Raw genomic sequence first — 144179 nt, forward strand, 5'->3', positions numbered from 1 at the left:
TTTGGCTGTGGGGTTTGGTTGCCAAAAGCACTAGCTGAGTTTCTAAATCAAGTTTTAACTTTATCAAATTTAAGTGTGACTCTCTTAAGGCTAAAGATGTACTATCTACTCATACATAGTAGCAAACATTTTTAGCAATCAACATCTGGTATCATCTCATCATAGTTCCACTTGTTACTCAATGTAGCAGCATGGATCAAGAAGTCTCATTAGCTGCGAGAAGCAGACGATTCGAATCGAGTTTTTATCCTTGCAAGGTAAACCTAAACACACGATGTGGCGAGGCACTCCGTCCCCACACACATCAATCGTCCCCATCGATTCCCCGTCAGCAGATCAGGGCTCACCGCCTTGGCGTACAATGCCTCACTGACCCCGACTGCCGTCGTGCAGTGACCGCACTTGTACCCACCATAACCGGAATGGGAGACCACGTCTCAGGTCGCTGAGGGGTAAAGTCTACTGCCAGGTTCAATCAGGTACTAGGCTTACCGATTTACCATATTTCTCGGCATGTGCTTAGTACGTTCAAACGCTTGACTCACGGTACCACACCTTAATCCTTATTCCAATTTTTATCCCGTAGACAACCAATCCCTATGGATTGTTGCCCACAAACCAACATCAATATGATAAGAAAGTGGATACAGCCAATTCCTGGCCTCGCGCAAGTGCTAGAAAAATCACTCGACTTCTACCGAGATCCTAATTAATAAAGCAGCTACTCGACTTAGCATACTAGTATTCATCTCAAAAGGGAATCCTGAGTTCATGCAACTAGGGTTTCAAGCAACTCCTACACTTAAGTGCACATTCAATCCTACAATCAATAAGTGTAGTAAAATAGCATAAATAACAGGTTATGCATAAAACCGGGGCTTGCCTTCCAAAGCTGTGGCAGACAGATCCTCTAGTGCAGGCTCGGGTGCTGGATCCGGGGCTACCTCCTGAGCAGCTCCTTGCTCCGGCACGAGGACGTACTCTCCGTCAGCGAGGTTACAGTCTATCGAATGCAATGAACATGTATGTCATGATTATGCAGGATTTAATAACATTATGTTAAGAGAAGAAAAACTAAGTTAATGAGTAACTTAGGGTTTCTGGGTCATACGTGACTTTTAGTGGTTTATGCTTATCACTCTAGGTTTAGGTTTTTGTTAAGGATAAGCATAGAGGATTGGTAGTTCCTTATTATAATTTAGTGGACAATTTACAAAGGGTTTTAGGATGACACCCCTTTTCCATTATTCATTTTCCCTTTCTTTATTTTCTATTTATGAATTCTAGTGTAGGTTGGAACTACAACCTTGGTTTAACTTTCTCCAAAAATCTTGTAAAAATTACAGTGGCTTACCTATGGTCATTATAGCCTGTTCTAAGACTTTGAGGTTTAAAATAAAAAGGCTATGCTTTAGACAAAAATAACAAAAGTTGTATAAAATGGGCCACTTGCACTACATCTCTTAATTAGGGGTGAGTTCTGTCCTAGAGGTTATTTTTGTTGGCATCTAACAGTAATAATAGGCTTCTGTGCCAAAGATCACAGAAAGTTAAGGGATGGTTATTTAGTTATGATTTTCTCAAGTTTAATGCCAAAAAGGCACTTTCTACTACATTGTTCTTTGAAAAATGTCAAACAGCAGATTTCATATTTTTCCTAACTTCTTAATAACAAAACATTAATTATCCCAAGGGTTGGGTGTTTTAACCTTGGGGTTATTTTTGTAGGGTTTTTCTAAGTTTTCCTTGTTTTCTTAAAATAAAAGGTATCTTATTTATTTTATACTAAACCAGGGTATCATAGATTTTTCTAGTAAACTACACTGAATAAGTATCCTAACAAAAATAGGAGTGCCCTCTGGTTCATTATTTAAATCACCTTTTCTATTTTTCTTAACCTTAAGCATATTGTAAAATAAATGGCAAAAACTAACTTAATGGGGTAGATAGAGACGTTTAGCATTTTTAAACAGATCAGTAGGTGGATATAAACTTCTCCAAATTTTCCTAACCCTTGTCAATTAGTGCAACTATTTTTCTTCCTATTATTTAGCTTTTGGCCAAAGCAATAATTAAATCAGAACCTTATAGTTTTCTGTAGTACATAAGGGTTTTATATTTTCCTAAGCAGTTTACATTATTTAAAGTCTGACAAAATTGGTTTGACCAAATTTGGATGAATAAAACAGAAGTTATGAATTATTCAAGTTCTGTTCAAATTTAAAATCAGATTTAATAAAGGTTTCCTGGAAAAGCAGTTTACACCGAGGACCCTGGGTTATTTCTAAACTAACTCTCTCAGTTATACCCCCGCGTTACTATTCATTTGAGTCACTGACAGTTCAAAAAGCCCCCTGACCTTTCCTTCTTCTTCCCCGAGGTCCTTCCCCTAATGTAAACAGTACCCGCGGGAAAGAAAAGGGCGGCGCGGCTTACCGGCGACGAGAAAGGTCCGGCGAGGGGCGGGGCTGGCTCGGGGAGGCTCTGGCGGTCACAGCGATGTACGGCTCGACGACGGGGATGGCCGAAATCGCTCGGTCCACGTGCGCAGGCGGGTGTGCCGGCCAAATCACGGCGACCTAGTTCAATCCAATGGCACAGTGAGCTTCACGGGGTGATGTAGAGACTGTGTGCACCAGGAATCGGAAAATGGTTCAGTGGATTACCCTGTCCACGCACTCCGACGGGGTTGTGAACTCCGGCGACCGTGGACTGGCCTCTCCGGCAAAGCAGCCTTCGATTCCTCGCTCGGGGAGCTTCACCGAGGTGTGCTCAGTCTTCTCCGAGGGCTGGACGGGGTTGGGAAGGACTTGGTTGGCCGGTCTACGGCGGCAGGGGCTCGGGTGGCCGAGGACACGCCGTGCACGGGCAAACGACGGTGAGTTTGAGCTCCGGTGAGGTTGAGCACGTGCGGAGGGGTGTGGTCGACGCCTGAGTGGGCTTTATAGGCACGGGCGCGGGCCATGGCGTCGGCTGGCCTTTGGCGCGACGCGGGGCGCGCGCGGGCGTGCTCTGGCGTGCACAGAGCGCGTCGAACACGTGGAGCTTTTCTTCTGCCCGTGTTCCACAGCTCGCCCAAGTTGCAAACGTGCGAATCTTGGCAAAAATCCGACGCGAGTCTTTTCCTGGCACCTAGGGCTGTCTCTCATCCGTGAGTCGCCATGGCAGATATGCCCTAGGTAGGGAGATATTTGGACGCCAAATCAGGTATGTCTCTCTGCCCACCTCGCGACAAAAACAATGCCAAGGCATGTCAAACGTCAAGGTCTTGGGCTCAACTTTTTCTAGGGGGTGCCCTAGGTGGTATGCCACATTTGGTATATAACATAGGTGGTTTTGGTGCCATCTTCAAGGTGAACACAGTTGATCTTTAGTGTAGGTGTAGTTTTTGACTTAGAGAGAAATAGAGAGCTCTAGCTCTCTCTCTACTTAGGGAATGGATTTGGGGTTTCTCAAGGGGTCTTTTTGCAACATTTCCTTCCCACAATTGCTGGTTATAAAGTTACTTAAAGTTTGGTTAAAGATTAACTCATGATTTGCACATTTGCTTATTCTCTCCCCCTCTCAACCATGGTTTTGGGAGATAGGGTTCAAGAGAGGTCTAGGGTTTATTCTCCTCTTGCCCAAGGTAGTAAGTGCACAAAAGCTTGAGTGATGCTCTTAAGTCATTAACAATCTTGATTAACACATGATTCCAAGGTTCTTATGTTCTTCTCAAGTTTCTACCACATGTGATCACAGTCATCAGTGCATAGATGTGCTCTAGCCATGGTAACACCTGAGGTGTTACAGAGCTGACCAAATCGGCGCCCCTGTGCCCCAATTCGTAAGCCCCTACGCGCAACACAGTACGAAGATCATGGCGAGTAGGCAGAGGGTTTCCTTACCAGGAATCATGGTGTAGAGAGTCCCACCCACGGTGACATATGGCCCCGCAATGGCAGAGCGGCTCCAATGAGAAATTGGTAGAGGTCCATCGGCGCGTCGCGGTTATCAGGTCGCCACCATTGTCGCGAGCGCCGAGCTATACTCCGGTGCCCACCAGAGGGCCCCGAACCGCAACCAGTGCACGAATTTCTACGGCGGCAGCGGAGCTCGGTCTCCCTGGTGTCATGCCCCTGTGGCTGAATCGAGAGGGTCGCAAGTGTAAGAAGATGGAGGGAGGAGGGGACTGGACGCATGGCTTTTATGCACTGAGAAGCGAGATGAAGCGGTCAGCACGAGCGCGAGAACGGCAGAGGTAGCTCAACGTCCCGGCGAGTTTGGTGGTGTTCTGTTGCGAGGAGCGTGGTCTGTGTGTTGAAGACTGGTACGGGATAGAGATGACGTATCGGCCCCACAGGCAGCGAGTACGCGAAGGAGATGCATAGCGCAAACGGGACCGAGCCCAAAGGTCGGCGCTGGAGGCTTGCGTACGCGCGGTTAACATCTGGCCAATGGGGCCCATGTGATAGTGAGTGTGCGCGCGCAACACGCGAGTTGGGCCACGCGGAGATGGTTGGCGCGCAATGGATAAAAAAGAAGATGGGTCGAATTCCAGTTGCACGGCCCAGTTAGGTTTGCTCTTTTCTTTTTCTTTTATTCTCTTTTCTCTCTTATTTTTGAGTCTCAATTTGAACTTCAAATTTATGGTGAACTTGTACTCAATTTCTGAGTATGTGATTTGAATAAATTATTGTGGAATAAATTTATCTACTTATAAATTTTATTAAATTTTTTTTGTATTGTATAGCATTTTCTCTTGAACCATATCGTGCCTTGCTCATCCTCCGTGAATTCTGGACCTCTACCTTCAGTAATCAGATCCTTAATCTCTTGTATTTTAGCCTCACCAATCTGTCCTTCTGCGGATTTCTTGCTCCAAGGTAGGTTCCACATCAATAATAACTCCTTCAGTGTGAGCAACTATCCCCAGGTTAAATCTCCTGAAATCCTCAACAATCTCATCGGGTAGCTGGGCAACAACAGCTGAATGAACATGCTCCTTTTGACTCAAGGCATCTACAACCAAATTTGCCTTGCCCGGGTGATAATGAATCTCCAAATCATAATCCTTAATAAGCTCCAACCAACGACGTTGCCTAAGGTTGAGATCCTTCTGTGTGAATATGTTCTTCAAACTCTAATGATCCGTGTACACTTGACACTTGGTTCCCATGATATAATGTCTCCATATCTTAAGCGCATGCACAACGGCTGTCAGTTCTAAGTCATGAGTGGGGTAGTTCAATTCATGTTTCTGCAACTGACAAGACGCATAGGCAATCACGTGTCCTTCTCGCATAAGTACACATCCCAAGCCTTGGCCGCAGGCATCACAATAAATGTCAAATCCCTTTTGCAGATCTGGCATAACCAACACTGGTGGCGACATCAATCTCGTCTTTAATTGATCAAAGCTATCTTGGCACTTCTCATCCCATTTAAACTCTCTTCCCTTCTCTAGAAGCGAGGTCATAGGCTTAGCAATCTTAGAGAATCCTTCAATACATCTCCGATAATATCCTGCAAGTCCCAAGAATCTCCGAACCTCAGTAACTGTAGTGGGTATGCTCCACGCCACTATCTCTTTGACTTTAGAAGGATCCATTGATATCCCTCCATTAGAAATGATATGCCCAAGGAATGGCACCTCGTCAATCCAAAACTCACATTTACTGTACTTGGCGTAGAGTCATTTATCTCGTAGCTTCTGTAGCACCAATTCCAGATGTTCCTCATGACCACTGTCACTCTTGGAATAAATAATAATATCGTTGATGAAGACCACGATGAAGCTGTCTAGACCATGAACACCTTATTCTTCAGATCCATAAAATAAGCTGGTGCATTAGTGTCGGAGAGGAAATTCTCCGACCGAGTGGCAGAACGCACCTGCCCTAAATCCTAAGATGAGGAAGGGGCCTAAGCGTTTTGCCTGTCGATCGGAAGGTGGAAGAACACATGAGGACACAAGGATTTAGAGTGGTTCAGGCCACCGGAGCGTAATACCCTACTCCACTGTGTGTTGTATTGAGTCTGTGGGCTTGAGAGCTTGTATGAACTTGTGAGTCTGAGGGTCTGAGTGAACCTGCCTTGTAACGTCGTGTGCCTTCCTTTTTATAGCTCAAGGGAGGCACATACAAGGGTGCTCAGCCCCGACATGTGGGCCTAGGAACATAACAGAAGGAATATATTATAGGAGTAACTAACGCCTGTGCAATCTCCTGGCGCCCTGATGTCCGCAGTCCACACAGTATTGATATGCGGCGGCTGCTTCCTTGGTAACGCGCGAGTGATGATGAGCATAGTGCATGCAGCAGTATGGATGTACTGCCTGCCAATGGAATGGACAGGCACGCCGCCTGCAGAATGGACTGGTCGCCGCCTGCCAGCGGAATGGACAAGGCTCAATAAATGCGGAGGCGGCACATCGCCTGCCAGTGGAATGGACAGGGCTCATTAAATGCTGAGGCGGCACATCGCCTGCCAGTGGAATGGACAAGCGGCGCGCCTTATCCGCAATAAATGCAGAGGCCGCACAGTCCCAAGGCCTTACGTCAGGCTCCGCCTGTTGGCTTACGTCACGTGTAGTAGGCTACGCGGCAACATCGGGTCTCTGCCTGGGTGGGGAGCAGAAGCGTATACGATAAGGTCCGGACACGTGTCGGCTCCGGACCCCCGCCTGACTTTGATCAAGGCATGGATATTCTCTGTCCTAGAATCCTGGGACCCTGCTGTGAGTGGCCCGGATCCCACATAGAGGGGTCCGGATCCCATCCTAGGGGTCCGGTTTGCGCCCGCGGGGGTTCTAGACCTCACCCGGAGGCCCGGACTGTATATACAGGGGTCCGACACTTTCCCATGGGGGTCTGGACTCACTGTTGATCCCTTGGGGTATATCATCTTTTGTGGCCCCGTGGCGGCCCCAGAACCGCCCACGTGGAGGGGTCGAGTGCTGTCGCTGGCCCAGAGTAGTCGCCCGAGGCTGGGGCGAGCCATGGTCTGGTCCCACGCACAGCTCCTTTACCACGCGACTAAAGATAACCACGTGGGTACTGCGTCTTCATACGGTACCAAGGGGTACCCTTATTCCAGGGTACCGACAGTGGCCCCCGGGCCCACCTCAGGGGAGGATGCGAGCCTGCAGGTGCGGCCAATAGCCTGATTGGTGATTGGCGCGCCGTTTTCGCGCGTCTGCTGACGTACTATCCGTCAATCCGCCTTCGGGCATGCCAACTACCATATCTGTCCCCGCGGCTGACTGACCCGCGGCCCCTACGCCTGGTGGTTTCGTTGGGTCACGCGTAAGGCGCCTCGATACCGCTGCATTGGTTTAAAAAATCACCTTCTCTATCTTCTGCCGCGGCCCCGAGGAAGCATACTACCGGCGCGTGCGGCGGTTCTCTTTTTCTGCACCCGGGAACCGGTACCCAAGGAGTATGACTCGTGGGCCTAGGCCCCCGTGTAATAGACTGGGCTGTTGTTTCTTGCGGTGGAGATGAAGAGGCGCGCTACCGTGGGCAGCGGTTCGCTTTTCGAGCGCGCGTGGCAGTTTGCCTTTTCCGCACCCAAAGTTCAGCGCACAATCTGTATGACTTGCGCACAACCTCGGGATTTCCTGTAGCGTCTCGGCGTGCGAGCAGGAGAGTCTGCCTTGAAGAGGGATTCACCCCGCGCGCAGCAGTTACGCTTTCGCATTCTCTCCTAATCGCAGCGCTCTTTCGCCTTCAAGCTCTCTGCGCCCCTTTGCCTTCGCGCTCTTCTGCTTTGCGCCACTGTAGTTGCCATGGCTTCGCTAGGCCATCACAAGCATTTCCAGTCTGAGGGGGCGCTCAACCTGGTGCGCAACCTGCTCAGATGGAGCGTGCCGGTGCACGCCGGAAGGATCCGCGCCGGTGCCACTCCCCTCGGTGATCTCGCCGCTGGGGAGTTTGTGTTGTTCGTCTCCTACCTCTCCTGCGGGTTGGCGCTGCCGATCTCGCCTTTCTTCTTGCTGCTGTTGGAGGAGCTTGGGCTCCAGCTTCAGCACCTCACGCCCCACTCCATCCTCCAGGCGTCCATCTTCGTTCACCTCTGCGAGATGTTCGTGGGGGTGGCCCCCTGCACCTCCCTCTTCCGCCATTTCTTTGTGTTGGTGAAATATGGGAAGGCTAAGGACCACCTCGGCGCCTACTACTTTCAGACAAGGTCAGATTTAGCTGTGGCCTACATCCCAACCCTTGGCGACGCAAGGTGGGAAAACTAGCGCAGCGACTGGGTGATCGCTAGCGCCGAGGCCAACGACCGCCTTGTCCAGCCGAGCGACGGGCCAGCACTCGACCGGAAGCAATGGAGGGCCAAGCCATCCCTAGCGCTGGAGTTCCTGCCCGTACTGGACAGGATCAAGACCTTGGCAACCGATGGTCTGACATCGATGCACGTGGTCGGTGACTTCCTGAAGTTCCGGATCACGCCACTGCAGAGGAGGGCACGCTTGTGTTGCTGGTTCACTGTCTCGAACGACATCGGTCGGATCCAGCGCGGGCCAGAGACCGACCTATCCTAGGACGAGCTGGAAGTCCTAGTGAAGAGGATTACTGGTGACTCCTTCATTCTTGAGTCCCTGATCCTCCCCAGGGCACCCCTGTTCTCTATGACAATCGAGGGTTGAGGACGGTGATCTTGGCCATGCTGCCAACCCTCGACGAGAGCGGTGTGGTGGTTCGCCAGACCGGCGGCCGGGACCCCCACCGTGGGATCCGAATCTCTGATGCGTCGACTGGAGGCCCCCAGCCTGCCGGCGTGGCTCCTAGCGTCCCCGCCGTGGCTGCCAGTGCCCCCACCGCGGTCCCCCGCCCCTTGGATAAGGGCAAAGGGGCTGCAAGCGGTTCCTCCGCCCCAGGTGGCACCGGGGGGTCAGAGGAAGAGAGGCGACGTCGGCTGCGCCGTGCCAATGAGTCATTTGTTGCAGACCCCCCTAGAAGCGTCAGAGGACTGCTAGCAGGGCCAAGGAGGCTAGCTCCTAGGCCCAGGGCATGCAGAGGCGCGTCAGTCCTCCGCCACCACCACCATCGGGTCCGCCGCCACCGCAACCACCACCGCCATCGGTCCCACCACCGCCACCACCACCTGGGGTTGATCTCCCCCAGGGGCACCAGCAGCAGCAACAACAAGGGCAGCAACAACAGCACCAGCAGCGGTCGCCCCGCTTCTAGGGTTGCTGGAAAGTTTAGGGCCCCAAGTGAGTGTAACCCCTTTTTTCCATTAGTCTATATATCATGTTGACGTGTCTTAACTGATCCTTTGCTTGTCAGGGCTTCCTCCCCCTCTGCTCCCAAGGTCGTGCCTGCCCCGCCCCCGGCTGCTGCCGTCGATACAGCACCACCGGGCTCCTATGCTCCAGCTAGGGGTCCAGCAACAGCGGTGCCAACGTCAATCGGCATAGCGGCGGAGGAGGTTCCAACTGCTCCAAAGGCAACCATAACCTCAACGACGGCGATGCCGTCGAGTACATCGTCGGCAGCGGCGGAGGAGGTCCCAACTGCGCCCACCCCTGCCATCGATGGTGACGCGGGGGCGCGCCTAGCTCCATCCCGCCGCCCACTTAGGAGGAGGCAGAGGTGGTTCTTGGGTGGCGGCTCCGGTCAGGCGTCGAGCCGGACGTGGCGCCAACCCCCCTTCCCCGGCTGATGTCTCACACCCACCAAGCCCTCAATGAAACAGAGGCAGCTATCCGGCGAGAATGGGAGGCGCTGGAATCCGAGCACCAGCGCCTCAGCGATTGGCGCACCGAGTTGGAGGAGCGCACCAAGGCGGCGTCCCGCTAGTTCGCCTCTGAGCGGTCTGAACTCACGCGGAACTGCCAAGATTACAAAAGGGACCTCTAGAAGGTGTTCGCCAGGGAGCTGGAGGCGAGCCGGAAGGAGAAGAGGTTGGCCAAGAGGGAGGAGGCCTTGAACCAGAGGGAGGAGGTCGTCACAGAGCTTCGGGCCAAGCTGAGTGCTATGAACAAAATCCTCGAAGAGCAGCAAATCCATCAGACCGCAGCTGTGGAGAGGATCCAAAAATGGGAGCAGGAGCTGGAGGACAAGGCCAGCAACATTGCCCTGGTTGAGGAGAACCTCAAGGAGAAGGATGTGTCCCTGGATAGGCGGGAGGCGGATCTCGCCTGGTGGGAGAAGGATCTCGCCTTCAGGGAGGAAATATTTGAAAGGCGAGATAAGTTGATGGCCGAGCATGAGCTCGAGGCAGAGGAGAAGGAGAAAAAGCTGGAGGAGCGGGTCTGCCAGTTAGAAGCGGCGCAGGCGGTGCCGGGTCCCCAGGCGGCGGAGGCTGCCAAGAAGGCCCTGGAAGATCTCCAGGCAGAACACCGCGCTGGGGCCCAGAGGATAGCTATGTGGGCCGGCGAGGCAAGCACAGCGCTGGTGCCACTGGGGATAAGTCCCATCCCAGTGTCGGGGCCGCCAGCGTTGATTTCCGACGCCCTCCCGGTGCTTTACTCCATCACTGAACGCCATCGTCGCCTAGACCAGATCCTCGGCGCCCGCCTGGAGGCAGAGGGCAGCAGGCTCTGCCGAGCATTGGTGGATTACGTGCTGACGTGCTTCCGGAGCCATGACCCGGCCATGTCCTTGGCGCCCATGCTCGACGGTCCGGTGGACGCCACAGAAGACGCCGCCCGGGAGAGCGTCCAAGACGCCATGGAGATGGTGGCCGCGCGCTTCCAGCGTGACCCTGCCGATGCCGAGTAGTTCATACCTGTAGAAATGAGGCTAGGGCTCCGCTTGAAGGCGGATGTAATAACTTTTGGTTTTGTACAATAATCTTGAGAACTATTAATCAAACAACACTTATCTATATGCTAATTGCCCTCGCTGTGTGTAGCGTTACTAACTCCTCCCTGGTACTTGGCCCCCCTGGGATGTAGTCTCGACTTGTCGAGGCTGCATACCAGTATTCCTAAGGGAAAATTAGTTCGTGACCCGGCCCCCAGGATGCAGCCTGGACTAGGACCTGGACCTGTACACAGCTTCGGCTAGGAAGTGTTAGTAGCACACCCATAGGACCCATCGTCTGGTATCTGCCATCATTTGATTCATGCAATAGGACCTGCAAGATTTAGCCTGGGAAGCCAAGCCTTATGCCCGGACCTACATGATCACAACTCCAAATATTAGGGCACCCATTGCAGAGTGGTGGAGGTGCAAGCTTAGGGTACGGGACCAGGCTAAGCGGCTACACAGCTCTGGACCGCTCCAGGAAACGAGCACCCATTCTTTAGAACTGGACCCGCAGGTCACCGGACCCCCTATATCAGGATAGGGGTCCCGAACTGCAAGCCTGTCTTACTCAATTCGGATGTCATCATACCAGCAAGGGTGGGGACCGTATGGGTGGGTTAGATAAAAAATACTATCTGAAAACTGTAGCAGAACAAAATCATCACAGAAGCACATTTGGGGGGGGGGGGTAAATCCTTTCTTTATAACTTGATATGCATGGGTGCAAGCCAACAGACCGGGCTTATGAGGGCGGACCTCACAAGGCTGGCGTACGCATATGCACAACCTAGTTACAAAAAGAAGAAACCTTAACCCCTCAAACTTGCTCCTATGGATAGAACTTACGAAGATGCTCTATGTTCCAGGGATTGGGAAGAGGCACTCCTTCAGTTGTGGCAAGGCGAACACACCCGGGTCAGCATACTTTCATCACCTTGAAGGGCCCTTCCCAACTGGGGGAGAGTTTGTGGAGCCCTTCTCGGTTTAGAATTTGCCTTAGGACCAGGTCCCCGACCCTGAGATCCCTACTATGCACGACCGCTGGTGGTAGCGCCTGAGCGCTTGGTTGTACCATGCATTTCGGATCGCCGCTTGCCATCTACGTTCGTCGATGAAGCCAACATCCTCACGCCGTAGCTGTTCCTGCATAGACTCATCAAACGACTGGATCCGTTGGGAGCCCATAAGGATTTCCGGGGGAAGGCAGGCTTCGGCCACGTAGACCAGGAAGAACAGGGTCTCCCCGGTAGCTCTGCTGGGTGTGGTCCGACTCCCCTACAGTACCGACGGAAGTTCATTGACCCAATTTGCACCATGCTTTTTCAAGCAGTCATAGGTGCGTGTCTTGAGTCCCCTGAGGATTTCTGCATTTGCCCTCTCATCTTGGCCATTGCTCCTAGGATGTGCCATAGACGCAAAGCAGAGCTGAGTGTCGATGCCCTCGCAATACTCTTGGAAGAGCTGACTTTTGAACTGGGTCCCGTTGTCCATAATGACACGGTTTGGGACCCCAAATCTGCAGACAATTGACTTGAGGAAGGCAACAGTAGCACCTTGGGTGATGTTGACCACAGGGGTGGCCTCAGGCCACTTTGTGAACTTGTCGATGGCGACGAAGAGGAAACGGTACCCGCCGACGGTCCTGGGGAATGGTCCTAGGATATCCACCCCCATACGGCGAATGGCCAGGAGGGTGGAATCATCTGCAAAGCCTGAGCTAGTGTGTGTATCTGCTTTGCATGGAACTGACACGCCTTGCAGGACTTGACCATCTCAGCTACATCCTGGAGAGCGGTTGGCCAGTAGAAGCCATGCCGGAAGGCCTTACCGACCAGCGTGCGGGATGAAGAATGACTTCCGCACTCACCTCCATGGATCTCCGCGAGTAACTCATGGCCCTCCTCCTGGGTGATGCACCGCATGAGAATGCTATTGGCACCACGGCGATAGAGATCCCCCTCTACCACCGTGTAGTGTCTAGCCAACCACATTATGCGCTCTGCAGACACATGATCTTTAGGAAGGATGTTTTCCTTCAGGTAGTCCCGGATCTCAGAGATCCATGCATCGGGACCACTCTGAGATACTGGCTACGGCGCTAAGGGGCTTGGAGGACCCCTGTAGCACCCCACAGTCTTCGGTGGGTTCTGTAGATGGTTTGCCACTAGGACCACTAGCTTCGAGGTGCTAGTCTCGCCCCCTTCGTCCAGTTCGGCAGACTGGGTGGTGGGTCTCAGTAGCCGTCTTTCGAAGACGCCCTTAGGCATGGGTGCCCAAGTTGATGCCCTCTGGGAGAGTTGATCTGCCGCCGAGTCGTCAGACCGAGGAACATGTTGTAGTTCTAGGGCCGTGAAGTATTTTTCCAGCTTCCTTACGTGGAGGAGGTAAGCTGCGAGCCTGGGCTCGTTGCAGCTACATTCCCCGTGGACTTGCTTGATGATCAGCTGGGAGTCCCCCTTCACAAGGAGCTGACGGATCCCCAGGGATAGGGCCGCTGACAAGCCAAAGATCAGTGCTTCGTACTCTGCCATGTTGTTAGTGGCCTTGAACTCAAGGTACACCATGTACTTCACTTGATCTCCGCTTGGGTCGATGAGGACCACTCCGGCTCTACCACACTGCTGACGGGCAGATCCGTTGAAGAAGAGCGTCTAGTGGGGCTCGGTGAAGACCGGACCCCTGGGCTCCACTGGTGTGGGGTCCGAATCAGGATCCGGACCCCCAGGAGCGCTCGGGGGAGGTGTCCACTCCACGATGAAGTCTGCCAGGGCCTGGCCCTTGACAACGTGGCGAGGCTGGAAGTCCAGCTGGAACTCAGCGAGCTCCGCGGCCCACTTGGCGATGTTTCCTGTGGCGTTAAAGTTGTGGAGGATGGCCCTTAACGGAAAGGATGTCACCACCATGACCCTGTGTGCCTGGAAATTGTGGCGCAGCTTCATGGACGCAACAAGCACAACATAGAGGAGTTTGTGTGTCTCAAGGTACCTGGTCTTTGCCTCATGGAAGACTTTGTTGACGTAGTAGACCGGCTTCTGGATGGTTCGGACCCCTGTAGCCGGTCTCGAGGCCTCTGGCTCTTGGCCTTCTTGTGTCGTCCTTTCGACGACCAGCACCATGCTCACCGCTTCTGCAGCCGCCGCGATGTATAGATACAACGGCTCCCTAGGTTCTGGAGCTACCAGTATTGGTAGGGACACCAGGTGCTGCTTCAACTCTTAGAAGGCTTGCTCCACCTCTTCGGTCCAAGAGAACGGGCTGGACTTCCGCAATAGCTTGAAGAAGGGTAGCGCCCTCTCAGCCAACCTTGAAATGAAGCGGCTAAGGGCGGCTAATGACCCCGTAAGCTTCTGGACGTCCTTGATACGGGCCGGAGACCTCATTGCCTCAATCGCTTTGATCTTCTCCGGGTTTTCTTCAATGCCCCGGTACGAAACCAGGAACCCCAGCAACTTTCCTGCGGAGACACCAAAGATGCACTTGTCCGGGTTCAGCTTTGTGCGGGTTGCCCACAGCTTGTCGAAGACCAGGGTTAAGTCTTCCACTAAGGTCGACCCTCTCTTAGTCTTGACCATGATGTCATCGACGTATACCTCCACCTTGTCCCTAATCGGGTCCCCGAAAGTCTTACTCATCGCCCACACAAATGTCGACAAGGCGTTTTTCAGACTGTAAGGCAATACGACATAGCAGTAAAGCCCATCCACTGTTACAAAAGCGGTATGCTGCCTATCTTCCCTAGACATCTAGATTTGATGGAAACTAGAGTAAGCATCTAAGAAGGACAAGAGGTCGCACCCAGAGGTAGAATCCATGATTTGATCTATACGTGGAAGTGGATACGGGTCCTTGGGACAAACTTTATTAAGGCTGGTGTAGTCGATGCACATCCGAAGCTTCCCGTTTGCCTTTGGGACGATGACTGGATTGGCCAGCCACACTGGGTGATGAACCTCTTCGATGAAGCCGGCGTCCAACAGCTTCCGGACCTCCTTTCGGATGAAGTCCTGCCGCTCAACAGATTGTCTCCGAGGCTTCTGACTCACCGGTTTGGCGTCAAGGTGGATCTTCAGATGGTGCTCGATCACCTCCCTGGGGATCTCAGGCATCTGCGATGGCTCCAATGCGAACACGTCGGCATTTGCCTGGAGGAAGGCGACGAGCGTGAGTTCCTATTTTTCCTCCAGATCACCCGCAATGCGAGTGGTCTGGGGGGAATCCATGCAGAGCTGGATGGCCTTGATGGGGACGTCGTTCGCTCCGGATGGCCGCACCTTTGGCACCTAGGTAGGCGCCTTGGTACCGGAGGTCGAGGGGTCCCTCCCTCCATCGTCCGGGCGAGCAGTTTCTGCCGCCAGGGCGTGCAGCTTCTCCACGGCCGCAAGTGCAGCGGCAAGGTCGCCCCGCACTGTGAGGACCCTAGCTAGGGACGACATCTTGAGGACCAAATACCCGTAGTGGGGAATGGCCATGAACCGGTATACGGCCGCCTGCCAATGATGGCATTGAATGGGAGGTTAACCTCCGCAACATCGAACTGGACACTCTCTGTGCGGAAGTTCTCCTCGGTCCCGAACGTTACCAGGAGTGCGATGCTCCCAAGGGGATGCACCGATTGTGGGCCCACTCCTGAGAATGGACAAGAGGGTCCCAGTCGAGACCCTGGGATCTGCAGCTGCTTGAACGCAGCGTGGCTGATGACGTTGAGCCCAGCCCCGCCGTCGATCAGAACATGATGCAGCTTGATGTTGGCAATGGCAGGGGCGGTGATGAGCGGTAGTATGCCAGCCCCTGCCATGTTCTCGGGGCAGTCGGATGCCCCGAAGGAGATAGTGGTGCTCCGCCACCGCTGGTGTGGAGCGGCCGTCGGGACCCCTGGGGTTGCCGACAGGACCTCGCAGCGCAGGGACTTCACATTCCTGCGGGAGGTGACCTCCCAACTCCCGTCGTACATCACGTACAACTTCTTGCGGCGGTCGTTGTCGTCATCGGAGTCGGAGTCTTTAGTGAGGATGTCCTTGAGGACCTGCTCGGGGGACTGATACACAAGGTCACGTTCTCCTGTGGCCACATCACCGTCGTCGACCCTCTCCTTGCCAGGCCAGCGACGAAATGGGAGCCATCCTTGGAAGTCTGCTCACGCCGCTCGCTGACGCGCTTCGCGAGCTTGATGATCTCGCAGCACTCTGTGGCGCTGTGGCAACTGTTGGGGTGCACAGGGCATGAGCCGTTGTTACCTCCCTGGGGCCGTGGGCGCTTGTTGCGTTCATTCCGGCCCGCAGTCGTAGCTGCGACGACCGGAGTAGCGGTCTGCGGCCTCTCGTGGCCGCGGTTCTTCTTCTTCTTTTTTTTGCCATCCTCGGTGACGGCACCCGAGCCACCCATCTGGGCAACCCTGGTTTGTGGTGCCGAGTGCCATGCACGACCCTCGACAGCTCTGGCACACTTGTCGGACAGAGCGAAGAGTGTGGTGACAGTTTCCATGTCGTGCGTGGCCAACTTCTTCAGCATCTTCTCATCACGTACCCCCTGGCAGAAAGCGGTGATGATGGAAGCATCAGAGATACGAGGTATAGTCCCTCGTACCTTGGTGAAGCAGGAGATGAAGGCCTGGAGAGTTTCCTCGGAGTCCTGCCTCAATGCATGGAGGTGAGCCTCCACGCCATGTTGCTGATAAGCGCTGGCGAAGTTTGCTGTGAACCGCGCACAGAGCTCTTCCCAGGAGTAGATCGATCCTGAGGTGAGGTTCATGAGCCAGGTCTGGGCTGGCCCAGACAAGGCTATATGGAAGTATGTTGCCATTACAGCAGTGTCTCCACCCTGCTGCCGAAATAGCGGTGATGTATACCTGCAAGAATTACGACGGGTTTGACATACCGTCGTACTTTTCCGGTAGGTGTGGCCGGAACTTGGATGGCCAAGTCATCGCGAGGAGATGATCCACTAGTGCGATGCATCCCACGCCGGCCAACGGGACACCCGTATGAATTCGGGCACCCCTCGGAGCTTGCGGTGTGACCGCAGTGAAGTCTTGGTCGACGTTGCGACCCTCGAAGTTTAGCCGGCGCTCACGTGCCCTCTCCAGAGAGACTCGTGCGTCCTCACCCGCACGCCTGCGGTTGAGTTCTGCCCGCAGGTCATCAGGCCTCTCCAGAGAGACTGGAGCGTCCTCTCTCGCACGCTTGCGGTTGAGCTCCGCCCTCAGGTCCTCAGTCGGTGCGGCCCTCACCGAGGGTGAGCGCATTGACGTCGACGCCTCATGTTGACGTCGGGATGACCGAGGCCTAGGCCTGGCTGAGCCAGAATGCGCCATGCCGAGCAGACGATCGACATCGTCACGCCACTGCTTCATGGCACCCGGCGAGGCCGTGGAGCTAGGAGGGTGGCATAGCAACTCCCTGGCTGCAGACAAGGCCCTAGGCACAACCCTTGACGCCCTAGATGTGTGCGCGGGAGTGTGCTGCCGCACAGAGCGCACAACTGCAGCACCAGGCGCAGGGCGGCTGGAGGCCCGTGGCGTGGAACACGCAGCCTCTTCCTCCATCGGAAAGTCCTCGGGAACGAAGTCATGGTGCTCGACGATCTGGACCATGGTGTCGAGCAGGAAAACAAGCAAAAACCTAAAGCCTAAACCCCCTACCTGGCGCGCCAAATGTCGGAGAGGAAATTCTCTGGCCGGGTGGCGGAACGCACCTGCCCTAAATCCTAAGATGAGGAAGGGGCCTAAGCATTTTGCCTGTCGATCGGAAGGTGGAAGAACACACGAGGACACAAGGATTTAGAGTGGTTCATGCCGCCAGAGCTTAATACCCTACTCCACTGTGTGTTGTATTGAGTCTGTGGGCTTGAGAGCTTGTATGAACTTGTGAGTCTAAGGGTCTGAGTGAACCTGCCTTGTAACGTCGTGTGCCTTCCCTTTTATAGCTCAAGGGAGGCACATACAAGGGTGCTAAGCCCTGACATGTGGGCCCACAAACATAATGGAAGGAATATATTATAGGAGTAACTAACGCCTATGCAATCTCCTGGCGCCCTGATGTTCGCAGTCCACGCAGTATTGATATGCGGCGGCTGCTTCCTTAGTAACGCGCGAGTGATGATGAGCATAGTGCATGCAGCAGTATGGATGTATTGCCTGCCAATGGAATGGACAGGCACGCCACCTGCGGAATGGACTGGTCACCGCCTGCCAGCGGAATGGACAGGGCTTAATAAATGCGGAGGCGGCACATCGCCTGCCAGTGGAATGGACAGGGCTCATTAAATGCTGAGGCGGCACATCGCCTGCTAGTGGAATGGACAGGCGGAGTGCCTTATCCGCAATAAATGCAGAGGCCCCACAGTCCCAAGGCCTTATGTCAGGCTCCGCCCATTGGCTTATGTCATGTGCAGTAGGCTACGCGGCAGCACCAGGTCTCCGCTTGGGCAGGGAGCAGAAGCGTATACGATAAGGTTCGGACACGTGTCAGCTCCGGACCCCCGCCTGGCTTTGATCAAGGCCTGGGTATTCTCTGTCCCAGAATCCCGGGACCCTGCTGTGAGTGGCCCGGACCCCACACGGAGGGGTCCAGATCCCATCCTAGGGGTCCTTTTTGCGCCCGCGGGGGTTCTAGACCTCACCCGGAGGCTCGGACGGTATATAAAGGGGTTCGGCACTTTCCCATGGGGGTCCGGACTCACTGTTGATACCTTGGGGTATATCATCTTTTCTGGCCACGTGGCGGCCCCAGAACCGCCCTCGTGGAGGGGTCGGGGGCTGTCGCTGGCCCAGAGTAGTCGCCCGAGGCTGGGGCGAGCCATGGTCTGGTCCCATGCACAGCTCCTTTACCACACGACTAAAGATAACTGTGTGGGTACTGTGTCTTCATATGGTACCAAGGGGTACCCCTGTTCTAGGGTACCGACAATTAGTTAATCCAAACGACATAATAGTGAACTCATATAATCCATATCAGATTGAGAAAGCCGTCTTGGGGATATCTGATGGCCTAATCTTCATTTGGTGTTAACCCAATCGGAGATCAATCTTCGAGAATACCTTGGCACCTCTCATTTGATCAAATAAATCCTCAATGCGGGGTAACGGATACATGTTCTTCACAGTAACATCATTAAGGGGTCTATAATCCACACACATCCTTTGTGATCCATCCTTCTTCTGTACAAACAGAACTGGTGCTCCCCAGGGTGAGGAACTCGGACGAATGTATCCAGCCTCTTGTAACTCCGTTAACTACTTCTTAAGTTTTTTTAATTCTTGTATGGACATTCTGTAGAGGTGTTTAGAAATAGGAGCAGTCCTAGGTCAGAGATCAATGACAAACTCAACTTCCCTCTCCAGTGGCATCCCTGGTAACTCCTCTGGAAAGACATCTGAAAAAATCTCCAATCCGCATGGATGCTGTCACCAACAAACTTCTCATCTACTAAGAATGCCACTAGTCTGATGGTGGTAGTTACTGCAATTTCAACTTCAAATCTTTCTCCTTTGGAACAGGTGAGTTCTACGGTTCCCTTAACATAGTGCATAAACTGCCTTTGCCTTTCCTAACCATGACATACATAGGATCAAGTCTATACTGCTCTCTTCTAACACTATGGGGTAGCCCATCTAGGTTAGAAACACATGGTAAGAAAGGGAGAATTGTAGACAAGGCAAGTAATTACGAGGAATGTTACTGCGGGGGATTTATTAGTTAAGTAGATTAGTGTGTTATCTACTAAAGCTAATACATTTCCTCATGGTGGTACATGCTAAGATGTCCATTTATAATATCTCAATCAATCAAAGAAGCAAATAAGACATTTATGATCAGAACAATCAACCAACATTTTTAATAGAGAAAACAATTTTAATTTCGTCTTAGGTTCCCTATCTCTAAAAAAGTTCATAGTTGTAGGATTCCAAGGTATGAAATCCATCTTGTCTTAGAGTAGTAAAGGTAAGAATAATCAGAGTAGAATAGCAAAAGGTGAGACAGGATCAAGATAAGTTAAGTATGGAATGAATCAGAGTATGATAAGTAGGTAAGGGTTTGTCCATTTCTATCTAGGTTTCGTCCTACAGTCAACAATTCCTCTGATACCACTTCTATCACACCCGGGCTTTAAGGGACAAAGCCGGGTGCATCTCATACATGCGCCAAAGAAGACAATACATATAATAACAGAGTGTATAGAGATAAATGTCACAATAATCATAGTATTTATTACATAGCGAAAGTCTTATTACAAATAAAAGATAAATATAAAACGAACTAAGGATCATCCTTGGCGCAAGAGTCAACTGAGGAAACGCCACCTAGATCAGATCAAACTCCTCGCTTTGTGGCTCCTCCTGAACCACCTGTTCTTCTCCTGTGGGGGCGTGAGACAGCAAGGGTGAGCTCACACATGATTATAGCTCAACAAGTTGTGGGGAACCAGTGGCATGAACTCACCAAAGGTGGGAGTTCATGTGATGTGTAAGGCTAGTCAACAACAAGGGTTAAAGCTGAGCATTGCTTTTAAGTAGTTGGTCAAAATTTTATTTGCAGTTACTAAATGTAAGTAAATACCAAACCTTAATAAAAATAATGGAACAAAATTAATAAATAATCCCATGCAATGCAAATGACAACTTGAATTTAAGTTTCATAAATTAATCATGCGAGAGTCCTGAGCTCGGCTAATATACCAGTTTTACACTCTGCAGAGGTTGTACCCTGTACCCACAAGTCGTGTATCCCATGTCGCCAGGGTTAGCTAGACCCTTAGACACTATCGAGGTGAATGGCTAGGGATCCACTACGAGGCCTTTACAAAGTTCCACTAGCTTCCGAAAACCCGCTACAGTTTATGGGAAAAGCACTTGCAAGAATCCCCCGTCTGACCGCCATTGCAGCAAAATCAACCCGAGAACCTCCTTGCATGCAATCCCCTACTGCCCTTGCCCCTTTCGGGTAAGGTAGTCTTCCACTAGCTTTCCTAATTAGTCAGCCAAGGGCGTCCCATTCCACCCTTGTGGTGGCACGTGTTTCTCAAGTTAAGCTCCATGTTCCAATTAACATTAATGATCTTGATATGAACATAAATAGAATAACAAAATAATTGGAACAAGGATATAATGAAATATTATCCCAAAACCATATAAAGCAATAGAGAAACTACCCAAGTGATTCAGAGGTAAACAAGGTAAACAAGATAAACAGACTAGGGTGACCTATTGGGTCCCATCAAAATTAAACCTATGCATTGAATAGTGATAATAAATAATATTATTGGGTAACAAAAGTGAATCAAGGGCACAACTTGCCTGGTACTTGAGATTCCAGATATAAGGGCGATTCTTCAGATCCTCGAAACCTCACTACTAGTCGTAGCAATACAAACAAACATGGTATAGACAAAATTAACATCACACCAAACATAAGAATAAACTGCATAATAATGATCTACACGTCGCTACGAGATCGTGAGAACGAGAACCACTAAAATCGGAGCTACGGTTATAGAGTTATGATTTTATGTAGTTATTAAGTACCTAGAATAGAGTAATTCATGTGAATAATTTTAAATCAAGTTTCATGGTTAGATAAAGGTACTAGGTGATAAACAATACTTAAACAAAATTAATTCCACTGGAATGAATCAATTTGGAGTAATGGATTTTAAGTTATGAATTTCTAAAGGTTTTATGTATTTGATACAAGATTGATTAAGAGATACATTTTAATATGGTTTTTATGTCAAAACAGTGGTACTAGATGATGACAATAATATTACAAACTTATAGGAACTGGAATTGACTAATTTGGACTTAATATGAATTTTGTATGAATTAATCAAATTCTAGCATTTATTTTTGCATTCAAAATAATTTTCTAATTCCTTTTTCTGGATTTTATAATCCTCTGGACTGGGCCTCGATTATCAGAGAAGACAGGGTCACAAGTGTAAAACAACCGAGACACAAACAGCACCCCCTTGGATGGCGGGTTTACTCCCTAGAAACTCAGGGGTTCTTTTATAAATGTACGAGGCCGAAGGGTTACGGTTAACTCTCGTCCACTCGATCCGCTAAGGACGGCACAGATTAGATTGGATCACATCTAAACCGGTATCTAACACTCACCATCCGATCTAAAATCTACGGTGCCAGGCGTTCCACACCAACTTCTAATCTGGAGCTCCTGGACACGATCCAACGGTCGAAAATGAATCGGTAAGCCACATCTAATCTCGCCCGCTCAGATCAAGATCGACGGCCATGCGTGCTTCTTCCCCCGCGGCAGTCTGCAAGCGCCGGAGCGCGCTCGACGCGGCGGCCGCCATGACAGAGCTGACCAAATCGGCGCCCCTGTGCCCCAATTCGTAAGCCCCTACACGCAACGCAGTACGGAGATCATGGCGAGTCGGTAGAGGGTTTCCTTACCGGGAATCATGGTGTAGAGAGTCCCGTCCACGGTGACATATGGCCCCGCGACGGCAGAGCAGCTCCTATGAGAAATTGGTAGAGGTCCACCGGCGCGCCGCGGTTATCAGGTCGCCACCACTGTCGCGAGCGCCGAGCTATACTCCGGTGCCCACCAGAGCACCCCGAACCGCAACCAGTGCACGAATCTCTACGGCGGCGGCGGAGCTCGGTCTCCCTGGTGTCGTGCCTCCTCGGCCGAATCGAGAGGTCGCAAGTGTAAGAAGATGGAGGGAGGAGGGGACTGGACGCATGGCTTTTATGCACTGAGAAGCGAGATGAAGCGGTCAACATGAGTGCGAGAACGGTGGAGTTAGCTCAACGTCCCGGCGAGTTTGGCGGCATTCTGTTGTGAGGAGCGCGGTCTATGTGTTGAAGACTGGTAGGGGATAGAGATGACGCATCGGTCCCACAAGCAGCGAGTATGCGAAGGAGATGCATAGCGCAAACGGGACTGGGCCCACGGGTCGACGCCGGAGGCTTGCATACGTGCGGTTAACGTCTGGCCAATGGGGCCCACGTGACAGTGAGTGTGCGCGCGCCACACGCGAGTTGGGTCGCACGGAGATGGTTGGCGCGCAGTGGAAAAAAGAAGATGGGCCGAATTCCAGTTGCACGACCCATTTAGGTTTCCTCTTTTCTTTTTATTTTATTCTCTTTTCTCTCTTATTTTTGAGTCTCAATTTGAACTTCAAATTTATGGTGAACTTGTACTCAATTTATGAGTATGTGATTTGAATAAATTATTGTGAAATAATTTTATCTACTTATAAATTTTATTAATTTTTTTGTATTATATAGCATTTTCTCTTTTCCTTCTCTATTTCAAACCCCAATTCTCAATTTAGGATTCAAATTTCCTCTCATTATTATATTTCTTTTATTATTATTATTTTTTATATTGTCACAAATAATGTACTCCAAAAATAAAGTCCCAGCATGATGCATATTTTAGTGGCATGTATCTTATTAATTATGTTTTTTTAGCAAGGTGTTCACATGTGATGATACATAAAGGTCAAACTCACATATAGATAAAGAGAATTTGTTTCTCCATTTATATTATCTCTAACAAATTACAAATTGGGTATTACACCAATGCTATTGTTAGGCTCAATGTTTTTATATGGGCTCTCCGAAGCCAGAGTATGGATGCCAATGCAGAAGCTTTTTGCCGGGTACATGAACTGCATTATCAGACGAAGGCCAAGGCATATGGTCTTCATAAGAACTTCGGCTGCTACAACTTTGCATATAGAAAAGATACAAAGGCTCTAGTGATTGTCTATCGCACCAAATGGCCAACTGGGTGGACAAATGAATGGTTTTATGTGAAAGCTGATGAGAAGAGAACGGAGAAGCTGATGACTATGGTCATGAAGCCTATGAGACTAAGCTTCGGGATGACCAGGCCCTTGTGCCATATGCAACTTGGCTCTCCATGCCAGGTAGCTGAAGTTGAGTTTAGGGTGGTAGCTGCCGAAATTAGTACTAGAGACCTAGTACAAGAATATTTGGCAAACAAGACATTTCCAACTTACAGCGGTTGGGGAATGCCGAAGAAGAAAGAAGGGGGGAAGAAACATGAGCTTGTACGACTCCCCTATCGTTTTAAGTTTGAAAAACAATTCAAGAAACCTTGCAACGAATGGCTGGATATGATTGAGACCATGTGCAATGAAATACTTGGTAATTATACCAAAAAAGAAGATCAATTAATGACTGCCGCCTTCAGCACCCGGCCAAAGTGAAGGCTGAACCATGTTATGGATGCCTTAAACTTCGATTATCCTGACTATGAGAAGCTCGAGGAAGGAGCCAAAGGGATAAAAAGAAAAAGAATAGTCAGCATTCTAAGTAGGCAAGTTGCCCGATTGATAAAAGAAGATGAAAAAGCTTTGAAGAAACCAAGAATAGCTCAAGAGCCAAAGATAGCAATTTCTAAGAAGCAAAAGCTTAACATAGTGCCTTCTTCTGAGCCGAAGTAGCAGAAAATTCTGAAGGTAATGACTGACTCCCCACCCTTCAGGCTGCTAAGTCCACTAGGATCATAACTGACACAATTTTTACAGAAGAAAGGACAACCTTCGGCTGCCAAGGAGAAAGTGAAAGAACCAAAGAAACGACGAATAATAAATGTGATGCAAGCCATTGAACGAACATCGCCTTCAGCTTTGGCAACTAAAACCATGACTGCTACTGGTGCCGAAGCTAAAGCTGTTGCTGCTGTCGAGGGCGAGGACGTCGGTGAAGGCGAAGCCACGATGTCAGATATTGACAAGATTATATCAGATGTAGTTAAAGATGTTACTACAGAGGAGGACGTGGCCACAATGCCAGTCAAAGAAAGGGGAATTGATTTCGGTCCTTCGGGCAAAGAAGTTTTCAACCTTCGACACCTGGGCGGTCAAGAGCTTTCGGAAGAAGAAAAATTGGAGCTAAAAGAGTTTGCCATGTTGTGTGGATACCAACCGGGGCTTTGGTCTTCGGTGGGGTTGATGAGGAGATCTTGGGATGTATCTGTGACCACGCCGGGGCGAAGATAGTCAGCACTTTATCGAAGAGTGTCGGCTTTCCGAAGCTAGAGACTGATAACAGCGGCTACCGACGACAACATATTATCGGTAGCTTATTCTATTCCAACTTCAAGGTGAGACCTTTGACTAAGTTATTATTATTATTATCCTTGTGATGAATTGAATGTTCTGACTATAACTTGTTGTTGCAGAGTATGCTGCTAAGCAAAGCGTTAAAAATGCAGCAGGATAACGAAGATAAGAAAAACGAAATTATAATTGAAGGCTTGGAAGGTAAGATAAAAGATCTTGAAGCTTCTTTAGAGAAGATGGATTTCCTGCTGCAAGTGGTCGAAGGCTCCCTCGCGGAAGCACAATCCCAAAACACTAAATTAAGTGAGGAACTTGACAATGCTCAAAAATTTTTGAGCAAAAAATTGGAGCGCTTCGATCAGGAAATAAAAGAACTGCAATCAAAGGCTGAAGCCAAAGCTGAGAAAAACACGAAGCTTCGTGAATCTATGAAAGACCTTCGGAAGAAATGCACGGACTCCGCCACCCGCTATGTGAACCGTCTTAAAGGAATATTCAACTCAGTTGGAGCTGCTGCCGAAGAGATTACCCCTTTGGCCGAAGACATCCCTAGGGCCTTCGAACATATTGAAAACAAATTTGAAGCCCTCGACGAAGTTATAAGCGGGCACGAAGATTTATGTGCCTTGGTAGCTTCTGGCGGGACGGCTGCTGCGTTTATGAAGGCAGGATGTACTCACGCCAAGGTGGTTAACAAGCCAACTTTTAATCTTTTGACGTCAGATATAATTGATATCCTGGTCGAAGCTCGAAGCATAGTGAATAGATTTATTACTCAAATTTGGGCTAAGGGCGGGCGCGAGCTGGCTGGGGATGAAGCTCAAAAATTGCTTGATTCGGTATGAGACTTTTACCTGTCTTTTACCTTTGTTTTCCTTTATTTCTGATTACCTTATACTTTCATTTGTGTGCAGGATGGTGGCACCGAATGTTGTTGAGCCAAAGCTTGTTCCAAAGGGCTGAAGACTCTTGTAGCTTCATTTTGTAATTATCTGTAAAAAACTTAGGATCTCTTTGCATTATTTGGCAAAAGATTGTAATTATTAGTTGAACAAAACATTGTACATTTTGTACATACCTTGTAATATAATTTTACCTCTCCGTCCATGTGTGAATTGCTTTGCTGTGGACGAAACCCACACTTCCAATTTTTTGAGCCGAAGGCGAAAAACACCTTCCCTTCTTTTCGTTCACATCTAGGGGTGGTAACGGGCCATTTAATTTAGCCTAGCAAATTTAAGGATCGGGTCAAGTTAGGGCCGGATCATAAAACAATACAATTTTGAACTAACAAAATTAAGGGTCTTATTGGTTTGTGAAGGAAGTATTAGGGTCATGATCCATTACCACCCCTATTCACATCGAAGCATTTTTTCATTAAGAACGAAGTGCCTCCACACACCATGAAGTTTTATCTGAGACGAAGCATCCTCGTATTCAACGAAGCATTTTGTCACCACAGACAGGCATCTTTTTCCTTTCTTGTTAACACTTGTGTTTCATGTCATGATGATGATGATGATCTTACGAATGTCTAATGAATGTTTGTATGAATGCAAAAATGATGTGATGGAATATGCAAATGTATGTCCCAAACGCACACGAAACCACACCCAGACTCTACATCCCCTTAGGAACGACTTTGGAGTCTCTTCATCTTTTACTTAGGTGGTATTTCAGCTCTGCATCCCCTTAGGAATGACTTTGGAGCTAAGCTCTGCATCCCCTTCGGAATGACTTTGGAGCTTCTTCACCTTTTACTTATGTGGTATTTAAGCTCTGCATCCCCTTAGGAACGATTTTGGTGCTTCTTCACCTTTTATTTCGGTGGTATTTTGGCTCTGCATTCCCTTAGGAACGACTTTTGAGCTTCGGGACTTACTCTGCGCTCCCTTAGGAACAACTTTTTAGTTTCGTCACCTCTTAGGTGACATTTTAGCTCCGCATCCCCCTTAGGGATGACTTTTGAGCTTCTCCAAATGGTGCGGTTCCTGGTGTTACATTTTACATGTGGGGGAATTTGGCCCTTGTATTACATAGGGCTAAACAAGAAAGATTGAAAATTACAACCTATGGCCCCATTAAAAACCTTTCCTCCCTCGTGAAAGGAAAAAATAAGAAAATTACATCAATTACACATAATATCGCCGAAGCTCATCCGCATTCCAAGACCTGGGTATGTCGTTGCCGTTCATATCCTTCAGCCTGTAAGAACCGGGTCTTGACAAAGATACCACCAAGAAGGGCCTTCCCATTTCTACTGTATTAGGGTTAGCCACACTTCAAAGCACTAAATGACCTGGCTTGATGTTTTTCAATCTACTTTTTCTGTCACGCCATTTTATTGTTTCGTCCTGGTATTTGTTGATATGCTCTATGGCTTGAAGCCTGGTCCCTTCTATGGTATCTTTTGTTACTTGGCAGTCACTTTCATCTTCTATCGAAGCTAGAGTTCTTATTGAACCTGTTCTGGCTTCTTCGGTGTTATTGCTTCGTCGTCGAACAGAAGCTTGAACGGGGTAAACCCTATTGACCTTGATATAGTAGTGTTGTGGCTCCAAACCACCTTTATTAATTCACCTGGCAACTTTCCTTTAGGCTGATAGAAAATTGACTTCATTATTCCTGTCATTATGATTCCATTTGCCCTTTCTACCAATCCATTTGACTCAGGATGCCTCACTAATGCAAAGTGTATTTTTGTGCCAATTTGTTTCAAAAAGTTTTGAAAGTTTCAGCATCGAACTGAGTTCCGTTATCAACGGTGATAGCCTTCGGCACTCTGAATCGACAAACGATACTTTACTAGAAGAATTTCTGTACTGTAGCCGAAGTTATCGTAGCCAGAGGCTTTGCCTCAATCCAGTTGGAAAAGTATTCCACCGCCACCACAACATATTTTAGGTTGCCTTGTGCTGGTGGTAGCGGTCCTAACAAATCCAAATCCCATCTTTGCAGTGGCCAAGTTGGTTGTATTAGTTGAGTCAAAGACGAAGGTTGCTTCTGATCTCTGGCGCATCTTTGGCAATTTTCACATTTCTGCACTAATTCTGTTGCATCCGAAGCTGCCTTCGGCCAGTAGAAGCCTTGTCTAAAAACTTTCCCCAACAGAGGTCTAGACCCAATGTGAGCCCTACACAGTCCTGCATGTATCTCTTTCATTATTTCTTGTCGTTCGGTTTTGGATAAACACTTGAGCAATGGAGAGCAAACTCCGTGCTTGTATAACTCCCCTTCTATTATTACATATGGTCTTGTCCTTGCCTCCATTCTTTCATTATAACCTTCGTCGTCCGAAAGACAGTTGCCCTGGAGGAAGGATACAATTTCAGTCCTCCAATCTTCACTATATACTGGTGAAATTGTGAGCAGTGCTCTTTACATGAGCTCAACCGAAGGTGCTTTTATTGTTTCGAAAAATACTTCCGAAGGTAAAGGGAGCCCCTTGCCGCTGATTTAGCTAATAGGTCTGCATGCTCGTTCTCTCCCCTTGGGATATTTTTACAGAAAATCCTTCAAAAGAGGCTTCCAACCTTCGGACTGCATCTAGTTACTTTACAAGCTTCGGGTCTCGTGCCTTATAGCTTTTATCCACATGACCCAAGATAACTTGTGAATCAGTCTTGAAGATTGCCCTTCTTATTCCCATTTCCTTTAGCTTCCAAAGCCCTAAGAGAAGAGCTTCGTACTTGGCAATATTATTTGTACAGTTGAAGTCCAATTTTATTGCATAACATGTTCTGACTTTGGAAGGTGCAACTAGGACAACAGCTGCCCTTGCACCGAAGGTCCCCCATGACCCATCGCAAAATATCGTCCTAGCTTCGGCATCTTTTATTGTTTCTTCATTCTAAGCCCCTGGCGTCCAATCAGCAATGAAGTCTGCTAATGCCTGAGATTGTATTGAAGATCTATGAACATAATCAATGGTGAATTCATTGAGTTTTGTGGCCCATTTTCTGACCCTTGCTATTGCTTCTCTGTTCCTCATTATGTCCTTTAAGGGTTGTGATGAAGGCACTATTACATGATATGCTTGGAAGTAATGCCGAAGCTTCCTGGAGGCCATCAATATAGCATACAATACCTTCTCCAATTTTGTGTAATTTATCTTTGATGGGCTAAGTACTTCGGAGACGAAGTATACTGGTTCTTGCTTTTTTTGTTTGGCCATCTTGCTTCTCCTGTACAAGTGCCACACTAACCGCAGCATGGGAAGCAGCCACATACAGAAGTAATGGGGTCCCAGATGAAGGTGGGGTTAGAGTTGTTAGATCTATCAAGTACTGCTTCAGCTCCTCGAAGGCTTTTTGCTGAGGTGGACCCCATTGGAAGACTTTGGCTGATTTCAAAATTTCAAAGAAAGGTAGATTCCTTTCTGCTGATCTTGAAATAAATCTGTTTAATGATGCTAGCCTTCCTGCTAACCGTTGAGCCCCTTTTTTGAATTTGGCAGCTCCATCCGAAGGATGCCTTCGATTTTGCTCGGGTTAGCTTCGATGCCCTTTGTCGATACCAGGCAACCAAGAAACTTGCCCTTCTTCACTCCGAAGACACATTTTTCTGGGTTCAACTTGAGACCAGCTTGTCTGAAATTGGCAAATGTTTCTTGTAAATTAGCAACATGATTTTCTTGCTTTGTGCTTTTTACTATAATATCATCAACATATGTCAGCACATTTCTGCCAATTTGCGAGTGGAGAACTTTAGCAGTCATTCTGCTGAATCTTCCTCCAGCATTCTTGAGCCCCTCAGGCATCCGAAGGTAGCAATAGGTGCCACTAGGAGTTATGAAGCTTGTCTTCGGCTCATCCTCCTTTTTCATCCAGATTTGGTGATAGCCTGAGTAGCAATCCAATAAGCTCATGAGTTCTGAAGTAGCTGCTGCATCTACAAGGGAGTCTATTCTTGGCAATGGAAATTCATCCTTTGGACATGCCTTGTTGAGATATGTAAAATCAATACACATCATCCATTTTCCGTTGGCTTTATTTACCATGACTGTATTGGCTAGCCACTCTGGGTATGTTACCTCTCTAATAACATCGGCACTTAGAAGTCTTTTTACTTCATTTCATGCACCTTCGGCCTTGTCATCAGACATTTTCCGAAGTCTCTGCTTCCTTGGTCTGAAGGATGAGTCTACATTGAGTGAGTGCTAGATGATGTCCCTATTAACACTGCAGAGGTCATTGGCTGTCCAAGCAAAAACATCTTTGTTAAACAAGAACCTTAATAAATTCTTTTCTTGCTCATCAGATAACTGAGACCCCAGTAGCACTTTTTGCTCTGCTATATGTTCACACAAAAGCATAGGCTTTGGCTGATCCGCCGAAGCAGCTTTTTCTCTTTTATGCTTATACTGCTGATGAGCTTCGGTTTCATCTATGTTGTGAATAGCCTTCGAATCCGTCCAACTTCCTTCGGCTCTCCTAGCAGCTTCTTGACTCCCATGCACAGTAATGTGCCCTTGTTCCAATGGTATCTTCATGCAGAGGTATGCTGGGTGGAGGATAGCTTCGAAGGCATTGAGCGTCCCTCGACCAATAATTGCATTGTACGGATACTCGATGTCAATAATATCAAAGACAACTTCCTCTGTCCCTGTGTTGTGAATGTAGCCGAAGGTGACTTGCATTGTTATCTTGCCAAGTGCCACTATCTGTCTCCCTCCGAAGCCACATAGAGGATGTGTTGCATCATGTATTTTGTCATCTGGCTCTTGCATTTGCCTGAAAGCCTTTGCAAAGATGATATCCGCTGCACTGCATGTGTCCACCAGGACATTGTGGACTAGAAATCCCTTGATAACACAAGATATGACCATTGCATCGTTGTGAGGATAATCCTTAAGCTAAAGGTCTTTCTAGGAGAAGGTGATTGGAATATGAGACCATTTAGACTTGATGAAGGGTCCCTGCACCCCAACATGTTGCACCCTTCTCTGTGCTTCTTTCTTCTACCTTTTGTTATCTGGTTCAGAAGTTGAACCGCCTGTGATCGGGAGCACTAGCTTCATAACCGAAGGTTGGTTGCTTTGCAGAGCCATCGTCACAGTTGTGGAAGTGAGTTCACCGGAGGTGGGCGCCAATGTTGGTCACTTGTTCTCAAATGCTATAAATCAAGAACAAGGCAACACAATTGTTAATGGTTAAAGACCTTCGAAGCATTATTTCCTTTCGGATATAATGATCTTCAGACGAAGGTCCTGAAGGACGTAGCTTCATCATCTCAGTATGTGAATATGAATATAAATGTTAATATGATTAAGGGTGTGAAAGAACACTAAATAATGAAATATAATGATCAGATCCTCAAAATTTATTTATATTCATATCCACATATAAGAATTAACATTAATGATATTTATAATACATTTGTACCTTCGGTTCGCCAAAAGGCAAGAATGCAAAGATGACACGAGAGAGAGATTACAATCCAGCGTGAACAGTATAGGGGTACTGTTCATCTATTTATAGGCGCGGGACACAGCCCGGACACAATTACATTTATGTCCCCAACATTTACATGCAATCATAATGCGAGTAATCAAGGACTAAACAGTCTTTTTCCCTTAAGTCGGTGACGACCTTCGGCTTCGTCATAATACTAAGCCGAAGCTCATTCAGTCATAGCTTCGGCTTCCATCCGTGCCATCATGTCGCATATGCCTTTGTATTGTCTTGTCTGAAGGTGTTTTTTCCTTGAGGACCTTCGGCGGGGAAGAAGACCCAAAACACAAAGGTAAGTAGGTAAGGGTTTTGTAACACCCCAGGTGTTTATTTCTGGTGCGACGATGAGTACGGATTTAAGCACGTGATATCAGTGAATAAGACGGACACTAAGGTCTAATTATTTTTATCTATCGCGGTTTTAATATCGCATCTATTTCGTCTGTCGCGAGTGCGACATCGTTTTTATTTTTATCTATCCAGGCTCGTCCTAAATTTTCGTGATGTTCGGAACATCGTTGTTCTAAAAATCGGTGCGCCTGGTGATTATTTAAAATTCATCGCTCGCGCGTATACGAATTCGAAAGCTCCACCCTGGGTGATTTTATCCCGGGCAAATTAATTTGAACTCGACGACAAAAGTGTTAATGCAAAATTAAATCGGACCACACCTGGAATCCAAGAAAAACCAGGCGTAGAATTATAAAGTGAGTCGTTTCCTAGTTGAATCCGATACCGTTTAGCTTGATCCGATAATATCAAGCAAAAACTCGAACCTTGGTAATTTAATCTATTCCTTACCAGATAAATTTTTGTCTGGCTTCTAAGTAAACCAAAGCTGATTACAATATCAAAGTTGAAATCAGTTCAATCCGGGTTGTTGTTTCTCGCCCGGATTCAAATCTTCAAATATAAATAAATGGTAAGAATACATTTGACACAGGAAATATTCATCGAATCAAATGGAACACAGTCTGAAATACTGTTGTTAACATCATTCTGATTTGTTCTGATTACGTCTCGCCTCGATCTAAAAATCTTGGCTCAAAAATATCTACGAAATTCTTTAAAGAAATAAAAAAAAGAAAACAGAAAAATCTAAAAATAAAAATCCCAGACGGCTCTATCCTCCCGCCGCCCCTCCCGTGAGATTTTTCAAGTTGCCGCCCCTATTCTTTTTTATATGCGCGCGCTCATCTCCCTGGGTACCTGCACACCATGGTTTCTTCCTATCTCGACGTCTCTCCTCCACCGCACACTCCTCCTTCCTTCTCCTCTATGCGCTCGGTCCTGCTCGCTCCCGGTGCGCGCGCCCAGCCGAGTGGCTCCCCCGCGTGTCTCCTCTCTTTCCCCTCGACTCGCTCCTTCCCCAAACTCCTATGGCGCTTGGCTTCTATTCCTCTGCGCGCCTATCTCCCTCAGCTCCCTTCCGCTTCCTGCTCGGTGCCCTGGTTCCAGCTCACCCTCGCCGCGGAGCTCTCTGCCGCGCCGAGTTTCTCCCTTCCATGGCTGCGCGCGAAGTTCCTTTGGCCGCGCCCTCCCTTTCTCTTCCAGCTCGCGCAGGTCTGCAGCTCATCTTCCAAAGTGGTCGCGGGGTGCTCTGGATCCATGGCCGTCAGCCTTTGGGTGCGAGCAGTCCTTGGTTCTCTCCCCTGCGCGTCCCTCCCCCTCCCCTCTGCTTGCCGCGCTTGGATTCAGCCCCAGCGTCGTGGTCTTCTTCCTCGCCGCGAGTTCCCATGTCTCCCATGGCCGGCGCTTGGCCTTCTGCTCGCCGCAGATGCGCGCCGGCTGGCAGGTCTTCTCCCTCCTCCCTGCGCGCGCTATCCCCTATTGGCTCGAGTCCCCAGCTCGGCTGCTCGCTCCTCCTATGGAGCTCGCCCCTGTTTTTTTCCCCAGCGTCCCGCTCCTTCCTGCCGAAGCCCTTGTCTTCTCCCTGGCTCGGTCGGAACTCCCCTGTGGTCGCGCCTGGTTCTCTGTTTCCTCTACCAAGTGCGGCCGGAGCTCTCCCTGCTCGGTCCCTGCCCCAGCGTCTGCTCTAGTTCGTCGGCTGACCATCGTTGCTCCTCCGGTGCCGCAACTCTCTGCTCGCGTCACGCCCAGTCTTCAGCTCGCGGAGCTCTCTCTCGGTCTCCCATGGTCGAGCTTCTCCACCAGACAGCGCCCGTCCTCGCCACCAACCCTGCTCGCCCAGATCCGTAACTCCCTAGTGCAAGTCGGCTTATTCGTGCGCTGGGGAGCCGTTCTCAGTTACTCGCCGTGGTCGGCTCCTGCTCCCTAATCGCCTCAGCCGCGACCTCGTCGTCTTTCTTCAGCTCGCTGCGCGCCCTGCTCCACTGTGTCGATCCGCCCATCTCCTTGAGTCCGTGCGCGCGCAGCTTCCTCAAGTCGTCGTGTGCCCAGCTCGCCGGTCGAGCTTCTCCCTTGCGCTCGGATCCGGCCGTTAACGCCCAGTCATGTGTTCTTTTCCCAGCTCGGATCTCGTCATCCACCGTTCTCTAACTCGTGTGTTGGTCGGCGTCGTGGAGTTTTGGTTTGATCGGCTCGTCGTTGACCTCGCCGGTGTCGTCGAACCTCTTTCTTCCCTACTCGATCTCGTTGAACCCTGAATCCCAGATGTTATGCAGAAATAAGCGAGGTCCATGTGCATCGCTTATCAAGTGCTCGGTCGAAGACTTCAATCGAAGGTCGTCGTCGTTCGTGCATCCCCAAGAAATCCCAAAAATCAGGTGAAGACGAAGCTAGCCGGGTGATATTCACCAAGTGCTCAACAAAAGCTCGAACAAGTCGTCGATCGTCATCCTCGTCTACGTCAAGCTCTGAAAAGATTAGGCACAGAAGAAAATAAATCAGTACGCGGCCGGAGAATTCTTGATGTGGACAAAGAAGAAGCGCGTTCGACGCAGCACTCACCCTATTTTCGGTGAAATGCTGAGCTGAAAGGCGTCGTCAATTTCGTGGTTTCAATTCGGATGTCATAAGGGTAAGTTGATTCGTATTCCAGTCAACTAGGTCTATAAATAGATTAAATAGAATTGTTGGTCACAATAAATGTGATTAATTTAGCATACGTATATTGTGATGATCGATTTAGATAAATCGGTAAATCAAGTCATTAAGTTACACAATTTAAAGAGTTAATAACAAGCTAGGAATAAAAAATATTTTCTAGTGTTATTATGTTATTTTGGTTAATGGATGAAGTCGATCCCTGCTTAATTAGTCAGCTTATTCTAGGTTTGGTGTTTAATTCGCTGTCGTATAAGTATTATTTAGGTTTGCGCTATTCCTCCTTATATGCATACATGCGCATTATGCATATCATTCAGGTACGTTAATTAATCATGTGATGCGGAAGACGACCCAAGTCGACCCCAAGCGCGGGCTAATCTGCATGGTGAAGCTGATGGACGAATCTGAAGATAGGTAGACTGAACAAGTGCCAACACAAAAGGCTGATCGCCAGGTGGACGTCACCTAACAAACACTAACCTAGTGTTATTCAGGCAAGCCCCGGTGCATTTGCCACCTCCTTGTGTTTTGAAAATCTTTATCACCTTGTTTGATGCATTAGGTGATAGGAGTTGTGTGCTAAACAATTGCTGCATTTTCTTCCTTGAAAAATTGATTACCCTTCCTTGATGCCTTTTTTGAAAAGAATTTTATGATGCTTAGCCTTGCTCTAGAAAAACAAAAATGTTTTGTTTTAAAATAAAAGTGATGCTTCAGTGGGTGGGAATGTTTTCAAAATAAAACTTGATGGTGAATCCATCTAAGGCCTTGATGGGTTCAACATCAGAAAAGATGTACCTCTGCCAGGTACCAGACTTTGGGTTGAAAATAATAAAGCTGAGACCGGGCGGTTGACTTGCACGAGAAGGGAGTCTCGGTGTAGTGTCCCCGTCTAAGTCGATTAAGGACCGTCTCGATGTAGGCTTGATGATCGAGGACCTTTTAACTGGTCACATGCCTCATCATGGGTAAGCTTTGCCTCGGGCAGACTAATACCAGAATAAGACAACACGCAATGGGAGTGGAGAGATGGCGAGAGTAGCGTGTACCCTCCGTGGCAAAGAGGCTGGACGGTGGTGTATCTGTGCTCTCGGTTGGCGTGAACCTAATCTGGTCTTAAGAACCCCAGTGGCGAGTTGACATATGTAAGGGTTAAGTACTACATATGTCGTGTGATCGGAGATCCCCAGCTGGGTATTAATCAATTCGGATCGCTGTTACTTCTCGGACATGAAGACTTGGTCACTGACCTACACGTAGCAATCCAGTGAACTTAAGGGATGATAAAAAGACGGCTAGTATAGGCCAAGTGCTTGAATTAGGGTAGAAAGAACTTTAGATGCAGGTAACTTTACTTAACCTGACAAGTAAAAATGGATTTTTAAGGATCCACTCATAGTAAGCTTTTCTGCAAAACAGAGTCTTTGATTCTTGATAAGCCATACCTTGAATCCCTCTAGCCAGCATACCCTTGAGAGTCTTTTCTTTAGTCGGATAAGTCTTGTTGAGTAATTCCGTAATCAGGGTTTTATTCCCTGTTGTTTTTCAGGTTATAGTTTTGTGCTGCTGATGATGGTGTTAAGTGCCGGTGGGCTCGACCTTCTTATAAGTCTAAGTAACTCTTCTATACTTCTTATTTAGGATGGTCACTTGAGCTAGCATATATTTCAAAACTACCAATAATCTATAACAGTTCAAAGTTACTTCTTTGAATCACTTTTTGTAATCACTCCGATCATGTACATCATAAAACTTGATGTAACTTGTAAAATTTAGTAATAAGATTTCCGCTGCAAAATGTTGGTATGTGATTTGTGTTTACTTTATCCTGCGATCCTGGTTGTAAGTGGTTCATCCGAGGTCCTTGGGGCACTCGGACAGATCCTGTTAAGTTATCTGGTGCACATGCATAGCTGTCTGAGGTCTTCGAGACAAGGACAGGTGCATGTGGGCCCAATAACTTCGGAGGTTCTTCCACAGCTGGTATCGGAGCAAGATTAAGTTAATACAGTCACATACGTATTTTCAAAACAAAAGTTTTGGTTTCGAAAAACCTATTTTCAACTAAACACAGTGTTTGGCTTTGAAAAACTATAATGCTAGCGACATCCTCTGTTAAGCCCTAAACTAAGGACTATCAGGTGGCTTAGTTGAAAACCACTAACCCACAACCGGGGGTATTGCATACATGTGTATTGTTATTTTTAAGGCCATTCAGTTTTGAATGGATCGACGCTCAAGGTAAGGTGAGATGTGAGAGCATGACCGAACAAACGTCGATCTAGGGAAGTGCTTAATTGTGGCGCTTGACTATATACATGTTCTACATATGTATATACGAAGGCTGCGATGTGGAGTATTTAATTTTCTGGAATTCAGTACCCCATGGATGTGTATGGGTATACAGACACGGGAATACTGAGAAGTGTATTGTACTTGTAAAGGCGCACCTACGCTCAGGTAAGAAGGTGAGTTACCATAATGAGTTGCCCTATGGTTAAAGTGTGGCAACGGTGCCTATGCGTGGCTCGGCGCTTAATGATGAGCTTATAGAAATATATGGAGTATAAATTGTGATAAACTGTCATGTGTGAATTGCATCATGGGAAAATTGGGCTGTGATGGATTTTTCTGCAGGTACACTAACCTCGAAAACGTATGTGTAGCTGACGACTAGCAAAATACCGTGAGAGTCGTAAGTATGCCACCGATATAGAACGCTATTGTCACATTATGTTGGCAAAACTCGTGAGGACGCATAGGACGAGCATGCATCCTGATTGTTGCATCATGTTTGTCACCTATACATCCAAAATGCTTCTCTCACCTTTATTCTAATAACCGGTGATTGTAGATAATGTGGTCTAATGTTGTGTTATGAACCTCAATGAAATAGTTCTTTAGGTGATCTATTTAGGTGTTTTATATGTGTTTGCTCTGGTGCTTAATGTACTGATAGAAGTGTTGGGGACTTGTTCTCAAATGCTATGAGTTAAGAACAAGGCAACACAGAAAATGTTAATCGGTAAAGTCCTTCGTCCTTCGAAGCATTATTTCCCTTAGGATATAATGATTTTCGGACTAAGGTTATGAAGGGCGTACCTTCATAAACACAGCATACGATGACGAAGAATGAATCATAAGGAATGTGAAGAATAACATAAACAATTATATATTATTATCAACTTATTTTTGCATTATTATTATGAAGAAGCAGAAATGACATCGAATTACAAATGTACCTTCAGCTTGGAAGGAGATGAAAGTACAGGTGTGACGCAAAAGCAAATGCCAAGTCAGCGTGAACAGTACGGGGGTACTGTTCACCTATTTATAGGCACGGGACACAGCCCATACAAAATTACATTCATGCCCTTTACATTTGGTAATAATTCTATAGTAATCCACCGAGGTCTGAATAGCCTTTTCATCTTTAAGTCGGTTTCATTTTCTGCTACCACGCCGAAGCTTTCCCGCTCACATCTTCGGAGCTGTATCAACCTTCGTATTATTTTGGGCTTCTCCTACTGTGATACCGACTCGAGTCCGAAGATACCTGTTCACACATTATACTCCAGAAGTACTGTTAAATCCTGTTTTTGAGGACCTTCGTAAGCCGAAGGCCCCAACAGTAGCCCCTCGCAATATTAATTTGTTTAAAATAATAAATTTAGATTGCGACATGGACGAAGGCTTTTAAGCCGAAGGTCCGAAAAAACACCTTCCCTTTGCTAGAATAGCAACATTCACTGACATGCGGGGTCTTTCAATTTTCAACGCACTGGGCGTATAAATAAGATCATACCGCAAGCTCATTTGGCACGCTCTCTTGCCATCTGCTCCCGCTCACTCAATTTTTAGCTCTTGCGCACCAAGATTTGCTTAGCTTTTTAAGTTTTGAAGCTTCGACATTGAAAACAGTTTTTTAGCGTTTCCGAAGATGTCTGAAGATAAGAAGGCTGCTGCCGAGATGAAGCTGAGTCTCTCTAAAGAGAAGAATCTGGGGTTTCTTATAGCAATGTCGAAGACCAATACAGAAAAAATCACCAAAGAGATTTTAGAAGGTTTGTCTGAAGATACTGATGACAGCGACAGTTATGATGTGGATAGTGGTGGTGAAGACTCCGAAGATCGCCCTTGGCGACCAAGCCATGCGGTTTTCGGCAAATCAAGTATCAAAGAAAATCATCTTGTCAACATGAGAGGAAGGTATTTCTGGGACTTGTCCGTTGTGAGGGCCGACGAAGGAGAAAAGACTTGTCCGAACCCTGAAGAAAATGAAGTCGTAGTGTACCGAAGCTTTTTGAAAGCTGGACTTAGATTTCCCCTGAGCAACTTTGTCGTAGAGGTGCTGAAAATATTCGAAGTCTATCTTCACCAACTTACCCCCGAAGCAATCATAAGGCTGTATATCTTCGTGTGGGCCGTGAGAAGCCAAGGTTTGGAACCTGATGCGAAAAGTTTCTGCAATATACACGAATTATCATACAAGACAAAACCTTGGGGTAAGGAACAGTATCACAATAATTTTGGCTGCTACAGTTTCGTTTCTCGGTCTGGGTCAAGCTGTCTCGTGCCAACCTTTCGGAAGAGATGGCCCGGCGACTGGATGACAGAATGGTTTTATGTGAAGAATGACCTGAAAGTACGGGAAGATATCAAAGGTATAATTATGCGCCCTATTTGGCAAAGCTTCGGCCTGCGGAGACCGAAGGTTGAAATGAATGAAGCTGCCGAAGAGTGCAAGAGAGCCTTCGGTGTTATTTGTTCTTTTATTGGAACGAGAGATTTGGTACAAGAGCATATTGCCTTCAGAGTATGGCCGCTCGCGGAAAAATGGGAAATGCCGCAAGAAACCATAAAGGAGGCTGACGAAGGTGGACTTATCAGGCTGAAGTATACTTTCAAGTTCGGAGATAAATTCGTTGAGCCAGATGATGACTGGCTAAAAAGCATTGAAAATTTAAGTGATGAACTGCTTGGGGCTTACTCGAAGGCCGAAGATACTGCACTGTCAGCAGCCTTCGGAGGCCGAAAAAAGAAAAGACTGAATCGGGTGTTTGACGCAATCGGGTTCGTCTACCCTGACTATCGTTATCCCATTCGAGGTCAGAAAAGAAAAAGCACAACCTCTGCGAAAGAAGAAGCTGCAACTGCTCCTAGTGAGCCAGCACCGAAAAGAAAAAGGATAAAGGTCCTCACACATCGGCCACGCTATATTGAACCAGCCTCGGTGCCTGAGTTCACCGGAGAGACCTCTTCGGCCACCGAAGCTGAAAAGCCAACCAAGCCAACCTTGCTGCCAGAAGTCGCAGAAATGGCCGAAGCGCCAACAAAAATAGAATTGGAAGAACCAAAGATTTTGTTACCAGAAACCAAAGAGATGGCCGAAGCGCCATCGACAGAAAAAATGGAAGAAGTAAAAGGATCAACCGAGGGATCAAAAGTATCAGAAGTTTTAAGTCCTTAAGCAAATGATGAGACAATAAAAAATCAAAAGGGGCCAGCGGTGACTCCGAAAAGAAAGAGAATGGTCAATGTGCTAGATGTTCTGGAAACAATTAAGTCCTCAAGCACAACTCCGAAGAAGACTGTTGCAACTTCCGAAGCAAAAACTGAAATTTCTGATACTAAGGCTCCAGAGCAAGAAACTGAAGCTGAAGCTGGGCCCTCAGAGCCTACGAAGGTAAAATCCTTGGAAACCGAGGAAGAAAAAATAACATAGCCAATTCTTGTTGAAGAAATCAGTGCTGTTGCCCCCGAAGCATCCCCCAAAGTCCTTGATTATATTGTTCGTCATGCTTCGGGGAAAAAATTATCAGAAAAAGAGAAGCAAGAGGCCCAGCTTTACGCCCAAAAACTGAAGTATCCAAAGGGGGCGTTAATATTCAACGGCAGTAGAGAAGAAGACTTTTTGTATTGTCTCCCTGACAGCAAGGAGATTTCTGTCTGTCGGGAGATGAGCAAGAGCTTCGGATTCCCAACACTAGAAGACGAGCTCTCGGTGTTGTCGAAAAACGAACTGGCCGACAGCTTGGCATACAATAGCTTAAAGGTGCAAAAAATGAGATCTTTGTATTTTTTGTTGAGACCAAAATTTTTCGTTTGCTTAAATCTATTGACACACACACATTTTTCTTTGCAGGGCCTTACACTTAGCAATGCCCTCAGGGCCCAAAAAGATGCCGAAGACGAAGGGTGCGCTATAGCCCTGAGCAACCTTCGTTCCGAAGTAATTGAACTGAGGAACGAAGGTCTCGAAAAAGATAAAATATTACATTCATTGATAAATAGAATAAAAGAAGACGAAGCTACTTTTAAAGGTCAAGCTGAGGCTCAGAAGCGTGAAATTGAAGATCTTCGAAAACAACTGGCCAGAGCCAAAGAGGAACGCATACTTGAAGAAGCGAAGCGAGAACTTAGCGACCAATGGGCAAATCATTTAGAGGGAACTGTTGAAGAGCCTTCGTTCGTCCAAGAAAAGATGCTATAACAAATCTATGGAGTGTGTTAAGAAGTTGAAAACTAGCTTCGCCGAGCAGTCGGCGCATTCTCGAGCGAAGAAAACTTTACAAGAGGCAACCCCGAAGATCCCATCGAATGGATTAATCACGAAGCTGAGGCCTTCGAGGAAATTTTAAATAGCCGCGGAGACATATGTGCTTTCTCGGGTGCCAGAGGGATTGCCACCATTTTGGAGAAAAAGGGCTGCGAGCATGTAAGGATTTTAGCGCAATCCGAAGCTACCTTGTCCTTCGATGATGCGAGAGATCCTTCAGCCGAAGCTAGCATGGTTGGTGGAAAATTTTTCATCGATGTCTGGGATAATGGTGGTCGAGAAATGGCTCGAGAAATTATCCAAAAAAGCGAGAAGGGCATTCACGATGCTAGAGAAGTGGCTGAGGCTGCTGAGAAGAGCGCAGAGCCCGAAGGGCAAATAGGTATTAACTAATGGTTTTTATTGTGTTGTAATTTTTGGTTTTAAACTTCGTTCGCAATTTGTAATAGCAATGTAGCCGTATCCTGTCCTCCTTCAGATCCTACTAAAGCGTCTCCGGGCCCTCACCCGAAAGGAGACGACGAAATTAAAAAGATGGCTGAAGCTATCATGGATGAAGTTGTTAATCGGCTCCTGAACGAGGCTGCGGAAGTTGTTCTGAGAGAAGATTAAGTACTATTGTAAAAACTGCTGAAATGTAACATGTGTAACATCTTGTAACCCTGAATATAATATACCTGTTTTTATTGTTCAATTCTTTACGATGCATGAAATTTTACATACGTACCGTTTTTGAGTCTTTGACGAAAAAACACCTTCCCTTCTTTTCATGCTTCGTGAAGAAGAATTTTTATTTGTCACAACAATATCCGTAGTGTTCTGATGAATAATATCCAGGCTTCGTGAAGATATTTTCCGAAGCTACACTTCCGAAGATCAATAGTGTATCTCCTTAGGACTTAGCATGATTTTCCCCTTTTTCAAAACATTCTTCTGAAGATTGATATTGTGTCCCCCTCTTGTGCCATATGCAGCATGATGTATGATGCTTATGCTATGCGAAATGATGCGATGATGTTATGTTATGTAAGATGGTGTTTATTCCGAAGATACACACACATCCCTGCGATAAAACACATAATCTTTTTGAATCAGCGTTGACTTTTTGCTATAAGCCTCCCTTAGGAGCTTCTTCGCCTTTTACTTCAGCGCAATCAGCGTTTATTTTTCGCTGTAAGCCTCCCTTAGGAGCTTCTTCGCCTTTTACTTTCAGCGGTATTCGCGTTGACTTTTCGCGCTTCGCCTTTTACTTAGGCGGTATCAGCGTTGACTTTTCGCTGTAAGCTCTGCATTCCCTTTGGAACGACTTTGGAGCAAAAAACTTACACTGCGCTCCCTTTGGAACGGCTTTTTGTGACTTCGGCAAACTTACTCTGCGTTCCTTAGAACGACTTTTTGTTGCTTCCAAGTATTTTTTGATAATTCGAAGGTCCTCCTTGTTATCGCAAATTTTTAAGCTTCAACGACTTAAGCCTGTGAAGAAAATATATTTTCCTTGTGACAAACAACGAAACTATTACATGAAATTTGAAAAATATCCTTTATTACACAGAAAATAAAACTGAATGAAAAAAACTGCTATCAAGGTAGGATATTTGTCAATAAATGTGCTTCGACTCTGGCACAGTGCTGTTGACTGTGCGAGCTTCGGACTGTTCTCTGAAGTCCCTTTGGTGTGGAGCATATTGGCTCCCTTCTGGCTGTTGGCCTTGTTGCAGCGGTGGTGGAGGCGGAGGTTGTTGCCAGGAAGCTTGAGGTTGACTCGCCGAAGCAACAGAAACTACAGGGTGGTTGCCTACATATTCTGGGATGTAAGGCGAATGATACGAAGCAGTGTGCATGACTTGCTTCGGTTGAGCCTGTTGTGCCGCAGCTTCGGCTATTTCTTTTTGCTTCTGGATGGTAACATGGCACATCCTGGTGGTATGGCCCTTGTTCTCACCACAGAACAAGCAAAAAATTCTTCTTGGTTGATCTCCAAATCTTCCGCCGAAGCCCCTGGCGCTTCTGCCTCTTGGAGCTGGTGGTCGGAAGGAGCCTTGCTGTTGCCCCGAAGCCTGTGAGGAGCACTGTGGCCTTTGCTGCTGGTTCCCCCTATCATCGTTTTGAGTAGAGTTATGGATTGACCTAACGTGCCTCGGATAGAATCTTCCTCCGAAGCCCCTGGTCATTTCAGAAAACCAGAAAGCCTCCTCCCTTCTTTGACGAAAATCATTATCGACCCGAATATACTCGTCCATCTTCTGGAGCAGCTTCTCCAAAGTTTGAGGAGGCTTCCTAGCGAAGTACTGAGCTGAAGGTCCTGGCCAAAGCCCCTTGATCATGGCCTCAATGACAATTTCGTTGGGCACTGTTGGTGCCTGTGCCCTCAAACGCAAGAACCTCCGGACGTACGCCTGAAGGTATTCTTCGTGATCCTGGGTGCACTGGAATAGAGCTTGAGCAGTGACCGGCTTCGTCTGAAACCCTTGGAAGCTGGTTAACAACAAGTCCTTCAGCTTTTGCCATGAAGTGTTCGTTCCTGGTCGAAGGGAGGAATACCAGGTTTGAGCAACACTCCTGACAGCCATAACAAAAGATTTGGCCATGACTGCAGCATTGCCACCATACGAAGATACTGTTGCTTCGTAGCTCATCAAAATCTGCTTCGGGTCTGAGTGGCCATCGAATATGGGAAGCTGAGGCGGCTTGTAGGACGGAGGCCAAGGTGTAGCCTGCAGCTCAGCGGACAGAAGAGAAGCATCATCAAAAACAAAATTCCCATGATGGAAATTGTCATACCAGTCATCTTCGTTGAGGAAACCCTCCTGATGAAGGTCTTGGTGCTGAGACCTTCGGTGTTGCTCATCCTGAGTAAGATGACGAACTTCTTCAGAGGCTTCGTCTATCTGCCTTTGCAGTTCAGCTAGCTTGGCCATCTTTTCCTTCTTCCTCTACACCCGTTGATGAAGCATCTCCATGTCTCTGATTTCTTGGTCTATCTCATCCTCTGGCGGTGTCGGGCTAACAGCCTTCCTTTTCTGGCTTCGGGCCTCCCGAAGGGAGACAGTCTCCTGATTGTGGTCCAGCGGTTGCAGAGCTGCAGCCCCAGTTGCTGAAGCTTTCTTCGGCGCCATAGCGAAGGTTTATGATCGCCGAAGGTGTTCAAAAACTCAAAGAGTGGAAGTGAGTTCACCGGAGGTGGGCGCCAATGTTGGGGACTTGTTCTCAAATGCTATGAGTTAAGAACAAGGCAACACAGAAAATGTTAATCGGTAAAGTCCTTCGTCCTTCGAAGCATTATTTCCCTTAGGATATAATGATTTTCGGACGAAGGTTATGAAGGGCGTACCTTCATAAACACAGCATACGATGACGAAGAATGAATCATAAGGAATGTGAAGAATAACATAAACAATTATATATTATTATCAACTTATTTTTGCATTATTATTATGAAGAAGCAGAAATGACATCGAATTACAAATGTACCTTCAGCTTGGAAGGAGATGAAAGTACAGGTGTGACGCAAAAGCAAATGCCAAGTCAGCGTGAACAGTACGGGGGTACTGTTCACCTATTTATAGGCACGGGACACAGCCCATACAAAATTACATTCATGCCCTTTACATTTGGTAATAATTCTATAGTAATCCACCGAGGTCTGAATAGCCTTTTCATCTTTAAGTCGGTTTCATTTTCTGCTACCACGCCGAAGCTTTCCCGCTCACATCTTCGGCGCTGTATCAACCTTCGTATTATTTTGGGCTTCTCCTACTGTGATACCGACTCGAGTCCAAAGATACCTGTTCACACATTATACTCCAGAAATACTGTTAAATCCTGTTTTTGAGGACCTTCGTAAGCCGAAGGCCCCCAACAAGAAGGTTAGTAGTTTGTTTGCTTAAACCCAAAATTAGGCCATGTTGTTATTTAGTGAATCATGACCCAAAGTTGATTTTTCCGTTATCACTCCATGACCAAACACAGAAAAATAAATGCCTAAATAATTTCTTTGTTGGACCTAAAGTGTACCTGGACTTGAAACAAGAATCTCGAGTCATGTCTCCATCCTAAACCATATCCTTATTCAGTTGGTGCAAGTCGATGTACCTTATCTAGTTCGCCTGTTCTTAAGGATCGCCATGTTGCTTTATCAACCTAACCCAGAAAATACATGTCCGATCATTTTCTTGAATTTGGTGCCTTTGATTTTCTCGTATCTATCGAAGGCATACCAACTTAATCTTATGTTTGTTTTCCCTTTGTATCTAATCAGATACTAATCCTTGACCTTGTAATCTCTATGATGGGCATAGAAATATGCTTGGGGTTGAATTAATAGTCTCCCATCGTACTCCCTTCATTAACAAGTTCAGGTTATGGCCATGCCTTGTTAATTTCATCGGGCCATGATCTATTGACTCTCTACTTGTAACCATTCTTACAAGTAGAGTATCTTTTGTATATTGTCACCCTTGCCCAATTCATTTGTGTCACGTGAGATTTCTTATTGGTTATGTCTGATAATGGTATTATGACTAAAACCAGTGGTGCCATGACGAAACCGAGGGCCTTCTATGTGTGCGCACATGGTTGCGCTACTCGGCACACGCTAGTATCACAGTTAGTAGTCATAATCCATTATGAGATTATATCAATATCTTATCTTCCGTAGACCTATTCCTTGAAACAATTTCTATGTTGTTTGTGAAGTAATCAAGCAACATCTATCATCTCTGTTGGATCAAAAGGGCATACCACTTCCCATGTGTGGTCTCTTTCCCCTTGACTTTGGTAGTGACTACTCATACAAGTTCCCATTACGTCCTTTGTGTACAGGTGAAGCCTTGGAGCTTTTTAGTATTGAGATACAACTGATTGGTTCTCAAAATGGAGATTGGATTTCCCCTGCTGCTGAAATGCAGGAGTTTGTTCATTCGCTCTCCTATTTAATCCATGTATTTCCCAACCAAGTGGATAATTCATCTCGCATGAAGAAACAGAGGAACAACATGACCAAATAGATTTCTACCCAAGTGCATAATCTCCTGTTAACAAAAGTGAACTCTCAACCCTTGGCTTACCGATGGTATTGAGAGGACCTACTCAAGGTCAAAAGTAGTTCAACAAGTTGGTTTTACAAACTTGTAACTGTCTAATGAACAAAGGTTGAGTTTAGAGATCGTTTTGTGGAGTTATCTAACTCACTTTGGTTCAACCCATCCTAAGGAAGAGCTTGCAAGAATCAAGTTAAGTCGGCCAGTAACCACCTAATCATCGCTCTAGTCATGCCTCGATTGCCTCACGTGTGCTTTAATAGCATGTGTGATCAAGTCGAGCCGTGCTAAGTATTTGATGAAATGGGTTGGTCGCAAATTCAACATCAATGGATCTATTCAAGGATATTCTTTTTGAGTCTATCATTTTCTTGGACTTGGATTCTCTTGCTAACACGAGTTAACTGTGATGTTATTCAACATTCACACCCGTCTCGTGTGCTACGAATTTACAGTGTCATCAAAAAAGCAAACTACACACATGGAACCTTATGTGTTCCTCTAGCAGACATCGTCTCTATTGGTGGACATTTCTAAATTAGCCTAAGGTGATACATGTTATGTCCACTAGAGAAACAACATCCTGAGACACTCACCTTTGCTTGGAGCTATTTTATGGTTATCGCTGATATGGATAATGGGTTACATACTTCTCTACCCTTAGAAGTCTTTCGCTCCGAATCTCGGGACGAGATTCTTTTAAGGGGGAGGGTTGTAACACCCCAGGTGTTTATTTCTGGTGCGACGATGAATACGGAATTAAGCACGTGATATCAGTGAATAATACAGACACTAAGGTCTAATTATTTTCATCTATCGCGGTTTTAATATCGCATCTATTTCGTCTGTCGTGAGTGCGGCATCGTTTTTATTTTTATCTATCCGGGCTCATCCTAAATTTTCGTGATGTTCGGAACATCGTTGTTCCGAAAATCAGTGCGTCCGGTGATTATTTAAAATTCATCGCTTGCGCGAATACGAATTCGGAAGCTTGACCCACTCGGTGATTTTATCCCGGGCAAATTAATTTGAACTCGACGACAAAAGTGTGAATGCAAAATTAAATTGGACCACATCCGGAATCCAAGAAAAACCAGGCGTAGAATTATAAACTGAGCCGTTTCCTAGTTGAATCCGATACCGTTTAGCTTGATCCGTTAATATCAAGCTAAAACTCGAACCTTGGTAATTTAATCTATTCCTTACCAGATAAATTTTTGTCTGGCTTCTAAGTAAACCAAAGCTGATTACAATATCGAAGTTGAAATCAGTTCAATCCGGGTTGTCGTTTCTCGCCCGGATTCAAATCTTCAAATATAAATAATGGGTAAGAATTCATCTGACACTGGAAATATTCATCGAATCAAATGGAACACAGTCCGAAATACTATTGTTAACATCATTCTGATTTGTTCTGATTACGTCTCGCCTCGATCTAAAAATCTTGGCTCAAAAATATCTGCGAAATTCTTTAAAGAAATTAAAAAAGAATAAAATAGAAAAATCTAAAAATAAAAATCCTAGTCGGCTCTATCCTCCCGCTGCCCCTCCCATGAGATTTTTCAAGCCACCGCCCTTGTTCTTTTTATATGTGCGCGCTCATCTCCCTGGGTACCTGCACGCCGTGGTTTCTTCCTCCCTCGACGTCTCTCCTCCACCGCGCGCTCCTCCTTCCTCCTCCTCTGCGCGCTCGGTCCTGCTCGCTGCCGGTGCGCGCGCCCAGCCGAGTGGCTCTCCCGCGCGTCTCCTCTCTTTCCCCTCGACTCGCTCCTTCCCCAAACTCCTATGGCGCTTGGCTTCTATTCCTCTGCGCGCCTATCTACCTCAGCTCCCTTCCGCTTCCTGCTCGGCGCCCTGGTTCCAGCTCGCCCTCGCCGCGGAGCTCTCTATCGCGCTGAGTTTCTCCCTTTCATGGCTACGCGTGAAGTTCCTTTGGCCGCGCCCTCCCTTTCTCTTCCAGCTCACGCAGGTCTGCTGCTCATCTTCCATAGTGGTCGCGGGGTGCTCTGGATCCATGGTCGTTGGCCTCTGGGTGCAAGCAGTCCTTGGCTCTCTCCCCTGCACGTCCCTCCCCCTCCCCTCTGCTTGCCGCGCTTGGATTCAGCCCCAGCGCCATGGTATTCTTCCTCGCCGCGAGTTCCCCTGTCTCCCATGGCCGGCGCTTGGACTTCTGCTCGCCGCGGATGCGCGCCGGCTGGCAGGTCTTCTCCCTCCTCCCTGCGCATGCTCTCCCCTATCAGCTCGAGTCCCCAGCTCGGCTGCTCGCTCCTCCTATGGAGCTCGCCTCTGTTTTTTCCCCAGCGTCCCACTCCTTCCTGCCGAAGCCCTCGTTTTCTCCCTGGCTCGGTCGGAGCTCCCTCGTGGCCGCGCCTGGTTCTCTGTTTCCTCTACCAAGTCCGACCGGAGCTCTACCTGCTCGGTCCCTGCCCCAGCGTCTGCTCCAGTTCATAGGCCGACCATCGCTGCTCCTCCGGCGCCGTGACTCTCTGCTCGTGTCACGCCCAGTCTTCAGCTCACGAAGCTCTCTCTCGGTCTCCCATGGTCGAGCTTCTCCACCAGAGAGCGCCCGTCCTCACCACCAACCCTGCTCGCACGGATCCGTAACTCCCTAGTACAAGTTGGCTGATTCGTACGCTGGGGAGCCATTCTCAGTTACTCGTCGTGGTCGGCTCCTGCTCCCTAATCGCCTCAGCCGCGACCTCACCGTCATTCTTCAGCTCGCTGCGCGCCCTGCTCCACTGTGTCGATCTGCCCATCTCCTTGAGTCCGTGCGCGCGCAGCTTCCTCAAGTCGTCGTGTGCCCAGCTTGCTCCAGCTCGCCGGTCGAGCTTCTCCCTTGCGCTCGGATCCAGCCGTTAATGCCCAGTCATGTGTTCTTTTTCCTAGCTCGGATCTCGTCATCCGCCGTTCTCTAACCCGTGTGTCGGTCGGCGTCGTGGAGTTTTGGTTTGATTGACTCGTCTTTGACCTCGCCGGTGTCGTCGAACCGTCGAACCCCGAATCCTGAATGTTATGCAGAAATAAGCGAGGTCCCTATGCATCGCTTATCAAGTGCTCGGTCGAAGACTTCAATCGAAGGTCGTCGTCGTTCGTGCATCCCCAAGAAATCCCAAGAATCAGGTGAAGACGAAGCTAGCCGAGTGATATTCACCAAGTGCTCGACAAAAGCTCGAACAAGTCGTCGATCGTCATCCTCGTCTACACCAAACTCTGAAAAGATTAGGCGCAGAAGAAAATAAATCAGTACGCGGCCGGAGAATTCTTGATGTGGATAAAGAAGAAGCGTGTTCGACGCAGCACTCACCCTATTTTCGGTGAAATGCTGAGCTAAAAGGTGTCGTTAATTTCGTGGTTTCAATTCGGATGTCATAAGGGTAAGTTGATTCGTATTCCAGTCAACTAGGTCTATAAATAGATTAAATAGAATTGTTGGTCACAATAAATGTGATTAATTTAGCATACGTATATTGTGATGATCGATTTAGATAAATCGGTAAATCAAGTCATTAAGTTACACAATTTAAAGAGTTAATAACAAGCTAGGAATAAAAAATATTTTCTAGTGTTATTATGTTATTTTGGTTAATCGATGAAGTCGATCCCTGCTTAATTAGTCAGCTTATTCTAGGTTTGGTGTTTAATTCGCGGTCGTATAAGTATTATTTAGGTTTGCGATATTCCTCCTTATATGCATACATGTGCATTATGCATATCATTCAGGTACGTTAATTAATCATGTGATGCGGAAGACGACCCAAGTCAACCCCAAGCGCGGGCTAATCTGCATGGTGAAGCTGATGGACGAATCTGAAGATAGGCAGACTGAACAAGTGCCAACACAAAAGGCTGATCGCCAGGTGGACGTCACCTAACAAACACTAACCTAGTGTTATTCAGGCAAGCCCCGGTGCATTTGCCACCTCCTTGTGTTTTGAAAATCTTTATCACCTTGTTTGATGCATTAGGTGATAGGAGTTGTGTGCTAAACAATTGCTGCATTTCCTTCCTTGAAAAATTGATTACCCTTCCTTGATGCGGTTTTTGAAAAGAATTTTATGATGCTTAGCCTTGCTCTAGAAAAACAAAAATGTTTTGTTTTAAAACAAAAGTGATGCTTTAGTGGGTGGGAATGTTTTCAAAATATAACTTGATGGTGAATCCATCAATGGCCTTGATGGGTTCAACATCGAAAAAGATGTACCTCTGCAAGGTACCAGACTTTGGGTTGAAAATAATAAAGCTGAGACCGGGCGGTTGACTTGCACGAGAAGGGAGTCTCGGTGTAGTGTCTCCGTCTTAGTCGATTAAAGACCGTCTCGATGTAGTATTGATGATCGAGGACCTTTTAACTGGTCACATGCCTCATCATGGGTAAGCTTTACCTTGGGCAGACTAATACCAGAATAAGACAACACGCAATGGGAGTGGAGAGATGGCGAGAGTAGCGTGTACCCTCCATGGCAAGAGGCTGGACGGTGGTGTATCTGTGCTCTCGGTTGGCGTGAACCTGATCTGGTCTTAAGAACCCTGGTGGCGAGTTGACATATGCAAGGGTTAAGTGCTACATATGTCGTGTGATCGGAGATCCCCAGCTGGGTATTAATCGATTCGGATCGTCGTTACTTCTCAGACATGAAGACTTGGTCACTGACCTACACGTAGCAATCCAGTGAACTTAAGGGATGATAAAAAGACGACTAGTATAGGCCAAGTGCTTGAATTAGGGTAGAAAGAACTCTAGATACAGGTAACTTTACTTAACCTGACAAGTAAAAATGTATTTTTAAGGATCCACTCATAGTAAGCTTTTCTGCAAAACAGAGTCTTTGATTCTTGATAAGCCATACCTTGAATCCCTCTAGCCAGCATACCTTTGAGAGTCTTTTCTTTAGTCGGGTAAGTCTTGCTGAGTAATTCTGTACTCAGGGTTTTATTCCCTGTTGTTTTCTAGGTTATAGTTTTGTGCTGCTGATGATGGTGTTAAGTGCCGGTGGGCTTGGCCTTCTTATAAGTCTAAGTAACTCTTCTATACTTCTTATTGAGGATGGTCACTTGAGCTAGCATATATTTCAAAACTACCAATAATCTATAACAATTCAAAGTTACTTCTTTGAATCACTTTTTGTAATCACTCCGATCATGTACATCATAAAACTTGATGTAACTTATAAAATTTGGTAATAAGATTTCTGCTGCAAAATTTTGGTATGTGATTTGTGTTAACTTTATCCTTCGGTCCTGGTTGTAAGTGGTTTATCCGAGGTCCTTGGGGCACTCGGACAGATCCTGTTAAGTTATCTGGTGCACATGCATAGCCATCTGAGGTCTTCAAGACAAGGACATGTGCATGTGGGACCAATAACTTGGGAGGTTCTGCCATAGATTTTGTCCAGTTCTATCTAGGTTACGTCCTGTTGGAGGCTTGTTCTCAAATGCTAAGAATTAAGAACAAGGCAACACAGAAATCGTTAAACGTTAAAGTCCTTCGTCCTTTGAAGCATTATTTCCCTTGAGAAATAATGATCTTCGGACGAGGGTTATGAAGGATGTACCTTCATAAACATTACATATCATAATGAAAAGGGAATTACATGGAATATAAAAGATAACATGAATAGTTATGTATCATTATCAACTCATTTTTTATTTTATTGCTATAGAAGAATAGAAATGATGTTGGATTACAAATATACCTTTGACTTGAAAGAAGGTAAAAGTACAAACATGATGCAAGAGCAAATGCAAAGTCAGCGTGAACAGTACGGGAGTACTGTTCACCTATTTATAGGCACGGGTCACAGCCCATGTAAAATTACATTCAGGCCATTTGCTTTTGATAATAACTCTATAGTAATCTATCGGGGTCTAAATAGTCTTTTCCTCTTTAAGTCGGTTTCCTTCTTTCTGCCATCATGCCAAAGCTTCCTTGCGCACAGCTTCGGCTCTGTTCCATCCTTCGTTCTCTTTGTGTTTCTTCATCCAGCAATTTTGACTTGTCCGAAGGGATCGTGTCCGAAGGTACCTGCTCATGTATTATACTCCAGAAACATTGTTAGATCATGTTTTTGAGGACCTTCCGAAGCCGAAGGCCCCCAACAGTAGCCCCTCGCGATATTAATTTGTTAGGATAATAAATTCAGATTGCGATATGGACGAAGGCCCTAAGCCGAAGGTCCGAAAAAACACCTTCCTCTTGCTAGAATAGCAACAGTCAATGTCAAGTGGGGCCCTCTTGTTCTCAATGCGCCAGATGTATAAATAAGAGCACACCGCAATGTCATTTGGTACACTTTCTTTGCCATTTGCTCTTGCTTACTCAGTTTTTAGCTCCTGCACAACAAGACTTGCTTAACTTGTAAGTTTTTTAAGCTTCGGCTTTAAAAGCGGTTTTTAGCGATTCCGAAGATGTCTGAAGATAAGAAAGTTGTTGCTGAAACAAAGCTGAGCCTTCTTGAGGAGAAGAATCTTGGCTTTCTTGAATCAATATCAAAGACGAATACAGAAAAGATTACAAGGGAAATTTTGGAAGGTTTATCTGAAGATACTGGTGATAGTGACAGTTATGATGCCGAAAGTGGAGGGGAAGACTCGGAAGATCGACCCTGGTGGCCAAGCCATGCAGTTTTTGGAAAATCTACCATTAAACATAGCCATCTTGCCAATATGAGAGGTAGATATTTTTGGGATTTGTCTATTGTGAGGGCTGACGAAGGAGAGAAAACTTGTCCTACTCCCGAGGAAAATGAAGTCGTGATCTTCCGAAGCTTCTTCAAGGCTGGGCTTCGGTTTCCTCTAAGTAGTTTCGTGGTTGAAGTCTTGAATATATTTGAAATCTGCCTTCATTAAATTACTCCCGAAGCAATCATAAGGATGGGAATCTTTGTATGGGCCATGAAGAGTCAAGGTTTGGAGGCAAATGCAAAAAGTTTCTGCAATATGCATGAGCTATTATATGAGACAAAACCCTGGGGTAAAGAACAATATCATAACAATTTTGGCTGCTATAGCTTCGGTGCTCGATCTGGGTCAAGCTGTCCCGTGCCAACCTTTCGAAAGAGATGGCCCGGAGACTGGATGAAGAAATGGTTCTATGTGAAAAACGATTTGAAGACACGAGTAGATATTAAAGATATCATCATGCGCCCTATCTGGCAACGTTTCGGACTCCGGAAACCGAAGGTGGAAATGGATGAAGCAGCGAAAGAGTGCCAGAGGGCCTTCGGCATAGTCTGCTCTTTCATCGGGACGAGGGACTTAGTTCAAGAGCACGTGGCCTACAGGATATGGACATTGGTAGCTAACTGGGAAATGCCGAAGGAAACCATCAGCAACCCACACGAAGGTGGTCTGGTTCGACTAAAATATACCTTGAGGTTTGTAGACCAATTTATCGAGCCAAACGACAATTGGTTGAAATGCGTTGAAGCTACAAGCGATGAACTGCTTGGGCCATACTCGAAGGCAGAAGATACTGCACTATCTGCGGCCTTCGGAGGCCGGAAGAAGAAAAGACTCAACCGAGTTTTTGATGCTATTGGGTTCGTCTATCCTGACTACCGTTACCCAATACGGGGTCAGAAAAGAAAAGATACGGCTTCTGTGAAGGAAGTTACTTCGGCCGCTCCTAGTGAGCCAACACCGAAGAGAAAAAAGATAAAAGTTCTTACGCACCGGCCACACTACATTGAGCCGGCCACAGTGCCTGAGTTTGTCGGTGAAACCTCTTCGGCCACCAAAGCCAAAAAGACTACTCATCTACAGAATATTGAAGAGCCGACTGCAATGCCGGAGACAGAAAAATGGAAGAACCGAGGGCTGAAGAGACAAAGACATCGGAAGTTTTAAGTCCTTTAGCAAGAGTTGAGGTGCCAGTGCCAACGCCGAAGGCACAAAAGGACCTTACAACAACTCCCAAGAGAAAGAGAATGGTTAACGTGCTAGATGTGCTAGAAACAATAAAATCTTCAAGCTCTACTTCGAAGATAGCCGTCGAAGCTCCAAAGTCAGAAATTGAGGCCGAAGCTGCAAAAGCCAAGTGGAAACCGAAACTGGGCTTTCAGAGCCTGCCAAGAGGGAATTCTTGGAAACTGGAAAAGAGATAGAAAAAGAATTTGTAGAAGAAATTTTATCTGAGAAAACCGCCATCCCTATTCCCGAAGAATCTTCCAAAGCTCCCAACTATGTCTTACGCCATGCTTCGGGTAAAAATCTGACTGAAAAAGAAAAGCGAGAAGCTCAATTTTATGCGCAAAAATTGAAATATCCGAAAGGGGCGTTGATATTCAATGGCAGCGGAGAAGAAGACTTCTTGTACTGCCTCCCAGACAACAAGGAGATCTCTGTCTGCCGGGAGATGGCAAGAAACTTCGGATTCCCAACTCTAGAAGATGGGCTTTCAGTTTTGTCAAAAGATGAATCGACCAACAGCTTAACATATAACAGCTTAAAGGTGAGAAAATACACTTTTTGTGTGGTTAAAAATTCGTGTGTTTATATTTATTAATATCACATTCCTTTTGCAGGGCCTCATTCTCAGCAATGCCCTCAGAGCGCAAAAAAGTGCCAAAGATGAAGGGTGCGCCATGGCTTTAAACAACCTTCGTTCCGAAGTAATTGAGCTAAGGAACGAAGGTCTTGAGAAAGATAAAATATTACATTCATTGGTAAATAAAATAAAAGAAGACGAAGCTGCTTCCAAAGCTCAAGCTGAGGCCCAGAAGCGAGAAATTGAGGATCTTCGGAAACAGCTAGCCGAAGCTAAAGAAAAATGTGCAGTTGCTGAAGCTAAACGAGAAATCAGTGAACAATGGGCAAATCATTTAGAGAAAAACGTTGAAGAGCTTCGTGCATCCAAGGAAAGGTGTTATGAAAAATCTATAGAGTGTGTTAAGAAAATAAAAACTAGCTTCGCCAACGTTGGCGCGTATTCAAGCGAGGAAAATTTCGTAAAGGGCGACCCCGAGGGCCCAATTGAATGGACCAGCCACGAAGCTGAAGCTTTTGAGGAAGTTTTGAATGACCACGGAGACATATGCGCCTTTTCGGGTGCTAGGGGGGTTCCCACTATTTTGGAGAGCAGAGGCTGCGATCATGTGAAATCCTTGGCACAAACCGAGGCCGCCTTATCTTCTGAAGATATAAAAGACCCCTCGGCCGAAGCAAGCTTGGTTGGTGGCAAATTTTTCACCGAAGTTTGGGAAAGTGGTGGCCGGGAGATGGCTCAAGAAATGATAAGGAGAAGTGAAAAAGGTATTCACGATGCTAGAAATGTAGCAGAGGCCGTTGAGAAAAGTGCGGATCTCGAGAGGCGAATAGGTATTGACTACTAAGTTTTGATTTTATGTTGTAACTATATGATTTCGGACTTATTTACACTTTGTAACACGGCCGCACTATCTTCTCCCCCAGAGCCCGCCGAGCCATTGGCGGACCCCAACGCAAAGGGGGATGACGAAATTAGAAAAATGGCCGAAGCTATTATGGATAAGGTTGTTGATCAACTACTAAACGAAGCTGCAGAAGTAGTCTTAAGAGAAGATTAGCTGCTATTGTAAAGACTTTGAGAATGTAATATTTGCTGAACAGAGTGTGTAATATTTTTATAACCTTGAATGTAATATATAAGGTGCTTGTAACTCAATTCTTTACGATGCATGAAACTTTACATACATACCGTTTTTGAGCCTTCGGTGAAAAAACATCTTCCCTTCTTTTCATGCTTCGTGAAGAATATCCATGTTTTATAAAAACATCCAATCCTTGTAAAAAATATTGTGCCTCGTAAGCAATAGGTCTTTTCATTTTAGAGTTTGATGAAGGTATGCTTCTTCAATAATTATTTTGTGCCTTGGCACTGCTTCTTCGGAACAATCTCCGAAGATCAGCATTGAACCCCCCTCTTGCGTCATTGATGTAATATGATGTATGATGTTATGATATGCAAATGATGTGATGATGTAATGTTATGCAAAATGATATTTGTGCCAAAGATCAGTACTGACTTTTCGCTGCAAGCCTCCCTTAGGAGCTTCTTCGCCTTCTATTTCGGCGGAATCAGCGTTTATTTTTCGCTGTAAGCCTCCCTTAGGAGCTTCTTCGCCTTCTATTTCGGCGGAATCAGCGTTTATTTTTCGCTGTAAGCCTCCCTTAGGAGCTTCTTCGCCTTCTATTTCGGCGGAATCAACGTTTATTTTTCGCTGTAAGCTCTGCATTCCCTTTGGAACGACTTTTGAGCAGAAAACTTACGCTGCGCTCCCTTAGGAACGACTTTTTGTAACTTTTGGCAACTTACACTGCGTTCTGTAGAACGACTTTTTCTGCAATCACGAGCTCTTAAGACCGAGCTTTCGTGCTTCGGCAATTTTTCTGATGCCGTAAATCTATGGAGAAGATATATTTTCATTATGGTAAAAAACGAAGCTATTACAAGAAATTGAAAATGAGAGGAAAAACTTAAGCTTTAATGATTGTTCCTTATTTAAACGAAAAATGAAAACGAATGCAAAAACTGTTGCCGAGGTAGGATATCCTCTAGTAGATGTGCTTCGACTCTGGCACAATACTGTTGACTGTGCGAGCTTCGGACTCCTCTCTAAAGCCTCGTTGCTGATGAGAGTGCTGGCTCCCTTCTGGTTGCTGGCCTCGTTGCATTGGTGGTGGGGGTGGGGGCTGTTGCCAAGACGCTTGAGGTTGGCTTGCCGAAGCAACAGAAGCTGCAGGATGGTTACCCACATATTCTGGAATGTACGGTGAGTGATATGAAGCAGTATGCATAACTTGCTTCGGCTGGTTCTGTTGGGCTGCAGCTTCTGCTATCTCTTTCTGTTTTTGGATGGTGACATGGCACATCCTGGTAGTATGGCCCTTGTCCTCACCGCAGAATAAGCAATAAATTTTCCTTGGCTGGTCCCCAAATCTTCCTCCGAAGCCCCTGGCGCCTCTACCCCTTGGAGCTGGCGGCCGAAGATAGCTCTGTTGTTGCCCCGAAGCCTGAGAGGAGTATTGTGGCCGCTGTTGCTGACTTCCTCTGTCATCATTTTGAGTGGAATGGATTGATCTTACATGTCTTGGGTGGATTCTCCCTCCGAAGCCCCTGGTCATTTCGGAGAACCTGTAAGCTTCCTCTCTTCTTCGACGAAAATCATTATCAGCGCGGATGTATTCATCCATCTTTTAGAGAAGCTTTTCCAGGGTCTGAGGGGGTTTCCTGGCAAAGTATTGGGTCGTAGGTCCTGGCCGAAGCCCCTTGATCATGGCCTCAATTACAATTTCATTGGGCACCGTTGGTGCCTATGCCCTCAGACGCAAGAACCTTCGGACATACGCCTGAAGGTATTCTTCGTGATCCTGGGTGCACTGGAATAAAGCTTGAGCGGTGACTGGCTTCGTTTGAAACCCTTGGAAACTGGTAATCAGCATGTCCTTCAGCTTCTGCCATGACATGATTGTTCCTGGCTGAAGAGAGGAGTACCAGGTTTGTGCATCATTCTTGACAGCCATGACGAAAGACTTTGCCATGACTGCATTATTGCCACCATACGAAGATATGGTTGCTTCGTAGCTCATCAAAAACTGCTTCGGGTCTGAGTGTCCGTCGTACATGGGAAGCTGAGGTGGCTTGTAGGACGGGGGCCAAGGTGTAGCCTGCAGTTCTGCTGACAGAGGAGAAGCATCATCAAAAGCAAAATTTCCATGATGGAAATCCTCATACCAGTCATCCTCGTTGAAGAAGCCCTCTTGATGAAGCTCTCTGTGCTGAGGCCTTCGGTTCTGCTCATCTTGAGCTAGATGACGAACTTCTTCAGAAGCTTCATCTATCTGCCTTTGCAGATCAGCTAGCCGAGCCATCTTTTCCTTCTTCCTTTGTACTTGCTGATGGAGCATCTCCATGTTCCTGATCTCTTGGTCCAAGTCATCCTCTTGAGGCGTTGGACTAGTGGCCTTCCTCTTCTGGCTTCGGGCCTCTCGAAGAGAAAGGGTCCAGCGGCTGCAGAGCTGCAGCCCCTGTCGCTGAAGCTTTCTTTGGCGGCATGACGAAGGTCGATGCTTGCCGAAGGTGTTCGAAACTCAAAAAGTGGAAGTGAGTTCACCGGAGGTGGGCGCCAATGTTGGAGGCTTGTTCTCAAATGCTAAGAATTAAGAACAAGGCAACACAGAAAACGTTAAACGTTAAAGTCCTTCGTCCTTCGAAGCATTATTTCCCTTGAGATATAATGATCTTCGGACGAGGGTTATGAAGGATGTACCTTCATAAACATTACATATCATAATGAAAAGGGAATTACATGGAATATAAAAGATAACATGAATAGTTATGTATTATTATCAACTCATTTTTTATTTTATTGCTATAGAAGAATAGAAATGATGTTGGATTACAAATATACCTTTGACTTGAAAGAAGGTAAAAGTACAAACGTGATGCAAGAGCAAATGCCAAGTCAGCGTGAACAGTACGGGAGTACTGTTCACCTATTTATAGGCACGGGTCGCAGCCCATGTAAAATTACATTCAGGCCATTTGCTTCTGATAATAACTCTATGGTAATCTATCGGGGTCTAAATAGTCTTTTCCTCTTTAAGTCGGTTTCCTCCTTTCTGCCATCATGCCGAAGCTTCCTTGCGCACAGCTTCGGCTCTGTTCCATCCTTTGTTCTCTTTGTGTTTCTTTATCCAGTAATTTTGACTTGTCCGAAGGGATCGTGTCCGAAGGTACCTGCTCATGTATTATACTCCAGAAACATTGTCAGGTCATGTTTTTGAGGACCTTCAGAAGCCGAAGGCCCCCAACACGTCCTACAATCAACATTCCTCTGATACCACTTCTATCACACTCGGGTTTAAGGGGCACCAAACCCGGGCACGAATAGTCAAATGTGTGCTAGGATCAAGTCTCACACATATGATGACTCATGGTACAGAAATGAATGTCACATCATTAATATATAACGGAGTTTGGCTATCCGACGCCCTAGTGCCTTATTCAAAAATTAGCTAGTTGCTATTCGTAGTAGGGAGAGTGCGGGTTCCAGGGAAGTGATCATATTACGAATCGGCTCACGGTGACGCTGAGCCACGGTGAGGCGCGAATCTATGTTGTGAGAAACAACGACGAGCAATCACTGACGCCGCGGCACCCTAATCCGAGTACAATTTGACGCGAATTAAACTAGAGAAGGTATATAAGAGAAGGAGGGCCTTACCGGAGTATTAGACAGCATAGGAGCATGGTCGTTGACGAAGGGAATCACACTATGTCACTCCCAACTCCGGCCGTAGATGGTGATTCGTAGGGTTTGCCGATGGAACGAGCTAGGCGCGGGCGGTCACAATATCTGCGAGATGCGGAATCCAAATGGGAGTAGTCCGCGCGCGCCGGTCGATCGACCCGAGATACCCGGCGGCGGCATAGTGAAAGTCGCCTAGAGGGGGGGTGAATAGGGCGAAACTGAAATTCTCAAAAATAATCACAACTACAAGCCGTGTTAGCGTTAGAAATATAATAGAGTCTACAAGAGAGGGTGCAAAACAAATTGCAAGCGAATAATGAAGTGAGACACGCGGATTTGTTTTACCGAGGTTCAGTTCTCTCAAACCTACTCCCCGTTGAGGAGGCCACAAAGGCCGGGTCTCTTTCAACCCTTACCCTCTCTCAAACGGTCCCTCGGACCGAGTGAGCTTTCTTTTCTCAATCACTTGGAACACAAAGTTCCCACAAGAACCACCACAAGTTTGGTGTCTCTTGCCTCAATTACAAGTGTGTTTGATCGCAATGAAAGAGTCAAGAAAGAAGAAAGCAATCCAAGCGCAAGAGCTCGAAAGAACACAAGCAAATCTCTCTCTCTAATCACTAGGGCGTTGTGTGGAATTTGGAGAGGATTTGATCTCTTTGGTGTGTCTAGAATTGAATGCTAGAGCTCTTGTAAGTAGATGGGAAGTAGAAAACTTGGATGCAATGAATGGTGGGGTGGTTGGGGTATTTATAGCCCCAACCACCAAACATGACCGTTGGTGGAGGCTGTCTGTCGTATGGTGCACCGGACAGTCCGGTGCACACCGGACATGTCCGGTGCACCAGCCACGTCACCAATGCCGTTGGATTCCGACCGTTGGAGCTTCTGTCTTCTGGGCCCGCCTGGATGTCCGGTGCACACCGGACATGTATTGTTCAATGTCCGGTGCGCCAGTATGGGCGTGCCTGACTTCTGCGCGCGCAGCGCGCACATTTAATGCGTCGCAGGTGGCCGTTGGCGCCGAAATAGTCGTTGCCCCGCTGTTACACCGGACAGTCCGGTGTACACCGGACAGTCCGGTGAATTTTAGCGGAGCAACTGAAGTGAATTCCCGAGGCTGACGAGTTCCGGAGGCCACCCTTCCTTGGAGCATCGGACAGTCCGGTGAATTATAGCGGAGTCGCCTCTGGAATTTCTCGAAGGTGACGAGTTTGGTAGTCGGAGTCCTCTGGTGCACCGGACATGTCCGGTGGCACACCGGACAGTCCGGTGCGCCAGACCAGAGGTGCCTTCGGTTGACCCTTGCTCCTTTATTTGAACCCAATACTTGGTCTTTTTATTGGCTAAGTGTGAACCTTTGGCACCTGTATAACTTATGCACTAGAGCAAACTAGTTAGTCCAATATTTGTGTTGGGCAATTCAACCACCAAAATTAATTAGGGACTAGGTGTAAGCCTAATTCCCTTTCAATCTCCCCCTTTTTGGTGATTGATGCCAACACAAACCAAAGCAAATATAAATGTGCATGAATGAACTAGTTTGCATAATGTAAGTGCAAAGGTTACTTAGAATTGAGCCAATATAAATACTTACATGATATGCATGGATTGTTTCTTTATTTTTAATATATTGGACCACGCTTGCACCACAAGTTTTGTTTTTGCAAGCTCTTTTGTAAATTCTTTTTAAAGTCCTTTTGCAAGATAGTCAAAGGTAAATGAATAAGATTTTTGCGAAGCATTTTCAAGATATGAAATTTGTCCCCTTGTTCAAATGCTTTTCCTTTGACTGAACACAACTCCCCCTCAAATAAATTCTCCTCTTAGTGTTCAAGAGGGTTTTAAGATATCAAGTTTTGAAAATACTAGTTGCTCCCCCTTTAGAACACAAAGAGATACTAATTTGAAATATTCAATTGAAAATCATTAATTTTAAAATTAGGGTGGTGGTGCGGTCCTTTTGCTTTGGGCTCATACTTTCTCCCCCTTTGGCATGAATCGCCAAAAACGGATACATTGAGTGAGATATAAGCCCTTTCCTAACTATTTTCTCCCCTTTGGCAAATAAAACATATGAGTGAGGATCATACCAAAGATGGAGAGTGATGCGGAGCGACGGCGAAGGATGAGTAGTAGAGTGGAGTGGAAGCCTTTGTCTTCGCCGAAGACTCCAATTCCCTTTCAATATACCTATGACTTGGTTTGAAGTACACTTGAAAACACATTAGTCATAGCATATATCAAAGAGACATGATCAAAGGTATATTTAGAAGCTATGTGTGCAAGTTTTAGCAAAAGAAATTCCTAGAATCAAGAATATTGAGCTTATGCCTAAGTTTGGTAAAAGTTTGTTCATCAAGAGGCTTGGTAAAGATATCGGCTAATTGATCTTTAGTGTTAATGTATGAAATCTCGATATCCCCCTTTTGTTGGTGATCCCGAAGAAAATGATACCGAATGGCTATGTGTTTAGTGTGGCTATGCTCAACGGGATTATCCGCCATGCGGATTGCACTCTCATTATCACATAGAAGAGGAACTTTGGTTAGTTTGTAATCGTAGTCCCGCAGGGTTTGCCTCATCCAAAGCAATTGCGCGCAACAATGGCCTGCGGCAATATACTCGGCTTCGGCGGTAGAGAGAGCGACCGAATTTTGCTTCTTTGAAGCCCAAGACACCAAGGATCTTCCCAAGAACTGGCAAGTCCCCGATGTGCTCTTCCAATTAATCTTACACCCCGCCCAATCGGCATCCGAATAACCAATCAAATCAAATGTGGATCCCCGAGGGTACCAAAGCCCAAACTTAGAAGTATAAGCCAAATATCTCAAGATTCGTTTTACGGCCGTAAGGTGGGATTCCTTAGGGTCGGATTGGAATCTTGCACACATGCAAACGGAAAGCATAATGTCCGGTCGAGATGCACATAAATAAAGCAATGAACCAATCATCGACCGATATACCTTTTGATCCACGGACTTACCTCCAGTGTCGAGGTCGAGTTGCCCATTTGTTCCCATGGGAGTCTTGATGGGCTTGACATCCTTCATTCCAAACTTGCTTAGAATGTCTTGAGTATACTTCGTTTGGCTAATGAAGGTGCCCTCTTGGAGTTGCTTGACTTGGAATCCTAGAAAATACTTCAACTCCCCCATCATAGACATCTCGAATTTTTGTGTCATGATCCTACTAAATTCTTCACAAGTAGATTCGTTAGTAGACCCAAATATGATATCATCAACATAAATTTGGCATACAAACAAATTATTGTCAAGAGTTTTAGTGAATAAAGTAGGATCGGCCTTGCCGACTTTGAAGCCATTAGCAATAAGGAAATCTCTAAGGCATTCATACCATGGTCTTGGGGCTTGCTTGAGCCCATAAAGCGCCTTAGAGAGCCTATAGACATGGTTAGGGTACTCACTATCTTCAAAACCGGGAGGTTGCTCAACATAGACCTCCTCCTTGATTGGTCCATTGAGGAAGGCACTCTTCACGTCCATTTGGTAAAGCTTGAAGCCATTGTAAGTAGCATAGGCCAATAATATACGAATTGACTCAAGCCTAGCTACGGGTGCATAGGTTTCACCAAAATCCAAACCTTCGACTTGTGAATACCCCTTGGCCACGAGTCGAGCTTTGTTCCTTGTCACCACACCATGCTCGTCTTGCTTGTTGCGGAAGACCCACTTGGTTCCTACAACATTTTGATTAGGACGTGGAACTAAATGCCATACCTCGTTCCTCGTGAAGTTGTTGATCTCCTCTTGCATCGCCATCACCCAATCCGAATCTTGTAGTGCTTCCTCTACCCTGTGTGGCTCAATAGAGGAAACAAAAGAGCAATGCTCACAAAAATGTGCAACACGAGATCGAGTAGTTACCCCCTTATGAATGTCACCGAGGATGGTGTCTACGGGGTGATCTCGTTGGATTGCTTGGTGGACTCTTGGGTGTGGCGGCCTTGGTTCTTCATCCTCCTTTTCTTCATCATTTGCATCTCCCCCTTGATCATTGTCGTCATCTTGAGGTGGCTTATCTCTTGGATTTTCTCCTTCATCAACTTGAGCCTCGTCCTCATTTTGGGTTGGTGGAGATGTTTGCGTGGAGGAGGATGGTTGATCTTATGTATGTGGAGGCTCTTCGGATTCCTTAGGACATACATCCCCAATGGACATGTTCCTTAGCGCTATGCATGGAGCCTGTTCTTCACCTATCTCATCAAGATCAACTTGCTCTACTTGAGAGCTGTTAGTCTCATCAAACACAACGTCACAAGAAACTTCAACAAGTCCTGAGGACTTGTTAAAGACTCTATATGCCCTTGTGTTTGAATCATATCCTAGTAAAAAGCCTTCTACAGTTTTAGGAGCAAATTTAGATTTTCTACCTCTTTTGACAAGAATAAAACATTTGCTACCAAAAACTCTAAAATATTAAATATTTGGCTTTTTACCGATTAGGAGTTCATAGGATGTCTTCTTGAGGATTCGGTGTAGATATAACCGGTTGATGGCGTAGCAGGCGGTGTTGACCGCCTCGGCCCAAAACTGATCCGGTGTCTTGTATTCATCAAGCATGGTTCTTGCCATGTCCAAGAGAGTTCGATTCTTCCTCTCCACTACACCATTTTGTTGTGGAGTGTAGGGAGAAGAGAACTCATGCTTGATGCCCTCTTCCTCAAGAAAGCCTTCAATTTGAGAGTTCTTGAACTCCGTCCCGTTGTCGCTTCTAATTTTCTTGATCCTTAAGCCGAACTCATTTTGAGCCCGTCTCAAGAATCCCTTTAAGGTCTCTTGGGTATGAGATTTTTCCTACAAAAAGAACACCCAAGTGAAGCGAGACTAATCATCCACAATAACTAGACAGTACTTACTCCCGCCGATGCTTATGTAAGCGATCGGGCCGAATAGGTCCATGTGTAGGAGCTCCAGTGGCCTATCACTAGTCATGATGTTCTTGTGTGGATGATGAGTGCCAACTTGCTTCCCGGCTTGACATGCGCTACAAACCCTGTCTTTCTCAAAATAAACATTGGTTAATCCTAAAATGTGCTCTCCCTATAGAAGCTTATGAAGATTCTTCATCCCAACGTGGGCTAGTCGGCGATGCCAGAGCCAACCCATGTTAGTCTTAGCAATTAAGCATGTGTCGAGTTCAGCTCTATCAAAATCTACCAAGTATAGCTGACCCTCTAACATACCCTTAAATGCTATTGAATCATCACTTCTTCTAAAGACAGTGACACCTACATCAGTAAAGAGACAGTTGTAGCCCATTTGACATAATTGAGATACAGAAAGCAAATTGTAATCTAAAGAATCTACAAGAAAAACATTGGAAATAGTATGGTCAGGTGATATAGCAATTTTACCCAATCCTTTGACCAAACCTTGATTTCCATCCCCGAATGTGATAGCTCGTTGGAGATCTTGGTTTTTCTCATATGAGGAGAACATCTTCTTCTCCCCTGTCATGTGGTTTGTGCACCCGCTGTCGAGTATCCAACTTGAGCCCCCGGATGCATAAACCTATAAAACAATTTTAGTTCTTGACTTTAGGTACCCAAACGGTTTTGGGTCCTTTGGCATTAGAAACAAGAACTTTGGGTACCCAAGCACAAGTCTTGGAACCCTTGTGTTTGCCCCCAACAAACTTGGCAACTACCTTGCCGGTTTTGTTAGTAAGCACATAAGATGCATCAAAAGTTTTAAATGAAATGCTATGATCATTTGATGCAATTAGAGTTTTCTTTTTAGGCAACTTGGCACGGGTTGGTTGCCTAGAGCTAGATGTCTCACCCTTATACATAAAAGCATGGTTAGGGCCAGAGTGAGACTTCCTAGAATGAATTTTCTTAATTTTGCTCTCGGGATAGCCGGCAGGGTACAAAATGTAACCCTCGTTATCCTGAGGCATGGGAGCCTTGCCCTTAACAAAGTTAGACAAGTTTTTAGGAGGGGCATCAAGTTTGACATTGTCTCTCCTTTGGAAGCCAATGCCATCCTTGATGCCAGGGCGTCTCCCATTATAGAGCATACTTCTAGCAAATTTAAACTTTTCATTTTCTAAGTTATGCTCGGCAATTTTAGCATCTAATAACGCTATATGATCATTTTGTTGTTTAATTAAAGCCATGTGATCATGAATAGCATTGATATCAACATCTCTACATCTATCACAAATAGAAACATGCTCATTAGTAGATGTAGAGGGTTTGCAAGAATTAAGTTCAACAATCTTAGCATGCAAAATATCATTGTTATCTCTAAGATTGGAAATTGTAACATTGCAAACATCTAATTCTTTAGTCTTAGCAATTAATTTCTCATTCTCATTTCTAAGGCTAGCAATAGAGACATTCAATTCATCAATCCTAGCAAGTAAATCAACATTATTATTTCTAGGATTGGAAGTTGAATCAATACAAACATGAGAATCAACCTTAGCAATTAATTTAGCATTTTCATTTCTAAGGTTGTTAATGGTCTCATGGCAAGTGCTTAGCTCACTAGATAATTTTTCACATTTTTCTACCTCTAGAGCATAAGCATTCTTAACCTTAACATGTTTCTTATTTTCTTTAATTAAAAAATCCTCTTGGGAATCCAAAAGGTCATCTTTTTCATGAATGGCACTAATCAATTCATTCAACTTTTCTTTTTGTTTCATGTTAAGGTTGGCAAAAAGGGTACGCAAATTATTTTCCTCATCACTAGAGGACTCATATTTAGTGGAGGATTTAGATTTAACCTTCTTCCTTTTGCCGTCCTTTGCCATGAGGCACTTGTGGCCGATGTTGGGGAAGAGGAGTCCCTTGGTGACGGCAATGTTGGCGGCGTCCTCGTCGGAGGAGGAGGAGTCGGTGGAGCTCTCGTCGGAGTTCCACTCGCGGCACACGTGGGCATCGCCGCCCCTCTTCTTGTGGTACCTCTTCTTTTCTTTCCTCTTGCCCTTCTTGTCGTTATCCCTGTCACTGTCACTTGATAATGGACATTTAGCAATAAAGTGAACGGGCTTACCACACTTGTAGCAAACCTTCTTGGAACGGGATTTGTAGTCCTTCCCCTTCCGTTGCTTGAGGATTTGGCGAAAGCTTTTGATGATTAAAGCCATCTCCTCATTGTCGAGCTTGGAGGCGTCAATTGGTTGTCTACTCGGTGTAGACTCCTCCTTCTTCTCCTCCGTCGCCTTAAATGCCACCGGTTGTGCTTCGGACGTGGAGGGTTCGTCAAGCTCGTTGATCTTCTTTGATCCTTTAATCATACATTCAAAGCTCACAAAATTCCCGATTACTTCCTCGGGAGTCATTAGTGTATATCTTGGGTTACCACGAATTAATTGAACTTGAGTGGGGTTAAGGAAAATAAGTGATCTCAAAATAACCTTAACCACCTCGTGGTCATCCCATTTCTTGCTCCCGAGGTTGCGCACTTGGTTCACCAAGGTTTTGAGCCGGTTGTACATATCTTGTGGCTCCTCCCCTTGGCGAAGACGGAAGCGACCGAGCTCCCCCTCGATCGTTTCCCGCTTGGTGATCTTGGTGAGTTCATCACCCTCGTGCGCGGTCTTGAGTAGGTCCCAAATCTCCTTTGCATTCTTCAACCCTTGCACCTTGTTGTACTCCTCCTTGCTTAGAGAGGCGAGGAGTATGGTTGTAGCTTGAGAGTTGAAGTGCTCGATTTGGGCCACTTCGTCCGTATCGTAGTCTTCATCCCCTACGGATGGTACCTGTGCTCCAAACTCAACAACATTCCATATACTTTTGTGGAGTGAGGTTAGATGAAATTTCATTAAATCACTCCACCTAGCATAATCTTCGCCATCAAAAGTTGGCGGTTTGCCTAATGGAACGGAAAGTAATGGAGTATGTTTATATGTACGAGGATAGCGTAAGGGGATCTTACTAAACTTCTTGCACTCTTGGCGCTTAGAAGTTACGGACGGCGCATCAGAGTCGGAGGTCGATGTTGATGAAGTGTCGGTCTCATAGTAGACCACCTTCCTCATCCTCTTGTGCTCGTCGCCTTTCCGATGCGACTTGTGGGAAGAAGATTTTTCCTTCTTCTCTTTGTGGTGTGAGGAAGAAGATCTTTTCTCCTTCCGTTTGGAGGAGTCCTTCTTCTTCTCCTTCCTCTTGGTGCGGGACTCTTCCGATGAAGTGCTCCCTTGGCTCGTAGTGGGCTTGTCGTCGGTCTCCATCTCCCTCTTGGTGTGATCTCCCGACATCACTTCGAGCGGTTAGGCTCTAATGAAGCACCGGGTTCTGATACCAATTGAAAGTCGCCTAGAGGGGGGGGTGAATAGGGCGAAACTGAAATTCTCAAAAATAATCACAACTACAAGCCGTGTTAGCGTTAGAAATATAATAGAGTCTACAAGAGAGGGTGCAAAACAAATTGCAAGCGAATAATGAAGTGAGACACGCGGATTTGTTTTACCGAGGTTCCGTTCTCTCAAACCTACTCCCCGTTGAGGAGGCCACAAAGGCCGGGTCTCTTTCAACCCTTACCCTCTCTCAAACGGTCCCTCGGACCAAGTGAGCTTTCTTTTCTCAATCACTTGGAACACAAAGTTCCCACAAGAACCACCACAAGTTTGGTGTCTCTTGCCTCAATTACAAGTGTGTTTGATCGCAATGAAAGAGTCAAGAAATAAGAAAGCAATCCAAGCGCAAGAGCTCGAAAGAACACAAGCAAATCTCTCTCTCTAATCACTAGGGCGTTGTGTGGAATTTGGAGAGGATTTGATCTCTTTGGTGTGTCTCGAATTGAATGCTAGAGCTCTTGTAAGTAGTTGGGAAGTAGAAAACTTGGATGCAATGAATGGTGGGGTGGTTGGGGTATTTATAGCCCCAACCACCAAACATGACCGTTGGTGGAGGTTGTCTGTCGTATGGTGCACCGGACAGTCCGGTGCACACCGGACATGTCCGGTGCACCAGCCACGTCACCAATGCCGTTGGATTCCGACTATTGGAGCTTCTGTCTTCTGGGCCCGCCTGGATGTCCGGTGCACACCGGACATGTACTGTTCAATGTCCGGTGCGCCAGTATGGGCGTGTCTGACTTCTGCGCGCGCAGCACGCTCATTTAATGCGTCGCAGGTGGCCGTTGGCGCCGAAATAGCCGTTGCCCCGCTGTTACACCGGACAGTCCGGTGTACACCGGACAGTCCGGTGAATTTTAGCGGAGCAGCTGAAGTGAATTCCCGAGGCTGACGAGTTCCGGAGGCCACCCTTCCTTGGAGCACCGGACATGTCCGGTGTACACCGGACAGTCCGGTGAATTATAGCGGAGTCGCCTCTGTAATTTCCCGAAGGTGACGAGTTTGGTAGTCGGAGTCCTCTGGTGCACCGGACATGTCCGGTGGCACACCGGACAGTCCGGTGCGCCAGACCAGAGGTGCCTTCGGTTGACCCTTGCTCCTTTATTTGAACCCAATACTTGGTCTTTTTATTGGCTAAGTGTGAACCTTTGGCACCTGTATAACTTATGCACTAGAGCAAACTAGTTAGTCCAATATTTGTGTTGGGCAATTCAACCACCAAAATTAATTAGGGACTAGGTGTAAGCCTAATTCCCTTTCACATAGCAACTCCGTCGGAGCTCTGCGTGGAGTACACAAGCCAGGAAGATGGACCCGCCGAAGGTGGCCCCACAGGTCAGTGCGGAAGGAACCCGAACGCGTCACATGGTGGGACTAGGCGGTGGAGCCCACCCGTCATCCACCCCCTTGCATTAGTGGAGAAGCGAGTGCAAGTGGGCCAAGATCCCATTCTGGCGGCTCAATACAGGTTTGGTTTCTTTTCTTATTTTCTATTTTATTTCTGGTTCCATTTCAAATTATAAAATTCAAATTCCACTCAAATTCCACACTTATTTTCAATTGCATCATAAAAACTCGGCATGAAATTCCATAATGCTTTATTATTTACTTTATTATTTTGAATAATACTAATGCTTAATTCATGAGAGAGAGAGAAGATGATAATTCACTTACACCAACATTTAACAATCTTTATGTTTATTAATTGACTTCAAATTTTAACTTCTAGTTTTGAGTCCCAAATCTAACTTTTTCAACTCCAAATATATTACTATGATCCTTTATTTTATTTATTTAAGAGATTAAAGAGATGATTCCCATGGTAATAAAATTCTTATTAAAAGATATCTTTAAATCCATGATCTTAGAAGCACTTTACTAATTACTAAGACATGAATTTGCGATGTTACAAGGCATTAGTCTCAAAGACTTGGATTATAGAGTAACCTCCCCCTGAAAGTGTGCATACAAGTTTTAAATACTTGCAGGATACATGCACTTTGATTTTGATATCAAGAGGGGCAAATTACCCATAATCTGAGTTTTGGCACATTTAAGTTAAATGATACTACATGTTGAATATACTCTATGAGGATACCAATTGGAGTACCATTTTCTTAGAAATTGTAAATAAGCTATGTGTCACGCTTAACTAATCTTTTTAAACCATGTGGTTTGCTCAAAGATATGAATTGAAAACAAGCATTCCTACCTAATGATTGACCTAGTATGCATGCAACTCTAGTTAAAAATAAATATTACATGTAAAACTAGGCATGTAACGTAAAAACTAGATATAAGAAAATAGATACACATATCTAAAAAGGAAATACAATAACTCTAGTTCCCTTAGTCATGGGTGGGGAATTTGGGTCCAAAGTATTCACTAACCTACTTGTAAATAGACTTGATCCAATATGATGCATCCCATGATATACATCCCAATTTTGCCAAGTCTCCAAATTTCTCAATGTCCTTTGGACTTCTCACTTCCCTCTTGGGATCCAAACCTTCTTGGTGCTTTTCATGGTTGAGATAATTTCCTTTGGCACCCAGATGCGTTTGACCCCCTTTCCTTTGTTTGCTTGCTTGTTAGCCTTGATTGCTATCACCTTTCCATTCTTTTTCTTCTTGATCAAATATGGAGTAGTGGCCTTTTTGCCCATCTTGCTGATGTTGGTGTTGGAGATTTTTCTTGTTGGCTTTTGCTTGAGCTTTTGCTTTTGCTTATCCCCGGCCTTCGCCTTACATTGGTAAGACTTGTGGACTTCCTTGTGGCATAGCCTACAAATCATAGTTTCTCCCTCCACAGGCTTGTTCACTCCCGTAGTAGTGTTATCCTGAAGAGGTTAGATTTGTTTGGCTTTGCCTTTCTTGTCATACAAGGCCTTGCTAAGGCAAGCCACCTCTTGCTTTAATTGCTCATTCTCCATTGCAATCTCATCTGAACATGTTTCTATAACAACATTCTTAACAAGAACTTGATTGCAGGGATTAGAATCATCAATTAAATCAAAGCAAGAAGTAGAAGCATCTTTCTTAATGATTTCAGGAATTTCAATTAAAGATGCTCCTAGGGTGCTACCGATGTTTTCAAGCTTAGTAGTTAGCTCGTTATTATGTATGCCAAGAATTTCCATTTTCTCTAGCAAGTTTTCAATAGCTTCTTGAGAGCTAGATAACTTAGCCTTAAGTTTTTCATTCTTTTTTATAAGGCTATCATCTGTAGTTGACGATGGAGCATTAGACTCTAATTGCTCAATTTTAGTTGTTAGCTCACAATTCAAATTTGCAAATGTTTCAAATTTTTCTAGCAAACTTTTATAATCATTTTGAGAGCTAATCAACTTATTTTTCAAAGTTTTAAGTTGAGCCTTTTGTTTAGTGTAGAAATCCTCAAAAACATTAACGACATGCGCAATGTCGTTACCCTGGAACAGGGGTACCCCTTGCTACCATATGAAGACGCAGTACCCACGCGGTTATCTTTAGTCGTGTGGTAAAGGAGCTATGCGTGGGACCAGACCATGGCTCGCCCTAGCCTCGGGCGACTACTCTGGGCCAGCAACATCACCCAACCACACCATGTGAATGGTTCCGAGGCCGCCACGTGGCCAGAGAAGATGATATACTCCAAGGTATCAGCTGTGAGTCCGGACCCCCATGGGAAAGTTCCGGACCCCTGTATATACAGACCGAGCCTCTGGGTGAGGTCCAGGACCCCCACGGGTGCAGACCAGACCCCTAGGATGGGATCTGGACCCCTCTGTGTGGGGTCCGGGCCACTCACAGTAGGGTCCCGGGATTCTGGGATAGAGAATACTCAGGCCTTGATCAAAGCCAGGCGACGGTCCGGAGCCGACACGTGTCCGGACCTTATCGTATACACTTCTGCTCCCCGCCCAGGCGGAGACCCGATGCTGTCGTGTGGCCTATTACACGTGACGTAAGCCAACGGGCGGAGCCTGACGTAAGGCCTCGGGACTGCGCGGCCTCTGCATTTATGGTGGATAAGGCGTGTCGCTTGTCTATTCCACTAGCAGGCGATGTGCCGCCTAAACATTTAATGAGCCCTATCCATTCCACTGGCAGGCGATGTGCCGCCTCCGCATTTATTGAGCCCTGTCCATTCCACTGGCAGGCGGCGACCAGTCCATTCTACAGGCGGCGTGCCTTTTCTATTCCATTGGCAGAAAGTACATCCATACTGCTGCATGCACTATGCTCATCATCACTCGCAAGTTTCCAAGGAAGCAGCCGCCGCATATCAATACTGTGTGGACTGCGGGCATCAAGGCGCCAGAAGATTGCACAGGCGTTAGTTACTCCTATAATATATTCCTTCTGTTATGTTCCTAGTCCCACATGTCGGGGCTCAGCACCCTTGTATGTGCCTCCCTTGAGCTATAAAAGGGAAGGCAAACGACGTTACAAGGCAGATTCACTCAGACTCTCAGGCTCACAAGTTCATACAAGCTCTCAAGCTCACAGACTCAATACAACACACAGTGGAGTAGGGTATTACGCTCCGGCGGCCCGAACCACTCTAAATCCTTGTGTCCTCGTGTGTTCTTCCACCCTCCGATAGATAGGCAAAGCGTTTAGGCCCCTTCCTCATCTTAGGATTTAGGGCGGGTGCGTTCCGCCACCCGGCCGGAGAATTTCCTCTGCGACATTTGGCGCGCCAGGTAGGGGGTCTTGGCATTAGGTTTTTGCTTGTTTTCCTGCTCGACACCATGTTTCAGATCGTCGAGCACCATGACTTCATTCCCGAGGACTTCCCAATGGAGGAAGAGGCTGCGTCTTCCATGCCACAGGCCGCCAGTCGCCCTACGCCTGGAGCTGCTGCTGTGCGCTCTGCGCGGCAGCACACTCCTGCGCAGACGTCCAGAGCATTAAGGGCTGTGCCTGGGGCCTTGTCTGCAGCCAGGGAATTGCTATACCACCCTCCTAGCTCCACGGCCTCGCCGGGGGCCATGAAGCAGTGGCGTGACGATGTCGACCGTCTGCTCGGCATGGCGCATTCTGGTTTAGCCAGGCCCAAGCCTCGATCATCCCAACATCAACATGAGGCGTCGACGTCGGTGCGCTCACCTTTAGTGAGGGCCGCCCCGACTGAGGACCTGCGGGTGGAGCTCAACCGCCGGCGTGCAGGCGAGGATGCCCCAACTTCTCTGGAGAGACCCGATGACCTGCAGACAGAGCTCAACCGCAGGCGTGCAGGTGAGGACACACGAGTCTCTCTAGACAGGGCGCGTGAACGCTGGCTAAACTTCGAGGGTCGCAGCCTCGATCAAGACTTCGCTGCGGTCACACCGCAAACTCCGAGGGGTGCCCGAATTCAGGCGGGTGTCCTGTTGGCCGGCGTGGGCTGTGCCGCACTGGCGGACCATCTCCGCGCGGTGACTTGGCCATCCAAGTTCTGGCCACACCTGCCAGAAAAGTACGACGGTACGTCAAACCCGTCGGATTTCTTGCAGGTATACGTCACCGCTATTACGGCAACAGGTGGAGACACTGTTGTAATGGCAACATACTTCCATGTAGCCTTGTCTGGGCCAGCCCGGACCTGGCTCATGAACCTCACCCCAGGATCGATCTACTCCTGGGAAAAGCTCTATGCGCGGTTCACAGCGAACTTCACCAGCGCTTATCAGCAGCATGGCATGGAGGCTCACCTCCATGCAGTGAGGCAGGAATCCGGGGAAACTCTCAGGGCCTTCATCTCCCGCTTCACCAAGGTACAAGGGACTATACCCTGTATCTCTGATGCTTCCATCATCACCGCTTTCCGCCAGGGCGTACGTGATGAGAAGATGCTGGAGAAGTTGGCCACACATGACATGGAAACTGTCACCACACTCTTCGCTCTGGCCGACAAGTGTGCCAGAGCTGCCGAGGGCCATGCATGGCCCTCGGAACCACAGACCGAGGTTTCCCAGATGGGTGGCTCGGGTGCCGTCACCTAGGACGGCAAAAAGAAGAAGAAGAAGAACCGCGACCACGAGAGGCCGCAGACTGCTGCTCCGATCGTTGCAGCTGCGACTGGGGGCCGGAACGAGCGCAACAAGCGCCCACAACCCCAGGGAGGCAACAGTGGCTCATGCCCAATGCACCCCAACAGTCGCCACAGCGCTGTGGAGTGTCGCGAGATCATCAAGCTCACGAAGCGCGTCAGCGAGCGGCGCGAGCAGACTTCCAAGGATGGCTCCCCACCTCGTCGCCGGCCTGTCAAGGAGAGGGTCGACGATGGTGATGTGGCCGCGGGAGAACGGGACCTCGGGTATCAGTCCCCCGAGCAGGTCCTCAAGGACATCCTCACTGGAGACTCCGACTCCGGTAACGACAACGACCGCCGCAAGAAGCTATACGTGATGTACGACGGGAGTTGGGAGCTCACCTCCTGCAAGAACGTGAAGTCCCTGCGCCGCGAGGTCCTGTCGGCAACCCCAGGGGTCCCGAAGGCCACTCCACACCAGCGGTGGCATAGCACCACTATCTCCTTCGGGGCATCCGACTGCCCCAAGAACATGGCAGGGACCGGCATACTGCCGCTCATCACCGCCCCTGTCATTGCCATCATCAAGCTGCATCATGTTCTGATCGACGGTGGGGCTGGGCTCAACGTCATCAGCCATGCTGCGTTCAAGCAGCTGTAGATCCCAGGGTCCCGGCTAGGACCCTCTCATCCATTCTCTGAAGTGGGCACTCAACCGGTGTATCCCCTCGGGATCATCACGGTCCCGGTTACATTCGGGACAGAGGAAAACTTACGCCCGGAGAACATCCAGTTCGACGTTGCGGAGGTTAACCTCCCGTTCAATGCCATCATTAGCAGGCCGAACCTGTACCGGTTCATGGCCATTGCCCATTATGGGTATTTGGTCCTCAAGATGCCATCCCCAGCCGGGGTCCTCACCGTGCGAGGCGACCGCGCCGCTGCGCTTGCGGCTGTGGAGAAGCTGCACGCCCTGGCGGCGGAAACTGCTCGCCCGGACGACGAAGGCAGGGACCCCTCGACCTCCGATACCAAGGAACCTACCAAGGTGCCAAAGGTGCGGCCATCCGGAGCGGACGATGTCTCCATCAAGGCTATCCGGCTCTGCGCGGATTCCCCCCAGACCAGTCGCATTGCGGGTGATCTAGAGGAAAAATAGGAACTCGCGCTCGTCGCCTTCCTCCAGGCATCATCGATGTGTTCGCATGGGAGCCGTCGCAGATGCCTGGGATCCCCAGGGAGGTGATCGAGCACCATCTGAAGATCCATCCTGACGCCAAACCGGTGAGTCAGAAGCCTCGGAGACAGTCTGTTGAGCGGCAGGACTTCATCCGAAAGGAGGTCCGGAAGCTGCTGGACGCTGGCTTCATCGAAGAGGTTCATCACCTAGTGTGGCTGGCCAATCCAGTCATCGTCCCAAAGGCAAACGGGAAGCTTCGGATGTGCATCGACTACACCAGCCTTAATAAAGCTTGTCCCAAGGACCCGTATCCACTTCCACGTATACATCAAATTGTGGATTCTACCTTCGGGTGCGATCTCTTGTCCTTCTTAGATGCTTACTCTGGTTTCCATCAAATCCAGATGTCTAGGGAAGATAGGAAGCATACCGCTTTTGTAACATTGGATGGGCTTTACTGCTATGTCATAATGCCATACGGTCCGAAAAACGCCTTGCCGACATTTGTGCGGGCGATGAGTAAGACTTTCGGGGACCTGATTAGGGACAAGGTGGAGGTATACGTCGATGACATCATGGTCAAGACTAAGAGAGGGTTGACCTTAGTGGAAGACTTAACCCTGGTCTTCGACAAGATGCGGGCAACCCGCACAAAGCTGAACCTGGACAAGTGCGTCTTTGGTGTCTCCGCAGGAAAGTTGCTGGGGTTCCTGGTTTCGTACCGGGGCATTGAAGCAAACCCGGAGAAGATCAAAGCGATTGAGGCGATGAGGCCTCCGACCCATATCAAGGATGTCCAGAAGCTTACAGGGTCATTAGCCGCCCTTAGCTACTTACCATGGCTTTAAGCTTTATCAAATGGACGTGAAAAGTGCCTTCCTCAACGGACCAATCAAGGAAGAGGTCTATGTTGAGCAACCTCCCGGCTTTGAAGATAGTGAGTACCCTAATCACGTATATAAACTCTCTAAGGCGCTTTATGGGCTCAAGCAAGCCCCAAGAGCATGGTATGAATGCCTAAGAGATTTTCTTATCACTAATGGCTTCAAAGTTGGAAAAGCCGATCCTACTGTATTTACTAAAACTCTTGACAAGGATTTGTTTGTATGCCAAATTTATGTTGATGATATTATATTTGGGTCTACTAACGAATCTACATGTGAGGAATTTAGTAGGATCATGACAAAGAAATTCGAGATGTCAATGATGGGGGAGTTGAAATACTTCTTGGGATTTCAAGTAAAGCAACTCCAAGAGGGCACCTTCATTAGCCAAACAAAGTATATTCAAGACATTCTAAACAAGTTTGGGATGAAGGATGCCAAGCCCATCAAGACACCCATGGGAACCAATGGGCATCTCGACCTCGACACGGGAGGTAAATCCGTCGATCAAAAGGTATACCGGTCGATGATAGGCTATTTTCTCTATTTATGTGCATCTCGACCGGACATAATGCTTTCCGTATGCATGTGTGCAAGATTCCAAGCCGACCCTAAGGAAGCTCACCTTACGGCCGTAAAACGAATCTTGAGATATTTAGTTCATACTCCTAAGTTTGGGCTTTGGTACCCTCGGGGATCCACATTTGATTTAATTGGTTATTCGGATGCCGATTGGGTGGGGTGTAAAATTAATAGAAAGAGCACATCGGGGACTTGCCAGTTCTTGGGAAGATCCTTGGTGTCTTGGGCTTCAAAGAAGCAAAATTCCGTAGCTCTTTCTACCGCCAAAGCCAAGTATATTGCCGCAGGTCATTGTTGCGACAATTGCTTTGGATGAGGCAAACCCTTAGGGACTATGGTTACAAATTAACCAAAGTTCCTCTTCTATGTGATAATGAGAGTGCAATCCGCATGGCGGATAATCCCGTTGAACATAGCCGCACTAAACACATAGCCATTCGGTATCATTTTCTTAGGGATCACCAACAAAAGGGAGATATCGAGATTGCATATATTAACACTAAGGAACAATTAGCCGATATCTTTACCAAGCCAATAGATGAACAAACCTTTAACAAACTTAGGCATGAGCTAAATATTCTTGATTCTCGGAATTTCTTTTGATGTCTTGCACACATAGCTCATAAAGTATACCTTTGATCATGTCTCTTTCATATGCTATGACTAATGTATTTTCAAGTGAATTTCAAACCAAGTCATAGGTGTATTGAAAGGGAATTGGAGTCTTCGGCGAAGACAAAGGCTTCCACTCCACTCCATCAAATTACTCATCCTTTGTCGTCGCTCTGAGCAACTCTCCGTCTTTGGTATAATCTTCACCCATATTTTGTTTGCCAAAGGGGAGAAAGTAGTTAAAAGGGCTCATATTTCACTCAAGTATCCGTTTTTGGCGATTCATGCCAAAGGGGGAGAAAGTATTAGCCCAAAGCAAAAGGACCGCACCACCACCTAATTTTACAAAAATGATGTTTTCAAATTGGTATCTTATTATGTTCAAAAGGGGGAGAAAGTAGTATTTTCAAAATCAGTATCTTAAAACCCTCTTGAACACTAAGAGGAGGATTTCATCAAGGGGGACTTTTGTTTTAGTCAAAAGAAGAGCATTCAAAACAAGGGGAGAAAATTTCAAATCTTCAAAATGCTTCTCAAAATCTTATTCATTTACCCTTGACTATTTGCAAAGGGACTTTGAAAAGAATTTACAAAAGAATTTGCAAAAACAAAACATGTGGTGCAAGCGTGGTCCAAAATGTTAAAAATAAAGAAACAATCCATGCATATCTTATGAAAATATTTATTGGCTCAATTCTAAGTAACCTTTGCACTTACAATTATGCAAACTAGTTCAATTATGCACTTCTATATTTGCTTTGGTTTGTGTTGGCATCAATCACCAAAAAGGGGGAGATTGAAAGGGAATTAGGCTTACACCTTTTCCCTAATTGATTTTGGTGGTTGAATTGCCCAACACAAATAATTGAACTAACTAGTTTTACTCTAGTCTATAAGTTTTACAGGTGTCAAAGGTTCACAATAAGCCAATAAAAAGACCAAGAAAGGGTTCAAACAAAGAGAGCAAAGGACAACCCAAAGGCACCCTGGTCTGGCGCACCGGACTGTCCGGTGTGCCACCGGACAGTGTCCGGTGCACCAGGGCACTCGAGGCTGAACTCTTCACCTTCGGGAAATTCAGAGGGCGCTCCGCTATAATTCACCAGACTGTCCGCTGAGTCACCAGACAATGTCTGGTGCACACCGGACTGTCCGGTGTGCCAGTGGAGCAACGGCTTCTTCCGCGCCAACGATCACCTGCAGAGGCATTTAATGCGCGCCAAAGCGCGCAGAAGTCAGGCACGCGCGAGAAGGCGCACCGGACAGTCTACAGGACCTGTCCGGTGCACCACCGGACAGCCCAGAGGCCCCACAAGTCAGAGCTCCAACGGTCGAACCCCAACGGTCTGATGACGTGGCTGGCGCACCGGACTGTTCAGTGCGCCATGCGACAGCACACTTCCAATGGCCATTTTTGGTGGTTGGGGCTATAAATACCCCAACCACCCCACATTCAATGGCATCCAAGTTTCTACACTTCTACACCTTACAAGAGCTATAACATTCAATACAAGACACACCAAAGAAATCAAATCCTCTCCCAACTCCACACAAAGCTTTAGTGATTAGAGAGAGAGATTTGTTGTGTTCATTTGAGCTCTTGCGCTTGGATTGCTTCTTTTCTTTCTCATTCTTCTTGTGATCATACTCAATTGTAGTCGAGGCAAGAGACACCAATTGTGTGGTGGTCCTTGCGGGAACTTTGTGTTCCGTTTGATTGAGAAGAGAAGCTCACTCGGTCTAAGTGACCGTTTGAGAGAGGGAAAGGGTTGAAAGAGACTCAGTCTTCGTGACCACCTCAACGAGGAGTAGGTTTGCAAGAACTGAACCTCAGTAAAACAAATCATCGTGTCTCACTCTTTATTTGCTCACGATTTGTTTTGCGCCCTCTCTCTTGGACTCGTTTCTTTTTCTAACGCTAACCCGGCTTGTAGTTGTGCTTAAGTTTATAAATTTCAGATTCGCCCTATTCACCCCCCTCTAGGCGACTTTCAATGGCCATGATGGATCCACCATCAAGTTTTATTTTTGAAAACATCCCATCTAATGTGAAGCATCACCTTTTGTTTTAAAACAAACATTGTTTTTCTAAAGCATGAACTAAGCATCAGAAAACCTTTTAATAAAACAGGTAATCAAAGAATGGTAAATAATTCCAAGGAAGGAAATGCAGCAATTTGTTTAACATCCAACTCCTATCACCTAATGCATCAGTCAAGTGATAAAGAGTTGTAAAACAGCAAGGGGGTGGCAAATGCACCGGGGCTTGCCTTGTGTTGTAGGAGAGTCGGGCTCTGTTCCACAGATGCCAAAATAGAAACAGTTCCCGGCAGGTGGATTTTCTGTCGATGGAGTAGGCTCTTCCTCTTCAATAGTCACTTCTTCTTCGTTTTCTATATATAGCCATATATAACCATGAATGCTCATGTAATGCTTATGAAAATGCAGTAACAGAAAAGATGTATCAAGTTGTATCTTGAATACAACTTTTCTTCACGGTGCACTAGGGTAACTATGGTTTTTCTAGGTCAGTACCTTAGTAGGGTTAGACATTTTTACCCTAAGGAGCTAGGGTTTTGGGTTTGAGAACCAAACAATGTCCAAAACATATCAAACTTTACCCATGGGTTCTAAGTACCAAAATAAGTTCACCCAAGAAGTTTTTATGATTTTTGGAGCTATCTAGTAATTTATAAAATTCAAAAAGACTAGTTTTAGGCCTTTTTAAATACTACATAATTCCTGGTTTAGGCTAAAAATCTTGGAACTATTTTTGTTAAATACTATAGAAATTTAGGAGTTCAACAAAATTAGTTTCATATTTTTATCATTTTTCTATAATTTTCTATGGATTTCCTAAGTCTGGCAGAAAAAGAAAAAGGAAAAGCATCAATAGTAATGGGCTCAATTTAGCCCGAGTCAGCTCAATACGGGCAGAATGCGCAAGCGCACGCGCCCACGACGTCAGATTTGCACAGAAGACCCTGGCGATTTGAAAAACTCGCAGAGTCCCCAGCAATATTCCTATGTGTCACTGACTCTTTGCAGAGGCCCTTCACTTTCTAATTCTTCGCGAATTGAAGCCCCCGACCGAGGACGGCGGAGCAGCGGCTCTGGCGAGCCCGTATCGGCCGGATAACTCAACTACCGGTGCTCTAGAGTGGTTCACACCTAATTTGACCACTAATAACCATTACCCCTCAACCAATTTCAAGGTTCTAGCCCCTAATCTCTCTGCCCACAGTGACAGCGCGATCAACGGATAGACCGAGGCGTTCCCGGCGATCAAGCATGGTCTAGTTCAATTGGTCGGGTCGAGCAGCATCACGAGCATGCAGGGATGCTAAAACAAGAGCGAGGAGGGCATGATCGGACCTGTGGAGAGCTGGCCACAGCGAGCTCACACAGTACGGTGTTCTTGACCAATTTGGGGGAAATCCCAAATTAGAGCGCTCTGGAGGACAATCCGAGACACGAGTGGGTGCGCTGGATGCTTGACTACCTAGCGGAGCTGATGGCATGCTCAATTTATAGGGCCCGAGGGCGATGGCTCGTGAATTTGGAATCGCGCGCTGGCGATCGGAGAGAGGGGAGAGCACTGGTGGTTTAATCGTGGCGTTCATCGGTGCAACGGCTCAAAGATTGTAATCCTGAGTGTGCCACAGTTACTACCACATAGTAACGAGCCACAACGTGGCATAACCGAGGTCACCGGAGTTTCCACGGCAACACGTCGCACGGCTACAGGCGCGGTGATAAGCTTCCTCCGCGACCAAATCCGCTCCCCCGCGAGATCTTTTTACCTCCCCGTGGATATCCACTGCGTGCCAAGCACGAATCACAGCGACCGACGCGAATCCGGGCGCGCGGGTCACCGCTGGTGAGGGGGACTGAGTCCTTAGATCTTTCTGTGGCACTATACCATGGGAAACCCCATTCAGAGCCTTTGCCCGAGTACTTTGCAGAGCTTTGATCTCTAATTTCTATATAGCAACTAGCTAACCTTCTGTAACAAAGTTGTTAATCTACAATCCAGCTATAATTGGACTATAGTAACCATCCTCAATTGATCACTAGATCCCACTCCAATTCGACCTCAAAGTCCTGCCAATGTCACGACCACAATTCAGTTATCAGTGTTACTGACAGCTCAACTTTGAGCTCATTTTACTCCAAATTTTATATGTGATCAAGGCTTAGTTACTTAAGCAAAGTTGCACTCCTATTATAGCTCTACAAGTTTGCTGTGTTGACCCTAGGCAAATTCCTTATGAAGTGAGAGATATAAGGCTCCAAAGATGCTTCAAGCTCACTGAATTTCAGACTTAGGCCTATATGGTTTAAGTGGTGCTTTTTGCAAATAAGCCCAACTCCCACCATTTGACTTGCAAATCCATAAATGTGAGAAACACATAAGTTGTGGTGTTCTATTACTTTGGTATTTGCACTTGGGTCCAAAAGTGCACAAATTTTACACTTAGCCCCCTAGGGTTCTAATTTAGGGTTTTCCAGGGGTCTTTTCAGGGTTTTTAGCACTTTAGGATTTTGGTGTCACTAAAGTCCATCAAAGATGATATCTTATGATCATTCCTAATTAGTTTTGAAGTTTTAACTTATTTGGACTTCATTTTCACTCATAAGCCCCATTTAGGGTTAAGTACTCTACCCCAGGGTAACCACACATCACTCACATCAGTACAACTTGTTTGAATTCTTACCTAGTGAATGCACTCTAGGTGTAACAAACACATGATATGCCCATGCACATGATGTTATGCTCAAGTTTTAGTGACAGTAACACCAAAGGTGTTACATTCTTCCTCCCGCGGCAGCAGGGAGCTGGCGCTGCCCATGTCCCTGTGCATGCTCGCCACCGCCGCTTTGCAGCAGCCTCGCTGTCGTCGCACCATGCGCCAGGAGGCTCGCCATCACGTCCAGGGCCCCACTGTGTCCGTGCTCGTTGTCGAGGTGATCATCTTCCCTCTCTCTCCTCTCATCTATCCCCTGCGCACACACGTCTACCAGCTCCCGTGCCTCGCCTCCATGTCGTGCATGTTGTTGCGCCGCGCGCTATAGCCCACATCCTCACTGTAGCGCGCACGTTGCCCCGTCGTGCCATTGCTCAGCCCCACGCCCTTGTGCACGCTGCTCGCGCATGTCGTCGCGTTGCCCGCACATGTCGTTCGTGCGTGTCACGCATGCTATTTCACGTGTTGTCGTGTGCTGATTCACATGTTGTTCGCGCACGTCGTCGTTCGCGTAAATCGCTATTTGCGCGCTTTAATAAAATCATTTCACCATATCATTCATGTTAAATAATTGATTAATTGTTTAGTTGTCGGTTATTAAAATAACAATATCAATCTAATCTAATTTATAATTTTAATTATGTGTTTGTAGATACCTGTTAACGTGATGATGCCAACTTAAATGTTATATTTAATATTTGTTTAATCTTTGGGTGAGGAAGTTCTTTCTTAGATAAGTTCAGAGGAGTTAAACAAAGGTTGAAGTAAAACCTATGTGTTAGCTTCATGGATATGAACAAGAGTGGGTCTATACATTGTGGTGCACCTTGTCAAGGACTTAGGATATGTACCCTTGCAATAAGAAAAAGATGATGGTTTAGCATCAGATCAACAAAAGAAAGAGTGAGTTGATATACTAAGCATAAGTATTTGGAATTACTAGTTCATGTTTTCAAAATTTGGAGCTATGATTCTATTATATGAAAGTATAGTATTTGCATGGATTATAAGAATAACATCTACATGAACCATAAGAACCCAAAGGAGACCTTCACTAAGTTGGAATTGAGCTAATAATATTAGCGTTGGAATCAAATAACGATTTCCAAATTGGAGAAGTGTGTTATCACCATACAAGTAAAAGTCATTTTTGATACACTTAACAAGACAAAACTATGTTAATCGAGTTTCGTATGACACCAGGGAATTGAATATTATGTTTTGCAAGTGTTACCTAATCAAATATAAACCCCAACATTTAGAAAATGTTTAGTATAAACTACTTTCGAATGAGAGGTTTATAAACTATCTTTTGGAGAAGAGTTGGCCCAGCTATTGGGTTTCGTGAGAGGATATATGGAACTCATTCGATATTTCCATATACTGAAGTAGTGCGCAGTCGGAAGTAAACACCAACAATGTCCTCGTAGGCCACGCCTTGCGAAACATCGGGAGCCTCCTAGAACTCTTGAAGCAAGTGCAGTGTTGCAGTCAACGAGTCGACTGAGCTTCCCTAAGCTACCCGCGGTGTTAGCGTGGTGCGTGAGCATGGAGCAGAGTACGCAATGGCGATGCTCGACGGAGGATGCAACACCGTTGATGCAGGAGCAGACTTAGACGTACTCCCTTCAGTCCTCCTTGAGCAGCAGGTGGGCTTAGAGGTGGAGTGTCGTGATGAGACCAACTCCTGCGGATTCGACAATAGGTGGGGGGAGGAAGAAGGTCGATCCTCAGGGTGGTAGCGGATTTGGTGGGAGCGGATGAAAGTGAAGGTTGAGGTGCGGAGATGAGAAGGAACTCATAGGCATACGGAGCACCAAGGGTGGCTTCTATTTTGCACTTTGGGATAGAGGGCCTGCTGGAGCTATGAACAGTTCGTCAGGGCGCGGAAAAAGGGTTGCACAGCGAGATAAGAGTGTTGGCACTAATCTGGCAGCGCCAATCACTAGGGGTGTACCGCCTAGCACTGCCCTCTATGGCGGCATGGACGAACTGCGTCTCTGGGCCGAACGGTCAGCGACCTGGATGTAGGAGCGGCGCCTTCTCTGTGTCGCACCGGACAGTCCGCGCTTTGGGCCGGATGGTCCACGATGGCGCAGTGTGGTTTTTGTCCTCGCTATAATCTAGATCTCGCCCCCTAGGGAAGAGACCTTAGGGTGCTTCGGGTCGACAGGTCACCTGGGGCGTCAATAGACGATGTGGAGTCGCCTAAGAATTAAGAGATAGTCGAGGTAGTATATCTTGAATGGATAACTAGATCTTTCCCCCTATAAGGGGTAAGATTCTATGGTCGTCTTGGGGTCGGCAGGCCACCCAAGACGGATCTAGGTGACATAGAGTCAAATAGGGGTGGAGGTGGATATGCTGAAAGCTATAACTAGAACTACACTACATCTACTCTTAGGGAAGGAATGATAAAGAAAGTAATTGGTTCGATTGGAATGTGTTCGGGGTTCTCAATCGGCCGTACCCCTTCATATATATAGGGGGAGGTCTGGACCCGTTCCTAGGTGATAGCTAATAAAACCCCCATGATTAGAAGGATAACCACGCACGAGATAAGGATAATCGCCCGAGTTAATCTGATCACGGGGCACGGACCGTCCGGCACGTAGGGCGAGACCGTCCACCACTTTTGGTGTTCAACTCATGCCCCCTGCCTTTTGGTGGAGCTTGGCGAACCAAAAGCACCAGCAAACTTCGGAAACAATTGATCTCATGAGTTATTTTGTTCCCAAAGTAAGGACTCAGCTCGATGCAAGTCATCAGCTCTTGTGATCAGATAATATATATATTTGATAGAACTTTGATGCACAGAGGTTGTTCCAGATTGCAACCTCTTCGGCCATGTCTACATGATCAACATGTCAATAGGCAATGTAAGGAAAATAGATCCCAATCCATTTGGCTAAGTGATTTTGGTGTTTGATGATCAACATAATCTATGGACTAATGTGTTTGCTAGTGTTTGTATTTGTAGTTCACAGGATGCGAAGAGGATTGGACTAAGGCATTGAGGATGTACCACCGCAAAAGAAGACATAAAAGATGTGTAGAAGTCCAAGACTCAAGAACAAAAGAAGCCCAAGGAAATAGCGAAGAAATCCATGAAGTGAGCAACCAGCCAACGCACTGGTGGAGCACCAGACAGTGAACGGTACTTTTCTGTGTGCAACGGACTGTCCGGCAGGACACCGGGCAGTCTACGCAGAGAGGGCCGCAACTAGGCGCTCTCTGGCTGTAGCACTAGACTGTCTAGGTAACGGTTGGATCCAACTATCGACTACTACAGACCCCAACGGTCGGCTGACGTGGCCAGGGCACCAGACAGTGAACAGTGGACATCCGGTGCGCCCGACGACAGAAGCAGCATCTTTTTGTCCAATGGCTAGAATTGTGGGGGAGGCTATAAATACCCCACCAACCGGCCATTTGAAGGTGTGGGATCCCAAGCAACATACCAAGACATATTGTAGACATTTCCAAGTGCTCATACACTCAAGTGCTTAATAGAATCACTCGGTGATTAGCGTAGGTGCTTTGCGAAGTACTTATGTTAGTTAAACCACTTATGTGGTTGCTCTAGATGAATCCAAGTTAGTTGAGTGAGTTTAGAAAAACCACACAACCCCTCGGCTCTTGTGCGAGTCATTGTAATAGTAGTACCAAGTGGGGCGAGAGTCTTGCGAGACCGTGACATCCGAGTTTGTGTCACGGCCTCCACTGTGTGCCGGAGGGAATGAGGCCCATGACATTTTGGCCGGAAGCTCGATAGTGGAGACGGCGGGGAGCGTCCGAGAGGAGCCAGAAGCAAAGCACCACTTGCGCATGGAGAAGGCCCGTGGCTCTCTACGGAGTTACTTGACTGAGGTGCTTGGCCCTTGCGTGGGCTACCCTTTGCGTAGGGGCACCAACGAGGATTAGTCGGAACCTTGCGTGGTTCCAGATACCTCGGTAAAAATACCAGCGTCATCCATGAGAGTTTACATCTCTACCATGCTCTTTACCTTCTACATTTATATTAAGTATTTAAGCTTCAATCTCACCTTTCTAGTTAGATTATTTAGGATTGAAACTTAGGCTTCGCGGTAGAGATAGCAACACTTAGACAAAACCTAGTTTGCACATTCTAGATTGTTTATTTGCATAAGTTTTGCTCTAGGGATTTAATTGTGGCCTAGTTTAGAGATAGTTTTTAGAAGTCCTAATTCACCCCCTCTTAGGCATCACCGTTTCCTTCAATTGGTATTAGAGGCGGTTTGGCTCATTTGAAATGTTTTAGCTTCACTGCTAATCGAGCCAACACTTATTAGAGGAAGGGGATGGATACCCATAGGCTACCAAACTTCGATGACACTAACTGTTGGGGGCCTTCTCCTTCCAAAGGTCCTCAAAAACATAATTAACCATTTGTTTTCAGCATAAGCTATTACAGGAAACTTTGTCTTCAAGATACAAGCTTCTCCCTTATGATGAAGGCACACAAGATGGAGACAGATCCAAAAAGGATAAGAGTAAACGTCGAAGCTATCACCAGATGGAAACTTCGGCTCGCAATGAAGATGATGAATAATGATGATGATCGAAAGAGGAAAAGACTACTTAGTCTTTGATAACTTATATTACGATCATGTGTAAATGTTGAGGACATAAATGTACATTTACTCTGGCTGCGTCTCGTGCCTATAAATAGATGAACAGTACCACCGTACTGTTCACGCTGATTTGTAATCGTTGTCCCGCATTCACGCCTTCGAACAAGCCGAAGGTATCAATGTAATATTAATATCATCGCATATTCATTTATATCATATGGAATACAAATATAAATGAATTAATAAGATCTAGTCTTCATTTTTGTCCTTTCGTACTCTTATTCATGTATCAAATAATGAAGGCAAATCTTTCTTGATCTTCGTCTGATGGGTAATATCTCCATGTTGAGATAATGCTTCGAAAGAAGAATATCCTTAATATTTAACAATTGTGTTGCCTTGTTCTTGATTCATAGCATTTGAGAACAAGTGACCAACATTGGCGCCCACCCTGGTGAACCTGAACGACCACCTTCGGCAAGCATCCACCTTCGTCATGCCGCCGAAGAAGACAACAGTTCTAGGGGCTGCTTTGCAGCCACTGGACACAAATCAGGACACACTCTCCCTGCGAGAAGCTAGAAGCCAGAAGAGAAAGGCTACTAGCCCAACACTTCATGAGGAGGAGCTAGATCAGGAGATCAGGGACTTAGAAGCAATTCACCAGCAAGTATAGAGGAAGAAGGAAAAAATGCTTTGGCTGGCCGACCTTCAAACGAAGATTGACGAAGCAGCTGAGGAGATGCGTCATCTCACTCAAGATGGCCAAGAATGAAGGCCCCAACTAACGAAGCTTCGTCAAGAAAGCCCAATCAACGAAGATGAATGGTACGGTGATTTTCACCATGGTAACTTTACTTTTGATGATGTGTAACACACCAGGTGTTACTTGGGGTTTTCACTCAAGACTACACAAGTAAGCCCATCATCACATGTGACTTAAGTTGGGAAAAGTACACCAAATTGGGAGCTCAAGATCCTAAGTAAGTGCACCCCATCTTAGAAGTCATACCTTGACTTGTTATGCACATATAAGGGGGAGAATTGCCCAAACCCTAATTCACACCCTTTTGGACAAGTGGAGCACTAGAAGTAAGCATGAACAAAAGGGTATGAAAACCACATGATCATGACTTGGGCCAATTATAAAAGATGTAGTACACTTAATACCCTACAAATGATAGTAAGAAAGTGACCCCAAAAAGAATTCAGAAAAACCAAAAAAGGTTCACCAAAGGGTTGAGCACAAAAGAAAAATCAGAATTCTTCTAAGTCCAAAACCACCCCCTTTTTCAAAGATCAAACATGTTCACCTTGATCCCAAACTTAAAACCATTTGGCCCCATTGACAAAGTGGCACCAAAATACCTCTAGAACACCCTGGAGAAGTTTGAACCCAACCCTAAGTCGTTTGACACGACTTGGCACAAGTTTTGTCTCCGTTTGGACAGCTAGGACAAAGACAACTTCCCACCCCCATATCTCTCTAACTCGACCACATCTCCCCTTGGAAATCACATGAACTAGGTAGCCCTAGGTGCAGGGAAGAGATCTCTCACAGGTCTTAGGGCAAGATTCGCACGTTTTGGACGCTCAGCAGAGGGTAGAACACGAACAGAAGCAAAGAGCCACGTGTTCGACGCGCTCTGAGCTCGCCAGAGCACGCCCAACGCGCGCCCCCGCATGCCTCGCGTCGCGCCAAAGCCGAGCCGGCGCCGTTGCCCGCGCCCGCTCCTATAAAGCCCCCATAGACGTCGACCATACTCCTCCGCGCACGCTCGACCTCACCGGAGCCAGAGATCACCGGCATTTGCTTTGCAAATGGCGTGCCCGCGGCCACCCGATCCCCCGCCACCGTAGACCGGCCTACAGAGCCCTTCCCAGCCACGCCCGACCCTCAGAAGAGACCGTGCATGCCTCGGTGAAGCTCCCCGAGCAAGGAATCGGACTTTGCCTCGCCAGAGAAGCCAGTCCACGGTCGCCGGACTTCACCCGACCGCCGGTGAACGTAGACCGGGTAAGTCTCTGCACCATTTTCTGATTCCCTGCGCACATAGCCTCTACGTCATCCCGTGGAGCTCATCGTGCCGTTTAATTGGACTAGATCGTCGTGGTTAGGCCGGAACACTCGCCGCCGACGAGTTCACCCGCCAGCGCACGTGGACCGGTCGATTCCGGCCACCACAGCCGTCGAACCGTACCTCGCTGTGACCGACAGGACCTCCCGGAGCCAACCCCGCCACTCGCCGGACCTCTCTCGCCGCCCTTTTCCTTTCCGTGGTTACTGTTTACATAAGGGGAGGGACCTCGGGGAAGAAGAAGAAAAGGCCAGGGGGTTTTGTGCGCTGTCAGTGACTCAGTGGAATAGTAGCGCAGGGGTAGAAATGAATGGATTGATTTAGAAAGAACCCAGGGTCTTCGATGCAAAGTAGTTTTCCAGGAAACCTTTTAAAATATTCTGATTTAAATCCAAACAGAACTTGAAAAATTCATAACTTCAGTTTGGTTTACCCAAATCGAGTCAAACCAATTTTGCCAGATCCTAAATAATGTAAACTACTTAGGAAAAATATAAAACCCCTAAGTGTTACAAAAAACTTTAAAGTTTTGATTTAAATGATTAACTGGTCAAAAGCTAAAAGAAATAAGGAAAAATAGTTACACTGTTTGACTGGGGTTAAGAAAATTTAGAGAAGTAATTAATCACTTCCTAACCTGTTTAAAAATAATAAACCCCTCTGTACACCAAGTTAAGGTAGAGATTACCATTTAAATCATTTTTAGCCTAAAGTTAGAGAAAATATTAAAGGTAGTTTAGAATAAGAACCAGGGAGCACCCACATTTTTGTTAGCTTCCTTATTCAGTGTAATTCACTAGAAAAATTTATTATACCCTTGTTTAGTGCAAAAGAAAGGAGATACCTTTTAATTTAGAAAAACAAGAAAACATTAGAAAAACCCTAGAAAAATAACCCTAAGGAGAAAACACCTCAACCCTTGGGATAACTAATGTTTTGTTATTATGTACATAGGAAAAATATGAAATCTGTTGTTTGATATTTTTCAAATAACAAGTTAGTTATAAGCACCTTTTTGGCATAAAACTTTAGAAATTCACAACTAAATATCCAGTAGGCCTTTTCTGTGATTTTTAACACAGAGGCCTAATATCACCTATGAATCTGGACAAAAATAAAATTTGGTGCAGAAACCTCAATTAAATTACAGCTATAGTGTAAAATGCCCTTTTAAAACTTATCTTTGTTAATTTTGCACAAGTAGTATCTGAATCAGTATCCACCTCAAATTTATAGGACATATTACAGTGACAACTAGTGACCCACTGTAGTATTTTGCAGAATTTTTAGAAAAAGTTGAATCACTGTTGTAGTTCAAACCCACACTAGAATTCATAAATAGAAATTGAAAAAAGGGAAATTAATAGTGGAGACTAATGTTACCCTAACTAAACCAGCAAAACCCCTTGAGTACCCACTAAAACATTTAAGGGGCATCCCAAGTATTAATCCATTACACTTAGGCAAGAACCTCAAACCTAAATTTATAAGCCTAAAACCCTAAGAGCCTCTTATGGCAAAGAAACCCTAAAATGATTAACTAATTTAGTTTTCTGCACTAAGGCATAATTGTTATTAAATTCTACATATCTTATTCATTGCATTCGATAGATTGCAACCTCGCGGACGGAGAGTACATCCTCGTGTCGGAGCAAGGAGTTACTCAGGAGGTAGCCCCGGATCTAGCACCAGAGCCTGCCCCAGCTTTGGAACGCAAGCCCCGGTTTTATGCATAACCTGTTTATTATGCTATTTTACTACACTTAATGATTGTAGGATTGAATGTGCACTTAAGTATAGGAGTTGTTTGAAACCCTAGTTGCATGATCTCAGGAATCCTATTGAGATGAATACTAGTATGCTAGGTCGAGTAGCTGCTTTATTAATTAGGGATCTCGGTAGAAGTCGAGTGATTTTTCTAGCACTCGCGCGAGGTCAGGAATTGGTTGTACCCATTTTTATATCATAATGATGATGGTCTATGGACAACGATCCATGGGGATGCGTTGTCTACGAGACGGAAATTGGAATAAGGATTAAGGTGTGGTACCGTGTGTCAAGCGTTTGAATGTACTAAGCACATGCCGAGAAATATGGTAAATCGGTAAGCCTAGTACCTGAGTGAACCTGGCAGTGGACATATCCCCTCACGCGACCTGAGACGTGGTCTCCCATTCCGGTTATGGTGGGTACAAGTGCGGTCAATTCACGGCGGCAGTCAGGGTCAGTGAGGCATTGTACGCCAAGGCGGTGAGCCCTGATCTGCTGACGGGGAATCGATGGGGATGGTTGATGTGTGTGGGGACAGAGTGCCTCGCCACGTCGTGTGTTTAGGTTTACCTTGCAAGGATAAAAACTTGATTCGAATCGTCTGCTTCTCGCAGCTAATGAGACTGCTTGATCCATGCTGCTACATTGAGTAACAAGTGGAAATGAGATGACTCGGCAAAAGTTGTTGATTGCTAAATGTTTGATACCATGTATGATTAGACAGGTATACATTTAGTCTTAAGAGAGTCACTAAAACTTGACAAAGCTAAAACTTGATTTATAAACTCAGCTAGTGCTTTTGGCAACCAAACCCCTCAGCCAAACAGCTGCATGTCTAGAGGTAGAGGAGTAGACTCCTCACACCGGGTAAGTCTAGCTGAGTATTAGTATACTCAGCCTTGCTTGTGGCAGAATTTTACAGGTTCTCTGGAGGATATGGTTGTTGGAGTGACTTGGCCGTCCATCTTGCCACCAGGTTGGACAGTCGAGTGGGACCCTGCCTCGGCTGAGGAGGAGCATGAGAAGTGATGGGATAGGCTTCCCCATCTCTCTGTTTTTTTACCATTAGTTTTATGCCGCTGCACTTCGAACAATGATGACTACTTTTGCTAAAACTCCGCTGATGATGTAATAAGTTTAATACTCCTTAATGTATGGTTTTATGCTTTATTGTATTTGCTCTGTGACTCACCCTCGAGTGAGACTGTGGTACTTGATCCTATCGGTGGCCTCGTCGGACTAGATCCGAGGGATTGACGGGTTATTCCCATTTAAGTGTGGTCTAGCCTCTAAGGCGGGACTTAGGCACTTAAGTTGGAATAATTCGGGCAGTTCCGCCATAGCTGGTATCGGAGCTTGTACCACCACAGAGGAATCGATAAACTATAAATACCATCCTTTTTCAAAGTAAAAACTAGTTAGAAACAAATATTGGGTAGATCGTCAGGACGATAAGGATAGACCTAGGACGTGAAGCCTTAGGATGATAGAGGGGTAGCTAGGTGGCTATTTGAGTAAGCCCTACCGGCTACTATAAGGGATGGGAGTTCTTTCCTATTCCCTCTAAGTTGATGTGAGGTCGTTCAGGACGAGCATGCATGCATCCTTAATTAAACTACTTAATAATTGGGTAATAACCTTAATACACAATGATGACCAATTTAAGTACCCCAGTACCATTGTCGTAGTTATAGAGAGGCTGAGTTGTGATCCTCTTTCTTTTCATAATTCTTTTTCCTTTACTTACGCTTAACCGTACACAGATGACTTCTCACGGATCCTCGGATGAAGGGAATGCACAGTCCCACACTGACGGGCTTGCACGAGAGGGTTTCCCTCGTATCTTGTGGGAGGTACTTCAGGGAGCTAGTTACACGACACCTCCCCAGTACGCGGTGCAGCAGTTCGAGAAGCACCGAGTGCCCCGCTGTCGGGTGAGGATGACCCTGGAGCCTCATCCCCTATAGCCAGGCTGGCGTTCGCTGGACTCTGAGTCTTTTGGATACAGGGCTGAGGACACTATGGAGGCAATTGCTCTTCACGGACTGACCTCCTTCTACGGATTCCACCCCTTGGAGCTGTCCACTCACCCCATTGGTTTGTTCCCCGCGGAGAAGGAGGACGACCCAATGTGGAAGGATCGAGTGGAGCATGCCAAGGATATCTGGGCTATCTACCCAGGTCAGACTGCTCACTTGACGGTGCAGTGCATGAATGCCCTGTATCGTCTGCAAGTGATGCGTGGAGAGGCGATGTCCCATCTAATGGCATTATTGGAGGCTACCAAGATCACTTTGGATAACAGAGAGGAACTTGTGGTTGACTTGTCCACTGAGATGGTGGAAAAAGACCTATAGGTGGAACAATTGTCCAATGAGATCCAAGAGCTTGAGGAGCTAGTGGGAACCAGGGAGAACACTATCGAGGTTCTCGAGGATCAGCTTATCAACACTCAGCAGCAACTCGTGGAGGCTAACCAGCATCTGGATATGCACCACCAGGAGATCCAGGATATGGAGGCCAACGAGGATGTCGACATCGAGGGAGGAGAGGAGCCTGCCTCCAGTTTGGACACTGCTGGCTCAGGGAGACCACCTTCCCCCGAGTCGAGTGTTGCCTCGTTTGCTCACTAGGTCGCAGGGATAGAGTTAGAAGTCTGTGACAGTAGAACTCCTCAAAGCTAGCTTAGCTTTTGCACCCTTGGGGTACTAGGCTAGATAGAGTTGAGTCTTTTGAGTACTGATGTAATCATGACAAACTCTTTTGGAAGCATGGTTGATGAATGCTGTCAGTCTTAATTTAAGAAGAAAAGTTTAGACCATGTGGAATCTTTTATAATTATGCAAAAATATATTGGTTTCACCCTTTTGACTCTTTCACCACGAATGAACCTTGAACCTCAGAAATGTGATATTGAAAATATATATGATTTTTCAGATGGTAGGAAGAGCGCGTCGTGGTCAGAATGAGCGTGTTCCTCCACCACCGCCACCACCTCCTACTCTGCAGGAGCTGATGGCTCAGCAGAACGAGATCTTGAGATAGTTAGCTCAGCGTCAGCCACCACCTCAGCACTATGGTGGTGGTGATCATCAGCGTCACCCCACGGCAGCCACTTATCAGGAGTTCCTGAGTACCCAGCCACCATTGTTCACTAGGGCAGAGGACCCACTTGATGCTGATGTATGGCTGAGGGTAGTGGAATCCAAATTCCCGCTACTCCATGGAGTTTGTTCAGAGGTGACTAAGGTCAGGTTCACCACCCAGCAGCTTCGAGGACCCACGCGGACATGGTGGGACCACTTTCTTGCTATGCAGCCAGCTGACCATGAGGTGGAATGGAGAGAGTTCAAGGCAGCTTTCAGGGGGCACCATATACCAGCAGGCATTATGGGCCGCAAGCTCAACGAGTTTCTGGCACTCACTCAAGGGAACCGGACAATGTTACTGTATGCTTAGGCCTTCAATGACCTGTGCCAGTATGCCAGATATCATGCAGACACCGACGAGAAGAAGAGGGTCAGGTTCAGGAGGGGGCTCAGCACTAAGCTCCATGACCGTCTCAACACAGTCAGGGCTAACAGCTATAATGAGTTAGTCAACATGGCCATTTCTCAGGAGGACTGTATCACAGCTCGTCAGGCAGAAAAGAAGAGGAAGACCCCTGTGGCAGGACCTTCAGCTCAGCCACAGCTCTTCAGGATTGTATCTGACACTCAGAACAGAGGACCTCAGCAGCAACAAGGACGTTGGGTGATCCGACCACAGCAGCAGCAGCAGCAGGCACCCAACCGCACCCAGTTTCCAGTTCAGAGGAACAATCAGCCACAACAGCAGCAGTATCGTCAGGCCAATGACAACAGGTGTTTCGCTTGTGGTAACACCGGACATTATGCCAAGAATTTCCCCAGAAACCAGCAGCGGCAGGGACAGAATGCCAACTAGAACCAAGGCAAGAGGCAGAGGGTGCAAGTGAGGCAAGGCAGGCTGAACTTCACCACCATGGCTGACATTCCAGAGGGAGCACCCGTCATGACTGGTATCTTTTCAGTTTTGAATTATCCTGCAATTATTATTTTTGATTCTGGTGCATCATATAGTTTTATCAGTGCAAAATTTAGTGCCAAATGTCAGCTACATTTCCATCACACCAATGGGGGTATTACAATTTCAACACCAGGAGGCAGGGTTGCCACCTACCAAATCAACAAGAATGTGCCTATAAAGTTTGGTAGTTTGATAATCAAAACCAACCTCCTCATTTTGCGTTTGGATAGTGTGGATATCATATTGGGAACTGACTGGTTAACCAAACATCAGGCCATGATGGACATTGCGGCAAGGGCCATTGAGGTGCACTCGCCCACTTGTGGTGCAACCACATTATATTTGCCCGACCAGGGTTGTACCCGTTCTTGTGCCTTCGTTATGATAGAGTCCCTAGTGGAGAGGATCCCAGTGGTCTGTGACTACCCAGATGTTTTTCCGGATGAATTGCCAGGGATGCAACCTGATAGAGACATCGAGTTCGCGATTGAATTGCAACCCGGAACTGCTCCTATATCCAAGAGACCCTATAGGATGCCTCCAGCGGAATTGGCGGAATTGAAAAAGCAACTGCAAGAGTTGTTAGACAAGGGGTTCATTCGCCCAAGTACTTCACCGTGGGGATGTCCGGCCTTATTTGTAAAGAAAAGGATGAGAGTTTGAGAATGTGTGTTGATTACCGCCCTCTCAATGCGGTGACCATCAAGAACAAATACCCGCTGCCCCGCATTGATGTTTTGTTTGATCAGTTGGTGAGAGCCAAAGTGTTCTCCAAGATAGACCTTTGCTCGGGCTACCATCAGATCAAGATCCGTGCCATTGATATTCCGAAGATGGCTTTTTCTACCAGATATGGGCCCTATGAGTTTTTGGTGATGTCTTTTGGGCTGACCAATGCCCCGGCTTATTTCATGTACCTGATGAACTCAGTATTCATGCCAGAGCTGGACAAATTCGTGGTGGTTTTCATTGATGATATCCTGGTCTATTCCAAGGATGAAGACGAGCATACTGAGCATCTACACATCGTGCTTCAGCGACTGCGCGATCATCGTTTGTATGCTAAGTTGTCTAAATGTGAATTCTGGCTAAGGGAAATTAAATTCTTGGGTCACACAATTTCTCAGGATGGGATATTAGTTGATCCTGAGAAGGTACAAGAAGTAATGGATTGGAAACCTCCTACCACAGTGCGAAAGATTCAGAGTTTTCTGGGATTGGCAGGGTATTATCGACGATTCATTCCGGATTTCTCCAGAATTGCCAAGCCAATGACTATACTGTTGAAGGGAGTCAAGTATGATTGGAGCTAGAAGTGTGAGGATGCCTTCCATACACTTAGGCAGCACTTGACAATAGCACCCATGCTAGCTCAACCTGACAACACCAAGCCCTTTGAAGTTTATTGCGATGCTTCCGGTACGGGATTGGGATGTGTCTTAATGCAGGACAATAGAGTCATTGCTTATGCCTCCCGAGCACTTAGACCCCATGAGCAGAACTACCCCACACATGATCTGGAATTAGCAGCTGCGGTTCATGCTCTCAAGATATGGAGACATTACCTGATGGGAGCTCACTGTAACATTTACACTGATCATAAGAGTCTCAAATACATTTTCACTCAAGCGGATCTTAATATGAGGCAGAGGAGATGGTTAGAGCTAATCAAGGACTATGATTTGGAGGTGCATTACCATCCTGGCAAGGCCAATGTTGTGGCAGATGCCTTAAGCAGGAAGGCCCAGTGCAATTGTATGAATATGGATGCAAGAATCACCACCCTGTGTGATGAGTTGTGCAAACTAAACCTAGAGGTTGTTTCCTCGGGTGCTTTAAATTATATTTCAGTGGAGCCCACATTACAAGAGCAAATAGTCAGGGCACAGATCGAAGACAAGGGTGTTCAGGTCATTAAGGAAATGATCAAGCAGAAAGCAGAAAAATACAAATGCTTCCGTCAGGACAGCAAAGGAATCCTATGGTTTGGAGACCGATTGGTTGTTCCCAAGGACCCTGAGCTCAGAAAGAAGATATTGGATGAAGCTCACCTTTCAAAATTCTCCATGCACCCCAGCAGTAACAAGATGTATCATGATCTCAGGTCCTTATACTGGTGGACCAGAATGAAGAGGGAAATTGCAAAGTACATATCCGAATGTGACACCTGCCAGAGAATCAAGGCCAGTCATTTGAAGGTAGCAGGCCCTTTGCAACCCCTTCCCATACCATCTTGGAAATGGGAGGACATTTGTATGGATTTTATCGTGGGATTGCCCAATACCTCTTGACACCATGATTCCATTTGGGTCATTGTGGACAGATTGACCAAGACAGCTCACTTCTTGCCAGTGCACACCACCCACAGGACGGAGAAGTATGCAGAAATCTACATTGACCTGATAGTTCGTTTGCATGGAATACCAAGGACTATAGTATCGGACAGAGGAGCACCATTCGTGGCACGATTTTGGGAGCAATTGTAGGAATCACTTGGGACCCATGTAATAAGAAGCTCAGCATACCATCCTCAAACGGATGGCTAGACAGAAAGGGTGAATCAGATTTTGGAAGACATGTTGAGAGCCTGTGTGCTACACTATGGAAAGGATTGGGACAAGTGTCTTTCCTTGGTAGAATTCTCCTATAATAACAGCTACCAGTCCAGTTTGAAGATGGCACATTTTGAAGCCTTGTATGGAAGAAGGTGTAGGACCCCGCTGAATTGGTCTCAAGCAGGAGAAAGGGAAATATTTGAACCAGACTTGGTACTTGAAGCAGAGGAAAAGGTCAGAGTTATTAAGAATAACCTAGAAGCTGCTCAGGCCAGGCAAAAGAGCTATCATGACAAGAGAAGGAAGCCCCTCAGTTTGAAGTGGGAGATCATGTTTATCTTAAGGTGTCACCCACTAAAGGTGTCCAGAGATTTGGAATCAAGGGCAAGTTAGCTCCTCGCTACATTGGACCCTATGAGATCAAGGAAACTTGTGGACCTGTAGCATATCAATTGAAGTTGCCACCCCACATGTTCGCTGTTCATGATGTGTTCCATGTATCTCAGCTACGGAAATGTGTCTGCTTACCCACTGAAGTGCTACCTGAACCAGAAATTGAGATAGAACCAGACTTATCTTATCAAGAGTACCCCATCAAGATATTGGATCAGAAGGAGAGATCAACGCGGGCAAGGTCGATCAGAATGTATAAGGTTCAGTGGAGTCACCATTCAGTAGAAGAAGCTACATGGGAGACTGAGGATTTTCTACGCTCTCGCTTTCCCGACTTTCTTCCCAAAGGAGTCGGTACGTAACCCAAAACCCCACCCCCACCTTCCCTTTGAATTCAAATATAAGAAAAACTTGGATGCCAGAGGTGAAGTAAGCTTTAAAAATGACTTAAAAAGGACTTCCTTCTGAAGTCGCAAAGAGAATGACATTCGAAGAGCAGTTAACTAGAGAAACTCGGATAAAGGAAGAAACCACACACCAGCACACCTTCATGGCACTCCTCCAAAGGACTCTACCAAAAATCTTGGGACGAGATTCCTTTAAGGGGGGAGGGCTGTAACACCCCAGGTGTTACTTGGGGTTTTCACTCAAGACTACACAAGTAAGCCCATCATCACATGTGACTTAAGTTGGGAAAAGTACACCAAATTGGGAGCTCCAGATCCTAAGTAAGTGCACCCCATCTTAGAAGTCATACCTTGACTTGTTATGCACATATAAGTGGGAGAATTGCCCAAACCCTAATTCACACCCTTTTGGACAAGTGGAGCACTAGAAGTAAGCATGAACAAAAGGGTATGAAAACCACATGATCATGACTTGGGCCAATTATAAAAGATGTAGTACACTTAATACCCTACAAATGATAGTAAGAAAGTGACCCCAAAAAATTCAGAAAAACCACAAAAGGTTCACCAAAGGGTTGAGCACAAAAGAAAAATCAGAATTCTTCTAAGTCCAAAACCACCCCCTTTTTCAAAGATCAAACATTTTCACCTTGATCCCAAACTTAAAACCATTTGGCCCCATTGACAAAGTGGCGCCAAAATACCTCTAGAACACCCTGGAGAAGTTTGAACCCAACCCTAAGTCGTTTGACATGACTTGGCACAAGTTTTGTCTCGGTTTGGACAGCTAGGACAAAGACAACTTCCCACCCCCATATCTCTCTAACCCGACCACATCTCCCCTTGGAACTCACATGAACTAGGTAGCCCTAGGTGCAGGGAAGAGATCTCTCATAGGTCTTAGGGCAAGATTCGCACGTTTTGGCCGCTCAACAGAGGGTAGAACACGAACAGAAGCAAAGAGCCACGTGTTCGACGCGCTCTGAGCTCGCTAGAGCACGCCCGACGCGCGCCCCCGCGTGCCCCGCGTCGCGCCAAAGCCGAGCCGGCACCATTGCCCGCGCCTATAAACCCCTAAGTGTTACAGAAAACTTTAAAGTTTTGATTTAAATGATTAACTGGTCAAAAGCTAAAAGAAATAAGGAAAAATAGTTACACTGTTTGACTGGGGTTAAGAAAATTTAGAGAAGTACTTAATCACTTCCTAACTTGTTTAAAAATAATAAACCCCTCTGTACACCAAGTTAAGGTAGAGTTTACCATTTAAATCATTTTTAGCCTAAAGTTAGAGAAAATAATAAAGGTAGTTTAGAATAAGAACCAGGGAGCACCCACATTTTTGTTAGCTTCCTTATTCAGTGTAATTCACTAGAAAAATTTATTATACCCTTGTTTAGTGCAAAAGAAAGGAGATACCTTTTAATTTAGAAAAACAAGGAAACCTTAGAAAAACCCTAGAAAAATAACCCTGAGGAGAAAACACCTCAACCCTTGGGATAACTAATGTTTAGTTATTATGAACATAGGAAAAATATGAAATTTGTTGTTTGATATTTTTCAAATAACAAGTTAGTTATAAGCACCTTTTTGGCATAAAACTTTAGAAATTCACAACTAAATATCCAATAGGCCTTTTTCTGTGATTTTTAACACGGAGGCCTAATATCACCTATGTATCTGGACAAAAATAAAATTTGGTGCAGAAACCTCAATTAAATCACAACTATAGTGTAAAATGCCCTTTTAAAACTTATCTTTGTTAATTTTGCACAAGTAGTATCTGAATCAGTATCCACCTCAAATTTATAGGACAGATTACAGTGACAACTAGTGGCCCATTGTAGTTTTTTGTAGAATTTTTAGAAAAAGTTGAATCACTGTTGTAGTTCAAACCCACACTAGAATTCATAAATAGAAATTGAAAAAAAGGGAAATTAATAGTGGAGACTAATGTTACCCTAACTAAACCAGCAAAACCCCTTGATTACCCACTAAAACATTTAAGGGGCATCCCAAGTATTAATCCATTACACTTAGGCAAGAACCTCAAACCTAAATTCATAAGCCTAAAACCCTAAGAGCCTCTTATGGCAAAGAAACCCTAAAATGATTAACTAATTTAGTTTTCTGCACAAAGGCATAATTGTTATTAAATTCTACATATCATAGCATGCATATATCTTATTCATTGCATTCGATATATTGCAACCTCGCAGACGGAGAGTACATCCTCGTGCCGGAGCAAGGAGTTACTCAGGAAGTTGCCACGGATCCAGCACCAGAGCCTGCCCCAGAGGATCTGCCTGCCCCAGCTTTGGAAGGCAAGCCCCGGTTTTATGCACAACCTGTTTATTATGCTATTTTACTACACTTAATGATTTTAGGATTGAATGTGCACTTAAGTGTAGGAGTTGTTTGAAACCCTAGTTGCATGATCTCAGGAATCCTATTGAGATGAATACTAGTATGCTAGGTCGATTAGCTGCTTTATTAATTAGGGATCTCGATAGAAGTCGAGTGATTTTTCTAGCGCTCGCGCGAGGTCAGGAATTGGTTGTACCCATTTGTATATCATAATGATGATGGTCTGTGGACAACAATCCATGGGGATGCGTTGTCTACGAGGCGGAAATTAGAATAAGGATTAAGGTGTGGTACCGTGTGTCAAGCGTTTGAATGTACTAAGCACATGCCGAGAAATATGGTAAATCGGTAAGCCTAGTACCTGAGTGAACCTGGCAGTGGACATATCCCCTCACGCGACCTGAGACGTGGTCTCCCATTCCGGTTATGGTGGGTACAAGTACGGCCATTGCACGACGCCAGTCGGGGTCAGTGAGGCATTGTACGCCAAGGCGGTGAGCCCTGATCTGCTGACGGGGAATCGATGGGGACGGTTGATGTGTGTGGGGACGGAGTGCCTCGCCACGTCGTGTGTTTAGGTTTACCTTGCAAGGATAAAAACTCGATTCGAATCGTCTGCTTCCCGCAGCTAATGAGACTGCTTGATCCATGCTGCTACATTGCGTAACAAGTGGAAATGAGATGACTCGACAAAAGTTGTTGATTGCTAAATGTTTAATACCATGTATGATTAGATAGGTATACATTTAGTCTTAAGAGAGTCACACTAAAACTTGACAAAGCTAAAACTTGATTTATAAACTCAGCTAGTGCTTTTGGCAACCAAACCCCTCAGCCAAACAGTTGCATGTCTAGAGGTAGAGGAATAGGCTCCTCACATCGGGTAAGTCTAGCTGAGTATTAGTATACTCAGCCTTGCTTGTGGCATAATTTTACAGGTTCTCTGGAGGATATGGTTGCTGGAGTGACTTGGCCGTCCATCTTGCCACCAGGTTGGACAGTCGAGTGGGACCCTGCCTCGGCTGAGGAGGAGCATGAGGAGTGATGGGATAGGCTTCCCCATCTCTCTGTTTATTTACCGTTAGTTTTATTCCGCTGCACTTCGAACAATGATGACTACTTTTGCTAAAACTCCGCTGATGATGTAATAAGTTTAATACTCCTTAAAGTATGGTTTTATGCTTTATTGTATTTGCTCTGTGACTCACCCTCGAGTGAGACTTTGGTACTTGATCCTGTCAGTGGCCTCGTCGGACTAGATCCGAGGGATTGACGGGTTATTCCCATTTAAGTGTGGTCTAGCCTCTAAGGCGGGACTTAGGCACTTAAGTTGGAATAATTCGGGCAGTTCCGCCACATGATGCTTCTCCTCTGGCAGCAGAATTGCAGGCTACCCCGTGACCACCATCTTACAAGCCACCTCAATTACCCATGTATGATGGGCATTCGGATCCAAAGCAGTTCCTGATGAGCTACGAGGCAACAATATCTTCGTATGGGGGCAACATTGCCGTCATGACGAAGTCCTTCGTCATGGAGTCAGAAGTGTGGCTCAGACATGATATTCCTCTCTTCGGCCAGGGACAATTATGTAGTGGCAGAAGTTGAAGGACATGCTAGTCACCAGCTTCCAGGGCTTCCAGACAAAGCCAGTCATTGCTCAGGCTCTGTTCCAATGCACGCAAGACCATGAGGAGTACCTGCAGGCATACATCCGAAGGTTCTTACGTTTGAGATCTCAAGCGCCTAAAGTTCCCAATGAGATTGTCATTGAGGCCATGATCAAGGGGCTTCGACCAGGACCCATAGCTCAATATTTTGCAGGGAAGCCACCACAGACCTTGGAGAAACTTCTTTAGAAGATGGATGAGTACATCCGAGCTGATAATGATTTCCACCCAAGAAGGGAGGAAGCATATAGGTATTCTGAGATGACTAGGGGCTTCGGAGGAAGACTTCATCCCAAGCATGTCAGGACAATCCACAATCCAAATGCCAACGATGATAGGGCCAATAAAGCTCAGAGCAGTCAGCACATCTCACAGTCTTCGGGCATGCAGCAAACTTCTTACAGACCACAAGCCCCGAGAGGTAGAGGGGGAGAAGCTTTGGCGGAGGAAGGTATGGTAATCAGCCCAGGAAATTGTTCTACCTATTCTTTGGCGAGGACAAGGGACACACAACGAGGACATGCCAAGTCACGATCCAAAAGCAAAAGGAAATTGTTGAAGCTGAGGCACGACAGAGTCAGCCAAAGCAGGTCCTGCACACTACTTCGTGCTACTCACTATATATCCCGAAATATGTAGGCAATCAATAGCCTATGGCTTCTGCTGCTTCAGCAAGTCACTCTCAAACTTCCTAGGCTCAGTTACCACCACCCCCACCACAGGCGGCTGCCCCAAGTCATGATCAGCAACCAGAAGGGCATCTTCGGCCTCAACAACAATGTGACCTTTGGGAACAGTACGAAGCTCACACAGTTAACAGTATTATGCCTGAGTCAAGGCATATCTACTAAAGATGGCACAATGTTTTGGCCAAAACAGAGCTCTGATTTTTTATATTTTTACTCCTTTTGTTTTTATATTTCCTTCTAAAAAGACAGTACAGGAAGGTTTAACCTTCAGCTTGATGTAATAAACCTGTGGTTACACCATCGAGTGTGACAAGAGTAAGTTCTGAAGCTCAAAAGTCATTCCTAAGGGAGTGCAGAGTAAGTTCCAAAGCTCAAAAGTCGTTCCTAAGGGAGCGCATAGTAAGTTCCGAAGCTCAAAAGTCGTTCCTAAGGGAGCGCAGAGTAAGTTCCGAAGCTCAAAAGTCGTTCCTAAGGGAATGCAGAGCTAAGATACCACCTAAATCAAAGGTGAAGAAGCTCCAAAGTCGTTCCTAAGGGGATGCAGAGCTTAAATACCACCTAAATCAAAGGTGAAGAAGCTCCAAAGTCGTTCTAAGGGGATGCAGAGCTTAGCTCCAAAGTCGTTCCTAAGGGGATGCAGAGCTAAAATACCCCTAAGTAAAAGGTGAAGAGACTCCAAAGTCGTTCCCAAGGGGTTGCAGAGTCTAGGTGTGTATCCGTGTGGTTTTTACTTTCAGCACAAATGACATTCCGCATCATATTGTCATATCATATTGCATAGCATCGCATCATACATCATTTTGCATCACTAAAAAGATGTGGAGAAACAGAGGAAAGTTACTCTCTCGAAAAAATCGACCGGATTATGAAAGGGAATACTATAGCACAAGACATGCCTTCGGCAGATATATTTTCCTACATGAAGCTAATCTTCGTCAGCAGTGACATAAGGAGAATCTTTTTTTTGCGAAGCATAAAAAGAAGGGAAGGTGTTTTTTTGCCAACAGCTCAAAAAACGGTACATACGAAGGTTTCATGCATCACAAAGAAATAAATTACATTAATACACATACAAAAACTTGATGTTTGGTTTTTACAAAAGACTAAAGCAATATACAAGCATTACACTCTCAAGTATACAAAGGTTTAGTCTTCCTTCAGCACTTTTTTAGCAGCTTCATTTAATAGTCTAGCGACGGCTTCGTCAACAGCTACATTAGCGATTCTTATCATATCTAATGCTTCCTTCATGGCCAGGTCAGCTTCGTGGTTATATGGCTCTGGTGGAGGTGAAAGTTCAGCTACATCATAAAAAATGTTTGTTAGTTCCGAAGCTGAAAATGAACTTTGAAGTTGAACCTCATTAAAGGTACCTATAAGCCTTGCGCGCTCGGCAACTTCTTCAGCTCACTTGGTTTCTTCTTGAGCGTCATGAGATTCTTTTTCATTTTTTTCTAATTGCTTCGTCAACCATCTCACGTCCGCCCTTCATCCACACATCGGAGTAGAATCTCCCACCCAGTGAAGAAGCTTCAGCCGAGGGGTCTTTGGTGTCATCCACTGAGAAAGCAAATCCCGGCTGAGCTGCAGCCTTAACATGTTCACAACCGACTCTCTCTGAGATCACCGCGACCCCTTGCGCGCCAGTGAACGCGCAGAAGTCTCCTCGGTCTCTTAAAATTTCGTCAAAGGCTTCGACTCCGCTGATCCACTGGACGACTCCATCGATATTGAAAGCCTATGTAAGTACACATTGTATTGAAAGTCGTCTAGCATGCTTGTTTATCATTCCCAAGGGCAGTGGCTGGCCTCCTAGTGCCGAAGCGAGACCATATAGGGCGTTGAATAATCCCTCTCACATCCTCCCTTTGACTTAGGTCATTTTTCATGTAAACCCATTCCTGCAACCAGGAGCCCAGCCACCTCTTCCAAAATGTGGGAACTGGATAGTTCACTTCAGACCGAGGCACAAAACCGTAACAACCAAAGTTGTTGTGATATTGCTCCTTTCCGGTAGCCTTCGTCTCATAGACAACTCATGAATGTTGCAAAAGCATCTTGCATCTGGTTCTAGTCCTTGGCTCCTCATGGCCCATATAAAGATCCCCACTTTGATGATAGTTTCGGGAGTAAGTTGATGAAGGTAAATTTTGAAGGTTTTCATAACTTTGACCAGCAATTTATCCAGAGGGAAACAAAGACCTGCTTTCATGAAGCTTCTGTAAACTACCACTTCATCAGCTTTGAGAAGAGGAACATTATTCTCTCCTTCGGCCCTTACGATTGAGATATCACGAAAATACCTCCCCCTCATTGTATCGATTTGCCCTTGTTTAATATTTAATTTTCCAAAGACAAATGGCTTGGTCTCCAGGGCCGATCTTCGGCATCTTCATTTCCACTTTCTACATTGAAACTTTCACTATCGCTGGAGTTTTCAGATATTCTAGCCAACATCTCATTTGCAATCTTCTCTGTGTTGGTTTTTTCCATGGCTTCGTAAAACCCGGCTAGCGCTGGATCAACGATCTATTTCTCATCAGCCATTTCGGCAATGGTTGCTAGAATGCCGAAGCTCAGAAACCAATCAAACTCGATGAAGTGAGGAAGGTTAAAATGGCAAACACAATGCGAGCATCTCAAATAGCACGAAAAATACTCACAACACAAGTTTCTATTTATACCCAGAGCTTTACATATTGGTGGGTCCCGCAGGTCAGTGTAATTCACTATTCTAGCGAAGGGAAGGTGTTTTTTCGGACCTTCGGCTAAAGGCCCTCGTTCACGTCATAGTCTAAATTTGTTACAAAAAACAAATCAATACTGCAAGGGGCTACTGTTGGGGGCCTTCTCCTTCCGAAGGTCCTCAAAAACGTAATTATCCATTTGTTTTCAGCATAAGCTATTGCAGGAAACTTCGTCTTCAAGATACAAGCTTCTCCCTTATGACGAAGGCACACAAGATGAAGACAAATCCAAAGAGGATAAGAGTAAACGCTGAAGCTATCACTAGATGGACAGCTTCGGCTCACAATGAAGATGATGAATAATGATGATGATCAAAAGAGGAAAAGACTACTTAGTCCTTAATAACTTGTATTACGATCATGTGTAAATGTTGAGGACATAAATGCACTTTTACTTGGGCTGTGTCCCGTGCCTATAAATAGATGAACAGTACCACCGTACTGTTCACGCTGACTTGTATTCGTTGTCCCGCATTCACGCCTTCGAACAAGCCGAAGGTATCAATGTAATATTAATATCATCGCATATTCATTTGTCTTATGGAATACAAATAGAAATGAATTAATAAGATCTAGTCTTCATTTTTGTCCTTTCGTACTCTTATTCATGTATCAATTAATGAAGGCAAATCTCTCTTGATCTTCGTCTGATGGGTATTATCTCCATGTGGAGATAATGCTTCGGAGGACGAAGATACTTAATCTTTAACAATTTTGTTGCCTTGTGCTTGATTCATAGCATTTGAGAACAAGTGACCAACACTAACTTCCCATATTATAGTGCTAGAATGGCTTGTTACCTAGAGGTCGTTAATCTAGGTGTTTGGAGAGTCACTCATAAAGGGATGAAACCACCTAAAAATCCCGAGAAGCTCACCACAAGTGAGGAAAAAGAAATTCATTTGAATGCTAGAGCCAAAAATTGCTTGTATGAATCTCTTAGCACGGAAATTTTCAATCAAGTTTTTACATTAAAAACTGCTAATGAGATTTGGCTAAAATTGCATGAGCTCCATGACGACACATCCAATGTCCGTGAGCAAAAACATTGGCTAGTCTTAAATGATTACAATTCTTTTGCTATGAAAGGTAATGAGCTTGTTACAGACAAGTATTCTCGTTTGAATCTAATCATCAACGAGCTCAATTCTATTGGAGTTAATAAGCTAGGTGATGCGAACATTGTGAGGAAGATTATCTCCCTACTGCCACAACAAAGATATGGGAGCATCATCACCATTCTTCACAATATGGAGGACTTGAATACAATGACCCCGACAATTCTGAACGGATAGATTGCGGCATTTGAAATGTCGTGAAAGATGGGTCAAAAGGAGCCAACTTCTTCAAGGCCATATGTTTTTGCATGTGATGAAAAGAAAGGCAAGAAGAAGGCTCCCACTCCAAGCTCCTCAAGTGAAGAAGAGGAAGAAGAAGAATGTGATGATGGTGGATATGATCAACCCTCAACATCATCCTCCAAGGACGAAGAAACAGTCCGACGCGTCGGAAAGGTAATGGGGATGATTCACAAGATTAATCTAATGGGTGTGCCCTTGCAGGTTGAGGATCTTCTCTTTAACATTGACAGGAAAAAGAAAAGAAAGAGAGGATGCTTCGCATGCAGGGAAAAGGGTCACTTTAGGGACAACTATCCAAATATGGCTGAACCCACAAAGAGGAGGAGCAAAGGCAAGGCGCTTACAAGTTTCAAAACTTGGGATGACTCTTCAAGTGAAGATGAACCTCCAAGGACACGCAACCACCGCTCTTCATCACACTCTTCATGATCGTCACACAAATGCCTTACGGCAAGAGGTAAAACAAGTATCCCATCCTTTAGAGATGATAGTGTTGGTCACTTGTTCTCAAATGCTACGAGTTAAGAACAAGGCAACACAAATGTTAATGGTTAAAGACCTTCGTCCTTCGAAGCATTATCTTCCTTAGGATATAATGATCTTCAGATGAAGGTTATGAAGGACATACCTTCATCATCTCAATATGTAATGAAAAAACAAGAACATATGGGACATATAAAGAATATGAATAATCATATTTAATTCATTAGATTATCTATATTCCCATTTTATAATCATGAACAAACATTGACGATATTAAATTACATTTATACCAACGGCTTGACAGGAGGTAAGAATCCAAGAGTGACGTGCAAGTGAATACAAGTCAGCGTGAACAGTACATTGGTACTGTTCATCTATTTATAGGCACGGGACGCAGCCTAGAGAAAATTACATTTATGCCCTTGACAACTAATCATAATCATGATACGAACTATCAAGGACTATGCGGGCTTTTCCTTTTTAAGTCAGTGCCACCCTTCGTCTCAAGCATATCATCATGCCGAAGCTCTTTCGATTGTAGCTTCGACATACAGCTTCATGTCATGCTTGTTAGCATGTCATCTTGCCGAAGGTGTTTTTGCCTAGCTAGAGGACCTTCAGCGGAGAAGAAGGCCCCCAATAGTAGCCCCTTCGCGGTGCTAGATCGTTTTTCATAACGAGCTCGATCCGCGAAAATACTCGAAGGCTTCGAAATGCCGAAGGTCCGAAAAACACCTTCCCTAGCTAAGCTCGTTGCCGAGAAATGATTATAATATTCCGCACGCTGAGTGGTCCACCATTCAGCGAGTGCAAACGACCTGGCGGTTCGTCTTCCCACCTGCAGCACTATATAAACAGACGGGTTGGTGAGGAGTTACCACAGCATTCATTGCCATTGCACTATTGTGCTGTTAAATTTTTAACCATAGCCAAAGCTTTCTACACTGCGCTCTCAAGCGAGCACTTCATCATTTAAAGTTAAATTCGTCAGACGAGTTAGCTTCGTCAAATTGTGAAAACCATCCAAATGGCCAGAGTGCGATCAACTGCAAGGGTGTCTCGTGAGGGAGAAGAAACCGAGGTCACTGAGGCAGCTATTGACGAAGGTCAAGGTTTGATAGAGGGAGCTATTGACGAAGGTGCTCGTGATGCCGAAGCTGGACAGACTGTTGCTGGAGAAGAAAATATTGATGAAAGTGAAGATTACAATATTTTGATCCCAACAAAGCCTAACCATTTAGATTTTGAGAAATCTCTTGTGTCCAAAGACGACATGCCCATGATGATGAAACTGGGCTATTTTGGGGAAACTGAAAATGCCAGATTAACCGAGGAGCTTTTCCAGGCTCAAGAAATTTTAAAGAAAAATTCAGAATGCTTCGAGCAAGAGAAACAAGAACTGCAAGCAAAACGCAAAGCCAAAGCTGATAATAATACAAAGCTACAGGAGTCTTTGAAAGAGCTTCGGAATAAGTGTCTGAAATTCAGTAGCAGTTGCGTGCAATGATTGAAAAAAGGTCTTTAGCTCAGTTGGGGCCAGCTCCGAAGATATTACCCCTTTGGCTGAAGACATATCAAACACCTTCGATCATATTGAGAATGAAGTTGATGCTCTTGATGAAGTGATAGCGGGGCATGGTGACTTCTGTGCCTTGCTAGCTTCTCGCGGCACAGCTGCAACATTTTTGAAGGCTGGCTGTACACACGCAAAGACAGTGAATAGACCAACCTTCAGCCTTTCTCCAACAGATTTGGTTGATATCCCCAGTGAAGCCTGGAGCATAGGGAACAGATTTATTACACAGATTTGGGCTAAGGGTGGGCGCGAGTTGGCTGGTGACGAAGCCCGAAACTTACTCAAACCGGTATGGAACTTATTCCTGTTGCTTACCTTCTCTTGTAATTACTTTTTACCTTATACCGTTTGTTTGTTTGCAGGATGGTGGTGCCGAAGATTGATAATCCGAAGCACGTCCCGAAGACCGCTGAAGCATCTTTTTAGGCCTGCCTTGTATAGAGCTTAGGAACATTTGTATGAACTTTGTAGGAAAAACTGTAATCGAGGATTGAACAATGCTATGTATAACTGTGCATACCTTGTAATATATTTTTACCTTTTCATCCATGTACAAGTTGCTTTGCTGTGGACGAAACTTGTACTTTTTGAGCCGAAGGCAAAAAACACCTTCGCTTCTTTTCGTACACAACGAAGCATGTTGTTGCGTTACATGTATTCGCTTGAAACAAAGCATCTTTGTATTCATCGAAGCGCTATCGTCGAAGATGGAGTATTTCTGTTCGTGCTTCATGTTGTGATGATGATGATCCTACAAATGTCTAAATGAATGTGTATGAATGCAATGTATGATGTGATGTAATGTGCAAATGAATGTCCCAAACACACACGAAGCCACACCCAGACTCTGCATCCCCTTAGGAATGACTTTGGATTCTTTAAGCTCTGCATCCCCTTAGGAACGACTTTGGTGCTTCTTCACCTTATATTTTGGTGGCATTTAAGCTCTGCATCCCCTTAGGAACGACTTTGGAGCTTCTTCACCTTCTATTTCCGTGGTATTTGGCTCTGCATTCCCTTAGGAACGACTTCTGAGCAGAAAACTTACTCTACACTCCCTTAGGAACGACATTTTGTAGCTTCGGAACTTACAATGTGTTCCCAGGAACGACTTTTTGCAGCTTCGTCATGCTCCGCATCCCCTTAGGGACGTCTTTCGAGCTTCTCCCAATTTTCTTTTTGCAATCGATGGTGCAAGCTCTGATTTTACAAATTACATTTTTGGGGGATTTTGTCCCTTGTATTGCATAGGGCTAAATAAGAATGAAAAAATTACAAGCTATGGCCCCATTAAAAACCTTTCTCCCCTCCTGAAAGGAAAAGGGTGCCATAGAAAAAGAATGAAAAAAGATTACATCAAATTCCACGTAGTACCGTTGAAGCTCATCCGCATTCCAAGATCTGGGTATGTCGTTGCCGTCGATATCCTTTAATCTGTAAGAACTGGGTCTTGATGAAGATACTACCAGAAAAGGACCTTCCCACTTCAGTTGTAAATTGCCCACTGTATCTAGGTTGGCCACTCTTCGAAGCACCAAATGCCCTGGCTTGATGTTTTTCAATCGAACTTTTCTGTCACGCCATCTTATTGTTTCGGCCTAATATTTATTGATGTTCTCTATGGCCTGAAGTCTGGTCCCTTCTATAGTATCTTTTGTTGTTTGATAATCAGCTTCGTCTTCCATCGAAGCTGTTGTTCTTATTGATCCTGTCTTTGCTTCTTCTGGTGTTATTGCTTCGTCACCAAAGAGAAGCTTGAAAGGTGTAAAACTAGTTGACTTTGACACAGTTGTGTTGTGGTCCACACCACTTTAATCAATTCATCTAGCCATTTTCCTCTGGGCTGGTTAAAGATTAACTTCATTATACCTGTCATTATAATGCCATTTGCTCTTTCTACTAGCCCATTTGATTTTGGATGTCTTACTGATGCAAAATGGATTTTTGTACCAATTTGTCACAGAAATCTTTGAATGTTTTGGCATCAAATTGTGTTCCATTGTCCACAGTTATTGCCTTTGGCACGTCAAAGCGGCAAATAATGTTTTGCAAAAAGAATTTTTGTACTGTGGCCGAAGTTATTGTGGCTAAAGGTTTTGCTTCGATCCACTTAGAGAAATATTCCAATGCTACAACAACATATTTCAAATTTCCTTGTGCAGGTGGAAGTGGACCTAACAAGTCTAGACCCCACCTTTGCAGTGGCCAAGTAGGCTGTATTAACTGGGTTAGAGACGAAGGTTGTTTATGGTGTCTTGCACATCTTTGACAATTTTCACACTTTTGAACCAGATCTGCTGCATCCGAAGCTGCCTTCGGCCAATAAAATCCATGTCTGAAAACCTTCCCCAGCAAAGGCCTAGACCCAATATGAGATCCACATAAACCTGCAAGTATTTCCTTCATCAGCTCTTGACCTTCGGTTCTGGATAAACACTTGAGTAGTGGAGAGCAGACTCCATGTTTATATAACTCCCCTTGTATTATCACATATGGTCTTGTATTTGCTTCCATTCTTTTATTATAAACTTCATCATCCGAAAGACAGTTACCTTGGAGAAAAAATATAATTTCAGTCCTCCAATCTTCACTATGTACAGGTGATATTGCAAGCACTGCTCTCTCCATAAGTTCAACCGAAGGTGCTTTTATTGTTTCAAAGAATACTTCCGAAGGTAGAGGGAGCCCCTGTGCCGCTGACTTAGCTAGCAGATCTGCATGCTCATTTTCCCCTCTTGGAATATTTTTTATAGAAAACCCTTCAAAAGAAGCCTCCAATCTTCGGACTGTATCCAAGTATTTTTTTCAAGCATCAGATCCCTTGCCTTGCTGCTTTTATCTACATGGCCAGAAATAACTTGAGAATCAGTTTTAAGGACTGCCCTTCTTATTCCCATTGCCTTTAGCTTTCGAAGCCCTAACAGAAGGGCTTCGTATTCAGCAATGTTATTTGTACAACTAAAGTCCAGTCTTGCTGCATAGCATGTCTTGACTTTAGAGGGCGCTACTAGAACAGCAGCCGCTCCTGCGCCGAGAACCGTCACAGAATACTGTCCAGGCTTCGGTGTCTTTTATTGCTTCTTCTCCCTGAGCCCCTGGCATCCAATCAGCAATGAAATCTGCTAACGCCTGAGACTGAATTAAGGATCTATGTACATAATCAATAGTGAATTCGTTGAGTTCCGCAGCCCATTTTCCAATTCTTCCTGTAGCTTCTCTGTTTCTCATTATGTCCTTCAGAGGTTGTGACGAAGGTACAATTATATGATAGGCTTGAAAATAATGCCGAAGCTTTCTGGAGGCCAGTAGCACAGCATACAACACCTTCTCCAATTCTGTGTAATTTTGCTTTGATAAACTGAGTACTTCGGAGACGAAGTATACTGGTGCTTGTCATTTTACTTGACCATCTTGCTTCTCCTGTACTAGTGCCGCACTGACTGTAGAATGGGAGGCGTCCACATACAGGAGTAATGGTGTCCCTGATGAAGGTGGAGTTAGAGTTGTCAAGTCTATTAAGTATTGCTTTAGCTCTTCGAAAGCCTTTTGTTGAGTCGGACCCCATTGAACCGGCTGACTTCAGTACTTCAAAGAATGGCAGATTTCTTTCTGTTGATCTTGATATAAATCTATTTAACGATGCCAGCCTTCCTGCCAATCGTTGAGCCCCCTTCCTTGAATTTGGTGGCTCCATCCGAAGGATAGCTTCGATCTTACTTGGGTTAGCTTTGATTCCCTTCGTTGATACCAGACAGCCAAGGAACTTGCCCTTCTTTACTCCAAAAACACACTTTTCTGGATTTAGCTTAAGACCAGCTTGCTTGAAATTGGCAAACGTCTCTTGCAAGTCAGCAATATGATTCTCTTGCTTCGTGCTTTTTACTATGATGTCATCAACATAAGTCAGCACATTCCTGCCTATTTGAGAGTGAAGAACCTTGGCTGTCATTCTGCTGAAGCTTCCTCCAACATTCTTGAGCCCCTCGAGCATTCGAAGGTAGCAATAAGTACCACTAGGAGTTATGAAGCTTGTCTTTGGCTCATCTTCTTTCTTCATCCAAATTTGGTGATAGCCGGAGTAGTAGTCCAATAGACTCATGAGTTCCGAAGAGGCTGCTGCATCAAAAAGGGAGTCTATTCTTGGTAAAGGAAACTCGTCCTTCGGACATGCCTTGTTGAGATCTGTCAAATCAATACACATTCTCCATTTCCCATTATCCTTCTTCACCATAACAGTGTTGGCTAGACACTCTAGGTATGTTACTTCTCTGATAACACCAGCACTGAGAAGTCTCTTTACTTCATTCCGAGCACCTTCGGTTTTATCCTCAGACATTTTCCGAAGTCTTTACTTCCTTGGCCTAAAAGATGGATCCACATTGAGAGAATGTTCAATGACATCTCTGTTAACACCACAGAGATCATTAGCTGTCCAAGCGAAGACATCTTTGTTGTTGAACAAGAATCTTAGCAGAGTCTTTTCTTGTTCATTAGATAACTGAGATCCGAGCAGTACCCTTTGATCTGCTATATCTTCACAGGAGCATAGGCTTCGGCTAATCTGCCGAAGCAACCTTCTCCCTTTTGTGCTTATATTGTTGACAGGCTTCGGCTCCATCTATGTTATGGATCGCCTTTGAATCCGTCCAACTCCCTTCAGCCCTCCTGGCAGCTTCTTGACTCCCGTGAACAGTAATGGACCCTTGTTCCAAAGGTATCTTCATGCATAACTACGCTGGGTGGAGTATGGCTTCGAAGGCATTAAGCGTCCCTCGACAAATGATTGCATTGTATGGGTATTCCATGTCAACGATGTCAAAGACAACTTGTTCAGACCTTGTGTTGTGGACGTAACCAAAGGTAACTGGCATTGTCATTTTGCCAAGTGCCACAATCTGTCTCCCTCCAAAGCCACAAAGAGGGTGCATTGCATCATAAATCTTGTCTTCTGGTTCTTGCATCTGTCTGAAAGCCTTCGCAAATATGATATTCGCTGCATTGCCTGTGTCAACCAAAACATTGTGGACCAGGAACCCCTCGATGACACAAGATATAACCATGGCATCATTGTGAGGATAGTCTTTAAGCTGAAGATCCTCCTGGGAGAAGGTGATTGGGATATGAGACCACTTGGATCTGATGAAGGTTCCTTGCACCCCAACATGCTGCACTCTTCTCTGTGCTTCCTTCTTCTACTTCTTGTTAGCTGGCTCTGAGCTTGAACCGCCTGTGATTGGGAGCACCAGCTTCGTGATCGAAGGTGCTTCAACTTTGGCTTGATCATTGTATGAAGCCATTGTCACAACAGTGGAAGTGAGTTCACCGGAGGTGGGCGCCAATGTTGGTCACTTGTTCTCAAATTCTACGAGTTAAGAACAAGGCAACACAAATGTTAATAGTTAAAGACCTTTGTCCTTCGAAGCATTATCTCCCTTAGGATATAATGATCTTAAGACGAAGGTTATGAAGGACATACCTTCATCATCTCAATATGTAATGAAAAAACAAGAACATATGGGACATATAAAGAATATGAGTAATCATATTTAATTCATTAGATTATCTATATTCTGTGGCGGAACCGCCTGAATTATTCCAGCTTAAGTGCCCAAGTCGCACCCTTAAGGGTAGCAACACACTTAAACAGGAATAACCCGTCAGTCCCTCGGATCTAGTCCGATAAAGCCACTTACCAGGATCGAATACCACTAGCTCACACGAAGGTGAGGCACAGAGAAATACAATAAAACATAATACCACAAATTTAATAAGTATCATTAGTGATTACATTATCGGAGTTTTAGAAATAATAACCATAAATTTTAATGCAGCGGAAATAACTAACGGAGAAAACTGAGTAACATGGCGAAGCCTGGCCACGCTACTCCTCCTGGTCCTCTCCTGCGGAAGCAATAACCCACTCGACCGTCTATCCCGGTGGCAGGGATGAAGGCCAAGTCACACCATCAACCAATCATCCTAAGGAGTACCTGCAAAAATTATGCCACAAGCAAGGCTGAGTATACTAATACTCAGCTAGACTTACCCGGTGTGAGGAGTCTACTCCTCTACCTCTAGACATGCAGCTATTTGGCTGAGTGGTTTGGTTTGCCAAAAGCACTAGCTGAGTCTAAAATCAAGTTTTAGCTTTTCAAGTTTTAGTATGATCCTTTTTAAACTAGATGTGAGCTATGCATACATGGTATCAAACATTTTATCAATCAACATCTTTTGCCAGTCACCTCATTTCCACTTATTACTCAATGCAGTACAATGGATCAAGCAGTCTCATTAGCTGCGAGAAGCAGACGATTCGAATCGAGTTTTTATCCTTGCAAGGTAAACCTAAACACACGACGTGTAGGGGCACTCCGTCCCCACACATATCAACCGTCCCCATCGATTCCCTGGCAACAGAAAGGGGCTCACCGCCTTGGTGTACAATGCCTCACTGACCCCGACTGGCCGTCGTGCAGTGACCGCACTTGTACCCACCATAACCGGAATGGGAGACCTCGTCTCAGGTCGCATGAGGAGGGCAATCTGCGGGCAGGTTCACTCAGGTACTAGGCTTACCGATTTACCATATTTCTCGGTATGTGTTTAGTACGTTCAAACGCTTGACACAGGTATCCGCACGTTAATCCTTATTCCATTTTCCATCTTGTGAACAACCAATCCCCATGGATTGTTGTCCACCAACTAGTACCATGACAGTGTGAAAGTGGGTACAATCAATTTCCTGATCTCGCGCGAGTGCTAGAAAAATCACTCGTCTTCTACCGAGATCCTAATTAAATAAAGCAACTACTCGACCTGTCATACTAGTATTCATCTCAAAAGGATTCCTGAGATCATGCAACTAGGGTTTCAAACAACTCCTACACCTAAGTGCACAATCAAACCTACAATCATTAAGTGAAGTAAAATAGCATAAATAACAGGTTATGCATAAAACCGGGGCTTGCCTTTAATTTAACACTTAGACAGTGTTTGCTGGGTGGCACTCGCTTGGCGAGCATCCACTGGTCATGTCCATCCTTCCTTGGGTCGTCCACCAACTGCATCTTGTGGGTGGCACCACATCACTTGCACGATCGTCATATCTCGGTCCTAAATGAGATGCAAGGTGCATATGTATGAATATAATGAAAAATATCACAAGATATACAAATACACGGTAGCGAACTAAGCACTAAATTATACGACATCGTAATCAACCACATGCTAGTATTAGCTATCTATACTTCATCAGGCTTTCAACATTAACACCATTGAAAACACAACAACATTTCATTTATTTACGCGACACAACTACGACATCACAAGTACGCGCACTTTATTTATTTGGATACGACTTTTCATTAGTGACTTTTCATTAGTTCTTCTATTTATCACACAAAAGCATCCCAAACACCGATTTAACATAGGACCTATGCATTAAGGGCTATGGAAACTCCTATATCACAACCAACTAGAGAAGGAAACATATACAACAAGGCACACATGTCATCACTAGCTTAGTCATGGCAACTCTATATTAATTTAGTGCTAACCAACCATTTTTAGCCAAAAGGGTGAACTAACAATCAAATAGGCACTAGCAGAATTTTTGGACAGCAATACAGCAGTCACTTGTTTTGATCATAACTTTTCAATTATTAGTTCAAAAATATTAAACTAGGACTTTCTGGAAAGCTTAGAAAGTGTTCTACAATTTTGGTATTTTTATCACAACATGATTCAACACTCAGCAAAGTCGAATTGTGCAAACACAGCAGCTCTGTCCAGATTTGGACAGATTCGGGCTTGCAACTTCAAAAATTCACAACTGAAGATTCAGACATCCAAACAAAGTGATTTTAGACTTTCTGGAAAGCTAATTAAATGTTCTACAAATTATTTATAAACATCTCAAGGTGATTCCATATTTAACTAAGGATAAAAGGCACTAGAAGGCTTTGCTGTCCAGAATTGGACAGATTCAGTCTTCAGACTTTAAACATCCATAACTTAATCTTCAGATCACCAAAAAGAGTGATCCAAGACTTTTTGGAAAGATTGGCAAAAGAACTACATAACTTTTATAATCACCAAGAATTGATTCTATGTTGAACTGAATCAAACAATTCAGTTTTCGAAATCTGTTCTGTCAGTGGACAGAACACAATAACCAAGTTGTAAAATTCTTAACTCTTAAACCGTCAGGCCTGTGGTTATGGAATTTTAACACAAGCAAGATCAGAAAGGCATCTACAACTTTCTTATAATCGACAAGGACTGATTCTAACATTACATTAGGAAAACAATGCAGTTTCTGAAATCTGTACAAAATTTGGACAGATTCAGTTACTGAATTTGTAAAAAGCATAACTCCTAAACTGTTAGACCTATGACTGTAAAATTTTAACACAAGTAAGATAATAGAGTTATCAACAACTTTCTTGTGACCACCAATAACTTATTTCAATATTAACTTAAGCAACCATTGCAATTTCTGAAATCTGTTCAGAAATTCGACAGATTTAGGTGCTGGGCTTTGTGAAAAGCACAACTCCTAAACGATCAGGTTTATGGCTGTAAAATTTTAGTACAAGCAAGATAATCATGTTATCTACAACTCTTCTATAGCACATATCTACAGAAAACACAATTTAATTCATCAAATATGCAGCACAACTAAAACAGTGCGTGCAGTCCAAAACAACAATCAATAAATTTCAGCTTCTATATAATTCAAGAATTGCCGCGTTCGAGAGACTTGAATTACTCTAACGCTTTACTATTTGTTCGAGTTGAGACAATCAATTTAGAACCAATAATTCGACTTGCAAATTTTATTCAAGTCATTAGTGCACTAAAATTACTACAACCAATTAACAACGCATTCTCCACGATAATCACCCAACAATTTGCGTTTTAAATTAGACATCACATGAGCACTACTGCTTTTCATCCGCGACCATAACATATGCATTTAGACTACAACAAACAAATCACCGTGACTACGAGCTTACCCAAACCCATCTATTAATTCGGTTAACTAGCGCAACAACATAGGTCGCTATACATCCTACACGTCGGCTTGCCTCTTATTATCGCCATTTGAGACAACCCATATATAACAAACACTTAACGAAATCGACTCCTATTTAACATGAGTTGGCTAATCACAATAGAAGACTTAGCGAACCATTTTAGACATCGTAACTCAAAAACATGGGTTGGAGCCGATTAATCAGTGTTTCTTAACCATTTCTCAACTTAAGCTGGACAACACACAAGTCACTTAAAACACCATGTTTTAGGAGGCCTAACATAGAGGCATTAACACCTGACATAAAACTCCATGAGACTTACTTTGCGACTTAAGGACCTAAAGCACTTATGTGCACATCTTATCAGATTGTTCTTCAATTTTTAACAAGGACTGACTTATGAACGCTACTCGCTTCCATAATCATTGGGCTGCGATAACGCTCATATAAGACCTCTAATCGATCAACAAGACATTTATTTATCCAATGGGAATGGAATGCAATTTTTGACAAAGCAAGCATCACATTGCCATACAACAAAAATCATGACAACACCGACAGACACTATCCACTAGCCGTTTGAAAACTCAACTTCCTTCTCGCTTGCCATTACATCACTCCTAAATCACACGACCATCATGAGCATCCTTCACATGATTATACGACAGCAATCTAAAGGTTGTGTTACACAAGACATACATCTTTCTTCGTTGCGAGTATAACCATATTACGGCATATACCCGCACACCTCAATTAATTATCTTACGCCACCATCACTATAATACACCACGGCACCCGCGCACGTACGTGTCTCCATATTACGCACAAGACATCAACCGCACTAGTGACTCTAACAGGATTAATCGTACTCCTCATTCGCCTCGACTATCCCAATCATCGATCACATGCATAAAACAATTACACTTTTCACCTAGACACCTATCGATGCATCTCCCAAAACATAATCCGCATTTTATACTTAGTCTTCGCATCAAACAACACACCACATATTTTCCTATCAAAATATAAAAACATCAGAGTCCTTTTCTACTTCATTCTCTTCTCTACACGCTTCTATTCATACAAAGGTATTTTCACACACACACATAATCACACATGCACATCATTGACCAAAACATAATTAGACTAACTACAAATTGCACACATCAAATAACATCTTGTTCTCCAATCGCAACCATGATCCTACCAATGTGTATGACCGAAACGTTTTACACACATCCACACATATACATGCACTGCCTGACTTCAACCAAATCATACATAATATAAACTATAAATCAATCAACCTGAACGGGATCGGATTTGAGTTGTGCAAGCACGTGGTTCACCCGACCGGTCTTGTATCGAACACGCGTGCGCGACGAATGGTATTGACAGCTAGCTGCGATTAGACACACACAACCGTTCAACAGTTTTACCGAGCGCAAAAATAAAAATATAATAGCAGCAAGGGCAGCGAGGGTTTTCTCACCACGGGTTCCGACGGCGTCGCGAATGGGGTTGCGCAAAAACAGCAAACACCCGGCGAGTGTTGACGGCGTGCTGTTCACAGCGCTTTATAAAACAGCGAGCCGGCAGCGCGCGGAGATGCCGGGGCTGCTGCAAGAAATCGACGACGCGTGGCTTGCTGCGCATTTTGTTGAGCACATAGCAAGCACCGACTGGGCACTGCGCAGTTCCGGGTCGGCGCAAGCGACACGGATGGGATCCCATGGTTGCTTCGTGTTGCGGCATCCCGTCGAGCAAGCAAGAGCGCTGGGAAATAGAACTCACTGCACATGACCATGGGGGCAAAGCGAATGGCCGGCTACAGAAAATGAGCTCGGTTGTCGATGGGAGCGGCCATGGTCGGACCTGGGCGAGGCCACAGGCAGCAGGGGAAGCGACGGTCCGGAGAGCAGCTCGCTGGAGAGGTAGAAATGGCGCGTGGAACAGAGAGGCGAGGGCCTGGGCGTTTCCTAGCCGCGGCAGGGAAGAGAAAAAGGGGGCGCCATGGCCATGGAGGAAAGGAGCTGCTGCTCCCTGCGCTGAGAAGGGGGTGCTGCTGCTCGCCTATAGGGAGCGAGCGCCAGGGGGAAAGCTTGCCTGGGCGCCTGTGGGCCAGTGTTGAGGGAGGAGGGATGGACGCCATGGCTGTTGGCTTGCTCCTTGCTGGCCGCCGTGGGGGAACCAGGGAGGAAGAAGCTGACGCCTGCTGTTCTATCGTGTAGGAGAAGGAGGAAAGAAGAGGGCTGGTTTGGGCGGCTAGGGGTGGGAGTGCAAAAGTTGCCAAGTGAGCACCTCTATTTATAGAAGCAGCCCTAGGTTAGGGTTTTCTTTGTGGGCCAAATGGGCTGGGTTGGGCTGGAATGGGCTTGGCCCAAAACACGTTATCGGGCTGCGCTAATTTATTTTCCGGAATAAAAATGCTCTCGCGGAGTTCGTCGCTACGGAAAAATAGAGGGAAATAGAGTTCGGACGAACGGATGATTGAGCGATTAATTCGACCGAGAGTCTAATTTGATTTCGCTCGAAAATAATTCCCTACGAGTGATTCGAAAATAAATTGTCTCGGAATACGACCGGCTTTCGGATTTTTAGTCGGAGAATGCGAATCGTGATATTTTAAAATTGCTGTCGATACAGGGTTGTGAATTCGGTTCGGACATAAGATATTTGGCCGAAACGGGTAAAATTGATTTAGAAGACGACATATTGAGTATTCCGTTTGAGAGTACAGATCCGAATAAAATAGTCGAACATAGAGCAAGGTTCGAAAAATTACACTCGGGCTCAGACCAAATAACAGTCATCGAGAGTTTGATTAAATGAGCTTCATATGAGATTTATAATTCTAGAATGATTTTTGAGTTCGCATTCGCACCGAGGATAAAAGTTTTAACAGGCTCCAAAATTGGCCTTCTGCGAGACTGAGTAACTCCGAATTCGGTGAAACATGAATGAATAATCTGGATAATCAGGGACATACGCGAGCGAGAAATAGAAATTTTTACTGATCATCCGAGATTAGGACAAATCTCGCGACGTAACATGAAACTGACACCTGGGGTGTCACAGCCTTCCCCCCTTAAAAAGAATCTCGTCCCGAGATTCGAATGAGGATATTTAAGGGTAGAGAAGCAGGTAACTCCCAGACTGAAGATAGATGCAAATTCATGAGAGGGTATCTGACAAGATACTGAAGACAGATTTGGTTAGAATATCGCGACATATCGAGACAAAATGCAGCGAGCATTCTGTGAGTGTCCACAAAAGATAGCACATCGGTGTAGTCTTATAATGGATCACAACTATTAACCGCGATACCAGCGCGTACCGAGCAGCTCAACCTTGTGTGCGCACCCACAAGAGGCTCTCGGTTTCGTCGCGGCACCATCAGCCGTTTAGTCATAACACCATTACCAGACGCAACCAACGATAAATCCACGTGACATAAATAGATGGAGCCCGTGAGAGTATGGCCCAGAAAATAAGAATGTGATCAGAGTTGAAGCAGAGATTGCTGGCAAAAGAGCATCACATAAGAACTTTCTTCAACTCAGAGAATTATTTTATGATTAATACGGAGATTATCAGGTCAGAGATTTATACGAGAGTGGATATGAGGGGAACCAACCATGAGATCAAGATTGGCAACTTGCAGAGACATGAGAGAACTAAAGTCAACAGCATAATCCATTGAACCAAATGGATACACTGCTTAGAGATAGAATCGATAAAATGGTGTCATGATTCTTGAAGGAAGAGCATGAGATCGACCAGAATTGAGAGATTTAGGTAAGATCAACATCCGATACTTAAGAACGGGTTATAGCAGATAACCAGATAACGGGGCAGAATCATTAAGGGGTCCAGAGATTTGGATGATAAAGCCGCAACATGATTCACAAGGAAAAAAAGATCACTAGATCCATGCGAAAGGAGAGGTAGGCAACAAGATCAGCTGGATGATCAACAGGAATGCTATGAAGTTTTAGGGGCAAGGATTTATGGAAAGAAACATGGCCTTGATAGGGTTTGCGCAACTAGACACCAACAATAATTTTTTTTTGACACAACAAGTGCACAAGGACGTTTTAGTCGATTTAGGGGTCAAGCTATGGGTGTCTACAAGCCGTGCAGGTGCAACGTCAGGGTAAAACACACAAGGGTTCGAAAATACTCACGCAAGCATGAAAATATATTTTTAAGAGGTTTCACTGGCTAATCTCAAGGTTGTTTGGAGGGTGGGGTCTTCTCATGAGTGAAACAAACATCATTTTATCTATATATATATATATATATATATATATTGCTGGTTGAGGGCAAAAAGGGTTGAACAACTAAAACATTTTCTAGATAGCAAGACAAGAGAAGCACACCACACAACCTAGTCAAGACTATCATGACACACAGGACAAGGCACTTCTTATAGCTCCTAACCTAGCAGTGCAGCACATTATTCACAAGTTCTTATTATTGGAATAAAGATAAGAGAAGCATGTTGATGCACAAAAGACAATGATGCGACAATCATGATGCATGCTCATTCTAGTCGTCTTCTCAGACCTAACTAATTCTTCGGATGCTTCTTCAGCATCCTTATTAATAATAGTAGTAGCCTTTATGGCCTAAATAACTAGCCACCTAGCTACCCATCTATTCCTAGGGCTTCACGTCCTAGGTCTAACCTTATCGTCCTGACGATTTATCCAACATTGGTTTCTAAGCAAATCTTACTTTAGAAAATGTTGGTAATTATGACTTATTGACTTCTCTGTAATGGTATTCGCTCCGATGCCAGCTGTGGCGGAACCGCCTGAATTATTCCAGCTTAAGTGCCCAAGTCGCACCCTTAAGGGTAGCAACACACTTAAACAGGAATAACCCGTCAGTCCCTCGGATCTAGTCCGATAAAGCCACTTACCAGGATCGAATACCACTAGCTCACACGAAGGTGAGGCACAGAGAAATACAATAAAACATAATACCACAAATTTAATAAGTATCATTAGTGATTACATTATCGGAGTTTCAGAAATAATAACCATAAATTTTAATGCAGCGGAAATAACTAACGGAGAAAACTGAGTAACATGGCGAAGCCTGGCCACGCTACTCCTCCTGGTCCTCTCCTGCGGAAGCAATAACCCACTCGACCGTCTATCCCGGTGGCAGGGATGAAGGCCAAGTCACACCATCAACCAATCATCCTAAGGAGTACCTGCAAAAATTATGCCACAAGCAAGGCTGAGTATACTAATACTCAGCTAGACTTACCCGGTGTGAGGAGTCTACTCCTCTACCTCTAGACATGCAGCTGTTTGGCTGAGGGGTTTGGTTTGCCAAAAGCACTAGCTGAGTCTAAAATCAAGTTTTAGCTTTTCAAGTTTTAGTATGATCCTTTTTAAACTAGATGTGAGCTATGCATACATGGTATCAAACATTTTATCAATCAACATCTTTTGCCAGTCACCTCATTTCCACTTATTACTCAATGCAGTACAATGGATCAAGCAGTCTCATTAGCTGCGAGAAGCAGACGATTCGAATCGAGTTTTTATCCTTGCAAGGTAAACCTAAACACACGACATGTAGGGGCACTCCGTCCCCACACATATCAACCGTCCCCATCGATTCCCTGGCAACAGAAAGGGGCTCACCGCCTTGGCGTACAATGCCTCACTGACCCCGACTGGCCGTCGTGCAGTGACCGCACTTGTACCCACCATAACCGGAATGGGAGACCTCGTCTCAGGTCGCGTGAGGAGGGCAATCTGCGGGCAGGTTCACTCAGGTACTAGGCTTACCGATTTACCATATTTCTCGGTATGTGTTTAGTACGTTCAAACGCTTGACACAGGTATCCGCACGTTAATCCTTATTCCATTTTCCATCTCGTGAACAACCAATCCCCATGGATTGTTGTCCACCAACTAGTATCATGACAGTGTGAAAGTGGGTACAATCAATTTCCTGATCTCGCGCGAGTGCTAGAAAAATCACTCGTCTTCTACCGAGATCCTAATTAAATAAAGCAACTACTCGACCTGTCATACTAGTATTCATCTCAAAAGGATTCCTGAGATCATGCAACTAGGGTTTCAAACAACTCCTACACCTAAGTGCACAATCAAACCTACAATCATTAAGTGAAGTAAAATAGCATAAATAACAGGTTATGCATAAAACCGGGGCTTGCCTTTAATTTAACACTTAGACAGTGTTTGCTGGGTGGCACTCGCTTGGCGAGCATCCACTGGTCATGTCCATCCTTCCTTGGGTCGTCCACCAACTGCATCTTGTGGGTGGCACCACATCACTTGCACGATCGTCATATCTCGGTCCTAAATGAGATGCAAGGTTCATATGTATGAATATAATGAAAAATATCACAAGATATACAAATACACGGTAGCGAACTAAGCACTAAATTATACGACACCGTAATCAACCACATGCTAGTATTAGCTATCTATACTTCATCAGGCTTTCAACATTAACACCATTGAAAACACAACAACATTTCATTTATTTACGCGACACAACTACGACATCACAAGTACGCGCACTTTATTTATTTGGATACGACTTTTCATTAGTGACTTTTCATTAGTTCTTCTATTTATCACACAAAAGCATCCCAAACACCGATTTAACATAGGACCTATGCATTAAGGGCTATGGAAACTCCTATATCACAACCAACTAGAGAAGGAAACATATACAACAAGGCACACATGTCATCACTAGCTTAGTCATGGCAACTCTATATTAATTTAGTGCTAACCAACCATTTTTAGCCAAAAGGGTGAACTAACAATCAAATAGGCACTAGCAGAATTTTTGGACAGCAATACAGCAGTCACTTGTTTTGATCATAACTTTTCAATTATTAGTTCAAAAATATTAAACTAGGACTTTCTGGAAAGCTTAGAAAGTGTTCTACAATTTTGGTATTTTCATCACAACATGATTCAACACTCAGCAAAGTCGAATTGTGCAAACACAGCAGCTCTGTCCAGATTTGGACAGATTCGGGCTTGCAACTTCAAAAATTCACAACTGAAGATTCAGACATCCAAACAAAGTGATTTTAGACTTTCTGGAAAGCTAATTAAATGTTCTACAAATTATTTATAAACATCTCAAGGTGATTCCATATTTAACTAAGGATAAAAGGCACTAGAAGGCTTTGCTGTCCAGAATTGGACAGATTCAGTCTTCAGACTTTAAACATCCATAACTTAATCTTCAGATCACCAAAAAGAGTGATCCAAGACTTTTTGGAAAGCTTGGCAAAAGAACTACATAACTTTTATAATCACCAAGAATTGATTCTATGTTGAACTGAATCAAACAATTCAGTTTTCGAAATCTGTTCTGTCAGTGGACAGAACACAACAACCAAGTTGTAAAATTCTTAACTCTTAAACCGTCAGGCCTGTGGTTATGGAATTTTAACACAAGCAAGATCAGAAAGGCATCTACAACTTTCTTATAATCGACAAGGACTGATTCTAACATTACATTAGGAAAACAATGCAGTTTCTGAAATCTGTACAAAATTTGGACAGATTCAGTTACTGAATTTGTAAAAAGCATAACTCCTAAACTGTTAGACCTATGACTGTAAAATTTTAACACAAGTAAGATAATAGAGTTATCAACAACTTTCTTGTGACCACCAATAACTTATTTCAATATTAACTTAAGCAACCATTGCAATTTCTGAAATCTGTTCAGAAATTCGACAGATTTAGGTGCTGGGCTTTGTGAAAAGCACAACTCCTAAACGATCAGGTTTATGGCTGTAAAATTTTAGTACAAGCAAGATAATCATGTTATCTACAACTCTTCTATAGCACATATCTACAGAAAACACAATTTATGTCATGTGGGGCCTCCCCTATAACCGTCGGAGGCGCGCAAGAGACGGGAGGCGCGCTGCAGAGAGAGCAGCAGCCAGTGCCACGTCAGCAGCAGAAAAGGAAAGCCAAGAAATCAGTGGCTAGAAGAAGGAAGGAATCAAAAGGGCATGCAGCCGCCACCTCTATAGAAGGAAGGGCGGCTAGAAGAAGAAATAAATTAGTAGAGATCCTAAATCATAGGGATCAGTTTCCTTTTAGTAGAGATCCTAAATCAGAGGGATTAGTTTCCCCTTTCTGTTACACCGTAGGCTATAAAGCCTTGTAGCTGGCTCCTTTGTGATAAAGGCAATAACACAGTCATTTCCTCCATTCTCCCTACAACTCTCAAGCCTTCGGAAGAGGGGTAAAACCTCACCGGAGAAGACGGACCGAGGGTACGACCTACGTAGCCGAGGGCCCCCTTCCCTAGACTCTAAGGCCCTTGACAACCTGGTATCACGGTCACGTCGATCCGAGACTTCCAATTCTTCCGCTACTTCCGCAGCAACCAGCCACCCAGCAGCCCTCAACACCGCCAACCCACGCTCATCACCCACCTCCACCGCACCCCCAACCAGCGCCATGTCCGAACCCACCATCGCCGACCTCGCCAAGTTGATCGAGGGGCTCACCGGCAAGATCAATACCCTTCAAACCGACATCGACACGATGAAGAAGGACAAGACGTCGTCCTCAGGCGCCCAGGTGCCGAGCGGCGGCTTCGACGGGCAACACCACACCGATCGGCCACCGCGTTTCCAGAAGCTGGACTTCCCGCGTTACGACGGCAAGTCCGACCCGCTCGTCTTCATCAATCGCTGCGAGTCGTACTTCCATCAACAGCGGATCATGGAGGAAGAAAAGGTGTGGATGGCCTCCTATAATTTGGAGGACAAGGCCCAACTCTGGTACATGCAGGTCCAGCAGGACGAAGGCATCCCGACTTGGCGGCGCTTCAAGGATCTCCTCAACCTCCGCTACGGGCCACCGCTGCGATCAGCACCGCTGTTCGAGCTCGCCGAATGTCGGCGCACGGGCACGGTAGAAGAATACCAGGATCGCTTCCAGGCGCTCTTGCCCCGCGCGGGTCCGTTGGGGGAGGCCCAACGGGTTCAACTATTCACCGGGGGGCTGCTCCCTCCGATCAGCAACCAAGTCCGCCTCCACAACCCCCAAACCCTAGCAATGGCTATGAGCTTGGCGCGGGAAGTGGAGGTCATGGAACGGGAGCGACTGGCGTTCACACCGACGGCTGCACCGACCCGGGGGGGCCAACGCGCCATGCCGGCTCCAGCTCTGCCACCGCCAGCGCTTCCTGTCCCTCCAGCGCGGCCTGCGCTCCCAGCTCCCCCTATTGGGGCAGCCCCGGCGCGGTTGGAGACCCAACCAATCAGGCGGCTGTCGACGGAAGAGCAAGCGGAACGGCGTCGTCTCGGACTATGCTACAACTGCAACGAGAAGTACTCCCGGGGCCATAACCGGGTCTGCCGCCGCCTCTTCTTCGTCGACGGCGTGATCATCACCGACGAGGAGGACACAGGCGCTGCAGAACCTAACGATGAAACAGCGGCTCCAGTCTTTTCTTTGCAGGCAGTGGCAGGAGTTCCCATATGCGACACCATGCAAGTCCGGGTGGATCTGGGGACAGCGACGCTGGTGGCTCTCTTGGACACGGGATCCACCCACAACTTCATCGGAGAGGAAGCTGCGCGCCGCACGGGCTTGGTCATCCAGCCTCGCCCGCGTCTGACGGCCACAGTGGCGAACGGGGAGCGCATCCTCTGCCCCGGAGTCATTAGGCAGGCCCCTATCGTCATCGCCACCGAAAGGTTCCTGGTGGATCTCTTCGTAATGCCTCTCGCTGGCTATGATCTGGTCCTGGGGACACAGTGGCTTGTCACCTTGGGCCGGATCATGTGGGACTTCACGGCGCGCACCATGTCGTTCACACGACACGGGCGGGAGGTCTGCTGGACTGACGTGGCGACTGTCCGCGCACCGCGTCTCGCAGCGACCGCGGCGGGCGATTCCCTCATCGAGGGGCTGCTCGGAACGTTCGCCGATGTCTTCGCTGCACCGACAGGACTGCCACCAGTACGTGCTCGCGACCACGCTATCGTCCTCAAGCCGGACGCAGCACCGGTAGCTGTGCGTCCCTACCGGTACCCGGCGGCGCACAAGGATGAGTTGGAGCGACAATGCGAGGAGATGATGGGCCAAGGCATCGTCCGCAGGAGTAACTCAGATTTCTCATCGCCGGTCATCCTCATCAAGAAGCCCGACGGCTCCTGGCGGTTCTGCGTCGACTACAGAGCGCTGAACGCGCTCACCATCAAGGACGCCTTCCCGATTCCAGTGGTCGACGAGCTATTGGACGAGCTCAACGGCGCCCGCTTCTTCACAAAATTAGACCTGCGATCAGGGTACCATCAGGTACGCATGCGGACGGCAGATATTCACAAGACGGCTTTTCGTACCCACGACGGCCTCTACGAGTTCCTGGTCATGCCATTCGGCCTGTGCAACGCACCGGCGACATTCCAAGCTCTCATGAACGACGTGCTCAGGCCATTCCTACGTCGATTTGTTCTGGTGTTTTTTGACGACATCTTGATCTACAGCTCCTCCTGGGCCGACCACCTGCGTCATATCCGGGCGGTATTGACCATGCTACAGCAGCATCAGCTCTTCGTCAAGCAGTCCAAGTGCGCGTTCGCTGTACCGTCGGTGGCTTACCTGGGCCACGTCATCTCCGCTTCCGGCGTGGCCATGGATCCCGCCAAGGTGGAAGCTGTCAGGGACTGGCCACAACCTCGTTCGGCAAGGGCGGTCAGGGGTTTTTTAGGCCTTGCAGGCTACTACCGCAAATTCATCCACGATTACGGTGTCATAGCGGCACCCCTGACAGCGCTGCTCAAGAAGGAGGGCTTCTCCTGGACAGAGGAGGCCACGACAGCATTTACGGCACTGAAGACAGCAGTCACTTCGGCACCAGTCCTCGCGCTACCAGACTTCACCAAGCCATTCATCGTCGAGTGCGACGCGTCGTCCCATGGGTTTGGGGCGGTGCTCATCCAGGACAGCCACCCCATCGCCTTCTTCAGCAGGCCAGTGGCGCCCCGGCACCGCTCTCTCGCTGCATACGAGAGGGAACTCATCGGACTCGTCCATGCTGTCCGGCACTGGCGACCATACCTATGGGGGCGTCGATTCATCGTACGCACCGACCACTACAGCTTGAAGTTTCTCCTCGACCAGCGGCTAGCTACCATTCCCCAACATCACTGGGTGGGCAAGCTGCTGGGCTTTGACTTCAGTGTCGAGTACAAGCCTGGCGCTCAGAACGGGGTGGCAGACGCCCTGTCTCGCCGCGACACGCCAGAGGGTGCCGTCCTAGCGGTGTCCGCGCCACGCTTCGACTACATTGCCCAGCTGCGGCAAGAACAGGCCAGCCACCCGGCGGTAGTGGCGCTCAAGGAGGAGCTGACAGCAGGCTTACGCGGCGCGCCTTGGGCCATTGTCGACGGGCTCCTCACATACGACGGCCGCATCTTCATCCCATCGGCATCACCACTCCTCCAGGAGATATTGGTCGCTGTCCATGGGGACGGCCACGAGGGCATACAGCGCACTCTCCATCGCCTCCGTCGGGATTTTCACTTCCCCGACATGCGCCGTGTGGTGCAAGACTTCGTCCGGGCATGCTCGACCTGCCAGCGCAATAAGTCGGAACACCTCCTGCCGGCTGGGTTGCTGCTACCCCTGCCGATCCCGACGGACGTATGGTCGGACATCGGCCTCGATTTCATCGAAGCTCTACCGCGTGTTCGCGGCAAGTCCGTCATCTTGACAGTGGTGGATCGCTTCAGTAAGTACGCACACTTTATTCCCCTGGCTCACCCGTACTCCGCCGAGACTGTGGCACAGGCGTTCTTCTCCGACATTGTACGTCTCCATGGTATGCCGCAATCGATCGTCTCCGATCGCGATGCCGTGTTCACCTCCATGTTCTGGCAAGAAATAATGAGGCTCATGGGCGCCAAGCTTCATATGTCATCAGCATTCCACCCACAGTCAGATGGACAGACGGAGGCGGCCAATAAAGTCATCGCCATGTACCTTCGATGTTTCACGGGAGATCGGCCACGTGAGTGGCTCAAGTGGCTGCCTTGGGCAGAGTACACATACAACACGGCGTACCAGTCTTCGCTCCGTGACACACCCTTCCATGTGGTGTATGGTCGACATCCCCCATCCATCCGGTCCTATGAGGCGGGGGATACCCGGGTGGCAGCAGTGGCCAAGACAATGGCAGAGCGGGAAGGATTCCTGGAGGATGTACGCAATCGCCTGGAGCAGGCTCAGGCTGTGCAGAAACGGTTCTATGACAACAAACACCGGGCGGTGGCCTACAACGTGGGGGACTGGGTCCTGTTGCGTCTCCGCAATCGGCCGGTGGCGTCCATGTCCCTGGCACAGAAGGGGAAGCTGCAGCCCAGATTCTTTGGGCCCTATTGCATCACGGAAATCATCAATGACGTCGCGGTTCGCCTAGCTCTTCCACCAAAGGCCAAGATTCATGATGTGTTCCATGTGGGGCTCTTGAAGAAATGGGTGGGCGCACCACCAACCTCTACCCCGGAGCTTCCTGAGCTGTTCCATGGAAAGGTGATACCCGAGCCGGAACGGGTGGTGCGTTTCCGCCTCGCGAGGGGGATAAAAGAGGTCCTGGTGCGTTGGAAGGGTCAGCCAGCATCCGCTGCAACTTGGGAAGACTGGGAAGATTTCAGCGCCAAGCACCCGTCGTTTCAGCTCGAGGACGAGCTGCCAGTCGAGGGGGGGAGAGATGTCATGTGGGGCCTCCCCTATAACCGTCGGAGGCGCGCAAGAGACGGGAGGCGCGCTGCAGAGAGAGCAGCAGCCAGTGCCACGTCAGCAGCAGAAAAGGAAAGCCAAGAAATCAGTGGCTAGAAGAAGGAAGGAATCAAAAGGGCATGCAGCCACCACCTCTATAGAAGGAAGGGCGGCTAGAAGAAGAAATAAATTAGTAGAGATCCTAAATCATAGGGATCAGTTTCCTTTTAGTAGAGATCCTAAATCAGAGGGATTAGTTTTCCCTTTCCGTTACACCGTAGGCTATAAAGCCTTGTAGCTGGCTCCTTTGTGATAAAGGCAATAACACAGTCATTTCCTCCATTCTCCCTACAACTCTCAAGCCTTCGGAAGAGGGGTAAAACCTCACCGGAGAAGACGGACCGAGGGTACGACCTATGTAGCCGAGGGCCCCCTTCCCTAGACTCTAAGGCCCTTGACAATTTAATTCATCAAACATGCAGCACAACTAAAACAGTGCGTGCAGTCCAAAACAACAATCAATAAATTTCAGCTTCTATATAATTCAAGAATTGCCGCGTTCGAGAGACTTGAATTACTCTAACGCTTTACTATTTGTTCGAGTTGAGACAATCAATTTAGAACCAACAATTCGACTTGCAAATTTTATTCAAGTCATTAGTGCACTAAAATTACTACAACCAATTAACAACGCATTCTCCACGATAATCACCCAACAATTTGCGTTTTAAATTAGACATCACATGAGCACTACTGCTTTTCATCCGCGACCATAACATATGCATTTAGACTACAACAAACAAATCACCGTGACTACGAGCTTACCCAAACCCATCTATTAATTCGGTTAACTAGCGCAACAACATAGGTCGCTATACATCCTACACGTCGGCTTGCCTCTTATTATCGCCATTTGAGACAACCCATATATAACAAACACTTAACGAAATCGACTCCTATTTAACATGAGTTGGCTAATCACAATAGAAGACTTAGCGAACCATTTTAGACATCGTAACTCAAAAACATGGGTTGGAGCCGATTAATCAGTGTTTCTTAACCATTTCTCAACTTAAGCTGGACAACACACAAGTCACTTAAAACACCATGTTTTAGGAGGCCTAACATAGAGGCATTAACACCTGACATAAAACTCCATGAGACTTACTTTGCGACTTAAGGACCTAAAGCACTTATGTGCACATCTTATCAGATTGTTCTTCAATTTTTAACAAGGACTGACTTATGAACGCTACTCGCTTCCATAATCATTGGGCTGCGATAACGCTCATATAAGACCTCTAATCGATCAACAAGACATTTATTTATCCAATGGGAATGGAATGCAATTTTTGACAAAGCAAGCATCACATTGCCATACAACAAAAATCATGACAACACCGACAGACACTATCCACTAGCCGTTTGAAAACTCAACTTCCTTCTCGCTTGCCATTACATCACTCCTAAATCACACGACCATCATGAGCATCCTTCACATGATTATACGACAGCAATCTAAAGGTTGTGTTACACAAGACGTACATCTTTCTTCGTTGCGAGTATAACCATATTACGGCATATACCCGCACACCTCAATTAATTATCTTACGCCACCATCACTATAATACACCACGGCACCCGCGCACGTACGTGTCTCCATATTACGCACAAGACATCAACCGCACTAGTGACTCTAACAGGATTAATCGTACTCCTCGTTCGCCTCGACTATCCCAATCATCGATCACATGCATAAAACAATTACACTTTTCACCTAGACACCTATCGATGCATCTCCCAAAACATAATCCGCATTTTATACTTAGTCTTCGCATCAAACAACACACCACATATTTTCCTATCAAAATATAAAAACATCAGAGTCCTTTTCTACTTCATTCTCTTCTCTACACGCTTCTATTCATACAAAGGTATTTTCACACACACACATAATCACACATGCACATCATTGACCAAAACATAATTAGACTAACTACAAATTGCACACATCAAATAACATCTTGTTCTCCAATCGCAACCATGATCCTACCAATGTGTATGACCGAAACGTTTTACACACATCCACACATATACATGCACTGCCTGACTTCAACCAAATCATACATAATATAAACTATAAATCAATCAACCTGAATGGGATCGGATTTGAGTTGTGCAAGCACGTGGTTCACCCGACCGGTCTTGTATCGAACACGGGTGCGCGACGAATGGTATTGACAGCTAGCTGCGATTAGACACACACAACCGTTCAACAGTTTTACCGAGCGCAAAAATAAAAATATAATAGCAGCAAGGGCAGCGAGGGTTTTCTCACCACGGGTTCCGACGGCGTCGCGAATGGGGTTGCGCAAAAACAGCAAACACCCGGCGAGTGTCGACGGCGTGCTGTTCACTGCGCTTTATAAAACAGCGAGTCGACAACGCGCGGAGATGCCGGGGCTGCTGCAGGAAATCGACGACGCATGGCTTGCTGCGCATTTTGTTGAGCACATAGCAAGCACCGACTGGGCACTGCGCAGTTCCGGGTCGGCGCAAGCGACACGGATGGGATCCCATGGTTGCTTCGCGTTGCGGCATCCCGTCGAGCAAGCGAGAGCGCTGGGAAATAGAGCTCGCTGCACATGACCATGGGGGCAAAGCGAATGGCCGGCTACAGAAAATGAGCTCGGTTGTCGATGGGAGCGGCCATGGCCGGACCTGGGCGAGGCCACAGGCAGCAGGGGAAGCGACAGTCCGGAGAGCAGCTCGCTGGAGAGGTAGAAATGGCGCGTGGAACAGAGAGGCGAGGGCCTGGGCGTTTCCTGGCCGCGGCAGGGAAGAGAAAAAGGGGCGCCATGGCCATGGAGGAAAGGAGCTGCTGCTCCCTGCGCTGAGAAGGGGGTGCTGCTACTCGCCTATAGGGAGCGAGCGCCAGGGGGAAAGCTTGCCTGGGCGCCTGTGGGCCAGTGTTGAGGGAGGAGGGATGGACACCATGGCTGCTGGCTTGCTCCCTGCTGGCCGCCGTGGGGAACCAGGGAGGAAGAAGCTGACGCCTGCTGTTCTATCGTGTAGGAGAAGGAGGAAAGAAGAGGGCTGGTTTGGGCGGCTAGGGGTGGGAGTGCAAAAGTTGCCAAATGAGCACCTCTATTTATAGAAGCAGCCCTAGGTTAGGGTTTTCTTTGTGGGCCAAATGGGCTGGGTTGGGCTGGAATGGGCTTGGACCAAAACACGTTACCGGGCTGCGCTAATTTATTTTCCGGAATAAAAATGCTCTCGCGGAGTTCGTCGCTACGGAAAAATAGAGCGAAATAGAGTTCGGACGAACGGATGATTGAGCGATTAATTCGACCGAGAGTCTAATTTGATTTCGCTCGAAAATAATTCCCTACGAGTGATTCGAAAATAAATTGTCTCGGAATACGACCGGCTTTCGGATTTTTAGTCGGAGAAGGCGAATCGTGATATTTTAAAATTGCTGTCGATACAGGGTTGTGAATTCGGTTCGGACATAAGATATTTGGCCGAAACGAGTAAAATTGATTTAGAGGACGACATATTGAGTATTCCGTTTGAGAGTACGGATCCGAATAAAATAGTCGAACATAGAGCAAGGTTCGAAAAATTACACTCGGGCTCAGACCAAATAACAGTCGTCGAGAGTTTGATTAAATGAGCTTCATATGAGATTTATAATTCGAGAATGATTTTTGAGTTCGCATTCGCGCCGAGGATAAAAGTTTTAACAGGCTCCAAAATTGGCCTTCTGCGAGACTGAGTAACTCCGAATTCGGTGAAACATGAATGAATAATCTGGATAATCAGGGACATACGCGAGCGAGAAATAGAAATTTTTACTGATCATCCGAGATTAGGACAAATCTCGCGACGTAACATGAAACTGACACCTGGGGTGTCACATATTCCCATTATATAATCATGAACAAACATTGATGATATTAAGTTACATTTATATCATTAGCTTGACAGAAGGTAAGAATCCAAGAGTGACGTGCAAGTGAATACAAGTCAGCGTGAACAATATTGGGTATTGTTCATCTATTTATAGGCACGGGACGCAGCCCAGACAAAATTACATTTATGCCATTGACAACTGTTGGAACTTCCTCTCCCGAGCAAGATGATCCAACGGGGGAGTGAAAGTAATGCAAACAAGGTTTTAGCTCGAGAAGGCAGTTGCTCTGTTCATCTCGCCTCTCAAGGGCACTTTGCGGGGGTATTTATAAGTGCCTGAGTACCCAGCGTCATGGATTAAGGACACATGTGCCCTCAGGCGCCTAGGTCGTCCTCGGAATATTCCCATAAAGCAGGGTTACAGACTGTCATTATAGAAAAGCCTTCACAAATCGGGCCCGTAATGCGCTCAGTCGCGCGGGGCCTGTTACAATGGGCCAAATTCTATGTGGGCCTTCGTGCTGGACGAGGACGCGAGACGGAGCGACCTAGTTGTAGGCCTTCGTCTTGCAGCGTGTTGGACGAAGGGTGGAAACTGCCGGCCGCTTTGCCTCCATTGTTTCGGTGAGATCGGCGAAGGCATCGCGCGAAGGGTGATGTCTTCGCCTTCGCCCCAACATTTGGCGCTAGGGGACTCCGCTCGTCAAGGTAGTTGACACCTTGGAATGCTGCGGCGTGCGGGATGGCGTGGCCGCGCTGAGGGATGAGCAGGTCTTCGATTTGCACGCGCTGTTGGAGGGGTGGGCCATGTTGCAAACCGAGTTGGCCTTCGCGCTGCATGAGCGCGATCTCTTGCTCAAGCTCCTGGGCCTTCTGCTCTTCGTCGCGTATCATCTGGCGCACCTTGGCTTGCGCAGACACACGTTGGCGCTTGGCCTCGAGGATCTCTTTTTGCTTCTGGAGGTTGCGGTTCTTGATGCACAAGGCATGCAGCTGTAGCTGTTCCTCTGCTGAAACACCGATGACTTCGCCGTCCTCGGTGGCGTCCGCGCCCTCCGGTGGAGCGAAGCCTGGGGGAGGTTGTTGTTGTCCTCCGGAGCTGCAGGTGCGGAGACTGCCTTCGGGTGTGGGTTGTTCATTGCGCTGCCTCTTGCTGAGTGCTTCGTCTTCGCAGGCTTCTTGGTGGTTCGTGTCGACAAGGGCCTGCCCTTTTTCTCGGCCAGCAGCGCTGCCTTCGCAGCTTCGTCAAACGGCACCACGGCATTCGGCGTCAGCTGGTGGACCGGGACCTCGAATCTACGTAGGACCTCCGCCACGAATCGATGCGTAGGCAGATGAAGGCCAGCAGCGAAAAAGGCTTCAAAGACGACCAACTCGCCTTCTTGCTCGGGGACCTCCTCCGCCCCCGGGACACGCGCCACTCCGCCGCCAAAATATCCAAGCTATTGCATGTCTTGCACGTGGACCGAGGACATCCGCGACACGCCGAATTCCACTGTGTCACCAGGATGCAACTCCTCCGCCGCCACGTTGCTCAGTGTCTCCTCGGACGATGCGCCGACCGGCGGTGTATCGGCAGCAGTAGAGGAAGAGGACGACATGGCTACATACCGTCGGCGGCGGCGGGCGGTCTGCTTCACACGGGCCAGATCTCCGATGAGCAGGAGCAAGGAGGGCAGGCGAGCGATCAAACGGTTTCAAAAGGAGGCTAGGGTTTTGCGGCGCGCAGAAAGAGTACCGAACCCGCGCCGCCCTGCCCCTTTTATACACAGGATGCGACGCTTCGGGAAACCCGCAGTCCAATAGTGCCGCGTCCGTCAACGGTCACATCAAAAACCCCTGCGGAACCACTTCGAGCGAGGGCAGCGTCTCCACCATCTAGCGATGCCTTCGGCACCAGATGACTTAGTCGAACTGGTCCCTCGGAGGGCAAATGTTGGGGCGAAGGCGAAGATGTCACCCTTCGCTCGATGCCTTTGCCGATCTCACCGAAACAACGGAGGCAAAGCGGCCGGCAGTTTCCACCCTTCTTCCAACACGCTGCAAGACGAAGGCCTACAACGAGGTCGCTCCGTCTCGCGTTCTCGTCCAGCACGAAGGCCCACGTAGAATTCGGCCCATTGTAACAGGCCCCGCGCGGCTGAGCGCATTACGAGCCCAATTTGTGAAGGCTTTTCTATAATGACAGTCTGTAACCCTGCTTTATGGGAATATTCCGGGGATGACCTAGGCGCCTGAGGGCACATGCGTCCTTAATCCATGGCGCTGGGTACTCAGGCACCTATAAATACCTCAGCACAGTGCCCTTGAGAGGCGAGATGAACAGAGCAATTGCCTTCTCGAGCTAAAATCTTGTTTGCATTACTTTCACTCTCCCGTTGGTTCATCTTGCTCGGGAGAGCAAGTTCCAACAACAACTAATCATAATCATGATACGAACTATCAAGGACTATGCAGTCTTTTCCTCTTTAAGTTGGAGCCACCCTTCGTCTCAAGTGTATCATCATGCCGAAGCTCTTTCGATTGTAGCTTCGGCATACAGCTTCATGTCACGCCTGTTAGCATGTCATCTTGCCGAAGGTGTTTTTGCCTAGTGGGAAAACCCTCCTTAGATGAACTTGTGCATGCCATTAAATTTTTTGAGGATTTCTGCACTAAACAAAAAGCTCAACTTAAAACTTTGAAAAATACGTTGATTAGCTCTCAAAATGATTATAAATGTTTGCTAGAAAAATTTGAAACATTTGCAAATTTGAATTGTGAGCTAACAACTAAAATTGAGCAATTAGAGTCTAATGCTCCATCCTCAACTACTGATGACAACCTTATAAAAAGAATGAAAAACTTAAGGCTAAGTTATCTAGCTCTCAAGAAGCTATTGAAAACCTGCTAGAGAAAATGGAAATTCTTAGCATAGACAATAACGAGCTAACTACTAAGCTTGAAAACATCGGTAGCACCCTAGGAGCATCTTTAATTGAAATTCCTGAAATCATTAAGAAAGATGCTTCTACTTTTTGCTTTGATTTAATTGATGATTCTAATCCCTGCAATCAAGTCCTTGTTAAGAATGTTGTTATAGAAACATGTTCGGATGAGATTGCAATGGAGAATGAACAATTAAAGCAAGAGGTGGCTCACCTTAGCAAGGCCTTGTATGACAAGAAAGGCAAAGCCAAACAAATCTAACCTCCTCAGGATAACACTACTGCGGGAGTGAACAAGCCTGTGGAGGGAGAAACTATGATTTATAGGCTATGCCACAAGGAAGGCCACAAGTCTTACCAATGTAAGGCGAAGACCGGGGATAAGCAAAAGCTCAAGCAAAAGCCAATAAGAAAAATCTCCAACATCAATATCAGCAAGATGGACAAAAAGGTCGCTACGCCATATTTGATCAAGAAGAAAAAGAATGGAAAGGTGATAGCAATCAAGGCTAACAAGTAAGCAAACAAAGGAAAGGGGGTAAAATGCATCTGGGTGCCAAAGGAAATTATATCAACAATGAAAAGCACCAAGAAGGTTTGGATCCCAAGAGGGAAGTGAGAAGTCCAAAGGACATCAGGAAATTTGGAGACTTGGCAAAATTGGGATGTATATCATGGGATGCATCATATTGGATCAACTCTATTTCCATGTAGATTAGTGAATACTTTGGACCCAAATTCCCCACCCATGACTAAGGGAACAAGATTTATTGTATTTCCTTTTTAGATATGTGTATCTATTTTCTTATATCTAGTTTTTACCTTACATGCCTAGTCTTACATGTAAGATTTATTTTAACTAGAGTTGCATGCATACTAGGTCAATCATATGGTAAGAATACTTGTTTTCAATTCATATCTTTGAGCAAACCACATGGTTTAAAAAGATTAGTTAAACACGACACATAGCTTATTTACAATTTCTAAGAAAATTGTACTCCAATTGGTATCCTCATAGAGTATACTCAACATGTAGTATCATTTAGCTTATATGTGCCAAAACTCGGATTATGGATAATTTGCCCCTCTTGATATCAAAATCAAAGTGCATGTATCCTACAAGTATTTAAAACTTGTATGCACACTTTCAGGGGGAGGTTACTCTATAATCCAAGTCTTTGAGACTAATGCCTTGTAACATCGCAAATTCATGTCTTAGTAATTAGTAAAGTTCTTCAAAGATCATGGATTTAAAGATGTCTTTTAATGAGAATTTTAGTACCGTGGGAATCATCTCCTTAATCTCTTAAATAAATAAATAAATAAAGGATCATAGTAATATATTTGGAGTTGAAAAAGTTAGATTTGGGACTCAAAACTAGTAGTTATAATTTGAAGTCAATTAATAAACATAAAGATTGTTAAATGTTGGTGTAAGTGAATTATCATCTTCTTCTCTCTCTCATGAATTAAGCATTAGTATTATTAAAAATAATAAAGTAAATAATAAAGCATTATGGCATTTTATGCCGAGAATTTTATGATGCAATTGAAAATAAGTGTGGAATTTGAATGGAATTCGAATTTTATAATTTGAAATGGAACCAGAAATAAAAATAGAAAATAAGAAAAGAAACCAAACCTGTATTGGGCCACCAGAATGGGATCTCGGCCCACTTGGGCTCGCTTCTCCAGTGATGCACGGGGCTGGATGACGGTTTGGCTCCACCACCCAGTCCCACCATGTGACGCGCTCGGGTTCCTAACGCGCTGACGTGTGGGGCCACCTTCGACGAGTCCATCTTCTGGCTTGTGTACTCCAAGCGGAGCTCCAACGGAGTTGCTATGCCGCCACCGGGTATCATAGACCGATCGGTCGACGCGCGCGGACTACTCCCGTTTGGATTCCGCATCTTGCAGCTATATATGTGACCGCCCGCGCCTAGCTCATTCCATCGGTAAACCCAACGAATCACCATCTACGGCCAGAGTTGGGTGTGACATAGTGTGACGCCCTTCGTCAATGACCAAGCTCCTACGCTGTCCAATACTCCGGTAAGGTCCTCCTTCTCTTAGATACCTTCTCTGTTTCAATTCATGCCGAATCGTGCTCAGATTAGGGTGCCAGGGCGTCGGCGATTGCAAGTCGTTGTTTCTCACGACATAGATCTGTGCCTCACTGTAATACTCCAAGTTGTATACTAAGAATAGTAGAGAGTAATCCTCAATTTCCTGTGCCTCATTTGCATCATAAAAAGAGCATACACAAAATTTAGAGATGAATTAAGACAAATGAAAAAAAAATAAATAATAATATGCATCATGTTGGAGTTTTTGTTTGTGCACTCAATAACATGGATAAAAATATCTATATAGAAAAAAAGATGAGTGGGAGATTGGACTAAAACATAAATTGAGTTTTGAGTATAAAATGGTGAAGGAGGGAGAATATAAATACAAAGGTAATTTATATGTTTCCAAAATTAACACTTTTAAAGTCACAATATAAATTGAGAATAAACTTGATACAAGTTTGAATTCTAATTTGAAATTCAAATGGAACTTGAAAATAAGAGAGAAAAGGAAATCAAAAAAAAGAAAAAGAATAAAGGAACTCCCTGGGCCGACTGCCTTCAATTCGGCCCATTTCCACATCCTCACTCCCGCCGGCCCAAAACGTCCCCCGCGCGCGCCATCTCTATCTGTCGCATGGGGCCGCTTGCCAGTCCGCATTTTCAGCGCCCGTGTCTCACTAATGGGTGGCCCCGGCTCGTCGGAAGCTCCCTCTCCGTCGTAACCGAACCCGCGAGGTCTTCGCCGCGTGGACCGTGCCCACCTCGTATGGGAAGCTCTCCGGGGACCTCAGAGTCGCGTAACCGTCGTGCTCCTGCGCGCCTTAAAGACATCGTTTCCATCGCCGGGACCCTTGACAGCCTCTCCGTTCCCTGGAACGCAAACACACCGCCGCTAGAGTAGAGCTCAGTCCGCCACGCGCCCAGGTTCGCTAGCCGTCGACTTGCTCTCCGTGTAGTGTGCGGGATTCACCTCCGTGATCTCCTGAAGCCAGCGCAAGGATCGCCCGGGATTGTCTTCGCCTCTGGAGCGTTGAATCGCTCGTCGACGTCGAACAAGGCCGAGGAACCGCGCCTTCACGTCGTCGGGATCACCCTCGCGATAAAAGACTGGTATGGCCGCCCTGGTTATTTCGCCTCCCTCTCCTCTTTCCTTCGGTGTAGTTTCGCTCGGATTAGGTCGGTGGGTCGCCAAATCGCCGCGTCCGGCCATGGCGCCGCCGTAGGGAGAAGCGCCTGGCCTTCGGTGTTGACCGTGGGAGGCTTAGGAGAGACTCAGAGCGCGATGTCGAACGTGGGCCGTCGGATGAGGCACAGACGGTCCCGATTAGTAGCCGGGAGTACCCCTTCACGATAGTCGATCTACGACGTCCGTTTCTGATCGGGCGAGCGCGATTCATTCTGGTTACTTTAAATCCAATGCGTTCGCTGATAATCGGACGGTGGAGTTCGGATACCGGTTCGAGTAAACACAGGTCTAATCTGGGCGCTCGGAGTGTAATCGGACGGCTCGGGATTGTCCATACCCTTTCGCTGCGCGTTCTTTCCAAAAGAGACCCTAGTATTTTCCGTAATCAACCTGTAGTCTAGTTCAATAGTTCTTTGTGTCTTGGTACAACTTGCGCTGAGACCCCTACACTTCACAGTAATTGACGCCCAGTCCAGAACAGTATAAAACCAGAAAACTTAAATTATAAATGGATTTTTAATATATAAATAAGTGCTAAAACTTGTTTATTCCATAGAAAATTCATTTTAGCTCCAAATTGAACCATTCCAATTTCTAAAATTTTGTAATAATATTCTCTATCATTTAGTGTCTCTGTTCTGGCATGAAAACAGTAATAAAATTAATTTATCATCTAATCCTATTTCAATCACATTAAACCTTAGGAAATTCATAACTTGAAATCTATAACTCCAAATTTAATGATTCTAGTTCCTATGATCTCATTTTAATGTGTAGATTTTTACTATATATTTTTTTACATGTTTGATGTGATGTTAATTTATGTTATACTATGTATGTATTGTGTTGATGCGAGTAGACGAGCAAGCCACTGTGGATTCTGAGGTTCAGCAAGTAGAAGTAGCTGAGTAGGAGCTCATTGAAGGCAAGTTGTGCCCTTGATCACTTACTTTTCCCAGCCATGTTCTTATTAATTATAATGATCTGCATAGGTTAATTTTGATGGGATCCTTTAGGTTACCCCAGTTTTGGTTATCTTTATACCTTGTTCACCACTGAAATACTTTTGGGTAGTACCTGCTATTGCTTTATGTGGATTGGGTATGGAGATACACTATTCATGATTATTCTGTTATTATCTTGTTATTATTACTGTTCATGTTAAGATCATTAAATTAATGGGAACATGGAGCGACCACCCGGGAAAACAGTGCTACCACAAGGGTTTAATGGGACGCCCTTGGCTGATTAACTAGGAAATCTAGTGGAGGTCTTCCTTACCCGAAAGGGGCAAGGGCAGTAAGGGAGTGGTTAGTGTAGGGAGGTCCTTGGGTTGATTTTGCTGCGTGGCGGTCAGGCGAGGGATTCCTGCACTGGAGCTTCCTATAAACTGTAGTAGGATTTCTGAAGCTAGTGGAACTTTGTAAAGGCCTCGTAGTGTTACCCTGCCTCGCCTCCTCGGTAGAGGTGTATGGGATTGGTCGTCTCTTGGCAGATGGGTAACATGACTTGTGGGTAAAGATGCGCAACCTCTGTAGAGTGTAAAACTAGTATACTAGCCGTGCAGGTCATGAGCGGCTCAGACCCTCACATGATTAATTTATGGAACTTAAATTTAATTGGACATTTGCATCACATTTGGGATTATTTTACTATTACTTTATTTATTACTATTAAGGTTTGGTATTTACTTACACTTAGTAACTGCTAGTAAAATTTTGACCAACTTATAAAAGCAATGCTCAGCTTCAGCCCTTACTTTGTTTATCAGCCTTACACTTCACATGAACTCCCACCTTTGGTGAGTTCATGCACATTATTCCCCACGACTTGTTGAGCTATGAACGTATGTGAGCTCACTCTTGCTGTCTCACACCCCCACAGGAGAAGAGCAGGTGGTTCAAGAGGAGTCACATATCGAGGAGTCCGATTCGATCTAGGTGGCGTCTCCCAGTCAGCTTTCTGGCGCCAAGGATGGATGTTAGATCCTGTTATATTTATATTTTATTTTGTAAGACTTCCGCTATGTAATAAATACTTTGATTTTATTGTGACATTTATCTTTATACACTCTGTTATTATATATGTTGTCTTCTTTGGCGCATGTATGAGATGCACCCGGCTTTGCTCCTTAAAATCGGGTGCGACAGAAGTGGTATCAGAGGCAATGTTGACTGTAGGACAAAACCTTGATAGAAATGGACAAAACCCTTACCTACTTACCTTCTTCTGATTCATTCTATACTTATCTTACTCTGGTTTCTCTATACTTAGCTTGATCTTGTCTCACCTTCTACTTTTCTACTCTGATTATTCTTATCTTTTCTACTCTAAGACAAGATGGATTTCACACCTTGGAATCCTACACTTACGATCTTTTAAGAGATAGAGAACCAAAGACAAAATTAAAATTATTTTCTCTATTTAAAAATATTGGTTGATTGTTTTGATGATCAATGCTTGATTTGCTTCTTTGATTGATTGAAACTTTATAGTCGGGCATCTTAGTATGTACCACCATAAGGTAATGTATTAGCTTTAGTGGGTAACACATTAATCTGCTTAGCTAATAAATCCCCAAAGTAACATTTCTCGTAATTACTCGCCTTGTCTACAATTCTTCCTTTCTTACCCTGTATTTCTAATCCAGATGGTCTACCCCTATAGTGTTAGAAGAGAGCACTATAGACGTGATCCTTGGTATGTCATGGTTAAGAAAGGCAAAGGCCATAGATACACTGTGCTAAGGGAACCGTAGAACTCACCAGCTCCAAAGGACAAAGATTTTAAATTGAAGTTGCAGTAACTACCACCATCAGACTAGCGACATTCTTAGTGGATGAGAAGTTTGTTGGCAACAACATCCGTGCGGATTAGGGATTTTCCGGATGTCTTTACAGAGGAGTTCCCAGGGATGCTGCCAAATAGGTAAGTTGAGTTCGCTATTGATCTCTTACCTGTAACTGCTCCTATTTCTAAACGACCATATAGGATGTCTGTAGAAGAGTTAAAAGAACTCAAGAAGCTAACAGAGTTACAAGAGGCAGGGTACATTCGTCTGAGTTCCTCACCTTGGGGAGCACCGATACTGTTTGTACAGAAGAAGGATGGATCACAACGGATGCGTGTGGATTATAGGTGCCTTAACGACGTCACTGTGAAGAACAAGTGTCCGTTACCTCGCATTGAGGATTTATTTGATCGGATGAGAGATGCTAGGGTATTCTCGAAGATTGATCTCCGATCAGGTTACCATCAAATGAAGATTAGGCCATCGGATAATTCCAAGACGGATTTTTTGACCCGATATGGTTTATATGAGTTCATCGTTATGTCATTTGGATTAACTAATGCACCAGCTTATTTTATGAATATGATGAATAAGGTGTTTATGGAGTATTTGGACAGATTCGTCATAGCATTTATCGACGATATTCTTATCTATTCCAAGAGTGATAGTGATCATGAGGAACATCTGAGATTGGTGCTACAGAAGCTACGAGATAATCAACTCTACGCCAAGTATAGCAAATGCGAGTTTTGGATTGGTGAGGTGCCATTTCTCGGACATATTATATCTAATGGAGGGATTTCAGTGGATCGTGCTAAAGTTATGGAGATTATGGAGTGGAGCATACCCACTACAGTTACTGAAGTTCGAAGTTTCTTGGGACTAGTAGGATATTATCGGAGATTTATTGAAGGATTTTTAAGATTGCTAAGCCTATGACCTCGCTTCTGGAGTAAGGAAGAGAATTTAAGTGGGACGAGAAGTGCCAAGAAAGCTTTGATCAATTAAAGAAGAGATTGATGTCACCACCAGTGTTGGTTATGCCAGATCTATAGAAAGAATTTGACATTTATTGTGATGCCTGCGGCCAAGGCTTTGGATTTGTACTTATGCGAGAAGGACATGTGATTGCCTACGCGTCTCGTCAGTTGCGGAAACAAGAGTTGAACTACCCCACTCATGACTTAGAATTGGCAGCCGTGGTGCATGCGCTTAAGATTTGGAGACATTATATCATGGGAACCAAGTGCCAAGTGTACACGGATCATAAGAGTTTGAAATATATATTCACTCAGAAGGATCTAACCTTAGGCAACGCCGTTGGT

This window comes from Zea mays, chromosome 8 (assembly GCF_902167145.1).
Source record: "Zea mays cultivar B73 chromosome 8, Zm-B73-REFERENCE-NAM-5.0, whole genome shotgun sequence".
NCBI lineage: Eukaryota > Viridiplantae > Streptophyta > Magnoliopsida > Poales > Poaceae > Zea > Zea mays.